The sequence below is a fragment of the Thermobia domestica genome, chromosome 3, assembly GCF_964235325.1.
Source record: "Thermobia domestica chromosome 3, izTheDome1.hap1.1, whole genome shotgun sequence".
NCBI classification, from domain to species: Eukaryota; Metazoa; Arthropoda; class Insecta; order Zygentoma; family Lepismatidae; genus Thermobia; species Thermobia domestica.
Window position 1 is genome coordinate 324,707,023 of NC_137456.1, and position 110,808 is coordinate 324,817,830.

Consider the following 110,808-nt stretch of genomic DNA (forward strand, 5'->3'; position numbering starts at 1 on the left):
AATGGTGTGAAAGTAAAAAGCTAACATTAAACATTGAGAAGTGCAGTGTAATATCTTATACAAGAAAAAGATCTTACTTGGAATTTGAGTATCATATTAATGGCATACCACTGCAAAGAGCTGACCAAATAACTAATCTTGGCGTATCAATAAGATCATATCTCTTGTTTGATATTCGCCTAAATCGAATTGTATATGAGGCTTACAGATATCTCGGATTTGTGATGTGTCTTGGAAGTGAATTCAAGAACACCAATGTTCTAAAAGTTCAATATGCTGCATATGTACGTACCAAACTGAAATACGTGTCCCTAATATGGAATCCTAGTGCGCAAAAATATACATACCACTTAGAAGCAATTCAATCAAACTTTGTTCGCTATTTAATATAAAGACACGGGGATCTATTCTTGATGTGAAAAGTATCTTGAACTCTTACCAAACTATTCAATGTATTCTCTTGAAGCAAGAAGAACTAATTTCCTTCTGTTTTTGCATAAACTTATATATAATGAGATAGATTCGCCAATATTATTGTCAGAAATGTCCATGTTCCAAACAAGAAAATAAGTTCGCGGTTGCAAACATTTCATGAACCACCACAGCGTACTAATGCATTAAATATATCGCCTATTAGGAGAATATGCGCAATAGTGTCCAAATAAAATGTCCTACAGTAGGTATATTTGATGTACATATAAAACAATTCTTTGACTACATAGTTTAGCATGTAGAACAAAATTATATATTCATTTAGTATACCGCTGAATATAGGTAAACACCTGTTGTGTTCAATATACAATAAATAAATAAGTCGCGATGCTTTCGTCCTTGGACCCTGTAAGTCACGGTCGTTGTTATCTCTTTCGTGCTCAGAAACCTCAAAATTACCAGATCTTCTTTGTTAAATACCATTATCAGTTACTTTATACAATACAAACTCTGCTATTGTTCGAAGCTTATATTCTGACAATATGTTCAAAACAGCTGAGTTTTTATCATAATCGCCGCTGTACATATCACTTAACAGTGGATTTTCTGGAGGTTCTGAGTATATTTTAGAATCAAATATATTCCCAATTTCGTCATCTTCTTCTACAATGCGGGTAATGTGTTTAGTAGTCACTAACATTATAGGATATTGATCATTTAGTTTTACAAATATATGAAGACAGAATGCTAAGAAAGAAAGAAAAGAAATAAATAAATATAACCAGTAATATACGATCAAACCAATATTCAATGCCACTTTCCTCCCCATAATATATATTATAACTGGAGTTTCAAAAATGAGTGAAATTAACAGCGGAAGCTCTGAATTTATTACGCATGTTGCTCCTTTGTACTCATATTAGAAAAATATGATTGAGGCATAGTTCAAGATGAGGTTCAAAAAATGTAAGCATCATTTCTAAAATGATGCTATCCTTCTTAGATAGACTAAGCCATATGCGTTTTCGTATAATACATCAACTGATACATAATGCTGAAATATTAACTATATGTAAAACATGACACTAAGGGAATATTGACTCCAACAACCTTAAATGACGCCCCCTGTTTTCAAATAATTTAAGGTTATGCTATTATTGTTTCATTTTAGTTTCAAACTGTCATAAAACATTATTCATTTTGAAAGGAATTATATTTTATCACTAAATGTTACTCCCTCCAATTTTAGCGGAAATGTATGTGAAACCTGCACTTAAACAACCAATCTATGATCTGTTATGTAATACAGCAAGGAATAGACTCTGATAATAAAATAACCTAACCAAAATAGAGGTAAATTAAATGTTAGGTGTATTTTCATGTTATCGTATCGCATCAATATTCTATCTATTCAAAATACAATGAAATGAAAATACAGCTTCATGTTGACTTCCCATCTTGTGCAAAATAATAAATACACTGTAATTGTTATATTGGTTCACTACTGTATTGTTTTAAAATAGAATCCTTTCCTACTTTCTTGTTCATAAAACCAGAAACAGGGTCAAAATAGTCTAGCTTTTGTCCGATTTCAAGTGCAGTTCAAATCATGGTAAGTCCTTTCAATCAACGTAAAATAATTCTGTTTTTAGTCTTGGAAAACTACGCGATGCTCTTGCGACTGTTGCAGACAGTATGAGTAAGCATAATATTGCAACAGAATGCAATGTCCAAATAAACGGACAAGTAAATTTTAAGTAAAATGATCATGAAGTGAGATTCCAGGAAAAACTATTTAAAAAATACATTTTTTAAATTCCAGGTTTGTATTGTTTATACCCGTTTCTTGACGGCCAGTGCACATATATATATAAAGAGAGAGAGAGAGAGACAGACAGACAGACAGAGATAGTAGATGGATCGGTAGGTAGATAGATATAACTCTCTTAGGAATCAAACCATGTAAGGTAGACAAAGGCGAATTTTTACTGGATACCACAAGTGACATGTAGCTAACTACACAGTATCCTAATACAAGGCGATATCACGAAATTAAGTAGCACTGTGAATATGTTGAAAACGATATCCAAGATAGATGGTTGGAATGACCTTAATTCAGCAATGAATCAACAATTGTTTATGCTGGTTACTGAATTAAATCTGTGTAAGTAAAGCGTTTTTTAGTTTCTTTTCAAAGCTTCAATCATCAAGATGTTCCGCCAACTGTGTCACGAACGAAGGGAAGCAGTATTATAATGATATGTTACAACAACGTAAAAGAATTTCCCAAGAGGCAACGAATTTAGTGACCTATCCAACTCATCGTAATCTTGCAAAATTGTGTTTGAACTACATGTGCCAAACGGGACAATTTCAGCCAGACCACCATCATTAGTTATCCAAGAGAATTGTACCAAAAAATAACGGCTCCAAATATATAGCTAAATCCCATTTTTCCAGTGAATGATATATTATTATAACTTTACTTGCAATTTGAAGAGAACATTCTAGTTTAAAACGAAATCTTCCACTACCGTCCAGGCTCGATTCAAATTTATAAAGATTTAGAACTGATTCAAGCCAGTCTCTTACTTCTTCACAGTGTTAAATATATTCGCACATGGCCATCTGAATGCACCATACAACTAAAGATTTTTCTTGGCTATATGAGGAATGATATACAAGATATCGAAAAAAAAATTCTATATCAGAAAATACGTGTACGTTGTACTAAAATACGAGAGTCACTGCAAAAATCATGGCAACTATGCTTCTCTCGAAAATGGAACGATTAAAAAAATTCTAAAATATACAAATGGAAGGTTAGTTCATGTGTAAGCATTACATGTAGGAAAATGGATGGACACACACACCACCATAAAGATATAGCACAAGAGAGAAGACGAAAACAATTGTCCTTTCAAACGTGTTTTACAGTCAATTGCAACAGCACCCAGTACTACATTTCAAACTACGCGCATTCCATGGAGTCTCCCCAAGAAGACACAAGATGGCAGGTCATCATGACACAGTAACGTGACGCTAGATGGCAGTCTTGTCCAAGAGAAAGAAACGTGAGTATAATCTTAAAATAAACCGAAATCAAGAGAAATCTTATTCCTCGAATTTAGCTTTGACCTTCACTAATTTTTTTTTTTTTTTTTTTTTTTTTTTAAGATTTCGGTACTAATATAAGTTCAACCGAACTCATCCGATCAGGATTAAAGTTAACATCGAGGTAACCTTTGCTTGCTATATGACAGAATGAAATATTATGTTTTGCAGATTTACGATTTTCCAGTTGTGGACGGTCAAATTTTGCATCTTGTATTCCAAAACAAATAGCAAGCGAAAACAGAAACTAATCCGATCGGATCAAACTTAGTGGTAGACCTTAATCTATCTCTTAGCGTGTGAAGTATAACGTAGTGCAGGCCTTGAGTTCAAGAGTTATACACAAGCGAATTTCTAAATGACTGGACATAACAGGAACCTAGTAAATGCCATTTAAATAGCAAAGGTCAGTCTTGGGCAGGAGAAATATAAATCTATATGTATTTCACTTGGAATATTATTAACTATGAGTTAGTTTAAAGATGTAGCAACATATAAATCACACTACACTGAAGAAGTCGTTGTGGCGATGATTCGTACTGACGAAACTCTTTCCTAAGCAAGATTACGTCCCATGTAATTCTCGTCAGGATACACAGTATATATCCCGTCCCGCTAGGTTTGGTACCGAAAGGTTTTAGCCAGGAGAGATATTTGTATGCAATGTTCTGGCCAGTAGAGCCTTCGGACATCAAGATTTTTGCACGTAAGATTTCATTCCAGCAATATTTTGGCATGCAACGTTTGGGCCAGGCGAGATTATGGCACGCGAGGTATTTGATCAGGTGATACTTTAGGCTGTGAGATTTTGGGCGGCGGCGGTTTGGGGACGTGAAGTTTTAACCTGGGAGGTTCTGGCTGCGATATTGTGGCCGAGATATTTTGTATTGAAACCATCACGATCCTATACTACTATACCTAATTCCTAATTTTGACAATTTGAGAAATTTAAGACTGGATCAAAACACTCCTCCCATATTTTCATATGACAGCAGCAATGCAGCCATGCGTTATGAAAGAGAATTTGTCTGTGTACACTCATATAATCGTATAACGTACTAAAGGCTAATCCAAGAGGATGAAAAAGCCAAATTTTCCATAATTTGATCATTCGGTGATTTTTCCCCATAAAAGTGAACAAGATGTTCGGGCTAAACTTATATAGGTATATACTGTGGTCCTATACAACGATTTCAAATTTGGCGATTTTCAGAATTTAAGTAATCGTGTTATTTAATGTTCGGAAATTTAACAGGATTGTATCAATGTGTACATGTCCCTTGAAACAAAATGGATATGTATAATCATCCCTATTAACATATAAGGTAATAAAATATTATCCAATAGAAAAAATGTCAAAATGCTCCAGATTTTAAATTTTTGTTAAGTTTTTACTCATAAAGGGGAACAAGATGGATCAACCTAACATAAAAAGATACCTACTATTGCCCTATTAGATGAAACCAAATTTTTAATTTTGGGAATTTCCAAAGTAGAATGAACAAACATACCCTTATCTAAATTTGAAGAGGTGAGGCAAGGTACTGATTACCAAATTTCAGGAAGGTGGTCCTATGCACCTTCGGCCATGGCTGCTGCATCAGAGACAACGGATCATACTTCTGAGACCCAGGGGTACAAAAGTGAGCACAACTGTTAATAATACAACTTTCTGAGTCTTTTCAAAAGAAATAGCTAAAGAACAACATCATCTGATTCTGATTGATAAAACTTATACATGAATTAATAAAGAAATCGGTTTATCAGTTTCTACAAAGGTCGTCTTTATAAATCTCACCTCAAGAATAAACTACCCCGTGTAAACTTCCAGAAGAAACAAGTTTATGTGACATTGTACCATTGTTAACGAAATATATATATATATATATATATATATATATATATATATATATATATATATATATACAGATGGTTAGAAAATAATAGAAACATCTGGAGTTCGGAATACGGTCACATGTGTGGGTTGGCGACGGTCAGGCAGTCAGAAAGTTGAATGTCTCCGCTGGCCCGTCCAGTGCTTGGACCTGAATATAGTTGAACATCTGTGGTACGTTTCGCAGACATGCATTTGCTGCAGCTTTACGCCTCCGTGCTCAATCACAGAGCTGAGTAATGTTCGACTTTCTACCATTCACGACGTCTATGGAGTGCCAGATTTATACGTATAAGTTAAACAAGCTATAGCTTAGGGCCCCATTTGCTTGCCCCCTTCCCCCCCAAAAAAATTAAAGAAACAAACTGGTTGCAATGTAATTTGCAAATAACGAGAAAAAACAAATAAGATAAAGCGCACATACAACAATGGTGCTTTGTATTGTTATGTACTAGACTTTTATGAAGTAAGTAATAGGGCTTTATTTCTCAGCCTCACTTATAAGTTATCTAGTCCCGCTTATAATGGAGACTCTGTTTCCCAACCCTGCTTGTAATGGGTCCTTGTTTTTATTTCGATATCCATGAGGAAGTATTTTAACGAAAGCCGCTTACTGCACCAAAGAGATCAGGTCAGGAATTGCCATAGCTAAAGGAGCATTCAACAAGAAAAGATCACTCTTACTCGTAACTAGCAGGCTCAATATTGGACTTAAGAAGAAGTTGGTCGGTGCTGTCAGTCAGTCAGGTTGGTCAGTCAAGAAGTTGGAGACATTCTAACTTGAGTTCCTTCCCAGGTCGACGTCGCACATATTGTGAACATTTATGAGACACGAAGACACATGATTGATTATTGAAACACATTATTTTCCAATCATCCAATCCAATGTTGTAGGCCTCGTGCCCATTCGAGACGATTCTTTGTCATGATTGGAGTAATTCTTGCTTTCTTTCTTGGCCTGCCTGATTTTATTCCGTCAGCACAAAAAATCCTTCGAACACTTTCAGGCAAAATATGGGCACCATACTCAGTCATTTTTATGCCTAAGTCACTAGAAGTTGCGTTTCTGTTTCCCAGAGCCAATCTTTTTAGTTTTCTGATATCTCTTGGTTTCCTGATATCGCGATAGCTTTGGTTTTCGCCCACACTTCCCAACCCTATTTTGCTGATACATTTGCTTCTTGCTCATTGCAACAGATATTCTACTCACAGATTTTTGCCATATCCCAACTATACTAACAATTTGTCGTTGTGTATATCTTCCTTCCGCCAGAAGTGTTTTGACAACTTTTACTTTACGCGGAGAAAGGCCTCTGGCTTTCAACATTATGCCACAATTACAGGACTTCACAGAATAAAAGATTAATACACAAAACATGTCACGATCACATTAAACTGGTCCATTCGAACAGTTGAACGATTTGAATGTCGTAACTGCTTACGACTGCAGCCACAACACTTCAGACAGTAACTGTTGATAGCAACCACAATAGCTGTCTACTACTGAAACACCACTTTCAGAACTTTTCTTTCCCACTAACGCCATCTGCTGTTCAAAGGTGATATCACCACTTCAACTGTACGTAAACAAATTAAAGATCCTATATTAGTGGTTTAACCATTAAATTGCATGTTTTAGAACACAGAAATTAGGACTAATAATTTGAAGACGTCTGAAATACAGCTACCCGGCCTTTGGTTCGGGAGATCCGGGCTGTATTCCGGGGGAAGCTCATGTGATTCGAATCCGACGTTAAGCAGTAGATCCACGTACCATTTAGCTTCGCTACTGAAATGGAATACATACATTCATATACACCACCCACCCCACCCTACACACACACACACACACACACACACACACATATATATATATATATATATATATATATATATATATATATATATATATAGTGTGTGTGTGTGTGTGTGTGTGTGTGTGTTATACGTGTATACAGGGATGCTTGGACCATATGTACAGCAATTCTATCATTATAGTGATCTTCACTATCACTTCTCCTTGTATGCTCGGAATGGTAGGTAACACCTTGGAAGAGAGAGGGAACGTTAAGAGGTGTGTGTTATTCTTAACGCCAAAATGCCACACCTTTCTTTTTTTAGTTCTGTATCCAGTATAATATGTAAATCCCACCGCTCATACACAACATCCGAATCTGCTAATATATAGACCTATCGCTACTTTCTTATACTATTACCATACATCATAACAATAAACTTAGGAGTTACTTGTGGTAATAACTAGAGCTAGGACATTTGCTCAAAATAAAAGTATTTAAATTCATCATCATAGGTATTCTGCCATTGTTGGCAGGTTATTTGCGGCAACTGAGAAGCTTCCGTGCTCCACGATCTTTCGTTAATATTTTCCTCTTTACGTATGATTTTTCTGTTTTGATGTCATTCATTAATTGTAGTCTTCTTCTCCCTCTTCCTCTCTTTCCAGCCACTATACCCTCGAACACGCCCCTCATGCTACAGTTCCTTCTCAGCCTGTGTCCCAACAAGTTTCTCTTTTTCTGGTTAATAATCCTAAAATTGCTCTTTTTTCTCCCTCACCATTTCTAACACCCTCTCATTCTTTTTTCACTCGATCCAAATAGTTCTTTTCATTCTTCTTCATACCTACATTTCGAAAGTTTCCAGGCTTTTTCATCACTTTTGCACAATGAATATGTTTCTGCCCCCATAAAATACAATATACCACACGACGCATTTTATGAGTTTTCTTTTTCTTTTCTTCTTCTTCTTCTTCTTCTTCTTCTTTTTTTTTTTTTTTTTTTTTTTTTTGTCAATTCTTTCTTTAAGGCCCTACAAAATAGTGTTTTCTTCACCCTAAAGGCTTCTTTTGCCATTCGTATCTTTGCTTTTATTTCACGTTTCCTTTTTATATCATCATTAAAAATACTACCCAGATGTCGAAAAGTAATATTTTTTTTTCTATTTTCTCCTCTCCTACTTTTATAGTTTGCACCGACTGCTTCCTTAAATTTGTTTGTCTAACATGTATTTTCATCCCATATTCTTAACACCCCTTTCTGAAGTTTTCTATCATGTTATTGACTTTGTTTTCAGATTCCGCAACAAGTGCTATATAATCTGCAACTGTATACACCTACTCTTTCTACCTCCTACCGAAATGCTGTCTTCATTATGCTGGTTCTTTTTCAGTAACTCTTCTAGATAGCTATTCATGATGGTGAGAGACACATTAGTGGCGAACTCCGCCTCCAATTGCATTCTCCTCTGTCACTTTCCCCCCTGTTCTAAGACTAACTTGTTGGTTCACCATATAAGTTGCTTATGAGTCTTCGATCTTTCCATTCCAACCCAACCTTCTTTAAAAATTCCAACAACACTTCCCAATTCACGCGGTCAAAACCCTTTTCTAGACCAATAAATACCACAAACACCACTTTTCCTTTTCTATAAACCTTCTTCCGATCACCCTTAATAATCGACTTGCACCTCTCGTGCCCTTACCTTTCCTGGATCCGAACTGTTTCTCCTCAACATTTTTCATTTCTTCTTCCATACAACCTTCTGTTCAAAATTCGAAGTAAAATTTTTGCTGCATGAGATATGAGCAGTATTTTTTTTCAGAGGCACTCCTCTCCGAATAGCAAGTGTGGCCCTGGAATATTTTTTTTTCTAAAACACTGGATATGAGATTAATCTTTCTAGAATCCTCATCTCTTTCTGAGTTCGATTTCTTAGCCATCGGTATCATTATCGTCTTCAGAAAGTCTTTCGGCCACTCTCTTGTTTCATATATTTCATTACAGAGTAAACACAATTGTTTCTTCCCTACATTCTTAATGAATTCGATTCATATATTATCTATCCCAATTGTCTTTGTATTCTTAATCTCGGATATGTCGTTCCCAAAAGTAATGAAATCACGAACTAAGAATGAAGAAGATCATTATTAATTTTATTCGTGAAAATCATAAAATCAATTCTGTGGGTGAAACTGAGTTAAGATTTTGTAATATCTTAAATTTTGTATACGTGAATAACATTATTTTCAAAGACACAAGAACAGCATTTGTAATCTTTCTCAAATCGTTGGAAGGAAGGTGTTTGCCTATAGTCAAAAAGCGCCTGTGGTAACATAACAGTGTTTGTCAGTAGATAAAAGTTATTATCATTTCGGATAAAATAATGAAAAATTGAAAGCAAAAATTTGGTTAAATTACACTTCAAAATCCTTCTTACTTTTACATCACTAGGTAACAACAATATTTTGTCATTAGGAATTTTCTAAGATTTTATAAAATTTATAATACATTATGATGGCCTTTCAGGGTAAACTATGATGATAGAAAACTTAAACTGTCTATTAGCATGTAGCATGATTTTGAGAGGTCTCAAAATAAAAAGACAAATTTGAATACTTAAATTCAGGTTATTTTTTGTTATAATTAGCGTAGTATTGATTAAGTTTATAAATTATCTGTTATGTAATTAAGCTTGCATAATGTGTCAAATGTCGAACTCAATACTATTAAACATTTCCATTTAGATACCTTCATTGTTACAAAAGACATCCACCATACCACCGTCCTTCCTTACTTTGTGTATCGGTTCCCTTGTAAATCACTTGGTTCAAGAATAAAATATAGTCATTCATGACAACAACAGATTGTAACTACCACTCGTTTGTCTCTTCAACTTGATTAGTGAATTCAGTGTTCCCTTTTAGTAATTGATATAACACAATTTAATTTGATATTTATTTCTTAAATATTTTATTTTTTTATTTTTTTTATTTTTTTGTTCTTATCGTACATTGCTTTTTCCGACGAACATAACTATCAAGTCACATGCTAAGTAGATACTTTTTTCTTTATATCATAGAAAAAATATCGAATTATTTTAAATTTTCTGTAATAATTTTGCTTTGAGTTTGGCTTAGTTTTTGCTACTATTATACTTGTTTTCTTATACACAACCGCCGTATTTTATTGCTCACAGTAGACTTAATTATTCATCTCAAACTACCGTCTCCGTCCCTCGCTTACATTCATCTGGGAATAGCTGCATTCATTTTGCGTGCTCCCACCGTTCGTTTCTCGTATTCAAAAAAAAAAAAAAAAAAAAAAAAAAAAAAAAAAAAAAAAAAAAGGAAAGAAAAGAAAAGAAAAAAATCACTAATCATTCTGAGGTCGATCTTATTCATTTTCACAAGGTATATCTTGCTCGAATCATTTCTTTAGTTGCAAACCATAAACATTACTGACAAGATTGAGTTGAAACATACATTATAACGAGACGTTTTAGGGAAGTGGCATCATGCAACTTTGTTTTTGCTTTTCCTCTTTTTGTCAGTGGAATAATGATTTTACAATAGACCGAGGTAAAATATTTCTGGAATTCAGTTGTGCAGGAATGTTTTACTGACTATCCCTTAAGGGATCCGGGGTTTTGGGGCTATTTCTTTAGACTTTCAGTCAAGCAGCTACTGCATGGTCACTATTTATCCTAGGATCATAGATCATACCTCATTCTCTTCATAATGGAGCTGGCATTCAAATAATACCACTTGCATGCTCATACCATATACCAGGAGCGGGAAAAATGATGTCAATGGGAAAATTTTGGAGGGAATTTTTTTCTCGCACTTTGGGCCCCTCTGGAACGGCCCTGTGTGAACGTGGCCATCTAAAAAAATCTGATAGAAAGTACTTGGTATACTGAATGTGTGTTCCAAATTTCAAGTTTCTATCTTGAATATCAAGGGCGGGAGAAATTTTATCAGGAATTCCCACCATGCCCCAAATTAGCGTAAAACACCATGATCTCAGGTAAAAACTTTCCTGAGACATCCTTAATTAGCCTAGGGTCATGTTTCGCCCATCATTCTCTTTAGAATAGAACTGCCTTTCAGGCGGTATGACTCACGTGTTTCCATCATGTATCTAAGGCGGGAAAATCCCGAAAAAAGGGATTTTTTGGGTCTAAATATCCTTTTTTCAACTTTTAGCTCCCCTGGACCCCCCTGTTTTAACGCAGAGATCTGAAAAAAAATCTGGTAAATACTACTTGGTAGACTGAATGTTTGTGCACAATTTCAATCTTCTAGGTGCAAAAATAAGCCCGCAAAAAATAATACCGAAAATGTCCAAAATTCCCCTATACAGAAGTATATTTTGATAAAACTTCCCTGACACTCCCCTACTTACCCTAGGGCGATGTGTCGCCCATCATTCTCTTCAGAATAGAACTGCCTTTCAGGCGGTACTATTCACTTGTTTCCATCATGTATCTAAGGCGGGAAAATCGCGAAGAAATGGATTTTTTGGTAAAATATCCCTTTTTTCAACTTTTTGACCCTCTGAATCCCCCCTGTTTTAACACAAAAATCTGGTAAATACTACTCGGTGAACTGCATATTTGTGCACAATTTCAATCTTCTACGTGCAAAATTAAGCCCGCCAAAATACTTTACATAAACCCCCCGAAAAAATATTACACGAAAATATATATTTTAGAATTATGACGTCATCACCTCCTATGTCTAGACGCAGGAAGGTGTGAAACCATACGAAATGTCTTCTACAATGCCTCTGGACTTGAAAAAAAAAACCAGAAGTAAAAGCTCAAATAGGAGAGTTATAACGCAATGTGTCATGAAACACCCCGTATGGTACAAATTGTACCATGGGATCCCCAAAGGGCTATATTAAGTTTTTTTGGGGGGGTGGAGGGAAACTAATATTCAATTCCTATGCTCAGGTGATATAGCAAGTAGATATACACAAATTTCATTACTCTAGAACTTACCTGAGACATCACAATCACCATATTCCACAACACATCTAAATCCCTATCACTCGTCGTAAAACACATAAAATCACTAACAATAACATTTACGCACAACATTCTGAACGATCACCTTTACACAACATCAGAAAATACTTTTCATTTTCAGAGAACAAAATTTCTTCCTTTACAATTCTTATCATAACACTCCATCTAATAACAAGTGGGGTGTCATTCTTTCGCTTCTGGGCCATTTACCACAAGTAAATAAATACATCTGTCATGAAAATTTCCTTTTTTTCTTTTATATAAAGTAAATAAACACATCTGCCATGAAAAGTTCCTTTTTATCCTACTATATGCAGAAAGAAAATGTTTTTCAATAATAATACTAACTTACACTATAACTATATTTCTACCATAAATTTTCGATATTGTTCGACTTTACCTTTCGTTGTAATACGGCAAAAAACATTTTTTTAAAAAATAATTAAAAAACACTAATGGAATCTCTTTTGTCATTATGCAAGTGCACTGAGATGCCACTTCCGGAGGCCAGCTCCTTCTCCAGTAAACTGCAGTATACCAGCATGAGCATATCCTTCTTCGAGATACTCCAGTTCCAGATGTTACTTCCAATCTACATGGGTCATCTTGCATTCGTTCCTGTTCCACCCTTCGCCTGCACGCTTCTTGTTTTCTCCAGCGCCTATCACATGGCGAGCCAGCCATCCGTCTCCAGTTCCACAACATCTAAAGGTCAACTAGTCCATGCAGTTAAGTTAAGCTTCTATTTCATCAGTTCCAGAAACATTACCACGCCATCCAGCATCCTTTTCTCATGTTCCTGATGCACCACAGATACATCGTCACTTTCATCATTAAGCAGTACAGGTTGCCCCTAAGTGTGACAGGTCCCGGCTTCAGTTGTTGAAATGTTCAAGTGCCACAACTGTCCCATCATCAAGAAGGTCCAAAGTACAATTCAAGAACTTAGATAACCATTTCCCGCAGCTTTAGCTCACCTCAAGTCTACATGACGAGCATGAAAACGGGAAGTTCTTCTTCATCCACCATGGAGGGACCTTGGTTCGTCCAGGACATCATTAATTCGCAGCTCTCAGCAAAAGGTAACGTCAAGATGGCAAACCAAATGCGTAACTGTTCGTCATCCATCACTACGGTCCTAAGTATGTATCAACAAGAGGACCATCTACAGGAATCATCATAAGTTGCCTACTGTCTGCTGCGGCTCTGAGTCCCTACATTTAGAAAGGACTAGTTGCAAACCACCCTATCTTCCATTTTATCCAGTCTTCGCTTCGATTTCTGTTAGCTGAGTAGGAATATTCTTCGTTCAACGATGTCCACGATGACGACATTATGAAGACCGCGTTTTCCATCTCCTAGGGTTCGAAGTAAGACCGCAAACATTCAAGTGAACAACACGTTATGTTCACCCCTAGTATCTTCACAGTGTTTAGTGTTTGTGAATGCATTCAGTGTTTATACAAAATTATGAATAAAATAATTATTCAGTGTTTACACGAATTATGAATAAAACTAATTATTCAGTGTTTACACGAATTATGAATAAAACTAATTATTCAGTGTTTACACGAACTAAGAATGTAAAACTAATCATATACACTAAAGGTACTATTCAGGATTTTTCTTCCAGGTAGTGGGGTAATGTAATGAAATTACTTACTAAGAAAGAAAATAAAAACATCAATAATTTTATCCGTAAAGTCAATTCTGTGGGTGAAACGGAACTAAGTTTTTGTAATATCTTAAATTTTGTATACATGCATAACATTATTTTTAAAGACACAACGACAGCATTTGTAATCTTTCTTGAATCGTTGGAAGCAGCAAGAAAGTGTTTGAAATAGTCAGAGAGCGCCTGTGGTAAAATAACATAGAGTTTGTCACTAGAGAAAAGTTATCATTTCGGATAAAATCATGAAAAATTGAAAGGAAAAATTGGGGTTAATTAAACTTCAAAATACTTCTTATTTTTACATCACAAGATAACAACAATATTTTGTCATTAAGATTTTTCTAAGATTTTAGAAACTTTAAAATACAATATAATAACCTTTTAACAAATTAGAAAGGAAAAATAGCTGAAACAAACCAGGACAATAATTCATATAAAATGACCAGGTTTTCAACCGAAAAATCATCCCGCATTAAATTTCCCAGTCGCAATGAAGAGGGCTCCTTCAAGAAGTTTCTACGATTGCAAAAATTTCAAGTACAGACAGAAAGAGCACTTCACCTGCAATAGGTAAACTATAATAATAGAAAACTTAAACTGTCCATTTGCATGTAACATGATTTTCTGAAGTCTTGAAGAGTTTTGAAGAAACTGACAAACAAATTTGAATACTTAAATATTCAGCTTATTTTTGTTATAATTGGCCTAGTATTGATTAAGTTTTTAAATTATCAATACTAACTCAATACTATTAAGGTTTCAGTTAAATAAATACATTGTTGCAAAATATATGTATCATACTACCGTACTTCCTTACTTTCTGTATCAGTCGCTCTGTAATTCATTTGGTTCATCAATCAAATATAGTCACTGGAGGAAAAACTCGTTTCATTTGACTCTTTTGCCACACAAACTCATCTCGAAGAATAGGAAACCCTTTACTATCCTCGCGTACTTCATAATCTGCTTCAACATCTAGGCCAAAGTTAAAGAAAAGAACTTTGCTCTTTCCAAGTACACTTTAGGTAATGTAGGGGTCTATCGGCTTTCCAGGATCGGCGCCTGTGACTAACATTGGTTCGACCGTAGTATTATACAATCGGAAATGTTGTGTAGCACCTGATAAATGCTGTGTCATCTGCCTCTACACCAGAAATAGGCCTATACAGTGCCTTCAACATAGATTGCCTAATATGTATTATATAATATTATATAAAAACTTAAATATTTGATGAAGTTACTCAGGCTTTCTTGAATAACTCAGTTTGATCGTATCCTAGAACTTGCCCATTGTTCACACATACACATACATACAGACACATACACACAAGTGTGTGCAAATTCAATTTAACTGTATTTAATAATAGGCGTGGCTGTATTATAATTTATGCAAAACACATCCATTCGTCTAATTTTTAGTTATTTTCGGACCAACCAATGACGTTTCGCCATCCATCAAATGATACTGGGCGTCTTCTATAAATAGCTTTGGGTCGAATATTTGGTGATTGTTCAATGTTGTTCCAGGAACGTTCTTCTGGTGTTTGTGTAGTTGTAATAACTAAATCGAAAGTAAAAGAGTAATTATCTTCCAAGCATTTTTCGAGTACTAGGCATTCTGACTTAGCAATTACTGTATTGGTATCAACGTGAAGAGATATAACTGGCGCTCGGTAAAGAATTTCCCGACTGTGACCACTAAAAAGTCTAGCGGTGAAAGAAAACTGTTCCGCATCGCCTTGAGGTTTCGCTGTTTGAACTATAAAACACATATTTCCATCAGTTCGTCGTTGAACATTTAACGTAAAGGTAGCCCGTAGATCATGACATGCAAAAATAGTCAAATTTGGTCTTAGAGATCCAGAGATTTCATAACGAAATTCAACATCATCAGAATATGATATGACCTTGACGCCTTTATGAAGTGTTCTGATATGTTCAACTATCTCCCCAGAGAATAACAGAGATTTACAATTTCTTGCAGGGCATCCGTATGGTCTGAAATTACAGTTCTTCTCATGTTCCGCTTTCTTCGAACTGATCACTGCAGCTAGACACCCTTTATCCTTATACTGACATGGGAATGGTATTTTGTTTACAAGAGATTCACCAATATGTGTTCTTGTATTTGTGAGTTGCCCTCGGCACAGTGGACAAGAAGATATTCTAGGTTTACACTTGCTGCAAGTATGGTGGCCATTCACACATTGCATTATGGGAGGCGATGGTGTATCAAGACATACTGGACATTCCAGTTCCTTCCATAATACTTTTAATAATGTATCCATAGTCATGATTTCCTCTTCTTCTTCCACTGATTCTGGAACTTCATCATCCTTTAAAGAAAAGGTACAGTGATAGAAATAGGTTTAAAGTGATAACATATTTGACCCTTGTTTACATTGCATTTTGTTGTTAGCATTAAAATATATTCGACCATCTTTAAATAAAAGTGATTGTCATGCAGTTACTTCAATAAATACACTACGCTGTTGTTAATCCGGCTATTTTTAGCAGAGAGGTCATGTTGGATTAGCGAAAATGCCAGATTATTGAGACTGAAATTGAATTTAACACATATAGTACTATACTTTATGAAATATAAGGTTACATATATTATCACAGAAAATGTAGAAATTTATTGCTTGAGATTTTATGAAATGAAATCTTTAGTTTTACGTTTCACGATTATGCCGGTTAGGCTAAAGGAGACGATGATGATGAGAAATGAATGAAATGGTGGAATCAAGAAAGTGGGAGGAAACGGGGAACCCCGAGAAAACCCACGAGCACGGTGTTTGCCCACCACAAATTACACACGACGCGAGCTGGGATCGAACCAGGGACTCCAAGCACCGGAGATGAACGCTCTACCACTGAGCCACCGCATCCTCTACGTAGATTATCACTCACTATGAAACACGTCCCAAATATTTACTTAATGCAATGAAGATGCTCGACGGCGGTATACATTATCACTAGGGATGGAAAAAGAACCGGTTTTAATCCGCTTTCAAACCGGTTCGGGCACCAAGATTCCATGCTAAAGATAGGAACCTGTCCGGTGCGTTTTCATAAGAACGGGTTCATTTTCCATCCCTGATTATCACGCATCCGCTTTAGAGCAATAATAAACGGAACCACAATAATACGGTATATCGGGTTCGATTTATAGTGGTGACACTCGATCAGAAAAGTGTAAAAGGTTTTCAGGCCAGCCACCCTGAGTGAGGTTTTTCTGGGATCTCCATATTCACGCAAGCAAATATCGGGATTGTACCTAACATATAGGTCCCGTGTCGCTTCCTTAGTCCTTTCTTCCATCCCTTTCTTCGGATAGTGTAATCACCGAGGGACATTATCTCTCATACGTGACGGGCTAAAATAATCATAAATGCCGGAAGCCCAGAGATCGAATTCCTAAGTACTGTATTTATTTTTCCATAGCTACAGTATAAACAAATACAATCGTTGATAGAATGTTGCAAGGTTATGCGACAGACACCAGTTGTTGGGACCGGATTCCTGAGAGGACGGATTACTGAGGGCCGGAATGGCGAAAGTCTAGTGTATTTCTAAATTTAATGTGTGCATTGTATAATTTCGTCATCTAAGGTGTGTAGTTTATAGACACAGGTAAACCAAAATAAGAAAAAACAGTAAAGCATGAAGCACGATGGCCAAATTGTAGCCTACGTGTGTTCGGCTGATGATTGTTCCTGTGCCGACGAAGAGCATGGTCGTTTTTAAGCAGTTCACACTTAAGGATATTATTTGCGTAATAGATTGTGGTAATGCGAAGGCGTTTCTGTCCCGTGTTCGACATCGAAATACGTGAAAGCACGAGAGAAAATCACCGGGTTGTGTGCATCACGAAAACGCAACTCGTCAATATGGCCTATTTTACAAGTTCGTGTGGGGGGTAACTGTGACATTTTTCAAAAGTTGAAGTTTCTTACGGAAATATGTTGAATTTGTGGAAAGATTTAATTAAGAAGTAATATTATTTAAATTAGTGTATTTTGTGAAATTAAAACATTGCCCGCCTTATGCAGAGTCGTTTCGACGCTTGATTAGCGTCATACTAAACTACTGACTACTGCAGGAGACTTATTTGAACTCTTTAGTATGGTACTAATCGCGCTTCAAAACGACTCTGCATAAGGCTGTGCTTGTTTACGAAAATAAATCTCAGTTGGGCTAAGGAACTTTTCGAGTAATTCACACATTTACTTTACGTTTAACAAGTAAATGTGTGCCTTTGATTAAGAAAGGGATCGTAACCTGTAAATTAATGTGAGTTGATTGATTCGATAATTCTTTTTAAATGTTTAATTTAAAATTTCTTAAAAACGTGTGAGGCTTTTCAACACTAAATTAGTTCAAAAATAAAGTTATTTGGAGAGGCGTAAAGTAGTGCCCATAGTGTTTTTTTTTCGGAAATAGGAAGACGAAACTATCTAGCCAGTGTAGTTGCAATTTAATTATATTGGATTCTTGGAAATTTAATTTGAAAATACGTATCTTTCTACTCAATAATAACTCAGTAAACTCAATAATAATTCAGCAATTAAGTTAAACTCAATAATAATATTAAGATAATCTCAACAATAAACTTAATGACCGCTGAACCATTATGTGATAAAACCCTGACTAAAACCGTTAATACTAAAACCTCAATTATATGAATAAAATTCTGAGTAGTAGCAATCCATAATATTGAAAGCTAAAAAATGAAAATGAAATCTTTGAGTTTCACGTTCCACACTTATGCCGGCTAGGCTAAAGGAGACGCTGATGACGAGAAAGAATGCAACGGTGGAATGAAGAAAGTGGGAGGAAACAGGAGAACCCCGAGGAAACCCACGCACACGGTGTTTGTCCACCACAAAGTTCACTTGGCGAGAGCTGGGATCAATATTGAAAGCTAACTTGAAGATTCGAGGAAGAAGTGTTCCATTGTGTACAACATAACATTTGCTTATCTCCTCCTTCCCCGTCTCTCTCTCTCTCTCTGTATATATACAGAGTGTCTCAGGAGGAAGGGGCAAACTTCGGAAAATGTAGTATGGGTAATTCTAAGCAAAAAGTTCATATGAACATTGCTCCTAATCTCAACGGTTTGAAAGCTACAGGTTGTGAACCATTTTTGACTTCATGTTGGTTATTACTCACCCTGTACCTACTTACAGAGGTGAGACAGAGGATTTGGAAGGTGATGAAATGACCTTTCTAACGGTATGCAACGTGTGGCAGTGTTGTCTTTGGAAGGGAAGCTTTTGAGGGCAATTTGGGAAAGTTAAGGTTATTTAAAGAAATTGGATGGCAACACTAATTCTCAAATATCCCTGTATATGAAGAGAACCGTTGAATATATATTTTAGTTTTGTAAAGGATGTGACTGGGTGTAGATTGGTTGAATTTACAGATGTGGGCAACCTTTGTTTAGCAAGAAATTGAAAGTTACTTATGCCCCTTTTTTCCCTTGTGCTACATACCTTCAGTGTTTCTTTCAGACATAATGTTCCGAGGGGCACATTTAGTATTTCGGGGGGCACTTCTGATACTATTCTCCTTATTATTATATTATAAACGTATTATTTTGGTCTCCTCCGAGAGGCACTCTCAGAGCTCCGGGAGTCAGTGCCCCCCCAAAAGCATGTCTGGAAGAAACACTGCATACCTTGATAACAAATTGTGTAATATATTTCTTTAATGAAATTTCTTAAGTATACTAATTATGATTTGCTAAGGTGTTTATTCTTGTAAATACACCCTATTTCAAAAAGAATATACATGTTACGAAGAATTATTTTGTCCAAATTATCGATCGCTGCTCCTCGGCTCGGCTATTGGAGAAACGAATACCTACTCTAGTTTATATTAATAGCCGCTAGATGTCAGTTGTTTTCTGTTTTGCTTGGTAACCGTCATATGTTTAAAATGGCTACTCCGCAGCAGAAATCATTTTGTGTTCTCGAGTTTGCGAAGTGCAATTCCGTGATTACAGCGCAAAGACGATTCAGGTTGAGTTACCAAATTGATCCTCCGAATGGATGGAACATTCGGAGATGGTATCGACAGTTTGTAGATACAGGATGTGTATGTAAAGGAAAGAGTCTTGACCGCCCTCGTGTTCCTGAAGAAAATGTTGCACGAATTCAAACTGCTTTCCAACGTAGTTCTTCAAAATCAACTCGTCGTGCCAGTCGGGAGTTACAAGTGCCGACAACAACAATTTGGCGTGTTTTGAGACGTCGGTTGGTTATGAAGCCGTACAAGTTACAGCTGTTACAAGCTCTGCGTCCTGACGACAAACGCAAACGTGTGGCATTTTGTAACGAGATTCTGGATGCTATTCATAATGATAACACTTTTGCACAACGCATCGTGTTCAGTGATGAAGCGACTTTCTGTGTTAGTGGTCAGGTAAACAAACAAAATGTTCGAATTTGGGGCTTACAGAACCCACATGCAGTCATTGAACATGTACGAGATTCGCCCAAAGTCAATGTGTTTTGTGCGATATCCTGATCATCTGTTTACAGCCCATTCTTCTTTAATGGAAACACGGTCAACAGTCAGCAGTATCTCGCTATGTTACAAAACTGGTTGTTTCCGAGGCCGCACGAAGACTTCATTTTTCAACAAGACGGGGCACCCCCTCACTGGAGTCGCCAAGTGCGTGAATATCTGAATAAAATTCTACCGAACCGTTGGATTGGTCGTCAAGGAGCTGGCGTCTTAGCATGTCTCAGCTGGCCTCCACGGTCACCGGATTTTACACCCTGTGACTTTTTCTTGTGGGGTTTCGTTAAAGACAATGTTTATGTACCACCACTCCCACAGAACCTGGAAGAGTTGAAGAACCGGATCCGTACTGCCATAATATCAGTGACGCAGGACATGCTTGCACGAGTATGGGAGGAATTTGAGTGTCGATGTGATATTGTTCGTGTCCTTGATGGAGGACATATTGAACATCTGTAATTTGAACTTTGAACTGTAATTAGAACTTGAAAGGTTCGTAAATATGTGTGTAAAATTTCATATTCGTTTGTCTTAAAGTTTAATAAATATATGCATTCGAAATACGTATATTCTTTTTGAAACAGGGTGTATAATAACCTTGAACTGAATTCAATATTCGAGTGTAGTCAAAAGGGCTTAACCTAGTTTGTGATGGTATTGGACCAAATTAATGTTCACTATTCAAATAAGCAAAATTTAATCTTAAACTATATATCTATAATCTGCTTCTATTTACTTTTGCAAAAAATAAAATCAATCTTTTAAATCAACTTTTCATTTCGAACAACCCACAAATTTTCTGTAAATTCATTCCAATCGGTGCAGATATGGATGAATGGGAAAGAAACGCAATGGAGATTCAACAAATACTTTTGTAAATAAATTTGAAATAAGCGTCAGAGAATTTCTCTTTCTAATGACTGATTGCAAAATTTTCCTCTTGTGTTTTCGTTAGAAACTATGTAAGTCTTTTATGCACTTTTTTCATTCTTCACTTTCTGCTTAGAGAAATATCGTAGGTGCATATTTACAAGGAAGTTTCAGGGATCTCGTGTGAAAGATGAGAGAAGTGATTTTGGAGTAGAAGGTTTCGTTGAGGGAGAAGGAGAACTTCCAATGGAGCGACAGTGGAAATTGTGGATGTGGAAAAGAGCAAAGTTGTGACGGATGCCAATCCAGGGACAGTTACCAAGGGTTCAACCAGTATGACAACAATTGAATGTATACACAGAGGTTCGGAGCTTTGATTTCCAAGAAGTCCACTAAGGGAGATTGATTAGTTCCTTCTGTACCTGGACGCCATTCTGACAGACATAAATTAATGATGACAATAATAGAGTTTGATAGCCATGCTCTAACTAACTAACTGACTCTATGGCCTATGGAACCCGGAGGTTCAATGCCGCGTTAACAAAACCTCTCCACTGACCTCTTTTTTTAGCCAACTGGATCCAGCTTCTACTTTCTATTCCAATCTCTGCGAGATCCATCTTAATATTGTCCTCCCATCTGCGCCTAGCTCTTCCTAATGGTCATTTTCCGATTGGTCTTCCAGCTAAGACTTTGAAAGTGTTTCTACTTTCTTCCATTCTAGCTACATGACCCGCCCACCTAAGCCTCCTAGACTTGCCTCGTGAAAGTGTATTCAAAGCTAAATACGGTTCTTAACTTTCTGACAACCTCATTCTTCGTTTAACTCTTATTTTTATCTTCCACGCTTTCAGTCTGTCTTTACGTGTTATGTTTTATTTTGCGTGCAAGCAAGGGCGCCGATCCTGGGGGGTCCGATGGGGCCCCCAAAGCTCATGTTCGGCCCAGTAGTGTATTTATGAATATACAATATTTGGCATAATTTGAATGCAATTTGTCTTAACATCCTCATATATATAAATTCTGCGTCTGAGTGGGTCCCCCCCAAATTTACAGGCGCCTTTGTGTGCAAGGTCTAAATTCCACCATCTTTGCCCAATCTGTAAATCATAAGTATAGACGAATGTACACAACTCCCTGAAACATTGTCTTACATTTTGTAAACATTGAGTAAACATTCAGTAAACATTTCCTCAAACTTCAATACGCAGTAGAGGTAGGAAGGTATCAAAACTCTCTGCATTTATTTTTATCATGTTCCTCTCTGTCATCCCTTACCTTAATTGTGCAGGAAATTTAACATAATTAAAGTAAATTAAAAGTGAAAACGTACCTCTGAAGAAAGAATTTCTGCCATACTGATAGTCTCCGATATTTATGTTAGTAACCTGTAAGAAAAGGAAAAATAAATAAATAAATATGCCATTTATAACGTTGAAACCAAGGAAATTATACCTTACTAAGCATGAGATTGACTCACTTTGGATTGGTATTAGATATAACTTACACAAGTCCTAGCATTTCTTATTCTGTCATCTTCTTCTGAAGAAGCTTATAAAGATAAACGAAAATGATATTCGACAGTCCCACAGACGTTATTCATATAAGAAGTAATAAAGAATGGTTTACACAGAGCAGCCATCAACTCAATACCTACAAAAAAAAAAAAAAAAAAGATAGATATCTGAATGGGTATCCTAAATTAAAATAAAATTAAATATTTTAAGAAGCTTCGCGGCTGGTTACAATACCACCAAAACTAAAAATTTCAAATTGTGAGCTGTTAGAACTTCGAAGCTTCAAAGAACTATTTAAAACATAGCTGTAAGAAAGATTTAATTTAAATATGACTTGTTAATATTTAGAAAGACTTTACATGGCTTTGATTAATAGAAGTAATCCAGTTAATGTATATTAGATTAAAAAATTCCCCTTTTTTCTTTTCTTTTCATTCTTTCTTTTTTTTTTAAAAAAAAAAAGTTATGTGGATATTCCAGCCCAGGTGCGACATGTGAACGATTTGAATGAAAGTAAATGCTAGAAATACAATGTAATGAGAACAGTTGAAGGGGAATAACTTGTAACAAATCATTCTTCCTCATTTGAGGAGGCGCGGTGGCTCAGTGGTAGAGCGTTCACCTCCGTTGCTTGGGGTCCCTGGTTCGAGCCCAGCTCGCGCCGTGCGGATTTTGTGGTGGACAAACACCGTGCTCGTGGGTTTTCTCGGGTTTCTCCCGTTTCCGCCCACTTTCTTCATTTTATTTATTACTCATTATCACCGTCTCCTTTAACCTAACCGGCATAATTGTGGGACCTTAAACTTAAAGATTTCATTTCATTTCTTTCTCATTTGATATAGTAAGTGGATTTACATTTTAGTTTCCACTCTTCAAAATTTTGACGCGCTTTCTCTCGTGATGCTGTGTATTCTCAAGAAACTGAACTAGACGACAAAAACATTCTAATGGAAACTTAAAAAAAATAATACTGTAAGAAATCGAAGCAGACCGTGAGGAGAGAAGAGAAGCCGAAGATTAGATAAGCTAAAAGAAAGTATAGTAGTTAGGAACGCAGATCGGCAAAAGGATACATATGCTGAAATAAACAAAAATGGAACCTCACCAGCACCAATACGGGAAAACTCAATCAAGGAGGTCAGTGAAATCGTATCTCAAATGAGAATTACCTTTGCAAGGCATATTTGAAATCTTGAAAGAATGCTATGGAAGAGCTAATCACAGGTGATAATGAACATAGGCGTATGATGAAAACTATATTGGGAGAAAGGTGGACATATTTAAGGAAGAAGAGACGAAAACATGTGCAAAAGCTGTACATGAAACCGAGAGAAATTGTAGAGCAAACATAGCGGACAAAGAAAACAAATTTGTAGTAAACTTTAGTTGGAGGAGGAAAATAAGCGAAAACATGAAAGGAATGTGGAACTTGCTAAAGTGGTAACGAAAAGAAACACAGAACAAAAATAGAAACATCCCAAAAGCAAAGGAAAACGAGTGCAAAAAGAGAGAAATCAAGTTTTAGAAGAAAGGAAACAATCTAAATCTACCGAAGAAAAAAAAAAGAGAAGGGAATTTACTGACAAATATTTATATATAAGAAGATAAAGACAAGAAGAAAAGAATATTACCGACTGAATTTCCCAGATACAAGGAGAAATGGAAGAAAGGATATAATTTATAACGCACGAAATGGAAAAACTCATATACGAGAATTTTTTTCTGGAATTTAAGAAATCATTTTTAACAGTGTAAGAAATCGAACTCAGAGAGGTGTTGAAGATCGTAGAACTATTACTGTCATATCTCACACACCAAAATTTTGCTTTGAATACTGAACAGAAGGTTGTATAGAAGAAAACATGGAAAAGTTGAGGAGGAATAGTTTGCGTTCAGGAGAGGTAAGGGCACAATAGATGCAACTGGATTATTAAAGATAATCACTGAAAGATTTATAGATAAAGGGAGGGAGGTGTATGTTGTATTTATTGATCTAGAAAAGGAGTTTTACCGCCTGAATTGGGAATTGCTGTTGGGAGATCTAAAGAAGGTTGGGTTGAAATGGAAAGATAAAAGACCAATAAGAAACTTATATGCGAACCAATAAATAAGTATGTGAGGAGGTAACTGAGAAGAGGATAATTGGAAAGGAAATTTGACGGGGGTACTGTCTCTCGCCAACATTATTTAATATCTAGAAGAGATAGTAAAAAAGAGCCGACATAATCAAGATGGATTTCAGAAGGAGGTAAAAAGATTAAATGTGCACGTTTTGCAGATGATATGTCACTTGTGCGGAATCTCAAAAGAAAACCAATAAGATATTAGAAAACTTAAGGAAGGGTTATGAAAAAATATGGCATGAAAATAAATGTTAGAAAGACAAAAGTCATGGTGATTGGAACGAAGCAGATGAGAAAATAGGAACATGTGACTAGTTTTCGATATCTAGGTAATATTATTAGTGATGGTATGAAGGCAAACGTGAAATAAAAGCATGGATAGAAATGGCGAAAGAAGCCTTTAGGAGGAAGAGAAGTCTTTCTGTGAGACCTTTAATAAAGAGTTGATAAAAAAAGACTCATAAAGTGAATTGTGTGGAGTATTATACTGTATGGGGCAGAAATTCTAACATTAAGCGAAAGCGATGAAAAACGACTGGGTGTTTTCGAAATATGGATGTGCAGAAGAATGGAGAGAATTAAGTCGAGCGGAAACCAAATAAAAGGGTGTTAAAAGTGGTGGAGAAGAAAAGAACAGTTTTAGATATTATTGGCAAGAGGAAGAGAAACTAGTTGAGACATTAGTTAAGAAGGAACTGTATCATGAGAGACGTGCTAGAGGGTATGGTGGTAGGAAAGAGAGGAAGAGGTGAAAGAGACTACAATTAATGGACGATATCAAAACAGAAAAATCGTGAAGACGAATAGGTTAGCGAAAGACTATGGAACAGGATGCTTCGTAGTTGTGGCAAGTGACCTGCCAAGAATGGCAGAATATCTATGTAGCTGATGATGATATAATATAAGAGAGATTATTTCGTATAACTGTACGGAATTCTAATTTCTTTAGATCTAAAAGAGCCCTTTAATAAATATACATATGAACTATGATTTCTTTTAAATCTTGGCAATAACTGAATATAAAACTTATAACTTCCCTCTTCGTTATTACTATATCATTTCCATGCAGGCCGGTAGCCAGCTCAAAAATGTAGGGGGGGGGGCGTTAGAAGTTACGGGGACCCGATCCAACCATATTAAAGTTCATCACCATATTATAATTCATTTGCAAGCCTAACGTGAAACTTTTAGAGGGGCCAGTAAAAATTTAGGGAGCTCGGCCCCCCAGACCCCGTCGATACAGGCTGCTTCTATGGCTTCCACATTTCAGTTTTCTCTGATAAATCCTTTTATACATTGATCCTTTATTTGTAGTATTCTGCTTATTGTTACTCTAGTGGCACTATATCGTCGGACAAAATAATCAGTGTTGCTTGTAAATGTCATAAATTTGTTTTGTTTAATTTCTAATATATTACTCTTACATCAGTTATTTGTTGAATCTAAATCCTATTGTAACAAATAATTATTATATTCTACAGGCTTTTATGTCGTCTTCATACAGTATTATTTTTGAAATGTTTGATTTTTCGGGCAAATCATTAATGAATTTCGAAAACAAAAACATGCCGGAAAGGAGACCATTCAAATAATAATAATAATAATAATAATAATAATAATAATAATAATAATAATAATAATAATAATAATAATACACCTAAATCAAATACTCATTTACGCAAGTTTTTGTAAAAAAGTTTTGTAGTATCCGAGACCTCGGTGTGCTATATACATGTCTCGAAAGTCCCCTGATATAGGGTAATTATGTTACTATCAGAGTTACAACAAAATGTAAGAGAGGGAAACCGTCTCCAAATATGATGTTCTCAATCTAAAGTGAAGGAATTTTTAAATCGCACGAGCCGTTTCGGCTGTACACTCTTTTACGCTAACGTGTCGATGGCCAGCCCCCCTTTCAAACAGTAACTTCATTCACTTATGTTGTGAGCACCAGTAAATGGCAACGTTGCATTTTAATTTACCATTGGGCGCATAGAGAGTGTACAACCCAAACGGATCGACCAATTTAAAAAGAAAAATCCTTCATTTTAGATTGAAAACATTATATTTGGAGACGGTTTCATCCTCTTACATTTTGTTGTAACTCTAATAGTAACAGAGTTACCCTATGTCAAGGAACTTTTGAGACACCCTGTATATTGGCAAAGCAATTCGATTACCGGCAGAGCCACGGTGGCTCAGTAAGAGAGCGTTCACCTCTAGTGCATGGGGTCCCGGGTTGAAACCCTGCTCTCGCCAAGTGAACTTTGTGGTGGACAAACACCGTATGCGCGGGTTTTCTCGGGGTTCCCCCGTTTCCTCCCACTTTCTTCATTTTATTCATTTCTCATCATTTTCCGTCTCCTTTAGCCTAACCGGCATAACCGTGGGACGTAAAACTCAAATTTCATTTCATTTCATTTCGATTACCAGCAAACTGAATTTCGGTTAATTTAATCCTGATTTTTTTTCAGTGTAATAAAGGAAATATACACTATATTATGTCCGATTTGAATAACTATTATGTAGCTTAATTCTGGAAAGTGATTTTGTTACCACATTTCGTAATTTTGTAAACTTGTATTATAAGGTGAATTTTACCATGATTTTTCGTTTTTACTTTTTAAGAATTTCAATCCACAAGAATTAGGATCTTTTTAAAGTTTAGAGGAAAGTGCTTGTTCAAATCGGAAGTTTGGAGAAAAGTTTATGAAAGTTAGTGGGAAAGAGAAGCACCCGGACGTACAAATGGTAGAAGAACAAATGTTTTACATGACGTCTTAATTATAGTATACAGCTTTCTGAAGCTATATAAAGGGATCCTTCTCTCTTCATTTTGAAGCGATACAATTTAACTTTTTATCGTTGTGACTCCTCTCAAGAGCCGCCACTGAAATAAATCCAAACTGAAAGTGCCCTTAAAAAGCCCATGGACATTATAATTGACCCGAATCAAATTACGATCCTGCATCTATGAGATCAACGTTCTACAGGTGACGAACCGTGCTCTCTGATGCTACGTTAAGCCTATTATTGGACGAGTATGGAAGAAAGTACTATTACAATTCATGCTACAAGTTTCTGCTTGGGCGGCGGTGGCTTAGTGGTAGAGTGTTCACCTCTAGTGCATGACGTCTTTGGTTCGATCCCAGCTCGCGCCAAGCGAACTTTGTAGTGGACAAACACCGTGTGTGTGGGTTTTCTCGGGATTCTCCTGTTTACTCCCACTTTTTCATTCCACCATTTCATACATTTCTCATTACCTTTAGCCTAGCCGGCATAACCATGGACTTAAAACTTAAAGATTTCATTTTATTCCATTTTCAAGTCTCTGCTTTTCAGGGAAATACAATATCTTGAATCAAAATATGGACACAGCAAATCACCTTGTCTACATAATAAATGGCGACATCTACAGTACATCACATACAATTGCTGAGAAAACACGAACATTTTCAATCCATTCTTGGTATTAAATACTTAAAGCCGAGAACGGTAGCGTGATACAGTGATTCAACTTTCTTGGAGGTGAGATAATATGGTGGGGAACGATCTTTATTGTAGTATCGTCCTTCATAACCACGGTGTTGGGTACGGACACAAAATACAATAATTCAAACTGAAAACCTCATTAAATAGTAAAGAAAAAAGCTATACTAATTAAACATGGCGTAGGTATCCTTTATATAGTTTTCTGAACGTAGATCTCTCGCGTGGTTTTATAAACAGGATTTTTTTTTTAATTTTACGTTCCACGTTTATGCTGACAAGGCTGAAGGAGACGGTGATCATGAGAAACGAATGAAATGGTGGAATTAAGAAAGTGGGATAAACCTGAGAAAACAAACGCACACGGTGTTTGTCCACCACAAAACTTACTTGGCGCCAGTTGGGATCGAACCAAGGACTCCGTTCACCCGAAGTGAACGCTCTGTCACTGAGCCACTGTGGTCCCGTGTTGTTATATAATTACCATTTTAACGTTCAGTACGACAGACCTGGGTTTGACCCTCGGTGGCATATAACGTTCTTCAGATCGTATGTTAAGCTGTAGACAATATCTCATATAGTCTTGGTGATAGAATGTATTTTATACTCTAATTTATCCGACGTACTAAATGATCAATGCTAAAGAAATACTTAGTGAAAAGGATTTTAACAAAATCTTGTAGGTGTACTATTTCGAAAATTATACCTATGAAAATTAGTTACTACAGAATTATAATTGACAATTTTTTTGTTAATTCGCCTAAGCAGGACTTACCTTGTGACTGTACGTTGCACAAACAATTATCCACTGATCATTTCTTTAAGACTTAGTAATGTTATGACATATTGTACAGTTTTCCCTCATTGGTTGACTTCAAATCAATGACCAGCTGACAAGGCCACATTGATTTTTCTAGTATTTTCATGTAAGTCATGAAGAGGTGTTTGGCGTTATGTTCTGAATCAATATTATGCACTGTGTGAAGTGGAAAAAAGTAGAGACAATATGTTTTATTATGATTTTGACTCGACATAGCGGGTGGTAGAGCGTTCACCTCTGGTGCTTGGGGTCCCGGGTTCAATCCCAGCCCCCGCCATGTGAACTTTGTGGTGGACAAACACCGTGTGCGTGGGTTTTCTCGGGGTTCTCCGTTTCCTCCCACTTTCTTCATTTCCACCATTTCATTCATTATTCATCATCACCGTCTCCTTTAGCCTAACTGGCATAACCGTGGGACGTAAAACTCAAAGATTTCATTTCATTTTTCGACATACCGGCTACCTAAATGTTGAAATACAGTGAGGGTATGTGCCTAAAAGATTGCATTTTTATTTACATAATGATCGTAAAGCACTGGAGAGCTTCTCTTTCATTACGGAAGGGGGGGGGGGGCACGGAGAGACAGTGATCTATCGCCATCAACTTCCTGAAAAAACTTAAAAATCCCCTTATGTTGTATTATACAGAATTATACACGAAAATGTTCAAAATCTGAAAGTGAAATGAAATCTTTAAGTTTTACATCCCACGATTATGCCGGTTAGGCTAAAGGATACGGTGATTATGAGAAATGAATGAAATGGTGGAATGAATAATGTGGGAGGAAACGGGAGAACACCGAGAAAACCCACGCGCACGGTGTTTGTTTACCACAAAGTCCACAAGGCGCGAGCTGGAATCGAACCAAGGACCCCAAGCACCGGAGGTGAACGCTCTACCACTGAGCCACCACGATTCAAAACCTGAGTTTTGATATCAACAATGTCCTGCTGGAAATCTCCCGGCCCCCCACTCGAATGAGGGTATTTGAAACTCCCGTAAGATCCGCCCCCACATCAGACAACCCCTAAATCCAATCAGCCATCAATGCTCAAAACATGACATTTATATGAATTAGGACAAGAAGACATATATACAAAAGAAACAATTTAATATGACATATCAATATATAGACTAGATGAATTTCTTTGAAGACGCCATATTTTTGAAACAAAAGGTAGGAAAAATAGAACAAAAATGTCGGTGTTGTTAACTTAGAAATTATTTTCAGATGAGAAATAAAATCTTTCTACATGCAAAGCAATTCGTAAATTAATGTGTATAAAAATGGATTTATTAAAGGTATTTAGCATCTACTCTTCCCTGAAGGTATGCCTTCCTCACTGAAAAAATAGAGGCGGTATGGGATATCACCGCATACCGTCACATTTTGACCACTCATAGTATGACTAACAACTCTGACATCTATTTTACTTTTCTCTTCAGAAATATCAACATTTGAACCTGCAGTTACAACAGGACAGGGTTCATGTTTGAAAATCTTTTAATGTACTTGCTTTTATGCAAATAAGGAACATAAGACACACAGCACAACACCTACACTTTCTTAGTCTTATTTTTTAAATTAAACAATTTCGTGATTAAATTCACCAAAGAAATTTTAGAATTTTTTTTTTTAAACATTCACCCCATAGTAAGCAATTCTTAAGGAATTAGCCCCGTAACATACCTATTATTTCTGAAAGTGTGCTTCAATTTTCATCTATTTTCTTTATTGCTAAATTCTAACAATTACTGAGGGACAAATCTAATTGTAACAACGAAATACTTTTAATTTGGGATGGGAAAAACCGGTTTCTAGTAAAACCGAAATCCGAAACACCGGCATTTCAGTTTTCTCCAAAAATCGGTTCGGTTTCTCACCGAAACCGGTTTCGATTTTCACAAAGAACCGGTTCGTTTTTCAGCGAACTGGTTCCGGTGAAAACTCTTTACGAAAACATAAAACTATTTCTGTGGAAACGGAATCTGTTTCAGGAGAACAACGAATCACTATTCTGGTCAGAAATAGAACCAGTTTTGGAAACTGAAACCGGTTTTGAAGAAAACCAAACCGGATTCGGTGAAAACCGGTTTCGAAACAACACCGCTTTTTTTTTACAAATTTTCAAAAAACGATTTCGGTTTTTCCAAAAACCGGAAAACGAAAAACCTGTTTTTGCGCCCACCACTACTTTCAATGAAGGCCACAATGATATACATAGCCCTAAAATCTTCGTTTAATAAAACCTCAAGTATAGAAAAAAAATACTCGTCAGAAACGTGGGCAAAACGCTCATTTCGAGCTTTTAAACTTTGTACAGTTGAACAGTAATGATGCCCAAATATACTCGAGATTTTATTTATTTATTTATTTATTTTTTGTAAAAATTTAAAGGTCGAATATACTCGAGCTTTTATGTTAATGGTTAATAATAAATAAATTACGGCATATGCTCATTACATTTTTGAAGGCTACTTAATAAAGTTGTTGGATTGAAGATATTGCAGACCTTTTCAGCTCCGAGGCTATGCGAAACGTGGCTCTGCAGTGTAAGGTGGAATCGAAACAAGCGAAATGCGTTGAAATTTCTAGGCTTTCTCACCGATAATTAATGAAACCTGAAGCCAGATACAAATAATCCATGTACACTGGCCGCTATATCGGCAGCGACTATCCTAACGACACATTTTATGTAAAATTATCTGAACCGTTTTGAAGTAAATTATCTGAAAAAAAGTCACTTCAAGAGTAATCCACTTTATTTTATTTTATTTTATATAACTTATATTGTAATTCTAAGGAAAAAATGAAATATTTCGTTTAACTTCCCATATTATTCCCTTTAGGAGCTGATATACAAATACTAAAGCCACATTGCCACGTTAAATGAATCTTGTAGCTGTCATTAAAAAAAAAAAAAAAAAAAAAAAAAAAACAACTTTCAACTCGATCTTTCTAGTTACTCTTTACATGTTACAACTTCTTGAAAGCAAGACAGATATCTCCATCCATGCAGCACTGCACTCTAGTGGACAAATAGTGAACCTCCTCATTAAAAACGTGTATTTTGGCGCACTTCCTCTACCTGTCCAAAATAATCAGTTGTTTCGGAAGCGGCGAAACTGGTTTTTCTTTCAAGTTAGCGGGATGGCGATAGCAGGTAGCAAGCAAGATGTCCCAGAAAGTTGCGCATCGTTCAACTCCTTGCAAGATGGAAAAAATGTTTTATGACCCTTTCAAGACTGTGTACACGGTGAAGATATACCACTTTTTCCGGTATCGCGGACTTCATACCCATTATTTGGTATGTTCGTTGTGTTTCTTAAAATTTACAATTAGCTACAAATTTATCGTAATAGTCATTTTTCATGTTTTACACGGCATTTTATAGGTCGTATATTTATATTTTTTAGCTCATGAACTTCGCCTCCTACTGTAAAATACAGGGAGTTCGCGTAGTAAAATGAAATTTTTCAGTTTAACGTACCACGAATATGCCTGCTAGGCTAAGGGAGACGATGATTAAAGTAAGTGAATCATCATGGAAGAATTAAGTTGATTTTGAGTTTAACGTCCCTTTCAGCAGCGAGGCCATATGACACGAGACCTACTGATTAACGTGGAATCCGAACCACATGAGCTCCCGTCGGTAATCGAACCCGGGTCTTTCACGTTAGAGACGCGTACGCTAACTGATGATGGAAAAATTGGTGGAATTGAGTTGATTTTGAGTTTAACGCCCCGTTCAGCAGCGAGGCTATATGAGACGTGGACCTACTGATTAACGTGGAATCCGAACCACATGAGCTCCCGCCGGGAATCGAACCCGGACCCCCCACGCCAAAGGCGCGTACGCTCTTTCCCGCTTAGTCACGTAGAAGCTCTAAAAATTGGTGGAATGTGATGTAGGAGGAGATGGGAGTGCTGGTGAAAACCCATGGAGACAATGTTATCCGCCACAAATTTATTTGGCCGGGGATCAAATCAGGGACCCTTACATACCACTGAACCACCGTACCCCCTCCTCGGAGTTCACGTAGTAACCCTAATATGTTTTCCTCTTCTAGATTCTCGCTATATTTGTTGTAACTTTTTCCTTGTTATCGCAAACTTATACGGGAAATATATTGCATAACAGAAAATATATTACAAAAATGCTTAGTTCTTTATTAAATACTTTTATAATGCTGACAATCGTTTTGCGGATTTGCGATTTTCTTCTTCAATTGTTGATATAGCAGTGTTTTATTTAAGCGATATAGCATCGGAATTTGCTACTCAAGATCAGAGATGCTAATGAAATGAATAGCAAAATGCTATGAGTCTTTGACATAATTTGTTTCCAAAGTCAACAAGTTTTTTTTAAAAAGAAAAGTTTAGCAATGACAGAACGGTTTACTTCTTTGATTTCATATATTTAAAATCCAACGAGATATTCCCCCTCGAAACTTCAAGGGTATTTGTGTGAGTGCCTTTTAGGTTCTCAATAACACATACTAATCAACTGCGAACTATACATAGCATATCACTGGAGACTGGTCTGGAGTTGACCAGCTATTATTACTAGTTGTTTCAAAGCATTGCCCTACTCGTAGAAGTATCTTTGTTTCTTTTCTTGTTTTTTTTTTTTTTTTTAATTGAAATGGCAATGTTAATTTAGAATAATAGAACACCTAAAAATCAAGTTCATCCACGTGGCAATGTGATTTAGGAAATATAAATTACGTGACATTAAGTTATTATGATTTTTCTACAAAAATCTAGAATTTCTTTATCTTTTGACGGCATAACGAATTGAGCACTTAAAGATCCATATGAACACTTTCAAGATCATCTACAAGCTTAGAAAATCTAGATATACGATGTTAAGAAGACGAGTAGTTTTTACTTAATATAATTGTCATGTTATTTTCTCTGTTTTCCTTTACAAGGATTGTTTTATTTCTTACTAGCATTGATTACCCGCTTCGCTGGTGAAAAATTAAATTACGTACAATTCCTTATCTTCTGTGTTTGGTACCCGTGAAATATACTGTTTTTGCTTTTAGTGGCAAAGGAAAGATCAGCTCATCTCAGCGATCCCGAAAACTATGAATTCGACATTAATATGGGTCATTTCTGATCATTTTTATGTACTTCCCTTTCCTCCTCCCTCAAGTTGTGGGGCTAAATTTGGATGTAAACGAGATCGGAAGTGTACCATAAGTCAAAAAATTAAAATATTAAAGAAATAAAAATCAAAATAAATTGTATCAAGTCAATGACTAAAGGAACAGTGAATTCTTAAATCAAATTAAAAGAGTGCAATTAAACAAATGGTTGCAATCTCTTATTGTCATAAAAGGACAATATTTCATTAATGAAACAACTGACTTACAATGGTAGTATAGTGGATTTTGTTGTAACAATATAAATTATTTAACAGTGAACATCCAAGAGTACTGAATTCATAACCAGACACAGTATGTCAGATTAATTGTATAACAGATCATTATACTTTTACTCAATGCTTAACCAAACAGAAATTAGCTAAATATTTAAGCATTTAAACTTTGCCTGTCACTTTCAGAGACCTCCGAGTATCATGTCGCATGCAAAATAGACAGTTAAAGTTCTCTGTAGTCATACTTTACCTCATTGCATATTTCGCTTGGTCTTGGCCGGACAATGGTCTTTCTTGCGGTATTTGTAATTTCGTATAGACCACTCCATTGCGATTCTGGATACAGGACCCCGAATGCAGAATGCAGAATGATTTTTTAGTTGCAAACTTGGTCATTTTATATGGACTATTGTCCTTGTTTGCCTTAATTATTTTTCCTTTTTACTTCGCCAAAAGCCAATATAAAAATTTTCAAAATCTTAGGAAAGTCCTAATTACCTTTCCTGACAAAATATTGTTGTTATCTAATGATGTAAAAATAAGTATTTTTGAATTTTAATTTACCCTGAGGTTTGCTTTCATCTTTTTCGTGATTTTATCCGAATTGTTAATTACTACTGACAAGCAATGTTATTTGACTACAGGTGATTCTTGACTATTTTGCTTCTGCTTCCTACGATTTCTTGATTACAAGTACTGTCCTTGTGAGTTTTAAAAATAATGTGATGCATGTATCCAAAAGTTAAAATATTACAGAAAACTTAGTTCCATCTTCACCTACCGAATTGCCATTATAATTTTTATGAAAAAATGATTTTTAAAATTCTCAGTTCATGGTTTCATTACATTACCCCACCAACTGGAAGAAAGATTCCTGAACAGTACCTTTAGCGTATGTCATTAGTTTTTTAATTCTTAGTTCGAATAAACATTGAATAAATTGGCAAACACTAAACACTGTGAAAAATACTGGGGGGTGAACATAATGTCCACTTGAATGATTGTGGGCTCACTTCGAACACTGGGAGGTGAAAAACGGGGTCTTCTAATTGTCCTTATCGTGGCCATCGATAAACGAAGGATGTCCCTAGTCACTCCACAGAAATCGAAGTGAAGACTGAATGAAATGGTAGATGATGTGAACTGCAACTGGGCCTCTGTAAATGCAGACGCTGAGAGCTGCGACTGACAGTAGGCAACCGATAGTGGTTCCTATATAGATGGTCCTCTTCTTGATATGTACTCGGGACCGTAGTGAAGGATGATGAACAGCTACGCATTTGGTGTGGCATTTGGGCGTCACCTTTTGCTGGGAGCTGCGAATTAACGATGTCCTGGCCAAACCAAGGACCCTTGATGACGGATGAAAAACAGCTTGGCGTCTCGGTGTCCGTCGTGTGGACTGGAGGCGAGCTAAAGCTGCGGTGATTGGTTTTCCGAGTTCTGGAATCGAACCCTGGACCTTTATGATGATGGAACAGCTGTGGCACTGGAACATTTCAACAACAACTGGAGCCAAGGTGCTGCTGAATGATGAAAGTGACGATGTATCCGTGGTGAAACAGGAACGGGAGGAGCTGCTGGCTGTTGTGGTGGTGATTCTGGAACAGCAGAAGTAGAAGCTGGGCATAACTGCAAGGACTAGTTGACCATTAGGTGTTCTGGCTCTGGAGAAAGATGGCTGGATCTGCAAGTGAGAGGCGCTGGAGAAACAGAAGCGGGCAGGCCAATGCTGGTACAGGAACGTCTGGAAGATGACCCTTGTAGAGGCTGGACGTAGCATCTGGAACTGGACCATCTTGAAGAAGGATGTGCCCATGCTGGTGGACTACATTTTGCTGGAGAAGGAACTGACCTCCTGATGTGACATCTCGTTGCAGTTGCATAATGACAAAAGAAATTGCATTAGTTTTTTTTTTAAACTTTTCGTGTTTTTGTCGTATTGCAATGTAAGGTAAAGTCGAACAATATCGAAAATTTATGGTAGAGATATGTTTAAAAAGTTTATATTAGTATTATTATTGAGAAATATTTTGTTCTTGACAAATATTATATAATAAGAACAAGGAAGTTTTCTCAGCAACTGTGTTTGTTTACTTGTGGTTAACCCTTAACAGTTCACTACCTTTGAAAATTATCAAAAAATTATGATATTTGCAGTATGTCGTCTATTTGGTTTGTATATCATTTGAAAGTAGTTTTCTAAATTTTCCCGCCAATAGTTTTCGAGAACTGAGTTGTGTCCAAATGGTTACTTTGCACAGTTTTCCGTAAAGTGATTTTTGAGTACTTGTAGCCATATAGTAATAAAGAAAAGTAGTCTCATAAGAAAGGAGAAATAAATGACACATGGTAAGAGTTGTTTACTTTATAGGATTTGATATCTAAATCTGGAATATTAATTTATAAGAAAATGTAAGATACTATCTATGAGTCCACATAGAAAAAATAATAATATTTATATTTCGCAGAAAATACAGATTCAATAAAATATAATATTCAAATATATGCGTAGTTTTATAGAATATTCTTCTTTTTTATTTCATTTTTTATATTTTTAAATTTTAATATATCATCGTAGTGTAACAGTGACTTAGGGGTCTAGAAAAGATATCAATTACCAAGTGACAAAATCATTCCTTATCGTGATACATATACTTACAGATGGAACTGCATAAAGGAATTCTTTAGTGAGCTTGTTACTCCCGACTTACAAAAAAGACATCTTTCCTTAGATGTGTGGGTTGGCCAGTGAGCAACAAACTCTTTCCTTGTATTATCACATGGTCACGTAGCAACAGGTCGACATATTTTCACTTGAGGTTCGCCCAAGCTTTCTAAAGATGGTCTCTCTTGTTTAGGCTTTCTGCATGATACTACTGCAGATGCAGTATCAGCCCGAAACACTTTAAGATGTCTGGATGATTTCCCAAGTACGTTACACTCTCTTTTCTAAGATAACCAGCTGTTTACAACAACTAAATCTAGCATGTACCCAAAAATTCTAAGACACCGTCGTTTTGATTTCATTGGTGTACGGCAGAGTTCTATGAACATGCTTGACTTGTTTACACTTCTCATGTGTTTGCCTCACAAGATAAGAAAAAAACTTATCTTCTGCCTCCTAAACAATTTTGTCTCGTTGTTGAAAGAGTTGAGATTTTCATGACCTCCTTCAAATATTGCATTAATTTCACACTTGTAAAAAGTTATCAATGTACACGCTAAAAAACCCAGACTCCTCTATCTTGAATGAGGACGGTGATTTGCCATAATTTTTCAGCAAGACGGAGCTCCACCTCACTATGCCTTATGTTCACGCCAATGGCTCGTTAGACCATTTCCGGGACATTGAAATGGGCGACGGAGACAGAGAGTGGCCCAGATTTTACGCCACTAGAGCTCTTCCTCTGCTATCATCTGAGGAACCTTACTTATCAAGAACCCATCCATGATATCAACCATCTGACGCAGAGATGTTTGCAATGTTGTGAAACCTTTGACATGTTGTTGCTAATCCATGCGGATTGGCAGAGGCGCTTTGCAGTTTTTCTTGCTCAAGAAGGATAGCAAATAGGATAGATACAATAATGCTGTAGTGCCAAATTTTCACACTTTGTGACAAAATAACTTCTGAACCAATAACGGTAGGTGAAATAGTCTGTATCCCTGAAATTGAGGTCGTATCAAATGATACCCCACAATATCCCCTTCCATTTTAAAAATCCAAAGTTGGATCCAAGATTACGGCTTCCAAGATGGCCGCCAGGGCAACCATGTCAAACAATATGGTCCATTACCCACCCGAAAAACATATACCATGAACCAAATGTGAATGCCAAGATGTTCCTGTGCTACAGGAGTCTTAACTGACTGATGCCTCACTCTGTACTATATCTCAGGTATATAATCTGGATCTGAATCACTGAAAGTAAAATCAGATTCTGAATTCAATGTTCCAAAATCGGATGATTAGAAGAGAAAGAGATCACTACTGTTGGCCTTATGTTTAGTTTCCTTCCATAGGATATATCAACGGAAATGTTCTTCATCCATTTTTGACGAAACACAGTCACCTGCAAAAATGTAAATAGCCTATCACAATATTTTTTCTTTGCATCTGACATGAAATTTCACAGTAAAACTTATTTATACACACATATAGATTTACATATATATATATATATTCCATACTGAGCCTCTGTATGAAATTTAAAATTTGACTAATAAACAGAGTACTATGTTTCCTTTTCACGTTAGATTTTCTATAAAAATATCAAATGATACATCAATATAAGTTAGTCTAATATATTGTACTTTTTCCTGTACAAAGTATAAGTTTGATCCGTTACCGGACAATGTAACCAAATGGTTACGTAGTATATTTTTATCGTAAATAGTAATCAATTTTTGACATTATGCCGTTTTCATACTTGCACATTGTTGGACAATGACTTACAAACAAGAACATATCGAGAAAAATAAAAACATAAACTGCTTACCTTCAGTATTTAATATTTTCTGTCTGCTTCCAGCACTGCTTGCAAAACAACAACATATCCACACACTACTTCCCGCATAAAATTCACCAGAGTTGTCACAAGGGAGCAATAGCTGCTCTCCCATCACAGAAAGTATGTACACAAATAACTACAACGAACAATACGGGAATATAACACTCTTTAACCCAATAGGCAAAATCAAAAAATGTGTAACCAAATGGTTACGAAAACTCGTTAAGGGTTAATGACCCAGAAACGAAAGAATGACACTCCAACCGTTATTAGATGAAATGTTATGATTAGAATTGTAGCGGAAGAAAGTGTGGTTTTCTGAAAAGTGAAAAGTATCCTGTGATGTTATGTCCTCGTGAGAGTGCGATTGCCTGTGCGTAATTGCGATTGTTAGTGATTTAACTTGTGCTGATGTAGTGATTTATCATATTGTTATTTTGTGCCTATAATGTTATGATTATGATGTCTCAGGTAAGTCCTAAGATAATGAAGTTGACGTATACACTGACTTTATCATCTGAGCATAGGAGTTGAATATTAGTCTTCCCCCCACAAAGAAGACTAATATAGGGCGGTAAAATATTCCTGCACACCCCAATTCCAGGGATATTTTACCTCGATCTATCATAAAAGCACGATTCCCACTGACAAAAGAGGAAATTCAAATACAAACCCCCGTGACGCGACTCCCCAAAACGCCACGTTTAGTGAGTATGTTTCAACTCAATTTTGTCAGTACTGTTTATGGTTTGTAACGGAACGAAATATTCAAGCAAAATATACCTGTTATGAAAATGAATAGGATTGACCTGAGAATGATTAGTTTTTTTTTTTTTTTTTTTTTTTTTTTTAGTACAAGAAACAAAATGTTGAGAGTACTCAAGATGAATTATGTTAGTACAATATGAACGAAAACGAGAAACACAGGCGATAGTTTGAGAGAAATAAGCAAGTCTATAATTATATTAGTATTATACGATCGAAAACGAGAGACGCAGGCGATAGTTTGAAATGAGTAATTAAGAGTCGGCGGGAGTCAAGTGACCTTGACAAATCGAAGATCTCAACCTTCCTCAGTTTCCTTATTTTGGCAACAGATGGGGTTGTTGCTGAAATGCCGTCAAAGCAAATGGCACCCCTCTTTTCCTTCGTTTTCCCCTGCATGTGGTCAAAGTTGGACAGCGCAGGCGGGGGATGGTTACGGCTGTAAATGGGACAGAAGAGTGAAATTCCTTTCTTTTGGCTAAAAGAGAAGCAGAACTGAGGAAAAAATAAATAAGAGGGACCAACATGATATCAGCCGTCGGCTCCGTGTCTAGAGAGCCACTCAAATATCTACAACGGTTATAAACATACCATAGAGAACTAAAGCACTTGTCGCCTGTCTCTTTCTCAAAGGATTCTACCTATTGTAACAGAATAGTGCGAGAAGAGTCTGATATAAAATGAAAAACCATGCCAATATTTAAAAAAAAAAAAAAAAAAAAAAACACGGGAGAGTCAATTAAACTATTCTAATTTATTTAGTGCCTTCGTGGTTAAGAAAAAAAAAACTTGGAATTGAAAGGCAGAAAATCCAGGCAAAGATCTGAAATGTATTGACAATGTGACTTTTCTAGTGGAATCCATTTCCTTATTCTCTTTTCAAAATATGACCACCATATTTACCCTCTCTCTTCACATTCGAATGGTCCTGGGTTCGATACCAGTGGATGACCATCCTGAGTTTTTCTTATTACAACAGGAAAGGGCTGCAATATTACATTCAGCCTTGGGAACCGGCTTAGAAGGACAGGAGGAAGCATATGCCCTGCTTGGTGTTGTTGTTTATTTGGGAAAATAGACCACTTCATTAACAATAGAATTAAAACATGTGTCTCGGCAGTAATGTATGTGGCAAATTTCATGTCAAAAGAGCAGTAAATAAGAACAATAAAACGAAAATAAAACTCTCTTGTCCATTTAGCAACATTTTGTTTTATTCATTCCAATTTTCGTATTTATAAATATTTTCCTATGAAATTTACCACATATACATTTCCCGATTTACACATAATTAGTATCAGTATTAAAAGTACCCAGCAAAATTATTATTACATTATATTCTTACAAGAAGACAGTTATAGATATGTAACAATCATTTTGGACATGAGTGTACAAGGACATAACAGGTGTTTGTTTCAAACATTGAATAAGTGTTCGTATAAATTGAACTTATTTCCTGACGTCATAGAACTAAGAACTGTTGCAGAGCGATGTAAGTCGGTGACAATACAATATTCCATTGTTACTTTCGTACTTTGCAATATATCTATTTATTTTAAAAGCAAATTTTAATATGTTTTTATTTTCAACTTCTTTATCCTAAAACAAATACTAGTCTTTAACCGGCCCTGTTTTCCCTGGTTGCATATCACTTTAGGATTTCGAAAATGTGTCCAAGGAATAAAAAAAATGATAAAACACCTTTTAAAGACATCTTTTGTTAGTCAATTCGCACTAAAAAGTTAAAAATAATTTTGTTTATGCAAGACTAAATAGAAAGAATGGGGCGCGTCATTTTAAGAATTTATAAAGTGACTGTAAGCCTATATTAGAGCGCATCCCATTTTTTGATTTTTTTTTAGTCATTCATAAACAATTTTTTTTTCTTTTTGCTTTTAAGTGCGACTTGATTAATGAAAGACTGTCTTTAAAATGTTTATTATTATCTTTTTATTATTGTTAATGTTTGAATCCTTGGCATAGAGTGTTTATTTTGGTAAGGTACCATCTGGTGCGTTTCTATACTACTAGGATATATTAAAATTTAGTTTCCTATGCGTTACTACATAAATTAAACAGCACTTTTTTTTAAAAAAATTACTACCGAATATAGAGTGTTTCTCCGCTAATAAGACAGATTGAGGGTACCAAAAACCCCTACCGTTGATTGAGAAATATTTAGGTGTCGACACTGATGAGCAAAATCTACATTTGAATTTGAATGTTTTATGGGCTTTAGACAATTGATTCAGACAGCGATACATGGGGGACAGAATGTTTGGAAACAAGTTGTCCAGTCCCTAGTTTGAATGCCTGGAATGAGTAAGCGTGTTTGCACACGATACCGACAAAATCGGTGGAAACCCCGACAATATCGTTGCCGGTGATGAGCGAAGTAAGCGACACAAATAATATATTCTGCACTATGTTTCTAAAAGTCTTCTCCATATATGAAAACAAATAAAAGTAATAATAATAATCGGGAAAATTATTTTTTAAAACACGGACTACAAAAATTGTTCTGAAGAGGTGTGGAGAACGGTACAAAACTTAGAAAAAATAGGCCTATGCCTAAGCATGTTTAAATTTAACAGTGCCGTTTTAAATAGATGTCGTAAACATATTATTTTCGTTTCGATGAGAATTGATGCTGCGGTACATTGCAAACTATATTAGTTTTAATTTTTGTTGAAACACTGTTACATATTGTATGTATGTATATTATTTTGTTTTCCATGCAATTAACACTAATGTCATAGTATATTAAATGATAAGATTCGAATTAGTAATTCTGTTTTACATTGTTCCATACATACACTGGCGCAAATCCCGGGGGGATGAAGGGGACATGTCCCCTACAATCTTAGAACTGGGGGGACTGTCCCCCCAATAATCCGATTTGAAATGTGTTTTTTGAGGGGAGAAATTTGTTTCTGGTCGCCAGAAAGGAAAGTGAGATGAAATTAATGTCCACTCAGAATAAGCCTCAAATCTGTCCACCTCCCAATGTTGAAGACAACTCTGCTCCCCTGAATCTCCACAGCATTGTTTTCGACTACAGAAATATTTTGAACATCGCTATATATATATATATATATATATATATATATATATATATATATATATATATATATATATATATATAATATGGGAACGATCTTACCCGTACCCCCCAATGTTGAAGACAGATTTGCACTGTTGCATACATACCTGTCGTTTTTCGTTTCTTTTTGTCCATGAACTCAAAATCTTGGGCAAGGCTTACATAAACTTCTCGCCATGTTTTTTGCTTTTCAATTCTATCCTTGAAAGAGTCTGTTATCCCATATGCAAGGTCTACATTCCACAAGTTCAATAAGGGTTAAAATATTGAATGGAAAAATTCTTGCCATCTCTAAAAATCTAAGCAAAACTAGAAAGGTAAGAATACAATAATACACAACCTCTTTATCCAGTCACTGTAGTAGCTAAACTGCAGAACTCTATCAGGGGGTCGAACCCGGTACAAAGGGGAGAGGGAAAACTTCGATACATAGCTTTGGTCTTTGTTTTCAATTGCCATTCCACAAATTATTTTTAAAAAGGGGGATTTGGGATAGTTTTGGAAGTGAGAGAAAAAAATCTGCAACAAGTGAAGCATGAAGTCACATCCCTATTGTTGAGATCACAATCAAGAAAATGCCAAATGAGTCACTTGTCCTTGGAGCTTTGCAAAGAGTGTTTGATTGTGCTGGTTTCGTTTCAAAATAATAATAATTCTACTTTGACTTTTCAACAAATATTCTATTCAGTCATTGCTTATTGAGTGGGACCGGGAAAAGTGATCTGCACACAATTCTGATGAAAATAAAAGGAAGTAATAATTATCAGGATTTTTTCCATATGCTTATGTTCACAGTGTATCAAACTTCGAAAATTACGCTTAAATTAATTTCCAGAATGTATTAAAATTTAAATGCATTAATAGATTAAAAAATATACCATCAAAGAGTGTGTGTGTGAGAGAGAGAAAGAACAAAAATTTAAAAAGGAGTGGAAAATAATCAAGAAATTGGTTATCTAAATTTCCTATATTCTATTTGGTAATAGCTATTTAGAGGGAAACCAGTATTCTTCAGACTTTCCACATTTTATACTTATTTAATAAAGGGAATTAGCTACTCCAAAACAGAGACTGTAAAAAAATAATAAGCTGTTCCGAAGTTGTTTATAGGACAAGATAATAATAATATTATATACAATTGTAATAGATAAAATGGAAACAACAAAATTCCAAAGACAAGAAACGAAACAAGAATACACAGCGCCTTGTCACTCACTCTCTCTCCATCTAACCCACTGGCCGACCGACATTATCGGCCACATGTGCATCCAATCATAAGAAAACATTGCTCCCGACAAAATCGGTGTCGGCGATACCGCCGACAATATCGGGGGCTTGGCCGACAGCATCTGCGTATCGGAGGATCGGCCGATAATGTCGGTGGCGTGTGCAAGCTACGATTTGAGTACACTGAAGTCTATTTCACCGCCAACATTATCGGCACTTCCACCGATATTATCTTTGCCGTGAGCAAACGCACTTAAGAACCTTCCCCCTTGGTAAAACCTGCCGGAATTGGAAGCAATATCAAAGAAACACTTCGTCGAAAAGAGAGGAGCAAACATGCATAAAGAGATAATCAGAGTCGGATTTAGGTTTAGTGGGGCCCCAAGCTGTTTAAGGTAATGGGGCCCTTTATGTGTCCAGATCAACATAGGCACCCTACATACAGAAATGAAGAAACTAAAGATAATTTAGGAAGCAGACTAGCAGAAGGAGCTCCATTAATTACATGAACGTAGGCTACACAGCAGGAAACACTGTTGCTATGTATATATAAATTTTATTTTATTTTATTTTTTAATTTTCTTATATTTTAGAAATGTATATCCAGTTTTTCTTTAGATTTTGGGGCCTCCAAGAGAGCGGGGCCCTAAGCTATAACTTGTTTAGCTTATACATAAATCCGGCACTGTAAATAGTATACATATACAGGCGCGGATCCAAGGATGGCTATAGAGGCTATAGTTCCCCCCCCCCTCTTGACGCTCAGGTATACACTGGATAAAATGGGCTTCAATCCTGTTTACTCTGGATAAAGAGGCAAACTATGGTTTAGCTCCTCCCTTGATCATATGCTGGATCCGCCACTACATATATATATATATATATATATATATATATATATATATATATATATACAGGGTGTTTTCAGATAAAACGTCCAGTGCTTATAAATCCGAAACGGCTGAGAATAAAAAAGATGAAACAAAAACTGAGATAGGAAAATGTCATAGGGTGCATCACATGGTGTTGTTGTGGTGACCCCCAGGGCCCTCTTTCAAGGGGGCCCAGGGGCCAACTTTAAAATTTTCAAATAGGAAACATGTATTGAATCATATCTCATTGAATAGTACTTGAAAAACGAAACAACTTTTGTAGGAAAGAATTTTCGATTTGGGCCACCGTTTTAAATGGCCGCAAAAAGTGTCCTATATTAGATAAAACGTCTAGTGCTTATAAATCCGAAATGGCTGAGAATAAAAAGATGAAACAAAAACTGAGATAGGAAAATGTCATAGGGCGCATCCATGGTGTTGTCGTTGAGACCCCCAGGGCCCTCCTTCAAGGGGGCCCAGGGGCAAACTTCAAATTTTCAAATGGGAACACGTATTGAATCATACCTCATTCAATAGTACTTAAAAACGAAACAACTTTTATAGGAAACAATTTTCGATTTGGGCCACCGTTTTCAAAATGGCCGCAAAAAGTGGGTCCTGTATCAGATAAAACGTCCAGTGCTTATAGGCCCAAATCAGAAACGGCTGAGAATAGAGAGATGAAAACAAAAACTGAGATAGAAACGATGATAAAGCATATCAAGTGGTGTTGTTGTGGTGACCCTTAGGAAACTCCGTGAAGGGGACCCAGGTGCCAACTTCAAACTGATACAGGGACTTTTTGCGGCCATTTTGAAAACGGTGCCCCAAATCGAAAATTGTTTCCTACAGAAGTTGTTTCGTATTTCAAGGACTATTGAATGAGGTATGATTCAATACACGTTCCTATTTGAAAATTTGAAGTTGGCCCCTGGACCCCCCTGAAGGAGGACCCTGGGGTCACCACAACAACACCATGTGATGCCGCCTATGACATTTTCCTATCTCAGTTTTTGTTTCATCTTTTTATTCTCAGCCATTTCGGATTTATAAGCACTGGACGTTTTATTTGATATAGGATCCACTTTTTGCGGCCATTTAAAAACGGTGGCCTAAATCGAAAATTGTTTCCTACAAAAGTTGTTTCGTTTTTCAAGTACTATTCAATGAGGTATGATTCAATACATGTTCCTATTTGAAAATTTGAAGTTGGCCCCTGGACCCCCCTGAAGGAGGGCCCTGGGGGTCACCACAACAACACCATGTGATGCGCCCTATAACATTTTCCTATCTCAGTTTTTGTTTCATATTATTCTCAGCCGTTTCGGATTTATAAGCACTGGACGTTTTATCTGAAACACCCTGTATATATATATATATATATATATATATATATATATATATATATATATATATATATATATATATATATATATATATATATATATATATATATATATATATATATATATATATATATATATATATATATATATATATATATATATATATAATATGTGTGTGTCTAGTATGTTGTGCGATGGAAGCTGATGAAAGAGCTTTATATTATTCTTGATTTTTTGGCAGGTAAACAAAGAATATTTCGGGGATTAATCTACCCTAAAGATTATAGTAATGTATCTTATCTTTTCTCTTGCATGTATATTCTCAGTCCTGCAGGAAGTTTTCATTTCTTTCTTGGAATACATAAACGAAGCCTTTGGTTCGGCTTCTCCTTCACAAATCTTTGTCGAAAGGTTGACTTCATCGATACAAACACAAATTACTTCTCATAGAAACCATCTACAAATATACTGTACTGCTGAAACAGAAACCATCAACTAAAGAGGTCATAAATTTTGTCATTCCTCGTGTTTGAAGTTCCCGTTCTTCACAATGATTTCCTTCCTCCCGCCCCTGTTACGAAGCTCAAAGTAGGTTTTCAAAAGACTGGCTCCCGCTGAGAAGGAAAGTGGGATGAGGAATGACTATAGTGCCATCTAGCAGTTAGACGGCCAAGTACGTGAACACGAAAAAATCTGATTTCTGTAGATTCAATGATGAAGGATATAATTTCTCATCGATTGTGTAATGGATGTCTTTGGAAACAGCGAAAAAATAGTACAGTAGCGCACAAATACAAAGATTGTACTCCATTCTCAAAAAAGTCCGGAGTTTTTAGCTCTTTTCCTTACTGTCAAAAAACAGAAGATTTTTCCGTCTAATTTTGATCATTTTCTTATGGGAATTTGGATTATAATTATCTGTATTTATAAGAAGAAAATATCACGCACAGTGTTCAAATTGCACCTTTAAGATGAGATGCATCATATTGAGTGAGCTATTGAGACATTTTTGCGAAAGGACGAAATAAAACCATGATTTGCCTAAAAAATGGTTGAGATCCCATGTTAAATTGAACACCAATATTCCGGTCGCTGTGGCGCACTCCTTCTCCCTCTTAAGTGTATAGTTATGATAGTATTATATGATTGAGAACGAGACACACGCGGTAGTTTGAGAAAAATAAAACATGTATACTAGCAAACAAACACAATGCCAAACTTAAACCAAAATTATTACAAAACATTTAAAATACTTCGATATTGTTTCTATGACACAGAGGAAAATAAACATATCTATTTAACATGTCACATGATAGCTTATGTTTGCCTAAGGAGCTATGTCCCGTAAGTCAAAAAATATAAATATTAAAGAAATAAAAATCAAAATAAATTGTATCAAGTCAATGACTAAAGGAACAGTGAATTCTTAAATCAAATTAAAAGAGTGCAATTAAACAAATGGTTGCAATCTCTTATTGTCATAAAAGGACAATATTTCATTAATGAAACAACTGACTTACAATGGTAGTATAGTGGATTTTGTTGTAACAATATAAATTATTTAACAGTGAACATCCAAGAGTACTGAATTCATAACCAGACACAGTATGTCAGATTAATTGTATAACAGATCATTATACTTTTACTCAATGCTTAACCAAACAGAAATTAGCTAAATATTTAAGCATTTAAACTTTGCCTGTCACTTTCAGAGACCTCCGAGTATCATGTCGCATGCAAAATAGACAGTTAAAGTTCTCTGTAGTCATACTTTACCTCATTGCATATTTCGCTTGGTCTTAGCCGGACAATGGTCTTTCTTGCGGCATTTGTAATTTCGTATAGACCATTCCATTGCGATTCTGGATACAGGACCCCGAATGCAGAATGCAGAATGATTTTTTAGTTGCAAACTTGGTCATTTTATATGGACTATTGTCTTTGTTTGCCTTAATTATTTTTCCTTTTTACTTCGCCAAAAGCCAATATAAAAATTTTCAAAATCTTAGGAAAGTCCTAATTACCTTTCCTGACAAAATATTGTTGTTATCTAATGATGTAAAAATAAGTATTTTTGAATTTTAATTTACCCTGAGGTTTGCTTTCATCTTTTTCGTGATTTTATCCGAATTGTTAATTACTACTGACAAGCAATGTTATTTGACTACAGGTGATTCTTGACTATTTTGCTTCTGCTTCCTACGATTTCTTGATTACAAGTACTGTCCTTGTGAGTTTTAAAAATAATGTGATGCATGTATCCAAAAGTTAAAATATTACAGAAAACTTAGTTCCATCTTCACCTACCAAATTGCCATTATAATTTTTATGAAAAAATGATTTTTAAAATTCTCAGTTCATGGTTTCATTACAGAAGAGTCACTGTTCATCTCAGCGTCCCTAAAACCATGAATTCGACAATGATATTGGTTGTTTTCAATCATTATATATATATATATATACTTCCCCCCTCAACCAAATTGTGGGGCTAAATTTTGATTTTAATCAGCATCAGAAGTGTAACTGTGCATCTCAGTGACCCCGAAAACTATAGATTCGACACTAATATCGCTCATTTTCAATCATTTAAAGAATGTTCCTCCCTAAGTTGCACAGTCAAAGTAATACGACAAAACCACCTTAGGTCTGAACCTCTTCTATTGATGAAAATTTCATCGAGATCGATCGGCTGGTTGAAGTGTGATGAAGTCACGAAGACAGTAACTTTTATTTTAATTTTTTACATATATCTAACCCTCCCCTATGTTGTACCGTCAAAGAAAAATGACATAATCCTCTCAGGTCCGAACCTCATCTATGTTGAAAATTTAATGGAGATCAGTCTGGTGGTTCAAGAGTTATTAATTTTTTTTTTCAATCTCTGCCTCCTCCCTCTCCGGTAAGTTTTACCGTCAAAGTGAATAGGTAAAAACACTCCCAGACCAGAACCGCACCTACGTCAGAAATTTTAATCGTAATCGATCGGACGGTTCAAGAGATTAATAGTCATAATCACTTTCAATTGTATAATATAGATTACTTCTCGCAGTCGTAAAATAATAATATAGGACTATAAATTTATTAATTTCGTTGGACTTTATTCATGTAGTAAAATAACTATTTTTCTTCACTGCTAAGAATCTTATACAACAATTTCAAATTGTTATGAATTCTACTTAGGTATGAAATATGAAATCAAACAAAATAGAGAATGTCTACGTGAACGAATATGAATGAATGCATCGGTACAATGCTTTAAATATAACCAACGTGTTTGCTTGTCTCCTTTCTTTTATTGTTCTATTATGTTTAAGACTTCAGTCACATTATCACACTGATATATATTCAAGGCACGAATATTATTATTCAGTTTCTGAAAGAACGAAAGTCTATAGTCACATCACAACTTTGAAATGTCACATTGACCGAAAAAAGGGAAGAAAGAAAATAAATTTTTTCTTCTTGCAAAGTATTGTGAAGTTTATTATATGTTGTTGTTGCGCTGAAGCGGCTTGCTGTACTATATATGTTAATATCGTGCCTAACTCTAATTGTTTATTTATTGACAATTTATGTATTTGTTTTTGAGTACTATCACCAACTACACTAAACATCATACCGTTATACATTTTTTCAATTACTCAAGGATTTCGTTATATATACAGGTATCAACATTTGGTAACGCGCCAGACAACGGCGCCGACTTTCCAAAATTTCTGTGGGTGCATATCAATGGCGGGACGTGTTAGCCTATGTTTTGAGGAAAGTCTCGATATTTGATTGATTTATTTTCAGTTAAAATATTTTATAAACACTGCCATAAAGGGGTATGCTATGATAAAGTAAAATGTACCGGTACTATAAGTTGGGGTTGCCTTAGGTCAGTCGGTAACACGGCTGACTTAAACGTAAGAGAAGCGGGTTCAAACCCATCTCTAAATTAAAACTCTTGTGGTGCGCCGCACCCACAAGATTATTTGTGTGGGTGCCGGAGCCCCGAAGCACCCACGTAATCGGTGCCCATGGTGACAGGTGTTTGCCGTGTAGGCTACTACAAGGAATTCGCATAGTTATCCGTGTCTTTCTACAACGAACATTATACATCACTTCAGCAGAATTGTCCAGGACTTCAATATAATTCACCGGTTGACATGTTTTTTTTTTTTTTTTTTTGTATTACAAATATAATTCATTTTTATGGCAATTAAAGAAACCATCATTTGCAGGTCACGGTCAGTACTTCCCAGAATTTTTTTTAGGTAAGAGCAACATAAAATAGATCGCTATATTACTTAAATAACATACTTTCATACATGGTTTTCGGACTGAACTCGGAAACTAAATTCAACTTTTAGGCTAATCGGAGCATTACAAAATATGTAGCGTTCAATTTTTTCCTGCCCATGGCAGCAAGTCCATATACAACTAAGACTAACATGTCTCTTTCTCTTGCCTTCGGTTTGCTATATCCTGATTTTCTTCCGTGCTAACATTATAATTGATCATACTTATGTTACTGCACATAATCCAGACATGGCTCAAACTCTTAAGATTTTCAGCTTTAAAAAATACTACAAATTACTGACGTATACAGAGCCGGATTTAGGGGGGAAGAGTGCAAAGACACACTTGCACCGCTCCTTCGATGTAAATATACTCTACCTAAAATGAGAAGCTAGCAGTGAAAATAGCAACACCTTCCGAAAATTTCTCATATCATATTTCCGCTTCGGCTTAAAAGAAAGCGAAGTTTTGCAAAATTATTAGTTTTTTTTTTTTTTTTTTTTTTTTTTTTTTTTTTTTTTTTTTTTTTTAAGGAAAAGGACTCGCCGAGAGCAGATACGTAGCATTTCCAGGGCAATTCCTCATTCACACCACAGATGCCTAAACACATTTAAGTAATTCAAGTTTAATTCAAATGTACTGGAAATTATTGGTGCATCCCCCGTCAGAAAATCCTGGATCAGGCCCTAGAAGTATACCTTCAGCTCTAGACCCTGGTTGCTATTTTTGATTTTCCTTAAAGCGTATATTAATATTGTATATATTAATCAACTTGTCACATCGACAACGATTGACATGAGGTAGACGACACAGTGGGAGGAGCCATAACATACAGAAGTAGTCCAGGCAATGAGTGACATGAAGTAGGCGGGGCAATTGAGACAGTTCAGAGTATGGCCTAATTTAAGTATGGTACTTGTGATGATTATGGCTTGGGTCCCTAATATGGCCCACCCGCCATATCTCTGCAGATTTACGTTGGCAACAATATAGACAATATAAACTATGTCCTCTGAACTAATACTAGATGACAATATAAACTATGTCCTCTGAACCGCGCAAATATGTATACGCTTTTCATGAGGACATAATTTATTTTGGCATCTAGTAGCACCAACGTAAATCTGCAGAGATATGGTGGGTAGGCCATAGTCGGTACAAGTACCATATATAAAACCTACAAAAAGTAGATTTTCCAGAGGGATTTAAAATAATACATTAAGGGTGATTAATGCGTTCATTTACGCAAATTAGGCACACTTCAATTATTTTATTTAGTGATAAAATGATCCCACAAGTAAGAATTCTGCAAAAATAAGTACAGACAAGTTTTTTCATAGGGTTCAAAATAGTGAACTTTTAAATGTAGAAAATCTATTTTAACCTTACTTCCAAATATGTTAAACAGAATGTACAAAGTTAAAAGTTCATTGTTTAAAATTTGATTATTTAATTAAACCTGCAAAATACAAGATAACTACTAATAAAATAATACGACCAACTTACGGGACGCGAGTTTTCGAGCCCGAAAGTTTTCGGTCTTCGGAAGTTGGCGATTTTACAACCTTGCAAGTTCAATTCGCTAGCTCTCTCTTCCACTTTCTCTCTCTCTCTCAAACACACAATATTAACAGACGAAAATCACCTTCACGAAGAAATTAAATGTCGACTAAAAGCAGGGAATTCGTGTTATTATTCAGTTCAAAACCTCTTGTCGTCGCGAACTCTGTCGAGGAATTTGACACTTAAAATATATAAAACGATAATCATGCCTGTAGTTATGTGTGGATGCGAAACATGGTCGCTTACTCTAAGTGAAGAATGACTAATGACTAATGACACGATGTCTAATGACTACTGAGGTCGTTGGTAATGAGTACCTGGCAGTAGGTGGCAACACAATGCACCTAATTTGAAAAACGCATGCTTTGGGGGTGTCCGGATACTTATATTATAAAATTGAATGTGACTATGTTTGTGACTCTTAATGTCTTGAACCGCCCGAACAATCTCGATCAAATTTTCAACGTAGATGCGATTTTGACCTGGGAGTGTTTTTGGCTATTTATTTTGACTAGGGGCGGGGGTGGAGGAGGGGCATGGAAAAAATAAATAAAGTTTAATAACTCTTGAACCATCCGACCGATCTTGATCAAATTTTCAATGTAGATTAGGTTCTGCAGTGGGATGATTTTTATAATTTCATTTTGACGGAGCAAGGTAGGGGAGGGGAGGGAAAGATATACAAAAATCAATAAATATAGAAATAAAAGTGACTATATTCGTGAATTAGTTACTTTTGAGCCACCCGATCGATCTCAAACAAATTTTCAACATATATAAAGTTCAAACCTGGGAAATATTTTGCCATTTCATTTTGACAATAGATCTTACGTAAAGGGGAGGGGAGGAAGGGAAATATATGAAAATGAATAAAACTTAACAACTCTTGAACCACCCGATCGATCTCGATCAAACGTTCAACATAGATAAGGTTTGGGCCTGGGACGATTTCTTCATTTCACTTTTACAGTGCAACGAACAGGAGGGGGAGGGGAGATATATGTCAAAATGTAAAAATAAAAGTTACTGATTTTGCGATTTCTTCACGTTTAAACCACCCGACCGATCTTAACCAAATTTTCAACATAGATGAGGTTCAGATATGAGGTGGTTTTTATCATATTACTTTGACGGCAGAACTTACGGGATGGAGAGGGGTGGGGAGAAATCTATAAAAATAAATGAAACTTAATAACTCTTGAGCCACCAGGCCTATTTTGATCAAACGTTCAACATAGATAAGGTTCGGGACTGGGATGTTTTCGTTATTTCACTTTTACGGTGCAACCAAGGGAAAAGGGATATATATATATATATATATATATATATATATATATATATATATATATATATGCAAAAAGAATAAATATAAAAGTGACCGTCTTTGTGACTTCATCACGCTTTAACCCTAACAGCACAAGATGTGCTAGGCATGTGCATATTAGGTGTTCCAGCTACTTTTTACGTACCCGACACTTGGCACATATGATATTCATGTGCTAAGTATGTACCTCAGCTACCTACAGTTTTAGATAGTTTTTACACTTAATTGATATCTGTAACTATGTACCACAAATATACATATGCCATGTTCTAGGTACGTCCTTTAGATACACATCGTTTGAGATACCCTAACAGCACAAGATGTGCTAGGCATTGGCCATTTAAGTGTTCTAAATTCATCTCCCAAATTTGATGCATTTGTTGCTTCTTTTTCTAAGCGATTGTGTACTAGAAGCAATAAACGCATCAACTTTATTAGATGGCAATTGCTGCCGATCATTTGAAAGTGAATATGGAAGAACCATGAAATAAAATAAATAGACACTTGTCAATTTGTTATAAAATTACATGGCGAGCAGATTTTATCTGATCCCAAACGGTTATAGTCGAATATATGCGGTTATAGGAGCACTCTGATTAGCCGAATGCAAAAGACCTCAATAATTTAACCCCTTACAAGCAATGTTCTTTTTATCGCTTCTGTGGCCAAGTCAGAAGAACACACGGCTATCAACCCAAAGGATGGTGGTTCGCGCCCGCCCTCGGCTAGCCGTATATTTTTTACTTGTTTAAAGTGTTTAGACTCACCTTAATGTAAATACACAATGCATATAGGCGATTTAACAACTTTGGGGGAGTAATTTTGTAGTTTATTGACGCTTACGGCATGGGAAAGATACCTAGAACATACTAGGCACGTTCCACAGGTACATGTCAGGTATGTGCCTAGATGTGGACATAGACTGTGACTATCACTTGTCATCCATGTGATTTCTTTCTCAGAAGTATATAAGGCACATACTGGACACATTCCCATGTACCTGGGGGAACATGATACATATTCCTGCTATGTAATTGTGCTGTCAGGGAGCCGCAGGACCGATCTTAATCAATTTTTCAATATGGATGAAGTTCAGACCTGGGGTGATTTTTATCATATAACTTTGACGGAAGACCTTCAGGGAGGGGAAGAGATGGAGACACATATATAAAAATAAATAAAACTAAATAACTCTTGAACCACCCAACCGATCTCGATCAAATTTTCAGCATAGATGACATTCGGGCTTGGGATATTTCTTATCATTTAACTTTGACGGTACAACGTAGGGGAGGGTGAGGGGAAGGCGGAGACACTTCTGATGTTATTTAAATCTAAATTCAGTCCCGCGAAAATTGTGAGGGGAGGGGGATGTATATATATATATAAAATCAAAATGACCAATATCGGTGTCTAAATCATACATTTCGGGGTCGCTGAGATCAACAATGATTCATCCGAGGTCCTGGCCCGAAACACGGGGAGGAGAGGGGATATACAAAAATCATCGAAAATGACCCATATCAAGGAGCGTGTTAGTAGTAGTAAAAAGTGACTTACTAAACAATAATATTACCATTTTTCATAATTTAACCCAGCGAGGCGGGTAATTGATGCTAATATACACATAGCCATCGGCTTAGTCAACCTGAAGATTGTGAAAGTTTGTACTTTAGAAAACGTAATTATCATTATATTTTTTTTCAATCCCGCTTTCCATAATGTAGTTGAAAATGTGTATATAAGAATAGTTTATTATATTATTTAATTTCTACATAGAAAGAACAACTAACAATATTAATATTCCCTTTCACTGCCGAAAACACATGAATACAGGGTTGCTTGGATCATATGACTAGCAATTCTATCAATTCTATCAATTTACTAATCTCCAGTACCACTGTTCTCACTCAATACGTTTCTCTGTATGCCCATAATGGTAGTCAGCAGATTGTAAGAGGGAGGAAACGATTAAAAAGTGTGTTCTATGCTTGACGCCAAATCACACCTATTCTTTGTTTCAAGTTTTTCTTTATGCAACATAGTTGACTACCACACCACTTATACACAACATAGCAACCTGCTATAAAATTATAAAGATGTACCACTATCTATTTATAATATTACCATAGAAATAACAGTAACCTTTCGAATTTGCAGCGGTAATAACAATGGCTAGGACTTTTGTTGAGAATAAAGGTATTCCAATTGGTGGACGGGAAGTTTTGAGAAAAGAACACTGCCTTTTGTCAAGTAAACTTTCAGAACTTGACGGCTCTATCATCTTTGTTTCCAGTTTTCCTTTGTCCTGCATAGTTGTCAACCACACCACCCTTACACAAAATAGGAATCTGCTATTAAATTATATAGACGTACACTATCTTTTAAAATATTAAGATATAAATAACTGTAATCTTACGAGTTTCCTGCGGTAATAAAAAAATAACAATGGCTAGGATTCTTGTTGAGACCAAAAGCATTCAAATTGATGGGTGGAAAGATTTGAGAAAGAACACTGCCTTTTGTCAAGTAAACTTTCGAAACTTTGCGGCTCTATCGTCTTTGTTTCCAGTTTTTCTTTATCCTGCATAGTTGTCAACCACACCACTCTTACACAAAATAGTAATCTGCTATTCAATTACATAGATGTACACTATTTATTTAAAATATTACGATACAAATAACAGTAATCTTTCCAGTTTGCTGTGGTAATAACAATGGCTAGGACTTTTGTTGAGAATAAAGTTATTCAAATTGATGGGTGGGAATTTTTTAGAAAAGAACACTGCCTTATGTCAAGTAAACCTTCGGAACTGCACGGCTCTATCATCTTTGTTTCCACTTTTTCTTTATCCTGCATAGTTGTCAACCACACCACTCTTACACATCATAGGAATTTGCTATTAAATTATATAGACGTACACTATTTTTTTAAAATATTAAGATATAAATCACAGTATTCTTTCGAGTTTACTGCCGTAAGAACAAAATAACAATGGCTAAAATTTTGTTGAGGGTAAAAGTATTCAAATTGATGGGTGGGAAGTTTTCAGAAGAGAACACTGCCTTTTGTCAAGTAAATTTTCGAAACTTTGCGGCTCTATCGTCTCTGTTTCCAGTTTTTCTTTATCCTGCATAGTTGTCAATCACACTACTCTTACACAAAATAGTAATCTGGTATTAAATTATATAGACGTACACTATTTATTTAAAATATTACGATAGAAATAACAGTAATCTTTCCAGTTTGCTGCGGTATTAACAATGGCTAGGACCTTTGTTGAGACTAAAGTTATTCAAATTGATGGGTGGGATTTTTTGAGAAAAGAACACTGCCTTATGTCAAGTAAACTTTTGGAACTGCACGGCTCTAACTTCGTTGTTTCCACTTTTTCTTTATCCTGCATAGTTGTCAACCACACCACTCTTACACAAAATAGTAATCTGCTATTCAATTACATAGATGTACACTATTTATTTAAAATATAACGATAGAAATAACAGTATATTTTCCAGTTTGCTGCGGTAATACAATGGCTTGGACTTTTGTTGAGAATAAAAGTATTCAAATTGATTAGTGGAAGTTTTCAGAAAAGAACACTGCCTTTCGTCAAGTAAACTTTCGTAACTGCACGGCTCTATCATCTTTGTTTCCACTTTTTCTTTATCCTGCATAGTTGTCAACCACACCACTCTTACACAAAATAGTAATCTGCTATTAAATTATATAGACGTACACTATTTTTTAAAATATTAAGATATAAATAACAGTATTCTTTCGAGTTTACTGCGGTTATAGCAAAATAACACTGGCTAAAATTTTGTTGAGGGTAAAAGTATTCAAATTGATTGGTAGGAAGTTATGAGAAAAGAACACTGCCTTTTGTCAAGTAAATCTTCGAAACTTCGCGGCTCTATCGTCTTTGTTTCCAGTTTTTCTTTATCCTGCATAGTTGTCAACCAGACCACTCTTACACAAAATAGTAATCTGGTATTAAATTATATAGACGTACACTATTTATTTAAAATATTACGATAGAAATGACAGTAGTCTCTCCAGTTTGCTGCGGTATTAACAATGGCTAGGACCTTTGTTGAGAATAAAGGTATTCAAATTGATGGGTGGGATTGTTTTTAGAAAAGAACACTACCTTATGTCAAGTAAACTTTCGAAACTGCACGGCTCTACCTTCGTTGTTTCCACTTTTTCTTTATCCTCCATAGTTGTCAACCACAACACCCTTACACAAAATAGGAATCTGCTATTAAATTACATAGTCGTACACTAATTTTTTAAAATATTAAGATATAAATAACAGTAATCTTTCGAGTTTACTGCGGTAATAACAAAATAACAATGGCTAAAATTTTGTTGAGGATAAAAGTATTCAAATTGATGGTGGGATGTTTTGAGAAAAGAACACTGTCTTTTGTCAAGTAAACTTTCGTAACTGCACGGCTCTATCGTCCGTGTTTCCATTTTTTATCCTGCATAGTTGTCAACCACACCACTCTTACACAAAATAAGAATCTGCTATTAAATTATATAGACGTACACTATTTATTTAAAATATTATCATACAAATAACAGTAATCTTTCGAGTTTGCTGCGGTAATAACAATGCCTAGGACTTTTGTTGAGAATAAGATATTCAAATTGATGGGTGGAAAGCTTTGAGAAAAGAACACTGCCTTTTGTCAAGTAAAGTTTCGTAACTGTACGGTTCTATCGTTTTTGTATTTTAATTTTTTCTTTATCCTGCATAGTTGCCAACTACACCACTCTTACATAAAATAGGAAACTGCTATAAAATTATATAAAGGCATCACCATCTATTTAAAATATTACCATACACATAACTGTAATCTTTTGAGTTTGCTGCGGTAAACACAATGGCTTGAAGTTTTGTTGAAAATACAAGTATTCAAATTGATGGATGGGAAGATTTGAGAAAAGAACACTGCCTTTTTTCAAGTAAACTTTCGTATCTGCACGGCTCTATCGTTTTTGATTCCCTTTTTCTTTATCCTACATAGTTGTCAACCACATCACTTTTACACAAAATAGGAATCTGCTACTAATTATATAGACGTACACTATTTATTTAAAATATTAAGATCCAAATAACAGTAATCTTTCTAGTTTGCTGCGGTAATAACAAAATAACAATGGCTTGGACTTTTGTTGGGATTAAAAGTATTCAGATAGTTGGACGGGAAGTTTTGATAAAAGAACACTGCCTTTTGTCAAGTAAATTTTCGGAACTGCATGTGTCTATCGTGATCCCAAGTATCGTCGTCTGTGACTAACATAGGTCCGAGCTCAGTGTTAATTAATCGAACATATTGTGTAGCACCTGATGAACTTGTGCCCTACACCAGTAATATACAGTGCCTCCGACATATTTTGTCTAATATATATGATAATAGTCGAAATATTTTATGAAGTTGCTTGGGTTTTCTTGAATAAGGCAGTAAGGTCGTACAGAACTTCCTAATTGTTCATACACACAAGCAAGCACGCACAAACAATTATGTATAAATTTTATTTAAGTATATTTAATAATACGCGTAGTTGTATTATAATTTGTGAGAAGTACAGTTCCATTCTTCTTAGTTATTTTCAGCCCAACTAGTGGCCTCTCTCCATCTAGTTATTTCTGGACCAACCAGTGCCGTTTCCCCATCCAGAGTAATTTTAGGACCAACCAATGGCGTTTCCTCATAGAGAGTTGTTTTTGTACCAACTAGTGTCCTTTCCCCATTCCAAGTTATTTTTGGACCAACTACTGCTATCTCCCCATCTAGAGTTATTTGTGGACCAACCAGTGGCGCTTTCCCATCCAGAATTATTTGTGGACCAACCAGTGGCACTTCCCCAGCCTGAGTTATTTGTGGACCAACCAGTAGCGTTTCCCCATCCAGAGTTATTTCTGGACCAACCAGTAGGGTTTCCCCATCCAGAGATATTTTTGAACCAACCAGTGGTGTTCCGCAATCCAGAGTTATTTTTGGACCAACACGTGGAATTTTGCCATTTACACGATTCAGGACTTGTTCTATCTTTGAATCGAATGTTTTGTGACTGTTCAATGTTTCTGCAGGAAAGTTCTTATGGTGTTTGTGTAGTTGTAATAACTAAATGAAAAGTAAAAGAGTAATTATCTTCCAAGGATTTTTCGAGCACTAGGCATTCTGACTTTGCAATTACTGTATTGATATCAACGTGAAGAGATATAATAGGCGCTCGATAAAAGATTTCCCGACTGTCGCCACTGCAAAGCCTAGCTATAAAGGAAAACCGTTCCGCATCTCCTTGAGGTTTTGCTGTTTGAACTATAAAACACATGTTTCCATCGGTTCGACGTTGAACATTTAACGTAAAGACACTCCGTAGATCAGGAGATGCAAAAATAGTCAAATTCGGTGTTAGAGATCCAGAGATTTCATAGCGAACATCATCATCATCATCAGAATATAATATTACCTTAACGCCTTTATGAAGTGCTCTGATATGTTCAACTATCTCACCTGAGAATAAAATAGAATTACAATTTGTTACAGGGCATGCATATGGTCTGAAATTACAGTTCGTCTCATGTTCCGCTTTCTTCGAACTGATCACTGCAGTTGGACATCCTTTATCTTTATATTGACATGGTAATGGTATTTTCTTTACAAGCGATTCACCAATGTGTGTTCTTGTTTTCGAGAGTTGCCGTCGGCACACTGGACACGAAGCTATTCTAGGTTTACACTTACTGCAAGTATGGTGGCCATTCACACATTGTATCATGGGAGGCGATAGTGTATCAAGACAGATTGGACATTCTAGTTCCTTCCACAATATTTTTAATAGTGTGTCCATAGTCATGGTTTCCTTTTCTAGTTCTATTAATTCTGGTACTTCTTCCTGAAAAAAAGTAAAATGATAGAAACAGGTTTAAAGTGAAAATATTTTCGACCATATTTTGCATATTTATATCTAAGTTTAATGTATAGATTCTACAATTCCGTCATCTAGTGTATGTAATTCATAGATACAGATAAACCAAAATAATAAACAAGTAAGCTTGGAGGATGGTGGCCAAGTTATAGTCCATGTCGTGTGTTTGCGTTTCGCTGACGTTCGTGAGGTGAAATCCACTGACGGTTCCAATGCCTATAAACAGCATGGACACTTTCAACTGACTTCTATGCTTCTGAGTTTTTGATTGTGTCATATTGGATTAAGTAGATTATTAAATAAGGAGAAGTAGAAGACCATGGTCATAAGAGTCCCAGTTGATTTGAATTAAGGAAAAGTGGTAGACTACTTTGGCTAGAGTGATGCGATTGGTTCCTTGTTCTGGATCGGAAGTCTTGTAATGTTGTGGTGAACAACTTCGTGTCCACGGATTTTTTCGACTCCTCTTGGTTCCTCCCACATTCATTCCAACAAATATTTCATCACCATTCATATTCATTAAGTACATGTCTCCCTTAGCCTACAAGCAATAACTGTAAGACGTTCGTGGCGTGCACACCCCCAAATATTACGAAAAAGGATAGAATGATGTACACAGCTAATTATTTAAAATTGTCGGTCATGTTTGATATGTTTGTTGTGTTTGGTTTCATATGTTTGCCTTCTTCGCGAAACGAAAGGAAAGAAAGAGAAAAATATTAGTTCAACAAAAATACCTACGGGCAAGAGAGAATGAAGGTTGAAGATAATTGGCTGGTTGCAATATAAGGTAATATTTCATATTTATTGTTATTAGTTTACCTTTTTTGGGTTACTTGAAAGCTAATAAGAAGCTCAATACTGCAATATTTCGGTTCAATACTTTGCTAATATGCAGTTCAAGGTTACGAGTAATTCTTGCTCAATAGAGTGGTAGTGAGAAAGCGTCTACTTGCCGTGTTCGACACAGAAAGACGTGGAATAACGATATAAATAAATAACCGAGTTGTGTGCATCACGAAAACGCAGCTCGTCAATATGGCCTGTTTTACCAGTTCGTTTGAGGCAACTGGGCCATTTCTCACAAGATAATTTTTTTACGGAAATACGTTGAATTTGTGTGAAGATTTAATTAAGAAGCGTTATTATTTAAATTCACGCATTTTGTTGACTTGAAACATTGTTTAAGAAAATAAATCTCAATTTAAGTACGGAAATTTTCGAGTGAAATATTGTGTTTACATTAAATATTCTTTATTTTAACCTATTATTTAACTCACATTAATTTAGATGTTGCAATCAATTTCTTAAATCAAAGTTACTTCTTATGATCTGTAATCGGATATCCGACGAAGGAAATTCAATTAGAGGTCATAAATTCGTATAAAAAAATATTTCAAACACTGGCCATCGCATGTACAGCTTCGGACTATTTGCAGTTCACCTTTACTAACACAAACGACCCTATATACATTTACACTTTGCAACCTGTTGTATAAATATATATAATTCAACTTTATACTATTTATTTGTTCACATTACTGGGTAAATATTGTTCGGAAAATATGATTACTGCATCAGCTTTGCGAACTGAAATCTCCTACGCGTACTGTGATTTTTTAAAGTTAGTAGTTAATTTGCCTTCCATATGCTCACTCATACAAAAATTTCCTAGTGATTTCTATCTAGATATACAAATTATTACATTATACATTTTATATCTCGACACTGAGAATTATACTGATATTCGTATGTGTTACATCATTCTGTACGCATGAACTAAAATTCACTATTTTTCATTTACGGATTATTGTTTACATTCGTTAATACACTGTTACGAATAAACGTAAAGTTAATTGAATATTATTATTCGGCTGTTTGCTGAATATTCGACTCAATAAAATTCTCGGTAAACATACTCAATAATGTTTTTTAAAAATTTAAGTAACTACTGAATTCATGGTGATTACCAAAATTTCGTAATAAGCACAAAAAAGTCAAATTTTACTTTGTCTATTTCACTAAACCAGGTACTGCAACTCATGATTAACTGCGTTAAATGGTTCGCGTCAGGCGGCGCTACTAAAGAAAATTGGAACGTGTACTACAATAGTACCGTACACTAAAGGTTTATAATTTCAAAAGGGCACTGTCAGTGGATGAGTAATAAAGAAAATCCACACTCATACTCCACATTTGTTCACAAAATATCACATACTATAACTACATACATAAATACAAATATCTACACAAGGTAAATAACTACATACCTACACTACATATGAAACACATTTTCCAATTTCGGGAATCGAAATACTGTGTTAAACGGCTCTATCGTGAAAAGAGGGTGAGCGAGGACGAAAAATCTTTGTGCTCGAACTGGAAAACTCACGATTTGTAATTAAATTTTAGCTAGCAAAAGGGGTTGAAGAAGATCCATTTCCATGGAAAAGAAACCTTCGTTTCGTTATTCAACCCATGTCAGAAATTTTGACACTCTATCACATAGACTGCAGACAGGAGTCCCGGTCGAAATTTACTAGCAAAATTAAAATATAATTTAACAATCATTAACATAAATACCGTCATGTCCTATCCAACTAATGAAATACTAAACATGAAATTATTTATATATGGACAGGACCTAACTGAATTGAAAGAGGGAAAATCTAGAAGGGAACTAATCTCCAAACTTTAATTTCGTATTCCACTGAGCTGAAAATCAGCACCTATCTTCAGAGTAAATCCTGTCCATTAGAAGTTGTTATTGTTAACATGGCGTCGGTTCCACGGAACCCCAAATATAACATATTTACTCGTCCTTTCTGATAAAAAAAAATGATAATTCTGTTTTATTTCTCCATTCGATGGCTATTTACGTCGCATTTATCTTTTATTACCTTATATTTAATGGATTTCCACACACTTCCTTACTGGTTTAATACGGCTCAGTTCTGCATGTCCTGCCTCGGCGGTGATTCACAGAATAGTATATCTAGAAAGGCGTTAAAGCCGTGACGTTATGTGCTAGTTTCCAATTAGAACGCGATATTTACGCGGGGGCAGTATTATAAAGCGAATAGAAAGTTGTTAAAACCGAATAAAACCAGATTTTGGCAGGAGATGGGTATCTCATCGGGCTGAAGGGGGTCTTAAGTATCTTACCCGATCTCGGATTGGAGCCACGGTGGCTCAGTGGTAGAGCGTTCAACTCTGGTGCTTAGGGTCCCGGGTTCGATCCCAGCTGCCGCTAAATGAACTTTGGGGTGGAGAAACACCGTGCGCGTGGGTTTTCCTGGGCTTTTCCCGTTTCCTCCCTCTTTTTTCATTCCAGCATTTCATCCATTACTCATCATCACCGTCTCCTTTAGCGTAACCGGCATAAGCGTGGGACGTAAAACTCAAAGATTTCATTTCATTTCATTTCCGATTTCGGATTGGTGAAAATTCGGAGGGAATTCTATCTAAATACTGAAATATGAGTTCATTGAAATAATATTATATACTATCTAATTGTCCAAATGAGATGCCCATATACGAGAAAATAATGAATAAATGACTAAAATTATTCCCTGAAAACGTACACACTTAAGTATTCCGAGACTTTCAACTACGTTTTATTTAAACGAGGGCAAAACGGATTTGAGATATAAATTACAAAAAATTATACAGTAGAATACAAGTATGCTGTCTAATGCTATATAGTCAGCTACAAAATTATCGGGACGGAAAAGACGATTTTTCAAAAAAATGCACTAATAATACTGTAACTAGTCTGTTATAAGGTGAACTGTCGCATTACATAACATTTTGGAAGATGTTGAGAGGGATACCGATCTGTATCGGATGATCCAAAAATATAAAATCTAAATGAAATCAACTTTTTTTACATCGAAATTAGTAAACAAACTATTGAAACGAAAAGATGTCAATGAAATATGGTGAAGAAGACACTTGTGATTTTGTTTGGTAATATATATATATATATATATATATATATATATATATATATATATATATATATATATATATAATAGCCATTCTCTAAGGATAACAAATTCTCCGTGAAACTATATTCACCAAAGCCAAATATTGTGCTTGACCTTTCGTTCTAATTCTTATCCTTCTTTTATCTACTATTTCATATTCCACGTTTCCAAGCCCGTTTCTACAGACGTGTTATATTTTATTTTGGACGCTAGATAAATTCCCTTGCATTTTCTGCTACGTTAAATCATCAATTCCGAGAGTACAAAACCGCAGTGGAAGGAATGTACCAAATCACTTTGCACTTAATCATATTATGTTCCTCTCTGTCGTACCTTGCCTTGTTATGCAAGAAATTTAAAATAATTAAAACAAATTTAAAACAAGAACGTGCATCTGAGGAAAGAACTCGGCCATAATAATAAGTCCTCGATTTTTAAATGCTAAAAGACTTCAAGTATTTAAAAGAATTTAAAATGAAAACGTACCTCTGAAGAAAGAATATCTGCCATAATGATATATCTCCGATTTTTGTACGTTAATAACCTGTAAGAAATAAGAAAATAATTCACAAATATGCCCTTTTATAGTATCGCGATTAAGGAAATTATAAGGTCCATCAACTTGGAGTGCGGAATCGGCAAATCACATATTAAACATGTTCATAATTTTGTACACATTTTGTACAATTTTGTACACCATCCAAATAATTTTGTACACCCCTGTGTTTCCAGTAATTTTCGATCAAAATTCCGCACTCCAAGTTGACGTTTGAGTGCGGAATCACCAGATCCGAGATTTAAGTAGCTAAAAATATTCTGCAAATTTTGTACAATTTTGTACATCTTTAAAATAATTTTGTACACCCCTGTGTTATGAGAAAATTACCATCAAAGTTTCGAACTCGACCATCAACTTGGAGTGCGGAATTCTCAAATCAAAAAATTAACTATCTAAAAGGTATCTACGAATTTTGTACATTTTTGTACACCTTTTAAAAAAATTTGTACACCCCTGTATTTCGAAAAAAAATGGCCTTCAAGTTACGGACGCCACCATAAGCAAACCATTAAGTTGGAATGCCGATTAGCAATATATGACATATAATTACCGCATTTGATTCAATATATGCCTAAAATTTTGTACACCTTCCGTAGAATTTTGTACACCATTCAAATAATTTTGTACACCCCTGTGTTTCCAGTAATTTTCGATCAAAATTCCGCACTCCAAGTTGACGTTAGAGTGCGGAATCACCAGATCCGAGATTTAAGTAGCTAAAAATAATCTGCAAATATTGTACAATTTTGTACACCTTTAAAATAATTTTGTACACCCCTGTGTTCCGAGAAAATTACCATCAAAGTTTCGAACTCGACCATCAACTTGGAGTGCGGAATTCTCAAATCGAAAAATTAACTATCCAAAAGGTATCTACGAATTTTGTAATTTTTGTACACCTTTTAAAAAATTTTGTACACCCCTGTATTTCGAAAAAAATGGCCTTCTACTTACGGAAGCCACCATAAGCAAACCATTAAGTTGGAATGCCGATTGGCAATATATGATATATGATTACCGCATTTGATTCAATATATGCCGTAAAATTTTGTACACCTTCCGTAGAATTTTGTACACCATCCAAATAATTTTGTACACCCCTGTGTTTCCAGTAATTTTCGATCAAAATTCCGCACTCGAAGTTGACGTTTGAGTGCGGAATCACCAGATCCGAGATTTAAGTAGCTAAAAATAATCTGCAAATTTTGTGCAATTTTGTACACCTTTAAAATAATTTTGTACACCCCTCTGTTACGAGAAAATTACCGTCAAAGTTTCGAACTCGACCATCAACTTGGAGTGCGGAATTCTCAAATCGAAAAATTAACTATCCAAAAAGTATCTACGAATTTTGTACATTTTTGTACACCTTTTAAAATATTTTGTACACCCCTGTATTTCGAAAAAATGGCCTTCTACTTACGGATGCCACCATAAGCAAACCATTAAGTTGGAATGCCGATTGGCAATATATGACATATGATTACCGCATTGGATGCAACATATGCCGTAAAAGTTTGTACACCTTCCGTAGAATTTTGTACACCATCCAAATAATTTTGTACACCCCTCCGATTCCGGAAAATTAGATCCAAAATTTCGAATTCAACCATCAACTTGGAGTGCGGAATCTTTATATCGAAGAATTAACTAGCCAAAAATCTTATACAAATTATGTACACTTTTGTACACCTTTTAGAAAATTTTGGACACTCCCTCAATTTGAAAAAAAATAGCCAATTTATGAATGCTACCATAAGTAAACCATTAAGTTGCAGTGGCGATTAGCAATATATAACATAAAATTAATGCATATAATTCAACATATGCGGAGAAATTTTATACACTTTCCATAGAATTTTATACAGCATTCAAATAATTTTGTGGGGCCGCGGTGGCTCAGTGGTAGAACATTCACCTCTGGTGCTTGGGGTCCCGGGTTCCGCCAAGTGAACTTTGTGGTGGACAAACACCGTGCGCGTGGGTTTTCTCGAGGTTCTCCCGTTTCCTCCCACTTTCTTCATTCCACCATTTCATTCATTACTCACCATCACCGTCTCCTTTAGCCTAACCGGCATAACCGTGGGACGTAAAACTCAAAGATTTAATTTCATTTTCATTTTTCAAATAATTTTGTACACCACTGTGTTTCCAGAAAATTAGCTATAAAATTTCGAACTCAACCATCAACTTGGAGTGCGGAATCTTCGTATCGAAGATTTAAGTAGACAAAAGTAATCTACGAATTTTGTACACTTTGTACACCTTTCAAAAAATTTGGTTAACCCTTGTATTTGGAAAAAATTTGGCTTTAAACTTACCGATTTTATCATAAGCAAACGATCATGTTTTAGTGACGATTCGCAAGAAGCGATTAAGTATCTAAGAAATAGCTTCCGTATCCTTCGATCTTCATAGAACAAACAATGAAAGTCAGTGAGGTTTCTTTTGTTCTTTGTTTATGATTACACGTGTTCAGAAAATGTATAATTTTTTCCCGTATCTCTCTGCTATAACTGGAAGTGGTAAAAATTTATTACTTCCAGTTTCAATATTGATCTACATTGACCAAAAACGGTAAAACATAAAAAACAAGTTTTTGCAATCACTTAATTGTATCAGGGATAGCTCCCATCATCTTCGGTAATCCTCTATTGAAAGCGGAAGTGGTAAAAATTAAAATCTGGTTTCAATGTTATCTTCATAGAACAGAAACGGTAAAAAATAGCGAGAAGCTGTTTCCTGGAATCGATTTGACATCTTAAGGAGGCATATAATCGTTTCCCATATCTCTCTACTTTAAAAGGAAGTAGTAGAAATTTACTACTTCTGGTTTCAATATTGATCTTCAAAAATCAAAAACTGTAATAGATAGAAAGAAGCTGTTTTTCTCCAATCGTTTAAACGACTCAAGAATAGTTCCGTCTCCTTTGGTAATCCTCTATTTAAACAGGAAATTGCAGAAAACAGCCACTTCTGTTTTTAACGTTGCTCGCCATAGAATGAGAACGATAATACTTTACATCCAGAGACAATGAGAGCATGTCTACGTTCGACTTTGTGTGAGGCAACTTATGTGTAGATTTACTAGCTCCTATTAATATTAATATGAGCAATAGGAAAACTAACAGCGTATAGTATTACTGATACTTGTTTTAGTGTTTTTCCTTATATTGTAACATATATCTTCTCAATAGTTTGCCTCCCATAAATTTGAAGATTTATTAGCAACCTACAAGTCAACATGCACGGCAGTGCACGGCAGCCAAGTTCCGCGAAGAAAATGAAAACTGGCCTGCACTGCCGTAAGCATATTATACACGAACAAGAGTTTTGGGTAAAATCGCCGATTTCGAGGCTTTGTAAAAACGATTCTATTAAGGGTAGAAACATGAAATTTAGAATGTAAGGAGATATCCCACAGATGTACTCATATGCTAAATCTCACATTCCTACCTTCAACCATATGCGAGTACTGGCCCCCCAAAATATGCAGTTTTCAGGCTCACTGACTCACTGACTCACTCATCAAATTGATTAGGTACTTCCCAATAAGATAGAAACGTGAAACTTTGCATAAAGGTACCCTATAACAATTTGAGTATGGAAAAAGTCCGAAATGTGAGGAATGTGCTATGGGAAATTTTTAATAGGCCAAAAAACTGTCCTTAGCCAGGAAAAAAATCGTTTCACTCACTCACTCATCAAATTGATTAGGTACTTCCCAATGAGACAGAGACGCGAAACTCTGCACAATGGTACATTATAATAACCTGAGTATGGAAAAAGTCCTAAATTTAAGGAATGTACAATGGGAAAGTTCTTATAGGCAAAAAAACTGTCCTTATCCAGGAAAAAAATCGTTTCACTCATTCACTTATCAAGTTAATTAGATACTTCCCAATGGGATAGAGACGTGAAACTCTGCATAAAGGTACCCTATAATGACTTGAGCATAGAAAAATTCCGAAATGTGTGGCATGTGTTATAAGAAATTTTTTATTTGCGAAAAACTGTTCTTAGCCAAGTAGAAATCGTTTCATTCTCTCAATCATCAAATTGATTAGGTACTTCCCAATGAGGTATAGACGAGAAACTTTGCATAGAAGCACCCGATAGTGACTAGAGTACAGAAAAAGTCCGAAATGTGATTAATGTGCTATGGGATTTTTTTATGGGCGAGAAATTGTTCTTAGCCAAACATAAATATGTTCGTCGTCTCACTCATCAAACTGATTAGGTACCGGTACTTTCCAATGAGATCTAAAAGTGAAATTCTTCATGAAGGTACCTTATAATGGCTTAAGTGTGAAAAAATTCCGAAATGTGAGGAATGTGCTATTGGAAATTTTTCGTGGTCGAAAAACTGTCCTTAGCAAAGCATGGTTCATTCAGTCACTCATCACATTGATTTGTTAGTTTCCAATGAGATAATGACGTGAAGCTGTGCATAAGGGTACCTTATAATGACTTAAATGTGAGGAATGTGCAATGGGAATTTTTTTATGGGTGAAAAACTATTTTTAGCCAAGCAGATATCGGTTCATTCATTCACTCGTCACATTGATTAACTACTTGTTTATGAAATATTGACGTAAAAGTCTGTATATTGGTACCTTATAATGACTTGAGTATTGAAAAGGTTTGAAATGTAAGTAATGTACTAAGGGAAATTTTTTATGGGTGAAAACTGTCCGTAGCCAAGCAGAAATCGGTTCACTCACTGATTGACTCATTAATAGCATTAATTAGGTACTTCTCAATGAGACAGAAGGATGAATCTCTGCATAAAGGTACCTTATAATGATTTGAGTATGAAAAATGTCCGAAATTTAAGGAAGTGCTATGGACAAATTTTATGGGTGAAAAGTGTCCTTAGTCAAGCAGAAATCGGTTCACTCACTCGCTCATCACATTGATTTTGTATTTCCAATGAGATAAGTCGTGAAACTCTGCATAAAGGTATCTTATAATGACCTGAGTATGGAAAAAGTCCGAAATGTGACGAATGTGCTATGGGAAATTTTTTATAGACGAAAAATTGTCCGTAGCCATTAGGTACTTCCTACTGAGATGAAGATGTGAATGTCTACACGAAGGTAGCTTATAATGGCTTGAAAATGAAAAATATCCGAAATTTAAGGAATGTGCTATGGAATTTTCTATGGGCGAAAAATTGTCCTTACTCAAACAGAGATCAGTTCATTTACTCACTCATCATTGATTAGGTGCTTCCAAATTAGATAGAGAATTGAAACTGCATAATGGTACCTACCTTATGTAGTGACCTGTGTATGGAAAGGTTCCAAATTTAAGGAATGTACTATGGGAAGTTTTATGGGCGAAAAACTGTCCATAGCCATTAGGTACTTCTTAATGAGAAAAAGATGCGAAACTCTCCATAAAGGTACACTATAACGGCTTGAAAATGAAATTTGAGGAATTTGCTTCGGAAATTTTTTCATTAGCAAAAAAACTGTCCTTACAATCACAAATCGGGAACGATTCCGTTATTGAATACATCATGTGCATAGTGATAATGTTGTCAATCGTCTGAGTGGTCGAGTTGGTGCCCTCCTCGCTGGTGTATTGGCTACCACGTGCGCCTTTGGTGTATGGGGTCCTGGGTTCGATTCCCGGTGGAAGAGCCACTGGAATCTTAACTCTCCTCGATGTTTCTGTGTTCGTGTCCCTGTCGTTCTAGGTTAATAGAAAAATGAGCTAAGGTCACTGAGAAAAATCCGTTTTCCGGATAGCGGTATAGTGTGCAAATATACGGGATCCTTATGTTTACTACAGAAATCAATACTTAACATACGTTATCCATATGCTACATACGTACTGCCCTCTTTCCCGCTTAGATGTTACACAATGTCTTCCGGATTCTGACATCTAATAGTCCTCCGTACATTACGTACGTCAGCTATAAGTTACATACGGCCATCTGTATGTGAAATCCTGACCGCCTACATACAGTATTTGCGTTCGTGTGGAAAGTACGTTTATTCGGAACACTTATACGGAAAGTACGTTCAAATATACTTTTTCAGTTATACGTTTAGTGTACGTTAAGTCCAACAACTACAGGATTTACACATGTAACAAACGTTTTTACGTACGCCACATACAGTTTTTCTCAGTGTGCGAGTAAAATAAGTGAAAGCTAGTAATAAGTAGTTAAGCAAGATAATGAGGCACGTTCTGTGAATCAGGTAACTTTTAAAACCGGGGGCTAAGACACGTACATACTGCCGTAAATTTCGTGGTTGGAAACCCAGACAAGGAAAGCCAATATTTTGTCTTTTTTCGGTGAATGTTTTTCCTTTATTGCAGTCATTGGTATTAAATAGATATTGAAATTAATTTGATAAGTAAGATAATGTAGAGGTGAGAATGTTTAAAATTAATGAAGTTTTCGAAGAAATGAGAAATCCAATTTTTCGAATTTGTGTGAGACTAGCAACAAAATGTAACCGATTTCGTAAATATATTGGTACCAGAGTTAGATTATAGTTACCACAGTCATTATGTAAAAATGTTCTTGATACTTCGTGTCTCTATCTGTGAACAGTGTGAGAATCTCTTACATATCAGTCTTTTCATCAACAGTGAATTCCGTGTGCCTTTGCTCTTCATATTTCCTGAATTTGCCTTTCGGAGGTTCGCCCCCAAACTCTCGCCTTTTCTCGTCCTACTTCCTCACATCTCTTAAGTTTACAATTCCCGAATTTCAAGTTTCTTTTCCTATTTCAACTATCTAAAAGATAAGATTTTGTATTCCAGGAAAACGCCTATTTAAATAACATGGGAATTTCTTCATCTCCCTTTAGACTCCTTAAAAATTAAAAATATTTAATTTTAGCAATTTTGCTGTTGATTAGTCCCAAGAGGCTACAATCGTGCCAAATTTCATCATTCTAACCCTGCCGGAAGTGCCTAAACATTTTGGGATGTACAAGACGTCGAATATAAATAACATGGAAAAGGTTTTTCTGTTCCCCATAAAACCATTCTAAATTTGAATATTTTCATTTTTACTGATTTACTTAGGTAATGCTAACGACAACATTGAAGCATACCGAATTTCACGTTTGTATTCCAATTTCAAGTACCTAAAATATGAGATTATAAGTCTCAAAAAAGGGCTATTTAAATAGCATGGGGAATTTCTTCATCTCCCCTTTAGACTCCCTAAAAATTAAAAATATTCACTTTTGGCAATTTTTCTGTCGGTTAGTTCCGAAAAACTACAATCACGTCAAATTTAGTCCTTGTAGCCCTACAGGAAGTGCCGTATAATTTTGGGATGTAAAAGGTGTCCCATATAAATATATACCATGGGAAAGATTTTTCAGTTCCCCATAAAACCACTCTAAAGTTGGAATTGTTTATTTTTACTGATTTATTTAGGTAATACTAATAAAAACGTACAAGCATACCGAATTTCAATTTTTTTATTCCAATTCCAAGTTCCTAAAACATGAGATTATATGTAAAAAAAAAAGACCCATTTAAATAACATGGGAAAATTCTTCATCCCCTTTCACCATTTCAACTTTTCACGTCAACCGGAAGCACCCCTTTAATTTATGCCAGTTCATGTAGCTTTATATACAGTTAGGATATGTTGGTGGCGAATATTATTAAGTTTACAAGCTATTTGAAAGGTGTATATCATTGGAAGGAAAATCCGAGGCAGTATGAAACTGCGCAACATGCGCGTCATGTAATTAACTAACTAACTCTATGGCCTATGGAACCCGGAGGTTCAATGCCGCGTTCACAAAAGCTATCCACTGATTTCTCCTTAGCTAACTGCATCCAGTTTCTACTTTGTATGCCAATCTCTGCGAGATCCATCTTAACATTGTCTTCCCATCTGCGCCTAGGTCTTCCTAATGGTCGTTTTCCGATTGGTCTTCCAGTCAAGACTTTGAAAGCGTTTCTATTTTCTTCCATTCTAGCTACATGACCCGCCCACCTAAGCCTCCTAGACTTGACGACCCTAACAATGTTGGGTAGACCATATAAATTATGTAGTTCCTCGTTATGAAGTTTCCGCCATTCCCCATTCCCGTTCCTCTTGGGTCCGAATATTCGTCTCAGGATCTTGTTCTCAAATACTTTCAGTCTATGTTCTTCCCTCAGAGTAAGCGACCATGTTTCGCAACCATACAGAACAACAGGCATGATTATCGTTTTGTATATTTTAAGCTTCAGATTTCTCGACAGAATTCGCGACGACAAGAGATTTTGAACTGAATAATAACACAAATTCCTTGCTTTTAGTCGACATTTAATTTCTTCCTGAATATGATTTTTTTCTGTTAATAGTGATCCTAGATATTTAAAACTATCCACTTTTTCAAAAGTATTATTTAATATTTTAACGCATCCATAATTTGCCGTATTACGGTCCCGACACACTTCCATGTATTTAGTTTTCTCTGCATTTACTTCTAAACCCATGTCCCTGCTAGCGTTTAATAAGATCTCTGCATTTCTTTCTATTGTTCTCCTATCCCCTATTAAATTTACATCAACAGCATAAGCCATAACCTGGTGAATACCGTTCAACTGTAGGCCCTAGTTGCTATCTTTGATTTTCCTTATAGCGTATTCCAGAACGAAGTTAAATAATAATGGCGACAACGCATCTCCTTCTTTCAGGCCATTTTCGACGTGAAAGCTCGTGGACAAAAATTTTCCTACCCGGACTTTACTTTGGGATTCATTTAAACATATCTTAATTAATCTAATTAGCTTTCTCGGTATTCCAAGTTCTGTAAGAACGTTGTATAATGTTTCTCTCCTAACCGAGTCGTACGCCGTAATGAACTCCGTAATTTCGCAATGTGAAAAGGTAGAGAACAACTAAGTATAATGAAACACCAGCTATGTCTAGTGATGTAGCAGCGAGGATTGAGCATCAAGGGTTTTGGGCCCTGTTGATACTCTTCGTATTTAGGTAATGAATAATGAGATGTTAGCGATCGTGATTTTGTAGTTCGGGTAAATGAACTGGAATCTCGTTTGGACATAACGCTCTGACAGATATTTGACAGAATAAATCCTCCCCGCTGTTCTAGTGGCTAGCATGTGCGCCTTTCTTGTACAGGTCTTGGGTTCGATTCCCGGTGGGAGAGCCCTTGGGAACTAATGTTGTATGTGACACATTATGACTCCTTGTACAATTTTAAATTTAAATCCAACAATGTGCCAAAATTGAGAATTCCAATATACGATATTGACATGGTGAACTACAAAAAAAAAAAAAAAAAAAAAAGGAACAAAAACACCAGAGGTGCAAAAAATGCAGTCAAGTTCGTCAGCCTCAAAAAGTGTTCAAAGGATGAGCCAAGTTCCTTCGCCACTGCATCTGAAAGAAACACTGGAACTTGGCGCGAGGTGTCAAGGAAAATGATGTTAAGGAACCTTAGGGATAGTGGTGGTGGGCGTGGTGGGTTTGGGACCACCATCAACCTTAGGAATATCAACTTTGCTAATGCGCTAAGGCACATATACAGTATACTGCAGTAAGATTGGTGGTTCCAAACCCAGACAAGGAAAACTTATATTCCTCCAGGAAGTGTCAAAGTAAATGATGTTAACGAGCCTTAGGGATGGTGCTTATGAGCGTGTTGGATTTGGGGATCACCACTAGCCTTAGGGTTGAAATGTCCCGGCCGTGAAACTAGGAACAGACATCTTAATACATTCGAATATGTTAAACACCTCGCGCCAAGTTCCAGTGTTCCTTTCAGATGCAGTGGCCAAGGAACTTGGCTCATCCATCCTCATCTCAACACTTTTTGAGGCTGACGAACTTGGCTGCACTTTTTGCACCTCTGGTGTTTTTGTTCATATTTATACTACAAACCTAAGTATGTATTAGTTTAGAAGAAAAAATCTTGAAGCAGATGAGACAAATGCTCGTTAAAGTGTTCTTATTTTACATTTAATGATAATATGGTTCTACATTTCTTTAATTTTGTTTCTATTCTTACTTTATTTGCCCTACACGTTTCCAGATTTTTATGTAATGTTTACATGTAATGTTTCTATATTTTGTTTATTCAGAATAATTTACAGTATTGTTAAAATACAATTCTGTTACCATTATTTGATTTAAAACAAGGAACTCAAGTTCAATTCAATTCCGATTACAGTTACCTAAATCTTCGAAATGATGAGTACAAAGTCCAAGTCCAGTGCGTAATATTGAAGGTATTCTTCTCAAAATCCAGGGGTGTTCAAAATTATTTTAAAGATGTAAAAATTCTACTTAATATGTGCAATAATATCTAATACCTATACGTCCGATATAGCGATTAGGCATTCCAAGTTGATGGTTTGATATGCTTGATAGCGTAAGTTTAAGAGCAATTGTCTCGAAATATAAGGTTGCACAAAATGTTTAAAGGATGTACATGACTGTACAAAATTCGTTGATTATTTTTTCTACTTAAGTATTCAGTATGAAGATTCCACACCCCAAGCTGATCGTTAAGTTTGAAATGTTGGAGCTAATTTTCTCGAAACACAGAGGTGTACAAAATTCTACGGAAGGTGTACAAAATTCCACGGAACATCTACAATAATATCCGCTAATTAAATGTCTGATATTGCGAATCGTCACTACAACATGATCGTTTGCTTATGATAAAATCGGTAAGTTTAAAGCCAAGTTTTTTCCAAATACAGGGGTTAACCAAATTTTTTGAAAGGTGTACAAAGTGTACAAAATTCGTAGATTACTTTTGTCTACTTAAATCTTCGATATGATGATTCCGCATACCAAGCTGATGGTTGAGTTCGAAATTTTGGAGCTCTTTCTTTCCAGACAAAGGGGTGTACAAAATTATTAGAGTGGAGTGCAAAATTCTACGGGAGGTGTAAAAAATTCTACGGTACATGTACTATCACATCCGCTACTTGTATGTCTTATATTGCTTATCGATACTCCAAGTTAACGGTTTCCTTAAAGCGGAAACCGTAAGTTCAACTCCCATTTTCTCGAAATACAGGGGCATACAAAATTTTTTAATAGTGTACAAAAGTGTAAAAAAAATCGTACATTATTTTTGCATAATTAAATATTCTATATGATGATTCCGCACTGCAAGTTGATGGTTAAGTTCGAAAGTTTGGAGCTAATTTTCTCGCAACCCAATGGTTTTTGAGTGGTATACAAAATTCTACGGGAGGTGTACAAAATTCTACTTGACATGTACAATTATATCTGCTAATTGTATGTCTGATATTACTAAATGGAACTCCAAATTGGATTTGCTTATGGTAGAATTCATATTTGATGCCAACTGTTTCAAAATACAGGGATATACAAAATTTTTGAAACGTGTACAAAACTCGAAGATTATTTGTGTCTACTTAAATCTTCGATACGAAGATTCCGCACTCCAAGTTGATGGTTGAGTTCGAAATTTTATAGTTAATTTTCTGGAAACCCAGTGGTGTACAAAATTATTTGAAAAATGAAAATGAAACTAAATCTTTGAGTTTTACGTTCCACGATTATGCCGGTTAGGCTAAAGGAGACGGTGATGGTGAGTAATGAATGAAATGGTGGAATGAAGAAAGTGGGAGGAAACGGGAGAACCCCGAGAAAACCCACGCACACGGTGTTTGTCCACCACAAAGTTCACTTGGCGGGAGCTGGGATCGAACCCTGGACCCCAAGCACCAGAGGTGAACGGTCTACCACTGAGCCACCGCGGCCCCACAAAATTATTTGAATGCTGTACAAAATTCTACGGAAAGTGTATAAAATTTCTCCGCATATGTTGAATTATATGCATTAATTTTATGTTATATATTGCTAATCGCCACTGCAACTTAATGGTTTACTTATGGTAGCATTCATAAATTGGCCATTTTTTTCAAATTCAGGGGTGTCCAAAATTTTCTAAAAGGTGTACAAAAGTGTAAATAATTTGTATAAGATTTTTGGCTAGTTAATTCTTCAATATAAAGATTCCGCACTCCAAGTTGATGGTTGAATTCGAAATTTTAGAGCTAATTTTCTGGAATCGGAGGGGTGTACAAAATTATTTGGATGGTGTACAAAATTCTACGGAAGGTGTACAAACTTTTACGGCATATGTTGCATCCAATGCGGTAATCATATGTCATATATTGCCAATCGGCATTCCAACTTAATGGTTTGCTTATGGTGGCATCCGTAAGTAGAAGGCCATTTTTTCGAAATACAGGGGTGTACAAAATATTTTAAAAGGTGTACAAAAATGTACAAAATTCGTAGATACTTTTTGGATAGTTAATTTTTCGATTTGAGAATTCCGCACTCCAAGTTGATGGTCGAGTTCGAAACTTTGATGGTAATTTTCTCGTAACAGAGGGGTGTACAAAATTATTTTAAAGGTGTACAAAATTGTACAAAATTTGCAGATTATTTTTAGCTACTTAAATCTAGGATCTGGTGATTCCGCACTCAAACGTCAACTTCGAGTGCGGAATTTTGATCGAAAATTACTGGAAACACAGGGGTGTACAAAATTATTTGGATGGTGTACAAAATTCTACGGAAGGTGTACAAAATTTTACGGCATATATTGAATCAAATGCGGTAATTATATGTCATATATTGCCAATCGGCATTCCAACTTAATGGTTTGCTTATGGTGGCGTCCGTAACTTGAAGGCCATTTTTTTCGAAATACAGGGGTGTACAAAATTTTTAAAAGGTGTACAAAAATGTACAAAATTCGTAGATACTTTTTGGATAGTTAATTTTTCGATTTGAGAATTCCGAACTCTAAGTTGATAGTCGAGTTCCAAATTTGACGGTAATTTTCTCGTAACACAGGGGTGTACAAAATTATTTTAAAGGTGTACAAAATTGTACAAAATTTGCAGATTATTTTCAGCTACTTAAATCTCGGATCTGGTGATTCCGCACTCTAACGTCAACTTGGAGTGCGGAATTTTGATCGAAAATTACTGGAAACACAGGTGTGTACAAAATTATTTGGTTGGTGTACAAAATTGTACAAAATGTGTACAAAATTATGAACATGTTTAATATGTGATTTGCCGATTCCGCACTCCAAGTTGATGGACCTGAAATTATACTCTAATCTCTATGAGATTGATTCAGTTTGGATTGGTATTACGTAACTTTCTGTAGACCTAGCATTTCTTTTACCGTTTCATCTTCTGAAGAATATTATAAAAATAAATGAAAAGGAAATTCGACACTCTCACAAACATTATTCAATGTATGAAGTAATAAAGAACGATTGACACAGAACATATGTCAATTCAGTACCTTACAGAAAAATGGATATCTGGGTCAGAATCTTTAACATAAAATTAAAATATTTTTTGGAAAATTCTCATCTGATTGCAATAATACAACAACTTAAATTTTCAAATTGTGAACTACTAGACTTTGAAAGTTTCAAATCCATACATATATAATTGAAAATCACTATGTTTGTGACTTTAAATCTCCTGAACTGTCCGACCGATCTCGATCAAATTTGTAACATGAATGAGATTCGAGGATGGGCTGGTTTTAGGCTATTCACTTTGATGGTAGAACTTAGGGATTAGGGGAGGGGGAGGGGGTATAAAAATAAATAAAAGGTAACTCCCGAACCACTCGACTAATCATGATCAAATGTTCAACATAGACGAGGTTCAGGTCTGGGATCGTTTTTATGATTTAAATTTGATGGAGGAGAAGGAGGGGGAGACAGATAAAAATCCATTTATATAAGACTAAAAATGACTATTTTTGTAACTTAATAACTCTTGAACTATCCGACCGATCTCAATTAAATTTTCAAGATACATGAGGTTCAGATCTGGAAACACTTTTTTAATTTCACTTTAACGGTAGATTTTAGAGGAGGGGGAGGGGGAAGTATAAATAAAAACTAATAAAATTTAATAAATTTTGAACCACCCAACCAATCTCGATCAAATTTTCAACACATATGAGGGTCGGGTCTTGGGTGATTTCTATCGTTTCACTTTGACGAGCCAAAGTAGAGGAGGAGGGGGAGATATATGTAAAAAAAATAAAATAAAAATGACTGCCTTTGTGACTTCATCACACTTGAACCATCCGACCGATCTCAATCAAAGTTCGAACATACATGCGTTTCGGAGCAGGGATTACTTTAGGCTGTTCACTTTCACGATGCAACTTAGGGGAGAGGGAGAGAAATTTAAAAATTATTAAAAATGGCCGATATTAGTGTTGAATCCATAGTTTTCGGGGTCGATGAGAGAAACAGTGACACTTCTGATCTGTTTCAATCAAAGTTCAGCCCTGATAGTTGGGGAGGGAAAGGGTACACCGTAGCGGAGGTGGATAAACATTTTAAAATGATCGAAAATGACTAATATTAGTGTCGAATCCATAGTTTTAGGAGTATCTGAGATTAACAGTGACAATTCTGAGGCAGTGTGCCGCGGCACGGAGGAGGGGGAGCTATGTATAATATTGATCGAAAATTACCAATATGAGTGTCTAATGTTTTCAAATCATTCAGATGAACAGTGACATTTCCAATTCGGTTTAAATCTAAAATCAGCCCGCCACTTGGGGGAGGGGAAGAAAGAAATATGTAAAAATGATCGAAAATGGCCACTATCAGTGTCTAATTTATAGTTTCCTGGGTCCCTTAGATGAACAGTGATACTTTCGATCCCGTTTAAATACAAATTCAAATCCGCAACTTGGGGGAGGGGGAGAAAGAGATATTTAAAAATAATCGAAAATGATCGATATTAGTGCTGAATCCACATTTTTGGGGGTCTCTGAGATGAACGGTGACACTTCCGATGCCATGGCCTGCAACATGGGGGAGGGGAAAATATGTATATATATAAATGGGTCAAAAATGACCGATATTAGTGTTGAATCTATAGTTCTTCCGGTCGCCGAGATGAACAGTGTCACTTCTGATGCTGTTTAAATCCATTTTCATCCCCGACACTTGGGGGATGAGAAGGGGTGACATACATTAATATGATCGAAAACAAGCAATATCCGTGTGCATTTAAGTTATTTATTTCAACCCAGCAAAGCAGGTAATATATGCTAGTAGCTACTAAAAATCAGGGTAGCAACAAAGGTGTAACTCAAATATGACCTGTAAGTACTGGAAAGACTTTGTGTAACTCGATAATAAAAGTAGATCTCGTCATTTTTTTTAATATTAAAGAACTTCATTTTCGGTTTTTTTTTTAGTTATGTCGGTATTGCAGCCGAGGTGTGGCATGAGAATGATTTGAATGAAGGTAAATGATAGAAACACAAAACTGATGATTGTAATGAAAAGATATGAAGGGGAACAACTTGTAACGGATCATTCTTTCTCGTTTGATACAGAAAATGGCTTTACGTTTTAGTTTACACTTTTTGAAATTTTGACATGATTTCTCTTTAAATTACTGTATCTATATCAAAATAAATTAGACTCTGTTTTATCCAAGGATGTTATAAATAGAGGATCTGCCTATATGTATCGTCATCCTATTAAATCGATGAAGCCAAAAAACAACCGAGCATCGGCACGTCTGATTGGCTACTCTCGTTTCCACCATCGTCTGATTGGCTACTTTTCGTTTCCGCCATGATTGTTGGCTCAAAACATTGCGATCCTATTGGGCGCAGTGGGCAGAGTACGGGTGGCGAAACTGTGACGTATGGCTTCAAGGTTTTGTTGTAAGGGAGATCCTCTATTTTATAAGATCCTTGGTTTTATCTGATTTTATCGCATCTATTTTTTCCACGCGCGATCCTAGCCAACTGTTTTTAAGTTGGTAACAAGGAAGCGGGTAAGGTTAGATTTACATCGAAATTACACCACCCGTGAGTGATGTAATGCCACGTGGTATTATCATGGGGGCAAAGGTGGAATACAACGAGCCCTGCGGGGCTTCAAACCCCTTCACTCGCTGACGCTCGCTCAGCTATGTTTAGTAATGTAAGTAAATCACTTCTTTTTTTATCAGCAAGGAAGCATATGTCTACTATCTCCTACTTACTCCGCCAGCTCTCCCTTTCTAACTCCCCACTATCCTCTACAACCCACTGCTTCGCGAGGGCCCCTCTTCTTACTGTCCTGTTGGTTTAGAACGTCATTGTTTATAAGAGCTATCATAAAGCTCTAAGTAAATGGTGGAAAAATCACAATTTATGCATTACGTACAACGGCAAATGAGTACGTAATGCATAAATTTCGAGTCTCGATCATTTCGAGAGCCCCGAACATTTCGAGAGTTTCGAACATTTCGGGAGTCTCGAAAGTTTGATAATTCGATAAAATTAAAATTCTTTATCGATGAAACGGTTTTGAAATTTTATCGAATTGCTATCGATTACTCGATTATCGGAACAGCCCTATTCCAGAAGAGAAAAAAGAATTTTAAAAAATATTCAAGACGGGGCATATGTTACGTAAATAAATTCCTGAATATTACTTTCAATAGAAAAGTACGTATTTTTCCCTGTAATAGGCTTTAGTTACTAGTTATTTTATACTTCAATCGGCAGCACCGAACTGCTTTAGTGTTGGAACTTCAATCAACACTGACGATCCTGCTCTCCGTGGCTGCATATTAACCGCATTTAAACTGTCTATTTCGTCTTGCCTGCCATCCTCTTAGGCACAATTTCTTCTGAGAATTGAGTTGTCATTTTCCCCATGTGTGGATAAATACTTCTAAAGATGCTGTGCACGCATTCAATAATTTTGTATTTATATGTTTTTCTTTATCTAATAAAATTTTCAATAATTTTCAGGGAAAAAATCCATAACAATTTACATTAGCACAAGAAGCGGCAGATAAACACATAAAGATATGTCTCTTGTTCAATTTTGGTACTGGATTTTGTTTACTTTTTCTGCCTATGATTTGGAGAGCCTGTGTAAGTCTTTCAGGAGATTTAGTTTTTGTTTTTGTACTGAATTTAGCGTAAAGGTATTGGGCCTTATGCAGAGTCGTTCTGACGTGTGATTAGAGTCATACTAAAGAGTTCGACTAACATGTTTCCTGCAGTAGTCAAGCTTTTAGTATGACGCTAATCATATATCTAAACGACTCTGCATAAGGCAGATTTTTTTCTTGCTAAATGCTAAATTTGTATTTTTTTTACGGCAGTGTTTCTGACTCAGGTGATGATGCAACATAGACAAAAGTATCTCTTCAATCATAAATGGGAGGGTGTGTCTTAATTAGCCCAATATGTAGGACCTGTTAAACACAACAAATCGGAATAAGGGGAGCCAGGCAGCTGTTCTTACATTGCCTTTTCACATTCTTTATACATCCTTTGTGGGGCTTAATTTGTGTCAACTATGTATAGAATGGATGTAACGAGGAACTACATAATTTATATGGCTGACCCAACGTTGTTAGGGTCGTCAAGTCTAGGAGGCTTGGATGGGCGGGTCATGTAGCTAGAATGGAAGAAAGTAGAGACGCTTTCAAAGTCTTGACTGGAAGACCAATCGGAAAACGACCATTAGGAAGACCTAGGCGCAAATGGGAGGACAATATTAAGATGGATCTCGCCGAGATTGGAATACAGAGTAGAAACTGGATGCAGTTAGCTAAGGATAGAAGTCAGTGGAGAGCTTTTGTGAACGCGGCATTGAACCTCCGGGTTCCATAGGCCATAGAGTTAGTTAGTTAGTTAGTTATGTATAGAATGAACTTTAAAAACGTGTGTAGTAAACTGGAAAAGACAGATATTTAATTGGTTCTGACTAGTAATGGGTAAATTAACAGGAAGATATTTTTCGGGAATATTTCCGGAAAGATCCCCCAAAATGGGAATTTTCCGAGAATTTATGTACAATCACAAAGAAAATTGCATTCTATTACTACATTAGGATTTCAAAGATAAATTTGTTTTTATATCACAGTATGTTATTACTGTTGTCCCCAGAGGAGTCTTTAAAATGTATATTCGGAACGATGTTATGTTTAGAGAGTACGCATAAATGGATATTTATTTACAATATGTCCTATGAAAGTAAATATGTTTCAAAAATGGTACAGTAAGTCCACATACTTTTAAACCGCTAAAAAGTTTAAATTTACATGTAAGTAGCTTTTCTAAACTTGACTCTACAACTGATATTATAAACATATTAAATTTTTAAATGTTATAAACAATTTTGTCAACATTTGCGCATAAACACGTATGTTCACAATATTTGCAAGATACTTTCATATCTTTATAATTTTGCTTGTAACATTGCCACACACAACCTTTCTTCCCCAATGGTAGAGCGTTCACCTCTGGTGCTTGGGGACCCGAGTTCGACCCCAGCTCCCGCCAAGTGAACTTTGTGGTGGACAAACACCGTGTGCGTGAGTTTACTCGGTGTAGGAGCTGGGATCGAACTCGGGGCTTCTTCCACCATTTCATTCGTTACTCATCATCACCGTCTCCTTTAGCCTCACCGGCATAATCGTGGGACGTAAAACTCAAAGATTTCACTTTTTTAGACCTTTCTTCCTGCCCATTTCCCGAAATTTCATGCGTTAATTCACATGTGAGAGAAGCCCGAGTACCTCTTCAGAAATTCAAGTCAGAGAGAGGACACAGACTGACATCTATTACTAATGGTGGTTCAGGGTTTATTAATGGTACTTCATCTCTATTTCTACATAATTCTACATTACTTTACAAAATGATTCCTTTTCATCATTTGTAAATTAGTACTTTGCTAATTTTGGCTGTTGTTTAGCATTGGGGGACCAGCTTTTGCACCTACTTTTTTGCGATATTCTATTCCGATGCGGTTGTTTTATGGTTTCATAAGTTAAACTACGTTACCAACATTAAATTCAGACAGCATTGCAGAGCGAGAGTTAGCGAGTGAAGGCGGGTTAGAGTCCCGCATGGCACGTTGTTTTCTATCTTCGTTTCCAACAATTCAATTTCTTTTTTCACATAAATCACTTCCTCTTACCTTTACGGTTTGTACAAATCCCCTACTGCCCTAAAAAAAATTGTGTTCGGTACTTTCTTGACTACTTGAACATCACTATCAACTCATTTCTTCCGTAAATCATCCTACTTTTTGCTAGCTTTGGTCCCCCAATACTGAACAATTACCTTACTCTTTAGTGCAAATGGAAATGGAACCTAAAAAATCATATTATTAGTTATATAAAGTACAGTCAAAGAATTTTAAATTTTTTAACCTCCAAATCCTTTAAAACTTAGAAGTAAATCATAATATATTAAAATAAAGTAATTAGTCATATGGTTTTTATAATTTGGAAGATAAAGTAAAGAAATGGAAATAAATTCCTTCCCGGGAATTTATAGGCCGGGAAAAAACCGGGAATATTCCCATTCTTTAAATTCCTTCCCACCGGAAATATTCCCACTGCCCATCACTAGTTCTGACTAAATCAGTAGGAACCCTAACTTATAGTCCGAGATTGGCGTCCCGATTTTGCGTTTACAAACTCTGGCAACCCTACTTGTAAGGGATTTTATACATTTATTAAGAGTGGGAAAGGACTTCTTAGAGCAATTTACTGTAGCTGAAGTGTAAGTTTAAAGAATACATTTCATTTTCGAAACCCAAAATTGTCACGTAAAGGTTCATATAATTTTGTTCATCTGTTTCGATAATTCTAAAGAAGTGGCCTTTACTGGTAAATACAATAAAATGGTTAATGCCGATTTCAGTTTCTCATTTATAGCACAATGTAACTATTAAGCTTATTAGTGTATGTACTAAGGATATGCTGAATACAGGTGCTAATGCACTTTTGCCCACGATAGTACATTTCTTTCTCATGGATGGGTTCGAACAGATACTTCACACTTAGACCTGTATCATAGGGAATCTTGAAGGGGTTCCGGTTGCTTTATTTTCCAGACTTGGCAGCCCTAGCTTTTACTGATATATTTTTGAAAGTTTATACAGTGAGCGTTGTGTTTCATTTTCTATTGGAAATTTTTTTGTAACATTACATATTAGGGATGGCCGGATCCGGATCTGGCCGGATCCGAAGATCCGGATGTGATTGGGTCCGGATCTCGGATCTGGGTGCGGATCTCGGATTTCGGATCTGGATCCGGATCTCGGATATGGGTTCGAAATTCGGATTTGGATCCGAAATCCGGATCTCAGATCTTGATTCTTATCCAAACCCACATCCCACCCAAATTGTGATAAACTTGAATATCAAAAATTCGCCGAAAGTAATTTCACGAAGTCCTGACAGTGAAGAAGACAACAGAAAATTAAGACAAATATTGACAAGTCTATTTGTCTCCATTCGACACTAAAGATCAACTGCTTGCCTTACTAAAAAATAATCTGATTTGATCCGGATGAGAGTTCGAATGTCGAATCTAGGTCCGCCCGGTTGCAGGACCGAGATGAAATACACACATATTTATATTTGAAACCGGAATACAAAACTCGAATATATAAAATTCCTCAATACACCTATTTCATTGACAGTTACGAAAACATAAACAGTTAAGACAAGTATTGACTAGTTTTTACGTATATTTATCTTGCTCAGTCTGCTCAAAATATCAAATGTATACCTTACAATTAGATTTAATAATTATTTAGTAAATCACAATATGAGCACCGAGAATAAACTATGAATTTTGGTTCCCACTATCTCGATTTGAAATTTCGGATTCATACATAGAATCAGGCTGAAAGATAAATATTTGAGATCTGGAAACCGAAACAAGTGCTAGTACCAAGATCGTAGCCGTTTGCACCTAGGTAATGCGAGCGGAAGGCTTTGCACTAATTCCTAATGTACTTTGGGGAACACGAGAAACTAAAAACAGATAAATATTCTTTTTCAGGGGCAAGTCGCGCTTTAACATAACTTTTCATGAGTGTTGTGTTCAAATACGAAAACTGTAATGGCGACTTGTTTGAAATAAATGCCTTTTCTCTTTTAGCAATGAAGTTAGGTACTTTCACACTGAACCAAAGATTTCCTCATGTGGGTATCGGATTGCTGAAAGACGTGGTTTATCAGGAGGTCGGCCAAGATTCTTTTGGACTTAGCCTGTAGACTGCATCTGGTCGCAATTATTCCCATATAACAAGACTAACCATATATAAAGTTGGTTCGAAATGATTTAAAATATCACTAATTGACCTTAGGGAATAATCGCGATTTAAATATTATAAATCATAAGAGATGTAAAAGTTAAGCGTTAAAATAAATCCGATAATTCCTAATGATAGCAATAAAACTCCTTGTGTAACATTTTCAAAGCTAAGATTAACAGTTATGTTCTTGAAGAGGGTTTATGGCAACATAGAATATTATAAATCCAATTATCATAAGTAGTACCTCTGACAGACCCGTATTTCACATCACCATCGCCCTTCATTCTGACAAGTGGGCAATTCACTTACCCACAATGACTTTTCAGGCGTTCCAGTGATATCAATATCTCAGTTTGGTTTGGGATCATGCTTCGGTGAGCCTTGACTATCACCATCAGCAGCTATTAGAGAATCAGAGCTTATTTCTGTATTAGATAATGTGGGTAACTATAGCTTTTCGTCTATAGAAGACGGAGAGCGTGCCTTCGGCGCCCGTGGTCATGGGTTCAATTTCCGGAGAGGCACTCAACAAGTTCGATGTTGACCCAGCATCGTGAGGATAATTGGGGAGTTATATTAAGTAAGAGGTAGCGGACTCCAGTCTGGAAAGCCTGCATTAGGGACTTCGGATGTCGATGCGTTGACTACATCCCCACTTTGAACGTAAGCCCGCTGGTAGGAACCAAAGGACTGTCGTGCTAAGAATTTAGTTTGTTTTAATTGTTATAAATGCCTTCTTTATTATTAAATTTTATCCAATATTTTCTTTCCAACTAGTTTGCGAAACTCAGAGCTAGCTACTTGTTTTCTTTTTAAATCATCTTCATAGTGAGCACAACTAATCACTAAGGAAAAACAATCTTTTCAATAAAATTCGCCTCGCGTCTTTCGTAGCTCTAAGTTTAGTTATTTTTAGTTTTTTTTTTTTAAGTTGAAGGGCGGTTTATCATTTCTCCTTGGTTTCTCTATTTTTTTTCTAGTTTTACCTATGTTTCTTTGCACGGACATTCCGCCTATACGCACGTGCCTAGTGTGTACGTTTACAAAAGCGGGCCATTTTTCTGCCACTATAGAAAGTAAGAGTGCACTGTATCAGAGAAATATTAATTTACGTATGTAAGTGAATACATCTGTAACGGCCATAATTACTGTTTTTGTATCGTACATAGTTTCCTCATGCTCATTAATCTCTTCACCCCCGCTTCCTGAATTCCAGTTCTATTATTCTTTCTTGATGGGGGACTGATGTCTCATATAGACTTATTAACTATAACATCAGCAATAAAGAAAGTACGGTTTAATTTGCACTAATTTTAAAACATTACGTTAATTAAATAATAACAATAATACGGAGCGAGCTCAGGCTACTTGTTAGGATTCTTGCTTCGCAATTGGATAACACCGGGTTCGAATTCGGAGACCAGCCATCCTGACTGGGGATTTTCCAGGGTTACTCCTCTGTTATACTGGACAAATGCTAAGTTAGTACCTTGATCTAAAGCTCTGGAGACCTTCCTTACATTCCTTTACCAATGTACATCATCTGTTGATTACTACAGTGTAAAGTAGTTGTATTATTACAGAGGATGTATCTGGTAGCTTATAGTAACTAAACAATAACGATGTAATATATCTTCACGAAACGTGTGGGTTAATTTAACTACAGCCTTACAGTCCCAACAGATAGCTAAAGTTTTAATATCAATTTCCTGAGTTTTAAATACTATTTTTATATTATTTCAGCTTTCAATTTTCTCATGTATGTTCCCACCGCGAATTGAACCTGAGATCACATGAACAAATGCGAATATGTTAAATATTTTTGAACACTTTAATATACAAAACACAAAATGCTTCAATGATACGATGCATGGATATGTTTTGGTTACGTCCTGCAATGTATGATTAAAGAAACCTTGAAGGTGAGGAAGAAATAACAGAAATCTCTTTTATATTTACTCCTTCAACAAACTCCTGACCTCAGAAGGGCAAGCCATAAGTTAGGTAATAAAGTCGTACAACGAACACTTTTATTAATACTAATAATACTACACAACCATATCGCTCTCCTGAAATTCTCGTGTGTATGTTTAAAGATCTACTGTTGTTCCACGCCAACCTGTCTATATTTTTTGTTGTATATACATTCGAAGTGATAGATATTCATTATTACATTTGTTGATGGTTGGACTCTAGTAGGTCAGAAACTACTATTAATAAAGAGTTTGTTTTGTCTACTATTCCTGCTATTAGAAGGGCCTTGTATAAAAGATATTTCATTTGTATATGAGAAGAGAAGAAAGTTTATTTTTTAAGAATAAAATAAATATTTTCAATGTGAAGCTAACATTAAGTTTCGAAGAGGAGTTAAACAGAAGAATTTGTTACCATTTACATCAGTTTTCAGACAGTTCACTATACTCTGAAATGGGAAGAAATCAAACTTGGAAACATTTTTAATAAAGAGACTTCGACAGAAAGTGCAACATGTAAATATTGCAAGGTTAAAATAAAATAAAGAACAAAGGTAGCACAAACGTGTTATGGAAACATGTAAGAGCACAGCAACCTACTAGCCTATATCAGTGAATCCGAAAAAAGTTTTAACGAATTTTAGATATTCAATTTTATCATCACAATTTCAGATGCAGGTTTGGATACGAATCAAGATCTGAGATTCGAATTTCGGATCCAGATGCGAGATCCGAATTTCGGATCCAGATCCGAGATCCGGACCCAGATCCTAGATCCGAATTTCGGATCCAGATCCGAGATCCGGACCCAGATCCGAGATCCGGATCTAGGTCCGGATCCGGCAAGATCCGGATCCGGATCTCACTGGATCCGGGATATCCTGATCCGAAAATTTTTGGCCATCCCTATTACATATAGCTTCAGGTGCAGTTTTTCTGTTATGCAATGTGTAAAACAATACTTTACCGTCCACAATGTCAATGTTCAACCTAGCGGATAAGAGTTAAGGTGGAAACTGCTGTAGGATACATGAAAAATTGTAAACTCATTATATGTAAACTCATACCTATCATATTTTGGGTTCTGGCTGCCTCCATTTTACCTTCTAAATCCGCCCGCCACTGGGCATGTATAGGATCTTTAAATGTTCTTTAATGCTTCTAACTTCTAATGCGTTATTTGTGTCTTTTGTAAATTGAAAACATTCCTCACATAATACAATCTGGGAATCAAAGGCTGATAGATAGGGGCGGATTAAGATTTTTGGGGCCCTGGAGCCTACTATTTCAAGGGGGCCCTATGTTACGAATAATTTCAGCGTATAAATTTTCTTTGCTGCCTTCCACAGCCTCATACGCTTATCGAAACACCGAGAACTATGCTGTAATATTTTAATGTGCTCCAAGTTTACAATAATTAATTTAATTACATTCATTATTAACAGTTATATGCCCATATACTGCAGTATACAGTAACTCACAAATGCCAAACAAAAGCCAAATGCATCAGTCCCTGTAAAAACACTAATAGAGTAAAGGAGATTTGGAAAACTTCCTAGATTTGCTTTAAGTAATGACAGAGATATTTCAAAGGAATTGTCACAAGCTGATAATTTCTTTTGTAATAAAGACCCAAAATAGCTCACTCCCTCACAAAATACGTATCGTGAAGACGCCTGCGCCAAAAGACTTAATTCTAGCGATACCGCGAGCGTAACGTGGGGAAAAAAATTAGCATGGATCTGAAGCCTATAATGTAATAAGTTGATTGCTTTATTATTAAAGAGAGGGATATTTTGGGGCCCCGTCAGCCTGTGGGCCCTGGAGCATGGGTTCGATTGGCTCCGCCCTTAATCCGCTCCTGCTGATAGATCTTCTTTTGACTCCGATTCTTCTGCTTCCCGTTTTTGCAAGTTAAAATTCTGGTCACCTTAAAGTTACGCTACATGACCAAGCACACTCTGATTTATCCGTGTCTTTCTCGACCTGCCACTACATATTTTGATTTATCTACACTACGTATTAAATTAAAGAGGATACAGAACTTAAAGCATATAAGACAAACTATTTTATAGATACTACAGTACGAAAGCACATGCACAAATGTTATAACTAAATATTGCATATAGAAAAAAATACGAACATACCTGCAGCGACAAGCTTCTCATTCCACAAGCAACGTTGTGGTTGTGGATGAAGTCATAGAGGGTTCAGCGTTGCCAGATCCTACACATTTAGCGACAAATGTCAATTTCAACTTTTTTTTTTTTTTTGCACGTGTTTAGTATTGCCGAATCTATTAGTAATATAAATTCTCAATAAAACAATTTATTTATTTATTTAGGTTCTTTTTTGCACAATAGATTTCAGATTGACGCAAATAACAAACAATTGTTTCGTATTTCTCTTCACTTCAAAATGTCGGCAATATTTGGTGGTGTGAGCAGTTTTAGCACATGCAAGCATTCAAGGAACAATGCTTCCTCCTTATATATTTCTTTCGAGAAGGCTAAGCCTCCCTTCCAGAGATCAGTGGCGTATTTATGGGGGGGCTTCCGGGCTTAACCCCCCCCCCCGAAATCTTACTTACTATAGTAAAGTATATGAAATATCTTGCAGAATTTTCACATTTTCAGGCAAAGCCCTCCCCGAAAGTTAGCAAAGCCCCCCCCCCCCGAAAGAAAATCGTAAATACGCCACTGCCAGAGATGAACCGCTCCCCTCCTTTCCAACGAGGTTAATTTAATTTAGTTTAATTACAAGTCATACCTATTACGGCAGAAATTAAAACTCCTACGGCAGAACTATAAACATTTAACCTTTATACATATGTTTTTCTTTTGTTTGTATATTTGCTTTTGGGTAGCAAATTATAAAACTAATTTAAATTTGCATCACAATTTGTAAATTTTTTCATCGCATTTTCGGCAGCGAAGAAGAAAAACTATTATCATTACTTATTTATTTATTTTATTCTTTTACATGAAATAATAAACACTTTGTGTATCAAATAAGTATAGTATGTAACGAAAAGCAAAATAAATGCATACTATTTAAAAGCTCTAACTTAAATATTTTTTCAAAACATTCTTTAAATTAGTAGCTATTTTTGAATGTGTCCGTATTAAGTTTTTCTTTTGATAAGTTTAAATCCATCCGTACGAACGGGGAATTAAAATTATGCAGTCCACGAAGTGAATCTTCATGTTTACAGTAAAAGCAAAATAGCTTAATTGCCCACCAATTTTCATTTCCTAATTGTAGCCAACCATCTTCTCGGACCTAGTTCATATTTCAAATTTTAAAACATTTTAAATTGAATTTCCTTTTTTTTTTCATTTCAATGAAAAAAGGAAATGACTTCATTTTTGTAGCAGAACGAATGTATATTTCTGGGTTAATACTGCGAAGAAAATACGGAGAAATAGGAGGACAGAAAGGAGTTGCTAATGTTAAAGTCCCGTGTTTTATCTAGGAATCTAGTTTCCGAAAAATAGGCTCGATTTTTGGATTTCGAGGGTCCATTGATACACTTTTTTTTCTTTTTAACAGATAAAGTAAAATGTAGTAGACGATATGATCTCTGTCCTCAATTGTACGTCCAATTTCCAGTAATTTCATTTTTAGTCCGTGACGACTACGACAACTGTTATCCAGGCCGGTAGCCAGCTCAAAAATGTAGGAGGGGGGGAGCTATTCCAACAATATTATAGTTCATTTGCAAGCCTATCGTGAAAATTTTAGGGGGACAGCGAAAATTTAGGGCGCCCGGCCCCACTAGACCTCCCTGGATACAGGCCTGCTATTATCACAACACAATATAGACGTAGTCCGTAGTAAATTATGTTTTTGAGAGCTGAACAGACATCTAAAGGGAAACGTCAAGTTTCTGAGGAAATTAATTGTCAGCTCAATCCAAGATAGAAAGAACCGTTCTGTCATAAAGGAAAGACAATGAGAGACTGCTTTTTTAGGGGGAAAATAGACCACTTTGATAATAAATTATGATGATAGATGCAGGACATTTTGTTATACTGTTTTTCAATTGCATTCAATTTCAAGGATTTTATGTAGCAAGTTGCGATGCGATACCGCTTAAATAAAAGTCTCATATAAATATATAGCTAATGTCAAGTTTCTTTGTATATTTTGTCACAAGGAAGTATTACCAACGGAACTGAAAATAATTGTCTGACTATCAAATTATGAAAAATAGTTCTTTTTTTATCGTTTTAAAGGACATGCTTACAAACTTTTCTATAAAGCCATCATCTTTTATGCCATCACTAATGGTTCCTTCGCGGCACACTGTTTCAAAATGGTTGTTATATTGGCCTTAATTGTGTCTATCTTTCTTAAACATAGTCGAAATTTAAGTATGAAATAGGCTTTAAAAAACAGTTTTGTTATACTAAACGAAACGAATATTAACAATTTTTTTTTTTTTTTGAAAATGCATAATAGTGTCGTAGCATACAAAAATAATGTTCGTGCTTTTTCCTTTTTTATTCAGAAAGTACTTAATTTTCGATGTTTTGAAGTTTCAGCATCTTTGCTGGGGGACGAAGTTATTAAAAATTTGATATTCAACCAACCTTAAGATTTGTATAATAAGTAAATGAAAACAAACAATAATTTTGTATATTCCATTAAGAGAATAATTATTACTACTTAAGATAAGTAAAAAGGAAGAAAAAACTTTTTAAGTAAAATATCAATCGACTTACAAAAAGGCACTATAAGGCAGAAAATAAGAACAGCACTAAAAGCAGACAATAATAGTAATAAAACACTTAAAAAGTTAAATATTACTTATTACTAGAGCCCAGATTTCCATGCACAAAAAAAGCCCGAGATATGCATGCAAACATGTACGAAAAATATAAAAAAATACGAACTAAAATATGTATTAAAAATTTAACATATGCACTGAAATAAACACTAAGAAAATAAAATTTCAATTACTTACAAAAAAATATCTTCCCTTAATGACCTCTGTTGCAATGAACTATGAACGTCTTCTTAATAGGTTTCCTTCTGTAAACCATCTGCGTTTATGTGAGAAATGTCTTGTAGATCTAAAAAGTTCCTTTCTACCTCAGCAGAAGTCACTGATGCATGTGAAAAACATCAAATATCTTTCTGTGTTAGGTCCATTTCCAATTTCACGATTTCACCATTAGACCTAAGTACATTTGCAATGTCACAGATTGTTTTGTACCCGGCATTTTTGCCTAATACTTGGCAAAGTTTATCTTATGCTATTTTCGCAACACCGTGAGTTTCAGTGGACAAAGTTTGCGATAAATTCGCCCAACAAGGAGAGTGAATGCTTCAAAGCATTGTAATAGTATTCCAACTCTCTGATAATTTCAGGTATTCTCGAGAAGTGGTTGTTTACGTACTTAAGTTTGTTCTCAATGTCACTTGTAGAGAAACATTTTTGTGACACATAAATAGTGGCTGCATCATCGGGATTTAGCGAGTCTACAACTGTTTTCACTTGATTTAAGTTATCTGCATAATACGATAGAACTTCTAGCGACAAGCCCCATCGGGTTAAAGCTGGTTGCGTAGGAAGCGGCACATTTTTTTGCAACTTCGCGAAAGATACGTATGCGATATAAATCTTTTACAAATACTTCATTTACATTTGATACAAGCGCGTCTGCTCCGGATCTTGGCATCTGATTATTTCTGCTGCGCGATAAAGACAGTGTACAAGACAAGACAGGTGGACTAATCTAGGATACAATACTTTCAAACCAGATGCTGCTTTGATAATGTACGAGGCAGTGTCAGTAAAAAAGAGTAACACATCGTTATACTGGATGCGATCTTGCTATAACCAAGTTAACGAATCAGTAAAGTATATGACTATTGAGGAATGATTCAGTTTCCTTAACACCTCGATATTCAGTAAGTAAGGTTTACTACTCACTTTCATTGCGCGAACAACCAGGGCCGGATTTAGGCATGGGGCACATGGGCCCGTTACCAGGGTGACAAATTTTGAGGGGCGGCAATTTTAAAAGAAATATTTAAAAAATAAAACTATTGAAAATACATATTTCATCAACGACTCAATGGAGTAAAATAAGCGAAAGCCATTGATTACGATAATATGGTAGCAGATTAGTCATAGGAAATATTATTATAAGTCAGTTGGTTATTATGGCGGTTTTATCAGTTTCGGTGGATCTGCTGAAATTGGCGACGGTAGGGAGCTCGACACTATTTATTTGCCTGACAGTGTATTTATTTGCCTGACAGTGTATTTATTTGCCTGACAGTGTATTTATTTGCATGAAAGTGTTTCTATGTACACCAGCAACTAACTGTGCGGCAAAAAGATCATTTTTCACACTGTTAAGAATCAAAAACTATTTGAGATCTACTCCTTCTCAGAAGAGACTGGTTCATTTGGCTGTTTTAGCCATCTCAAATGACTTGAATGAAAACTTGAATTTGATGACGTTATTAATGATTTTGCCTATGTCAAAGCAAGACGTAAACAGTTTTGAAACACAAAAGTTTCAGAAATGTCATTTTGTAAATTTTTAGTTACAATAATTTAACTTTTTATATAATTTGAGATTATTTTATATATTTTGCCATCTTTAATATCATATAATGTTGAATAGGTTAAGCAGAAGCCAGGTAAGTTTTAATGCTGGACAGATATAGGAATTAAAATACATTACATAAAATGACTAAAAAATATAAGAACAGTAATAACTAGTAATAGCAATAATTATAATTGAATAGCAAACGTAAAAGTAATATTTTAAGAAGTATATCCAGGAGAATGGAACTTTTGGAGAGCGATGCGATTGGTGTGGTTAGGGGCAGCAATTTCGCTACAGCCCATGGGCCAAAAAATATGGAAATCCGGCCCTGCGAACAACAGCATAGCAAACACAACGTCCTGAAATATGCTAGTATGCATCAATAAAATTCGGAAATATGCAGTATCTTGCACAATTTAGGAAATATGAATGTACAGCGAAATTCACTCAAAATATGCACTTATATGTGCTATCATATGCGTCTCAAACGAATCCTTCAAGTCCGTCGCAAAGAAAATAATATTTTCCAGAAGTTTCTGCATGCTACTATAAACATGCATTTTGCATTTAAATCCGGGCTGTACTTATTACTATTATCATTTTTTTAGTCGTGCTAAGGCGAACAAATTAGTGCCAAATTATTTAGATGGTGGTTTTACGAGGTACTAATATGATTAGCTTGGCACTACTCGAAAATAATATACACAGAATAGTAGTAAATAAGTTTCCGTTTCCAATTATTATTATTACTTTCCGCTTTTAAGAGCTTTATTATTATTATTATTATTATTATTATTATTATTATTATTATTATTATTATTATTATTATTATTATTATTATTATTATTATTATTATTATTATTTTCTGCTTCTATGTTCTTTATTATTAATATTTTCTGCGTTTTAGTGTCTTTTATGAAGTTGGTTCATATTTCGTTTACAACGTTTTTGCTTTTTGCTTTATAGTGCCTCTTTCAAGTTACTTATTTTTCTTTTTAGTTTCTTTCTTTAATTTTTTGCATTTTCTCCTTTCTTAATAGTCTACTTTGATACCTAAAATACTAACTCATTATGAAATACATTTTCCTATGAAACATGCGTAAAGAAATGCGTAATAATTATCAACATTATTAAAAAAAATTACGGGACACAAACAAAGAACCAAAATCATCATTAGTTTTAATAGTGTTTTTGGTCGTTTATTTTTGTCCCGTACTTTACTTTCATTTTAAAGTATAGGTGATAACTTTTCTTAGAAATAGCTAATTACTAGGGATGTAATGTAGTAGGATTCCGAAATAGCCAATTCCGGAATTTTTACTTTTCGGAATCCGGAAAGTGAAATCGGAAAAATTCCGGAATTCGGAAAATTCCGATGTCGCTACGGATGGGCACGAGTCGAGCTAAAATTAGACTCGACTCGAATTCAAATGAAGTTTCGAGTCGAGTCATAGGTAATTTTCTCGAGTCGAGTTCCGATCCGACTCGCTGATTTTGAGGTCGAATTTTGAGTCGAGTCGAGTTTGATAAATGACTCACTAGTTCAGCTAATTTTAAGTCCTTTTGAAATCATGGCCTGATTAGGCTGGAAAGCGAAAACCATGAGAAGTATAAGCAGTAATGTGGAATACTTTTAGTGTTGTGCACGAGAAGGGATACTGATCACACTTCATTTCGACTCAATAACGAGACGACAATAGATTTTTATAACGAGACATCTTCAAATGTCGTGCGCACCAATATAAGTATACAGGCCTACTGTAGTTCTTACCATCAAGGCTTAGACATGCAAGGTCGGTATTTTAGGGCCCAAACCGAAGCCCAACCCGGATAGTGATGTCAACCGGCTCGGGCTTAACTGAGAGAACAGCACAGCAAAGTATCGTAATATCTAAGACAGGTTTTCTGAACAAGTTTAGAGAAAGAGGAAAAATAAGTGCAAAACCAATAAATAATATAAAAATATATAATGAAAATTATTTGTTCAAAATTATCCCGTTTTTAAAGTTTGACAATAGGGCGTTTCTCTCGCAAGTGGTCCAATGTCAGTAAACTTTCAAAATTAATTTGAAACTATAATGTTAATGTTTTTCTATTAAGAAATGGTGTAACTATATACTGAGACATTTAAAATCTTTTTGTAAAATATATTTACTAGGTAGCTAGGACCTAAATGAATCTTCGGATAGGATACAGTACATTGACTTTCTGACCTGGCAACGCTGCGTGCATTCTTAACCGTTACCTTGTAATCATAACACGTGATTCATCTCCTCTTTTTTTTTTTTTTTTTCTTTCACAAGGCGGATAAACATTTGGAGGTACGATTGCTAGCGCTTAAAATTATATGTGCTGTTCACACTTATACTACATATACTTCCAATAGTATACAGACAGTGGCGTAACCACAATGGAGCGAGTGGAGCAGTTGCTCCAGGGCGCACAGTAAAAGGATAAAAGGGCGACAAAAAGAATGCGGAAAATTTCCCTTATGCAAAGAATGTTTGAAAACATTTCAAAAACTACACTATGACTTAGCAGTTAATTGGCAACAGCCGATACCGAGGGCGGATATAGGAAATTTTTAGGGGGGGGGCGCAGGTCTGAAAAATAAACTTGAGACATTTTTTGATATTTGGTTCGCTAACTAAAAATGTGGCTAACTATTACTGCAGCGCTTCATAATACGTATTTATCTCCGCCCTTCTGCCTGTGGCATTGCGGAAAGTCATGTTGCTCAACACGAGAGAATCCAGGATTACAATGAACTGGAAACGCATACATTATCTGGATCCCCACTGCGCGATACCCGGACAATCGTCACTGCAACGTTTTTGTCTAGCTAGCTGCCTAGTGAAAGTTTTGCATAATGAGCCATTGCAATCAGCGCGCAGCACCTCCTTCCGGGTTCCAACCCCACCCGGGAATAACACGAAAGTTGTGCCTGTTTGAAACCTAGTTGACACTTATAAAACTATTCTGTATTCGCTACTTATATTAAGAATTATAAGCAATGACATCATTCTATTTTGAAAGTATAAAAGTAGCAGTAAAGAAAAAAAAATCTTCTGCTCTTTTTAATTTAATTTCCTATGAACATAATTCATATTAAGTAGGCCTATGTAGTGATAACTTTGGAAAAGATAAGTAAAACTTTAGGTTTCTTAATAAAAATAACTTTGTATAGGCCTACTTTTATTCTATATATATAACGCAGCAGCTGAAATGTGTGGGGCAGGGGGCGGGTATAATAAAATTGATGATCGATCGATCCAGGGCGCAGTAAAACTAATTACGCCACTGCATACAGACGTTATGATTGAACCTGTTTTTGTTACTATCAGTGTCGTATACAGTCATTTATGGAGGACTGTAGAGCTTACCCTCCCCTCCCCCCCTCCGAATAAATTTGTTAGTTTTTCGCATTCCAAGCACAACAATAATCCTTCTTGCCATTTCTAAGAATTTCATTTTAGTTTTCATTTTCTTATGCTCTTTGTTCAGAAATAATACCGTATTTGTCAAATTTCATTCCATGAAAGAACTGCGTTCTTTCTTTCGTCCATTCTACTCTTCTGTTTCTTTTTCTTACTTGTTACTTTCTTTAGTTTCTCCTATCACACTTTCGATCGTTGTTAGTTGTAATTGAAGTCGGCCGTCGTCAGTAACACCAAAACTAAGAGGAGCTGATAAACGAAACTGGTGTTCCACACCAACTTGCACGGATATCAACATAACGGGACTTTAGTTATTATAGCAAAGGAATATTTATATCGTTTAGCTATAAAGAAAGATAAATGTTTGAATCAGTGGCGTCATTTAAGACTTCGCTTGGGTGGGGGGCAAGACCAGGACCGACATAAAACTTTCATGTTTTGTAGTAGTATATTAGTAGACAATAGACTAAAGTATATGTATCCTCAAACTCTTGGGGGGGGGGGGAATTGCCCCCCTAAATTCCCCTTTATTTGAGTTAAAGGAAATCAAAAAGGGGAAATAAGCAGCCTGCGAATTTAGGTAGATGAAGAGGATGCTTCCTTTTTCGTTTTATGAAAGAATAAAAGGTTAAATCCACTGTTAATTTTTTGTGTGTATCATATCACATAAGATTCCCCCGTCAGCAATTATTGCCATTAAAACTGCATTCAGTATATTTCAGCTTCAACTTGTATCAACATTTTCTTTCAGTTAAAAACGCACACAGATAAAACATAATATTTCCATTTTTTTTTTTTTTTTTTTTTTTGTAAAATGAAATTAGTTAAGTTGAAATGAGACAAAAATATTTAACATGTGTTTGCAGGAGCGTCATTTCAGATTTGCCTAGGGAATAAGATTCTCCACCGACAGAAGGGTTTCGATTAAAATATATTTAGTTCTTGAACTCAGGTGGGCAACTTCCCTGTTTCTTCCCGTGTTCTACTTAGCCCCTTCCGAAATAAAATCCTAAGTACGCCACTGATGCTGTTCAATATAATGATACATGACGTACCGAACAAGCTTTCCCTGCCATGTGCAGGTACATTTTCGAAATTAGACTTACCTACATACTAGTATGTGGTTCAATCCCAATCTATTCCACCTAAAGACTCAATTTCACCATAGGTGGAGCTTACCATTATGTTCACACAAGCCGCTCATATATATTCGTATGTTAAGTTCATTATGCTAACATACAGGGTGGCCCAAAAGTAGGTATACAACCCTGCATTGATTAAATATGGCAGTTTATTAAAATAATGAGGTTATTTGCTTCGGTCTATTCCGACTTTCGCGCATATAGATAGAAATTAAACTAATCCCTTCAGTAGTTTCCAAGAAAAAGGAGCAAACACTTTTAGAGCTTGCTAAAATTTGAGTCCATGCCATATGCATAAAAGGCAAGATACAGAGGGAAAATATACACAGAGATGCTGAACTCCTACACACATCTATCGACCAAAAATTAAACTTCTGCAAGCAATAGCAAAGTATGAGTTGGCAGATTTCTCGTAAGCGGCCAAAACTCGGACATCCCCCCTTAATTAATTAATTTTGGATGTACATACAAAGTAGTTAAGATTTGCTCAATAGCACACTGGGGTACTTAAAACGATCAATAATAATAATAATAATAATAATAATAATAATAATAATAATAATAATAATAATAATAATAATAATAATAATAATAATAATAATAATAATTGAGCTGAGCGAAGCGAAGCTCTTATACTCGGGTTAGCCGTTTGGTTGTCCGCGAACTCCTCCTAGACCGTTTGGCCGATCTCAACCAAATGCTGAGGGACAACATAGGTCGAAATCAAAAATCCGATGTACCATCGAGGAATAATCACCGAAAAACGCTTCCTCCTAGACCGTTTGGCCGATCTCAACCAAACTTAGCACGCTGATAGAATATGTCGTGCTGAGTGACAACATAGGTCGAAATCAAAAATCCGATGTACCATCGAGGAATAATCACCGAAAAACGCTTGCATAGACTTAACATGGGGAAAAAGTTTTCACGCGATTTTTTTGTCAACAATTAAAAATGGCATTTATTATTGCATAATCGCCAGGAATGATTACGTAGTTTAAGCTCGCTCAGCTCATTTCATTGCAATCGGGTACATCCATTGCATTCCTAGTAATAATAATAATAATAATAATAATAATAATAATAATAATAATAATAATAATAATAATAATAATAATAATAATAATAATAATAATAATAATACATGAGTATGTACGCATAACAACTTCTGAGACTGTCACAAATAAGTATGATAGAAATCAAAGTGGGAGGCACATCCTGAAAATAAATCTACTAGATTTTTGTAGGTTTCGTAAAAGTTATTCAAAGCAAAACTTTTACACGCTTATATTCGTACTATGAGAACTATTTTCCCATGTAGTCGCCATCCCTCTCGATGCACTTAGTGAGACAAGGGATTATTTTTTTTTATGCCTTGATCAAAGTAGTCTGCCACCACGTCTTTTACCCAATTCTTCATCTCCACCTCCACTTCCTTGTCAGTTGAAATTTTTTTCCCGCCCATGTGCATCTTCAGGGAGGTGAACAAATTATAACCTGAAGGTGTCAGATCAGGAGAATGCGCATATCAGTCAAAATCGACGATCTTCCACTCATTTGCTCATCGCCCACATCACTACGACCGTTTTAAATTCACGACACCATTTAAGGTTGGTGTAAATGGACAAGTTTTGCCGATAGATGACACTACAGTATTCGTATCTCTCATGTATTTTTTTTTTTACCTCTCACGAAAATTTAGAATTTATTACAAATTTCAAAACTATAGTTTTCAAATCTTTAGAGAAGGAACTTTATAACATATTGAAAGGAACAATCTGTGCCGATTTTAATTTAGAATTTTCTTCATTGTTGAAATAATTTAATTGTAAAAGATTTGGATATCCATGTCAACAATCAATTCATTTCAACAATGAAGACAATTCTAAATAAAAAAAATAGGCACGGACTATTCCCTTCCATTGTTTATGAAGTTCCTTCTCTAAAACTTTGAAGTCTCTAGGTTGAAATTTGTAAGAGAAATTGGAAATTTTCGTGGGAGGTAAAAAATACATGAGAAAGATACGAAGACTGTAGTGTCATCTATCGGTAAAACTTGCCCCTTTAAACTAACCTTAAACAGACTCCTACGTTTCATAATTCCTTCCAGTGTTGCCAATTTAGCGACTTTGTCGCTAGAACTAACGACTTTTGGAAGTGTCTAACGACAAAAATTTTTATTTAGCGCCTAGCGACAAATCTAGCGACATTTAGGAATTCAAATATTTTCTTCTATATTTATATTAAAGTTTCCAAAATTTTGCAGTTTGTGATACTAATAATTACTTTTACACACTCGGTTGCACTATTGCTATGAGCGACTTACTTCGTTGGATTCATCGCTGCTATGAGGATTATGCCCTTCTTCACTGCGGTTCGGAAATCCGAGAATTTCCCGTATCTAACTAGTTGCGTAATAGCTGGTAACCTCTTGCATTGCAAAGTGCGTACAGTGACAGTGACGCTGGAGAGCATTATGCTTTTCTAGTTCAGTGTAGTGCGTGTGATTTAAATATTAATTTAATGCGCTTGTATAATATAAATTATACAGAAATTTAATGGGGTGAGTTTGGTGAAGTGTTCTAATACGAAAGCAACAGGAATTTCCCACCCCCCAAAAAAAGATAATCGTACAGTCAACGTTATAAGAGGGAATGGGAGAAAACGATCCAAAATTTTAAGTATTTTTAAACTTTTAATGCTATATTTATTAATTTTGTATTCTTCAAAGCGCATAGTGCAGTGGTTTTGTCAAGATGGTCAGTTTTTAAAAGAAAAAAAAATACTCGAGTCTTCCATTGTACATGGAAAATATTTAAATTGTTTTAATTCCTTTGTAAAATTATATAGCGACTTTTTTTAGCGACTTGGCAGGAGACGTTTAGCGACTTCTAGCGACATTAGAGTACTAAACTAGCGACATTTAACACTCGCGAGTTGGAAACAGTGATTCCTTCGTCATAAACTGATTTGATTTCGTTAAGAACTTCAGACCAGTGATGCCAATTGAAGGGAAATTTCCCTTGGCGCAGGGAAATTTTGATTAAATTTTGGAGAAAAGGGAAAAAGGGAAATAGCTTGTAATCTCTCAATAATGCAGGGAAATTTGAACCTCTCTTCAGTCATTTATAGATTGAATGTATTTACGTATCTGATTAAAATTCAGTATAAGTTATTTGTTCCTATTTGTTCCAAACATAATCCGTTGCACATATTTCACATAAATTTTCACAAGTTATCTTGCTTTGCATTCGTTAATATTTATCAACATTACACATTGATCAATATATTCAGTTAAATTCGAAACATTACAACAATGCTTATTTAAAGTCTTTTATCAAAATTAATCTTCCCATTGTTGAATTAAATGCAATGCAATAAGATGAAATATTTATCAATTAAATTATCATTCCAACTATTATAACAGTTTGGTTTGGATTCGTGTTCGGGACGTGTCGTGAATGTAAATATGTATATATGGGTATGTATATATGGGTCATTAGTGTATGTGTGTGTGTGTGTGTAAGTTTACAAATTTTCTGGTGACTGTGCGCACAGAATTATAAATTCTTAAGAATTCCGCATCTCTAAACTTTGATTTAGTTTGTTTTGTGCTTACGAACATTCCTCGTGTACAGCCAAAGATAGTAGCAGCTAGAGTTTTCTTTGTAACTGTTCGTATTCGTTTCAGTAAATATGGGAGTGCTGTTCTTAAGTAAGTACATACCAAATATATACTTAATATTTTCTTTGTATCTTAGGTTACATTAATATTAAAATCTTTAATGATATCTAGAATAAAAATTATATTTACATAATATTTATTTTATATTTTTTAATGATTTATTTAGGTTGTCCGTCCTGAACGAGGTATTTATAGGGTTTTTCCTCAATCACACCCGGCAAATGCAGAGATTGCACCTTTAACATAGGTCCTGACCTACACCTTTTCATATCCTTTCCCCTCCTCTATCGCGACACCTTAGATACCTAAACAACAAATCAAGTTCAAATTCTGCATAAGCTCAAAGGAAGGCTGTCGGGTATCTGCTTGTATGTGGTTATAAGATTGGGGAGAGGGGGGAAGCTCAAACGATTAAAAATACGTTTACTAAATACAGTACTTGAACGGTTTGGGTGAAGGTAAATTTTGTCCGGAAAAGGGAAATTCTAAAGCCTGTGAAGGGAAAACGGCTCTGAAGGAATTGGCATCACTGCTTCAGACGAAGATTTTCTCTCGCAATGAGATAACGGATGATGCTGCGCACTCGCACTGGACGTCAGATTTTATCAACATCTTTCACAGGAGACGTTTACTGTGGCCAATTTTGATCGTACTGACGCGTGATTAGCCTCGCTGGAAGGGTAGGAACTAAGCTACATGGCAGTGTGACTAACATAGTAATAACAAATTCCCTCTGCCCGCGAGGGCCCTAATACACTTATTTTGTGGACGTGCCTTCTATATAAAAGTAATGAAAATAAACTTAAAAGAACAAAATAGCACGGGCAATATCATTCTGCATATTCTCTACGATGTTAGGTGGTTTCGAACAGGCATATCTCGTGGGTGGAACATCTGTCCCAAGCTCTGTACCACACGAAGAAACACTTAGAATCGTTTTGAAAACTACTGCCTTTATTAGTTCTAATTCATTCTTGTGATTCAAAATATTTAACGATAATACACCACCATTTTGTAAAATATTTTGACGGCTGCATGCTATTAATATTGCGAAGTACGCTTATACTGGAATATTAGTAGGCCTATCATTGATTTGAGAACTTCTAGTTGACAGAAAATAAGTTATTCATAATGGAAATGGAATTCTCATCTATTGTATATCATTGGCCTAGGAATTTACCCTTGCCCCAAGTACCATAAATAGCGCGTTCGTGTGAACTCTTTGTTTAAAGGCTGAGATTCTGCAAAATATTGTCTGGATATAGGTAAAATGCATTATGCAGTCCACAAAGTAAACCTTCACTTTTAGGAACCAAATTTAATGAAAGAAAAATAAAAATAAAGCGCGTAATTTCACACAAATTTCCATTTCCTAACTAGCGTTGTAGGTCTAGCAGAATAATTCTCGAATTCAGTACGGTTTTTAATTTTATTTTAAACGTTAATTGTTGAAAGTACTTGAAATTATTTATCGTTTTCTAGTAGAGTATAGAGTAATGCCTTTTCAATACTATACTGACGTAATAGCTTGTAGTATTTGATAGCCTCCCAAGTCTGGAGCAAATCCAACAAAAAAGTTCTGATAGCTCGGACTGAAACCAACTGCTTGTTATTGTGGCTGTGTATAGAAGCATTCCAAAGGGGAATCGAACCCGAAACCATGAACACAGAAATCACTAGTGATGATCTCAGACGACCACCCTAGGAGGGAAATTCAATACGCTAGAGAGAAAGTAATACTGCTGTGTTACTGGTAATTTTCGTTGAGCAGGATAGAAGACTTACTCTGCGGGTATATTTCGCAGCTTCGATGGGGATTCCACTCCATCCACCCCCTAAAATCATAACTTAAAACCACACGAAGTGTCATTCATTCGGCCATGAATAGGCACTCAATTTAATAAACAAAGCCTATTTTCTTATAGGCCTTTGCCAAGTAATGTGTTATACCTAGGTACAGAATAACTGCGTTACTAATGTATTATTTTAATTTTTTTAATAATATCAGTTCATATGTCCTTTTATAATCTATATTATAAAAGAGAACGTACAAAACCTTTGTTCCCTCATGGGGCTAATACGGCTGAACCAATTTCTTTTATTTTTGGGGGGTTATTAGGATTTGGACCCTAGATGGTTTTTATCATATCACTTTAATTTTTAATTACCAGTGTCTTGAGATAATTGACCATTCAAGTGTCCATACGTACAAATCCTTTGTTATTAGTTCATCATAGGTAAAAATAAACGTATTTATATGCAACCCGCATGACCGTGTCACTCGGCGGGTTAACATAAATGACAGGCGATATAATGTTAACATGTACTGCAATTTGAAAGCGAAAAAGTAAAAATTATCTAAGTAACAAAGTTTATTGCGTTCCGGGGTGACCGCAGCGAAGCGGGAACGTTTATTGCGTTCCGGGGTGAACGCTGCTAGTTCTCAAATATACAAGAGCAACTACTCTGGTATGTAAACTTCATATTTTTGTACGTACCTCTGGCAACACTAAGAAAAAATTCTGGGGTCATGCAAATGTTGCCAACTTACCAACCAAAAACTATGCGAATTCATCTCATAAAATAGATAATAATAATAATAATAGTAATAATAATAATAATAATAATAATAATGCGGTAAAGTATTTTGTACACCACATGCAAAAGCTTCTTGAGATGCTAACCTGAATATTTGAGACCAGCCAGTCCGACCCTGTTTGAAAGCATGATAGTTCAGTGGTAAAGCGCTTACTCTTTGGTGCGAGGTGTGCCTGTTTCGAACTCAGACAATTCGAGGTGATGATGAACAACATCGTATTCCTGGGTTTTCCCGTATCTCGTTTCCTCCCTCATTCTTATTCCACCATTCCCATTGACTTTCGTTAGTGACTATACCACTACCATACCGGCCATTAGCGAAGGAAGCCAGAGTTCAGTTTCCGGTTACATCTGTTGATTAAGATCCTACATTAAGATGTGGATCCACGTGTTATATGCCGTCCATCCATACTAAATAGGCCGTCAAACTTTAAATCTAATAAAAAATGGAATCTTTGAGTTTTACGTCCCACGCTTATGCCGGTTAGGCTAAAGGAGACGGTGATGATGAGAAATGAATGAAATGGTGGAATGAAGAAAGTGGGAGGAAACGGGAGAACCCCTAGAAAACCCACGAGCACGGTGTTTGTCCACCACAAAGTCCACATGGCGCGAGCTGAGATCGAACCACGGACCCCAAGCACTGGAGGTGAACGCTCTATCACCGAACCACCGCGCCCCCAAGAAATGTAGTAGTAACTTGATACTTGTAGTATAATATTTTTGCGCTATCTTAATTATTTTCTCCATTTGGTTTGTTCTCACATAGTCTCCATTGACAAAGAGACTACTGGGAACCGATGTTGTTAAAACAATAAAACACAGAAATTACTTAGAAGCACTATTTACTCAAATTGCAAGGCAGAGGAGGATAGTAACTTCAATAAAGTAGCTTAGGAAACAAGGTGGGGAAGCTGTTTACAATGCTTCTAACTTTTGGGGATGGGGGAAGAATAAAGCTGTGCTTCAGTCGTTCACTCTGGGTTAAAAACAGTGCTTCCTTCAGATATATTATTTTGGCGGGAGGACAGTGCCTCCTCGAAGCTTTGAAAGTGCCTCACGGAGGAGATAAGGTCAATACGTACTAGAAAAGTACCAGCTGTTGGAGATAAATAATTTCAGAACACAATAAATAAATAATCATTTTAATATTACTACTGTGCAAGTGTTCTGAAGCTCGTCCTAAAACTATTTTTACTTTTTTTTTTCATATGTAGATATTAGGTGGTATCTTGTGTCTGTAACTGCCAACCTTGAACAGATAAGTGACAATTGAACATCTTGTTGCGCTTACTTCAGAAAACTGTAAGACGATTGGCTCTAGGCTAAGTTAATAGTGAATACCTAGTTTCAGAGTACCTTCCCGCCGCTATTAAGAGTGCCCCTCCGGCATACGTATGTTTTCTGAAAGAAAGATTAGTTAGGAATAATCTTGTCTCTACTTTAAAAACTTAAGAAAATACATGTTGATGACGACTTCTAGGTACGAACTAAAATAAATAAATAAATACATAAATACAAAGAAGTAGAAATTTTAAGACCTGTAGTGGATTTGATTAATTGCTTAGAGGAGTGGTTCTGAAACTTGTTGTTACTGCGACCCACATGAAATAATAAAAAGTATTTTGTGGCTCACCTACTTTTATTCAAATGCACAGGCATTCTACGTAATGGGGTGTATTTAAAAACAATTAAATTTTGTAAATCATATATTATTTTTTTTCCTAAATTGAAAAAAGAAAACATATATGATATAGAAAAGGTAATTGGAAAGCAAAATCTTTGTACTGCTATTCATAATGAAGCGCATGCGATGCATGTCCTTGTTTTTTTTTCTTTCTTCGATATTTATCAATAACTGCATTGATTTCCACGCTGATACGACTTACTTTCAGGCGCAAGGTTTTGGACACCTGCAGTCACTTTCTGTATTTAGTCGTGGTCAAGACCATCGCTGAAAGCCTACCTTCATATAAATATGAAAATTTTAATAATTAAAAGGAAGAACTTCTCGTGACCAAACCAAAAACGGCACGCGAACCACACTTTGAGAAACACTGGTTTACAGTTAAATGAGCCCCAGATAGACACCGTTAACTCAAAATTCGAGAGCTGTCAACCAATTCTGACAGAACAGTTATCATCGTTACACGTTACGAAAACAAGAGCAATCAGTAAAACGGAAAAATTTAGACAAAGAAGTGAATTTGGCTTAGGTCCAATTCATCAGATCAAACATTTCCTCAATCCCACTTTACAGCGCTGCAATAATGACCACTAAAGAATTGCTTGATGGCGTAGGCCTAAATTTTATTTGTAAAATCGGATTTGATTTGGTCAGATTTTGGGTTTAGCATCCTTTGCAGCAGCCGGGCTATATGAGACGTGAACCTACAACTCAAAGTTGTTTCCAAGCCACATGAGATCGCGCAAGGAACCGATCCCGGCTCTTCCACTTCAAAGCAGTATATACAAAAAGCTTAGCCATGAAGGAGTTCATGTAGCGTGAAGGATAGACCAGTGGTGTCCAATTATAATGAGCCTGAGGGCTATTACCGCCTTTACTAGTAAAGTGGAGGGCCGCAGCTAATAATAATAATAATAATAATAATAATAATAATAATAATAATAATAATAATAATAATAATAATAATAATAATAATAATAATAATAATACACTATAATAGAAAAATATAAAAAAGGTATTTGAAATATTACCTATTCAATCTGTGACAAATGAGGGTGACTAGTAGCGTGGCCGCAGGAGGTATAAAAGAGAAGAATCTCCAAGGCAGTTTCTGAAGCGATTTTTCACAATTTTCATGGTGTTAAATGCACTTTCACACAAATAAGTACTATCAAACATTGACACTCTTTTCCAACCAAACTCTCAGTTTTTAGGGAAAGTTGTTGCCGTGGATGCCGACGCCCTTTTCGTTGTATAGAAACGCTAAATGGATGCGTTATTTCGAAAGAAGAGTGGAAACATTAAAATAATGAATAAATATAAATGAAAATACTATCAGTAATAAAAATTGTGAATCGTGAAAGGTTTGTGGGCCGCAGAAAATAGTTTGGCGGGCCGTCATTTGGATAGTGCTGGGATAGACTAGAGCTTCTAGAAATAGGTGTTTTTGAACATAACTGTACTAGCCCTATATTTGTTTCATGGATAAATTTATAAAAAGAAACATCATAACATCGAGGATAATAAATGGACCATGCTGCGTCTAAGCAGGTTCTATGTTCCATAAAACTGTACTAAAGAGGAGGGGCTGATCCGGATCAACCTCTCCCGCCTATGTCAGTGTCGGCGATCGTATAGAAGTTACATGGATTTACAAAGACAGGAAGTTATCTTCTCTGTTCTACAACCTCGGTTGAGAGAAAGGAAAAACAATGAAAACAAACCCCTTATTTATAGCAAAATGTGTTTAAAGATGTTCGTATCCCGGTGCTTTCTTTTCGGTTTCGATCACAGTTCAATATTAATTTCGTAGCCATAATATTAAGAGAGGGTACGATTCTAACTTGACTTTGTGTTCAAATTTTACGGTTGAATTTTTGGGCATGTAGGCTTAATTCTGCCAGAGGCGTATACCACTGGCGTCTCTGGCATGTAAAATTTGGAGGGGGACATCAAAGAAAGTTATTTAAATTGTAGTACCCAGCCCAACCTGTTTATTATCTTCGATTCCTTTTGTTAAATTTCTGCTTACCTGCACGGACCCCTTGACACATATTAAGAACTGTTATAATCGTTTCACAGCCTCAATATTATATTCCAAATATACTGTTTATAGTTATTATTATTTATATGATATTCTGTCGTTAGTAAATAAATTAAATTGAAATAAAATATTGAAAATTTCGTACTTCAAAATATTGGGGGGACGCGTCCCCCTCGTCCTCCCCGCCAGAGACACCCATGGCTTATACAGAATCTCGTCAAGAGAGGGGGGTGCTATCCAGGTGTTTGTATAGATATCTTAATATGAACCAGTTGAGAATACTCCAAGAGCATTGCCAGAACAAACTTAAGAATTTTCTTATTAACTTCTATTGCCTTCATGCCAATTGTTCTATGTATTTTATTATTATACTCATTAAACACTTCTTGTAATATATCTATGCATTTATAATTTCCTTCAGTACTAAATTTTTTCCACATGTTTTGTTTAAGAGTTCTGTTAAAACGTTCTACAACACGTTGTTTTACAAAGACACATGCTCAAAATGGAAGACTCTAATTTCAAAAATTGGCAAAACATCATCTCTTTATAACTTGCGGTTCCCAAGATATGGCGTCTTAAATCTCCCGAAATTCGAACTTTTCTTTTACCAATATCTGGGGAACGGTAGGTATGTGACGCAAAAAAAACAAAACAAAAACAAAACACTTCTTTCAGATAGTTTTTAATGCTCTATCTAATGGAGGGCTCAAAATGAAAATTTCTCGAATAACACACACACACGCGCACACAGACAATGAGAGTTGAGTAACGAACTTCTTAAATTTGTTGAAAATATTTACAGTATAACCAGGGCCGGATTTCCCAATAGGCCCGGTAGGCCCGGGCCTATGGGAACAAGCTCCCAGGGGGCGCACGGCCGAGAGAAAAATAATAAAAAATCTAGAAATAAAAATAAATAGCCATAACTTAACATATTTTTTTGAATTGATTTTTAAAAATCAGGCTAATAAAGCATTCTGATTTTGAAGTTCATTGGAACAAATAATTGTTGGTAAAGTTAAACTATTTTTCAACATTATGCATCAACTTCGTTACAACATTGATCTCAAACACGGGAGAACTGGCGGTAATTTTTTAATAAAGGTTTTTAGGAAAGTAACTTTAATCAGACTAGGGGTCAGAAAAAAATATTGAGCCTAGGGGCGCCAAAATGCTAAATCCGGCCCTGAGTATAACGTCTTGTTCAAGAAGCGAGAGAGGTTAAAATCCGGATCCCTTTTGCGTTCGCCATTCTATTTATCTAAACAAGAAACTGAAAATTTCAAAAGGTTTAAATCATTCCCTAGTTACAGCAGTACTAACTTTATAATTTTAGTAGTATATAATTCTATCACCGGGCTTTTTCTATTCGTATC

At 35.8% G+C, this 110,808-nt stretch overlaps 1 protein-coding gene across 2 annotated transcripts; it reads right to left on the reverse strand.

Annotated features, from left to right (window-relative positions):
• Positions 1-13,933: 13,933 nt before the first annotated feature.
• On the reverse strand, positions 13,934-90,455 carry LOC145681186 (E3 ubiquitin-protein ligase SIAH1B-like). Of its 2 annotated transcripts, XM_081752668.1 has the most exons (5): positions 90,415-90,455; positions 65,103-65,160; positions 60,444-60,594; positions 22,681-22,735; positions 13,934-16,282 (listed from the first exon to the last, which is right to left on the reverse strand). In XM_081752668.1, exons 4-5 carry the CDS (start codon positions 22,702-22,704, stop codon positions 15,362-15,364), a joined length of 945 nt encoding a protein of 314 aa, XP_081608794.1. In that variant the 5' UTR covers positions 22,705-22,735; positions 60,444-60,594; positions 65,103-65,160; positions 90,415-90,455; the 3' UTR covers positions 13,934-15,361. The 2 variants fall into 2 exon arrangements, with proteins under 2 accessions (XP_081608794.1, XP_081608795.1); XM_081752669.1 differs by lacking the exons at positions 60,444-60,594; positions 65,103-65,160; positions 90,415-90,455 and adding an exon at positions 34,934-35,516.
• Between the last annotated feature and the right edge of the window lie 20,353 nt (positions 90,456-110,808).

Bases quoted from the DNA above. Each gene is read 5' to 3' on its own strand.
- LOC145681186 (XM_081752668.1), bottom strand. From the start codon at position 22,704: ATGGCAGAAATTCTTTCTTCAGAG. The intron at 16,283-22,680 runs GTACGTTTTCAC...TTTTCTTTAAAG, and splicing joins CAGAAATTCTTTCTTCAGAG to GATGATGAAGTTCCAGAATC.